Source organism: Seriola dumerili, unplaced genomic scaffold (assembly GCF_002260705.1).
Source record: "Seriola dumerili isolate Sdu_G_001 unplaced genomic scaffold, Sdu_1.0 BDQW01000531.1, whole genome shotgun sequence".
NCBI classification, from domain to species: Eukaryota; Metazoa; Chordata; class Actinopteri; order Carangiformes; family Carangidae; genus Seriola; species Seriola dumerili.
Genome location: NW_019174786.1, coordinates 383,582 through 518,325, shown reverse-complemented (window position 1 = coordinate 518,325; position 134,744 = coordinate 383,582). Strand labels below are relative to the sequence as shown.

Sequence of the window (134,744 nt, the reverse complement as noted above, 5' to 3'; positions counted from 1 at the left end):
CCAAATTGGGCGCCAGGCTAACGTAAACCCTCCACAGCCCGTTTAACTGGCGACAACTAAAGTGACCCATAAATGAGAAACCACACCCTTTCGGTAATTTTATTCACGTCAATTAAATGTATAAAAAATGAAATTAAAAGCCCACTAACCGGTTAGCTGCCAGCTGTCCTCACAAACTGAGTCGGTGCCTGCGTTGTTTCAGTTGTGTTACAGCGCCCTCTGCAGGCGGCTCACTATCGGTACAGCGTGAATGTGCAGAGGATGCAGTGACACCACGTGGCCGCTGGGTGGTGCGCCAATGTAAGCGAGGTGAAATAACGAGGACAAGTGAACCGATCCAGCCAAGTTTTAATTGACTAGTGAAGTTAAAAATATATCATTTTAATTATAATTGAAATGAATTCAGCACGTAGGCTACTCACACCTACATCATAAGCCTCAGCACACAGACGTCACAACTTTTTTGAGTCACAAGTAGCAGATGTTATCAGGGAGATAAAGCTCCAGCAATGTAAAGTTCTTTTACCAAATAAAAAATGGCAATACTGCACTGACAAAGTACTAAATTACAAGTACTCAATATTTTATTTAGCAATAGTACAGTATCAGGAAAATGAACACAAGTATCAATATTTAAAGTACCCCTAATGCAGAATGATCCTTTTCATGTGTATTTTCTAAAATGATTATATACCCTTTTATCACTGGATTGTTATTACAGATCTATTAATATGCAAGTATTATTTAAATCTAGTACCTGGTTGAAGTGGGGCTATATTTATAGTCATTTCTATAATATATCAGCTATATTTCATATATATGTATAATATGATAATGTAGTATGAGCTGATCATGTTATATATGTTAAATCTTGGTCTGCAAAGTAACTAGTAACATCTGTAACACTTAAACAGCAGAGTAATAATAATACTAATAGAATAAATAAATGAAACAACAGCTCTAGTTTCTGTTACCTGCTTGAGTTACATTGCCAGCTTAATCTTTTTCTGTTTTTGTAAGAGCAACTGTTTAAGGCAATTTGAATTAACTAACACTGTTTTATAGTTGTCTGTTATGTTTTGCAACCTGGTGTTCTAATAAGCAAACTAAATAATTTCCAGTAATGTGGATGTGAATGTGGGTTTCCATGTAGCTGTATGCATCATTGTTACCAAAACCGCCTCCAGAAAAGGGAGTATTCACCAAAGGGGGAAGTAAGACTTAGTGCACATGACTGCATCACTTCTGCTGAGCGCCAGACATCACGTTTTGCTCTGCTTGGTAGTTTTATAAGTCAACTCAGCAGCTGTCAAAGCATTATTTTGTAAGAGTTAGGGCTCTGCATGTATGTGGCTGTGGCCCCCCTTTTCCTGCAGTAATACTGTTCCCCGCAGAGTCACTTATCTGGAGTAGGTATGGAAGTTCATTAAATACAGAAATATAATGCAAACACACACACACACACACCAATTGAAAATAAAAATTTGAGGGTGTACAGGGGCAGACCAGACTTCCAGTGCATGCAAGGTAGAGGTATTTCTAGTGTCTGACACCTGACATGGGTTCAAGATATTAATTTGGATAGAAGTTGGGCTGGATCCAAATTCCATTCAGTCTAATCATGTGTGAACTGTGAACTGCAGGGTAAAATGCCCAGATCAGTGATCATCTAATTATCTTGGGACTATTGGCATCAGGTCTCCCTATTTTAGTTCTTAAAAAATTAAAGCAGGAAAACACTTGGGCGGGGGGGGTGTGTGCGCATAAGAACAGGTTGTAAACACAATATTGAAATATTATCACCTCATAAAGTTGTCTTCTCACACATTCAGCAGACGTGGAGAGACATTAGCATTAATTTTGAGTTGTGTTTCTGACACCCTGATTAATTAATGTCTAATCTCAGCCCACAATATGATGCATTTCTCACTATTACAATGTTTTTTTTCTGTTACATTTCATCCAGCCCTGGTATGGATCACTGGGGACAGCTACAACCTCATCGCCACCTGCAGCATCCACACACGAAGATCATCTTCTCTGACAGCATCCTGGATGCGGCTGCGACTCCAGGGACGATTGATGAGGCCCACAGGTTTGTGAGCAGTGTTACGGCCTCATGTGTTCATTGTTTTAGTGGCAGCTTTGTTCTAATTTTTGTTTTCAAAGTTTGGCGTCTTTGACCTGAGAAGCACATGATTCAATAATAACACTGAGAGCAGGTTTTCAATCAAATGGAATCCAGAATCTGTCCCTATAGGCTCATTGATTCATTATGACTTTGCTTTAAAGTTTTTCTCGTTAATAATCTTCAACAGACGGATTCTGACAATCACACTTGGCACAGAATCAGACTGCAGCTCGTACAGGGTGTGTATGCTCCTGCACAGTCATCCAGAATATCAATATGTCTGCATGATCAGAATGCGTCCTCCATCTGGTTTGTCATTGACGCTGCGTATGAATTTGTGTGTCTGTGTGCAGGTGAGGAGTAAAACTGTGCGATGGCAGTGGTAAAACTAATGGTTTGATGTTTAGCGGAGACTATTTATAACCCAGGCTGCACTCACACACTGTATAAATATTTTATAAGTCCAACCAGCCTGCAGGAAAGTGACGTCGGTGAGGTAGAAAATCGACCACACGCCCTCTCAGATTTATCGAGCTCTTCTGAGTAACCTCACGCATCACAATTCATAGTGGACCATCACCTGATCAGGTGATCCTCCTGGATAACTCACAGCACAGAAAATCATGACTGGTTTTGATAGTCACCAAGGTCATAATCAATCAATGCACAAAGGCTATCAATTCCAGATTTCATAAAGAATGACAAATGCAGTCTTGCTGTCAAGTTAAAATTAATTTCTGCATCATGTCATATTTTGTCACTTAAAATTGTGCTACATCCAATCAGTGACTCTCATTCTTTAAGATCGCCCCTAGTAAGCCATCAATCATTCAGCCGTCAAACAAAACCAAACCCGAAAACCAATTAAAATATGCAAATGTGAATGTATTTGCATTCGAAGCAGGCACTCGGGCATGCAAACATGTTCTTTACCCTTTAATTTTCATCAGTGCTCTGCCTCACATTCACACTCTTTGCTTAACGGTACTTAAGCAGCTATGTCCTTAACCAGTGGATGACTGTGTAATCCCATAAATGTAGAAAAATGTACACACACACACACACACACACACACACACACACACACACACACACACACCAAGAGGGCAGAGTATGTTAGAGATTGAAGGGAAGAGTCATCGTGGGAAAGGTCCACAAGAAAGAGAGGTGTTAGATTCTACACCTTCACTAGAGAAATAGATCATATAGAGCACACACATGTATACACACTCATGTACACACACTCATGCCAACACTCAGCTCCTTCAACCACTACCTATATACAAACTGAAAGGCACCTACAGTCCCAAAAATCTGAACTCAAAGTCAACCGATGAGCCTTTTCCGGAGCTTTCACTGGTCTTTTACTTGGTCTTTCTCGGTTTGTAGGAAAGGCGTAGGTGTAACTAATAACATTAAAAATAGCTCTTCCCCAATAAGTCGTGACAGTGAACGGGCACGAACAACACCAGGACCGTGACACTGAAGCAGCTCAACGGTGTTCAGCCGTCACTAGTTTTATTATTTACACCTGTGCTTTTCCTGCTGTGACATGTCAAAAATGCCTCGTGTGAAAATTGATGTGTCCATTAAAATGAGTTCACTGCTGTCATGCCTCCTCCGAAGGCTTCGGGATTCAGATTTGTCAGTTCATGAGCATGAAACGTAAGGTGACTTACTTTTTTTTACCCCCCCCCCCAAAATACACTGCATGTCAACATGTCAACTGAAATGTTAAACGTTTTGAAACTAGATTTTGACACAGAGCTCCTCTAGGAGTAGACTGAGTGAAAATGCAGTATCCACAGTCAGATGTTTCGTTTCTGTTTTTGTGTTGTTGTGATGCAACTAACAAATTCATAATAAATCAAATTCCCGCAGACTAATTGCACACAGACAGTGTTTGGGGTCCGTGGGGCACCGGGGCCATTTCCTGCTTTGCCTGACTTTGGTAATCTTGCGTTGATATCTTTACACACACATCCCATCATACTGTACACCAGCACAAAAAGCAATTCATATACATGTCTGAATACACGTTTCAGATGCACAAAATGAAAGATTTGCACTATTCAAACCAGCTGTGTTTTCCTCTCTCTGTTTCATTTTCTTTTTCTATTTTGTTTTTTTTTTTATGACATTTCCTCGAGGAAGTGCAAAAGCTGATGACAAAAAACAGAAGAGAAAAAGAAAATGGGAGAGAAGAAGGGGACAACAAAACACTGAGGTCAAAGAAACGAGGAAGGAGATGAAGGAGAAAGAAAGAAAGGAGAGTTCAAATAAAGGAATAAAGAGCAGTTCAACAAGGAAGAAAGAAGGAGAAGGCAAACTAATAAACAATAGGATCAGAAAGAAGGGAGAAAGATTCTACAGGATAGAGGGAGGAGGGAGGAGTGGGAGTAGGAGAGGGAGAGAGTAAGATGAGGAGGTCGTGTCTTGAGGCAGTGTGAACTGGATTCAGCCAGACTTCCATAAAAACAGCCTCGACCAGGCAGCGCTGACAGTCGGGGAGGGGCTGGACCGAGCCGAGAAGAGGGAAATGAATATCACACACACACACACACAGACAGACACACAGACACACAGACACACAGACACACAGACACACAGACACACAGACACACAGACAGACAGACAGAGGCACACTTGCGAAAAAGAGGCTACTTCATTGCTTCGTGTGATTTTTTAATATTTATCTGCACACGTCCCTCTTGTTCTGAAAGAGGAAGTTGTGGTTATTGGGTTGTTTTAGAAAATCTACAAGAGCAGAAACACGCCCTGTCCTGTGATAAACTGAAGCTGCTGGCTCAGCTGATCAGGATTACTGCACATATCAAATCCCTTGTTATTGTCCAGGACTGCCTGCTTGTAGTTTTTGATACTGAGGGAAGAATAAAATTTAGAGTTTAGGCAGAAATCAACTATTTTACACTTAAATCTGTGTCACAACCGAGTATATAGATATATATATATTTTTTAAGCATAATTTTTTTTCCAAGGAATTGTTTGCACTACAGTTTGATGTGCCTTTGTTCCAGTGTGACCCTGCCATGATGGCAATATTGATTCTCAAAGTCAACAGTGATATCAGGGATGTGGGTAAACAAAGAGCAGGATGGGAAACTTGAAGCGCGTCAGCTGTGGTGCAGTTCGGAGGCGTAGCTCTGTGTGCGAGATGAGTGATAAGACAAGACACAGACAAGTTCAGACCGGCTCGAGTTTTGAGAAATCATGAACATGGATGGTGATGTTCTAACATTTACTTATTTACAGAAGGTGGGCCTGACCTACTATTTTATTTATAGCAGCCGATTGCCCGAAACAACTTTGTCAACATGCATGTGAATACATGTGACGAGAACTTCCTAACCAAACAAGTAAACAGTAACACTGGCGTAAACAGTAGAAGGTAAAACAACCGGCAATAAGATAAGCTTTATTTAAACAGTAAACAGTAGCCCTGAAAGTGATAATCACCAGCCTCATTAATTATGTAATTCAATAATACACCAATAACAGCATAACATTAACTGTGACACAAAATAAAATTAGCTACACACTAATATGACAATTTTAATGACTATTTTTGTAAAGCACTTTGTAACATTGTTAAGAAAAGTGCGACCTAAAGTTTAATATCATATTATTATAAGAGCAGGAGCAAAAACACCGACTGCTGACGTCAGAGTTGGCATTAGATTTTGTGACCTTTTAATCCATTATGCTTTTACTTTAGAGGGTGATTAGTTTATATGGCATTTCCTGCACAGAAGAACACAACAAAACGGATTCTGAAAACTAGTCTGTAATTAGTAGTTTCCTGCTTGAGACGTTACACCAGTGTCTTTGCAAGTTTTAGCTACTTAATTACAAATCATAGATACCTTACAGTCTCAAACACACGCTGCACAGTTTCAGTGTTTATTGTGAATATCACGTTTATGTTGAATTATGTCAGTGTTTTTATTGTTGCATGATAATACAGTGATGGCATAACAACATTGTAAATTTGAGAACAGTTAATGAAGACTCGATGTTGTTCACTGCGATGAATTATGCAATTTAACGCTGCATAATTTATTTATTTATTTATTTTTTGAACAATGGAGGCAACATTGACAATGGAAACCAATGAAGCCTAAAACAGCAGACAAAAATACATCAAAAATACTAAACATGTAAAATTAGTGACTTGGATTGAAGTTTTTGGCTAAAAGGTGAAAAACTACAGATACGCTCGTTTTAATTACAGGTTTTGAAATGCCATGTATAGATCCCATTTTTAAAGTTGACAAAGGAAAATGTTTTTTCTATCAAAATTACAGGCATTTTAAAACTGATTTAAAGTAAAAAAAAAAACACACGAATAACCAGCTGTTACATCTCATGGATAATGAATAATAAATTTATTTTCGATTTCCTGTGTTCAGTCTCTCTTCAGCCTAAAACCAGGTACCAGAGTGAATCAGCTTGTTTGGGTCGTGATCTCAGCATGTTTTCGAACACATTGTCCCAGGAACTCATATGTTTCTTGGGACATGGTAAACACATGGCTCGAGTTACCATCTCCACTCCCATGCTCACACGCCCCCTTCACCACTGCTGCCCCCCTCCTCCTCCTCCTCCTCCTCCTCCACCTCCTCCTCTCCCCCAAACCTTCAATCCTGTCTTTCTATTCCTCTTTATTCTCTCCTCTTCTCTCCAACTCTAGCTGTAAATTTACACATTCCTCCCCTTCATGCAAACTTCTTTGCTTTCCAAACATTCACCCCCCCCCCGCCGCCCCACCAACCCACACTCCTCCTCTCCTACCTCCATCTCTCTCTCTCTTTCCTTACCCCCCCCCCCCAAGTTGTGCAACCCCATTAATGTTTCTGTAAATAAGTGTTTATAGATATACATGTATAAATAAGCTGTACGTCACATCACAGACCCACATGCTGCTGAAGGAACATGTGCTCCTCCGGATTGGAAGACATGGACGTTTTCTAGGAAAACAATGGGCGGTGACATATCCACACGGGATATGTGCAGAAATAGGCTCTGCTCCTTATTTAGTGTTAATATACAAAGCAAAGGAACTGTGCTGATGTCTAAAAACAAAACATCTGTCTACAGTACATGTGCACTGATTTATATATCTATCTTAATGTGAAGGAACAAATTCCAGACGTTGCAGAAATACACTATTCCCTGTTTGACGAGCTGGAAATGTTTGAGTTTTTGGGTCTGAGCTGTTTTGTCTGTTGCTTGTTTTGTTATGCTGTGTTCCCTATGATAGATGGGAACTTTTTTGTTGTTGTGATGACATAATGGCTATGCCTCCTCTCCTTCCTCTTCCTCCTCCTCTCCCTCCGCCTCCTCCCCTGACATCCTGTGGTTACCAGTGAATATTTGAGGTTGATCTGCTAATACCAGCAAAAAGGGCTTAACGTTGGAACACCTTTGTTCTCCTGCCCGTCACTCAAGTTACAGACGAGATCGGTTTTTACTGAGCGTACTGTGTGCAAATCTGCAACCAGTTTTTCAAGAATCTGATTAGGGTTGATCCTCCACCTGAGCAGCTGGAGAATGATATTTACTGTAACCAGAGGAAACTGTCATCAATCAACAATGTGCAGAGACTGAGTTAGATGAAAATAAATAAAGGGAAACAGGATGAAAAAGAAGATAAGGACATGCTAACGACCTTCTGTTAACTCTACCTGCCAATCTCATCAGATAAAACCATCACAGACGAACATCTCCGACCCGTTCATCAAACTTTAGTGATGAAAAGGCAACAGCGCCCTGATTAAATATGCAAGTAATTAACAGCTGTTGTGCTGATGTGTCCTGTGGTTTCCCAAATCAAACACTCCTTTATCCGCCTCTCAAAGAGCACAGTTAATAACTTAGAGGAAGGAATGTGACTTTAAAAAAAAAAAAAAAAAAAAATGGTTGTACATCACAAACCTAAACAGAAACCTCATTTTGAAACTGAGTCATACCTCAGTATTGGAATTGGCCTTGTTTATCTGAGGAGCTCAAATGAACACACTCATCATACTGTGCTTTCAACACTTCAGTGTCCTTTGGAACGAAACACATTTGTGCTACTCTCTGATACAAAAACACCTACAATCATATTATAATGGGTATTAATTTACTGTATGCTGAGGTAAAGGGGAACCTTAATGAACTGACATGTTGAAAAAGAAACAGGCCCGTGTGAGAGTGAGCAGAGAGCAGCAGAGCTCAGCTCCGCTTGGTGTATTAGTGAGATGAACCGCCACGGCTCTGGCCCACTGCCAGGTTCTGTACTCGGAGGTTAACAGGACGTCAGCATAACTCTTCCCCCAGGTTTCCTCTGAAAGAATCTGGAAGAATGTGTGTCATTTGGTGTTTTAACCTGCAATAATCTATCCTCTTTCATCTCTCTTTTAATTGGCTTCTGCTGCGTCTGACCCAGTAAGACTCAGACAGCTCAGGGCATGAGTAATAGTCTTTGACTTAATCTCAGATTTCATCACATGATCACAATAAAGAAATGACTCAAAGCATTAAATGTCAGTCAGTGAGAATAACAGTTTTAACTTTAAAAACACCTCTACGTTTCCTGTGTAGGTTTATCAGAGAGGAGTCCAGTATCTTGTCGAAAAGGAGATGGCTGCATTCTCCTCTTTGTATTCAAGGCATTTATTGAATCAGCTCATCAGACTAATGTTTCCGGCACCATGACACCTACAGCATCAGTGAATTTAATTGAACAGCAGACGTGTTTAAGTGATATATAATTTTTGTCAGTTATTTCAATGTACTGATTCAATAAATACCCTGAATGTAAGAATGTTGAACATTTTCTACAAGATATCGAACATCTCTACTTAAAACCATAATTCTTGCTGATGAAAGCATTATATTAGATGAGAGGATCGATGCTACTCTTCATATGTGTCCGGTAAATGTATAGCTACTGCCAGCAACCACTTAGCTTAGCTTAGCAGAAAGACCAGGAACGGGGGATAAAGAGATAGACTGTCCAAAAGGTAACAAAACCCACCTACCAGCACATCTAAATCTCAGTGATTAACATGTTCGTATCTTCTATCCTGTAATAAAACTATACAAACGTCAGACGATGCCAGATGATTTCTTGGCCAGGAGCCCTGTCCCACAGATGACCATGTGTTTTCTTATTTTTCATTAAATCTCTTTATACGTAAATTTGCGCTAGATACCTTAATCAATCTCTCTTAGTAAGTCTGTCTTTAAGACGTATTCTCACCCAAAGCCTGAGGACACAAGTCTGATACACCAGTGATTACTGTTGGAGACCTGCATTGCATCTCCCGGCGGTCTGCCTGCCTGGCACCACGGCCATTACCTCCATGTTTGCATGTTATTGTTCCAATTTTCCAGCCACTGAGCAGCAAACAACCTGAAACAGCGGGGTTACTTATTAACAGCCTTATCTGGAGGATCTCCATGCCTTTCACTACCCGATCTGTCACCTGCCAGCCAGTTTGTGTGTATGTGTGTGCATGGACATATGTGATGTATGTGTGTGTGCATATGTTAGAGACGATTACGTCAGTCTCCATGTGATGGAAAGGTGGAGTGTGTGCATGAGATGTGAGGACCTGAAGAAAGGATGCAGACGTGTATGTGTTAATTAAAACTGCTTTTTGGTAACATAAGTCCAGTTAAGGTGATTTAAACATTTAATCAAACATTAATTTAAACTCATCGTTCGTCTGTGGTGCTGAGAATATCACACATCCTCAACTGAGAGAGAGAGTACAGGTATTGTTTGTGTCCCATGCACACATTCATCACACACAGCTACGTCAAGGTGTGAGCCATCATCAGAGTAAAGGCCCAGGGTCAGCTTTACCACGGTGATAAACTCCCTGTTACAGCTGACTCAGGACATGCTGTCAAAGTTCAAACCACACTACCACTCCTTCATATCTCCTCTGAAAACACTTGTCTTCCTTTTCTCCTCCAACATTTGTATTTCTTAGAATTGTCCCACAGACCATTAATCCCGACTCATCAAGACTCAGTGGTAAATGCCACCAAATATGAGGCTGTGCTTACTGTGGACACGGTGGTGCTTTGAGCTACAGGCTAATGCTAGCCTGCTAATATGCTTCCAATGACAATGCTAACACGCTGATGTTTAGCAGGTATAGTTATCTTAATGTTCACCATCTTACTTTATTGTGTTAGCAGACTAACATTTGCAGATTAGCACCAAACACAATGCGAAGTACAGCGGAGGCTAATGGGAGTGTCATCAGCTTTGCAGGTATTTAGTCATAAACCAAAGCACTGGACACATTTTGACCTGATGATGGCGCTAGCTGGAAAGTCAGGGGATCATGAGAGGTGGATGCAAACACCCTCACATTAAAGCAGGAAGGTCAGCGCTGTCAGTGCTCCTTTTTCTAATCTTCTGACTTACTGGTATACACAGTATACATTAAGATGACTCATGTCTTGGCTCTGTTCTCCGTGTCCACCTCTCTCTCTCTCTCTCTCTCTCTCTCTCTCTCTCTCTCTCTCTGCACCCTGGTCTTCGTCAGAGTCTCCAGGGTTTTAGCACGCACCCTCAAGCCTTATCTTTTTGCTCAAATGGTCCAGCAAGCTGATGAAACATGCACACATACACGTCCAATGAAACACAAGCCATTTATTGATGGGAATACCTGTGAACTCTGCAAATACTGAGCTCTCCTTTAAGCTGCTAAGTGCTAACGGCCCACATGATGAGTAAAGTCAGTGGAATATTTCTGAGATGAGGGGCTGGAGATACATATTGTCTTTTTAATTAGAGCTCTGTGAGTAGTGTTACCAGCATGTTCGCGTGACATTCAGTAGCATTTCACAGCCTGTTGAAAAGGAAGGAGCCAGATAGAAAAATTGAAGATTGCTGCCATCAAACTGGGCTCATAGAAATTATGTTAAAGTTTTGTTGAATGTCAGTTTGATCAGTCAAAAAGATATCGCTAGGGGTGTTGGGCTGGGACTGTAGCTCATTTCTTGAGAGTTTTAGTTGTGTTTCACTGAATAAATGAAATGTGTTGGGGGAATTTGGATTTACCGCCTCAGTATTTCTGAAATCCTTCCTCTGTCTTGTGCCTAATCACATCATTTCCTCACCTAATCCCACCTTTCTCAAAAGCAAATAAAAGTGATGCGGTCCATTTCCCCAAACGTATTACCTGTCATTATTTTATCAAAGCTCTTTATCCCGCTGTAATTGGAAATGATGTGACAGCAAATAATCTGATCTAATCAAGCAAACAATGCCGAATGAATGGGGAAGATGATCAGGCATGTCTTCCAACTCTGTAACCAAAACTATCAATACCATCAGAACCAAAACAATACGGGTCATTATGTTTGATCACAATGTCCACCTGTAAGGATACTGATCAACAGGGAAAGGTGAAATTTTCCTGACACTAGATCAAAAGAGGACAACATCCATTTCCATCCCTTTGTGATATTTGAGTTAAAACTACCATGTGTATGACTGTGTGATATTCTGTGATAACTGGATATAGCTTGTTTTTAACAGGGACATACAGTGGTTGAAGGCCAATACTGAAACCATACCATTACATTTTATAGTGTCAGTGACTTCATAAATATATAAAAATGCATTGACATCACATTTTGTATTAGAATTTGTTTTGTTTTTTAATTTCTAACTTTAATTTCTTACACCTTAATCCTACATCCCTGCACATCATCATCATCAGGATGAAATAATGAAGTAAATAAAGATGTCAGCCTTGAATGATGCCATGATGAAGGTTTACAGTGGTTGGCAGTTTTGACCGTCACATCAACATCACCACAACATGGTCATTGTTGTTGACCTACTAAAAATGTTCCGGATAGGTGCTGTACATCAGGAAAAAAAGTCAACAAACTGGTCCACTGACCTATTTCCTAATGGTGATGCATGTGTACTGTGAGTGAGCGGTATCACCACAGTGTGTTCCCTTTCTTGCTTCACTGAGTAAGTACATTTAGAGTATTTTTTGACACTGCAAAGCCAAATGTTTCAGATCTACTCTGCATAGAGACACAGACAGGAATCTGGGTGAGAGGTGGCAGAGGTACAGCTCAGAGCAGAGCAGCATTTTAGTGTAGTCAGAGTATATGCTGAGGTGATTCAGGTGACCTTGTTGTTCTGTCCACTCAGCAGAGAAACACTGGTTTGCTCAGTTTTGCAGAGATTAGTAGCTGTGTGTTATGTAACTCCTGCCTTTTTTGTTCTGCACTGGCAATCATGAGTCAACAGTTGTTCAGGAAGTGCGGGGGTCTCTCAGGTGAATCTAAGGTTTCCTGTAAAATCAAAGGACATGCAAATAAAGCAAAATATGTTAGACATTAACTGAAAGACTGTCTGCAAGCATCTTTGCTGCTGGAGTGTCCTTGTGCAAAGACACACACACACACACACAAAAAACAAAAACTGAGACCCAAACAGCTCCGGGGACGCTGCAGTCCAGTGGTGTTCGGAGCATAAAAACAAACTTCTAATGGTTATTTCAGAAGTGAGTTGGATGGACTTTCAGTTCTTCGACCTTTTAAAGAGACATGATCTTGTTATGCACAACAATATTCAGTAAAACGGAAGACTAAAAAAAGCATCAATGCTCAGAAGGAAGGAAGCATTTGCAGAATTAGTGTGCAAGACATGCGTATGAAGAAAAAGTCATTATTGCGAGTGTTGATACAGTAGATATGTTAATTCTATGGTTTTACTGTAATGAAGTCAAACAAACAACTATACTGAAAACTGCAATTAATATCTTGGCAGCATAACAAATGTGTCATCATGAGGAAATAGCTTTTCCTCTTTGACAAAATGTAGAAAAATGTTTTGACACGAGCTATTTAAGGAAGTCAGAGGGGGATTTGCAACTACAAACGCATCATATCACATCATCATCATCAGAGTGTAACAAGCATCGGTTTTGGCTTGTGTTCCATGTCACAGCACGGACAGTAGGCCCCAAAAAACATCTGCACGCACATCGGGGAGATAGTGAAGGACATAATGGGTAGGGAGCTGGGAGCAAACATTTGCATTCAGACAATGTTGGAGAATGGCGAGGTCATGAAACCAGACAGAGGACTCTCTCATTCTCACACTGAAATGGCAGAAATGTTCTCAGTGCTGTTTTCATTATGTGGCGGGGAAACATTATCTTTCAAATCTTTATTAAACGCTCAATTTTTTTGTTGTTGTCTTAGTGTAGGGACTTGGTCATAAATAGCTGGATTAGGAAATAACAACCTGCTACTACAGCAGCCACGCTTCTGACAACACTGTATAGAGAGTCCGGTTTCTCTGTCCTGTGCAGTGTGAGCACCCATATACAGGATGGAAACACACCAGCAGTCTTGCAGCATGCAGAGCGAGGAGTGAGATGCGTGAAGGGGCTAAATTTAGACTCTGGCTTCTGCTGCATGTTGTTGAATAATAAGTATGAATGAGTGAGAGTGAGAGTAAGTGTCTGTGCTGGAGAGAATAGACTGTGACAGTGAGAGGAAGTGGTCGGGACATAAGAAAGAAAGGCCGAGGCAGCGCGCTGTAACCTAAACGTGTGTGTGGAAGGTCCACAGCGAAGAGGCAGGAGTGAATTTAGAATAACAGCTGATGGTTGGGGAGAAGAAGAAAAAAAAAAACACAGATGGGAGGGTCGTGGAGAGGCTGAAAGAGCAAAAACAAGCCCATTGTCGGAGTAGGTGGGTGGGGGTGGGGGGGGGGGTTGGGGGGCAGAAAAGGAGGCGGCGCTACTGTACTCATATGAAGGAGAACGAAATGTGTATTTACTCAAATGCAACCTCTCCAGTTCAAGCTGAACACAGGTCGGATGTTTATGAGGCTGAACTGAGCGACTTTACAAGACTTTTTTTTTTTTTCTTTAACCGGAGCAGCTTGTGGTCTCGCACGCAGAGGATGCTTTTGTCTCTTCAGCTCACACCTGGAACAAGGAAACAGTGACGGCTTGTTGTTGTTATTATTGTTGTTTATATGAGCCTCACTGCTCACACAAGAATCAAAGTGAAGGACAAAGTTATCTCCTTTTTTTTTTTATGACATTGAAGGAATGCCATTGGAGTACGCGCTTTGGACCTGATGTGCGTGTAGACTGTGACCTGTAGCAACACCTGTGACACAAGAGACAGCGTGGTTTTGTGGCTGCGCTCAGACTTTGAAGAAGCGATACGGTCGCGCGGTGAAGGCAGGACACAGGTCGCTGACTTTCCTCATCAGATAAGTGCGGCACGTTTCAGCGAACGCGCAAAGGAAGACATTTGAGGCGCAGAGGCGAGACGAAGCGCACGGGCGGCGTCAGGTGCAGCGAGGTGGTAGAGAAGGTAAAGAAAGGTAACCGATCCCGTCAAGCCGGGTTTGCCAAGTCCAGCCATCACAATGACGGACGGTCCGAGACAACGGAGCAGCACAGCGGGCTCTGCCAAGGATGCTGCCGGTGAGGAGTCCGGAGGAGGAGGAGTTGCACTCAAGAAAGAAATCGGGCTTGTGAGCGCCTGTGGTATTATTGTAGGTAAGTGATCGTCACTACTACTGTACTAGACATGGTGACTGACATATGGAGCGAGGGGGTTGTCCAATTAACCTCACAACAGTTCAGCTTTCCCCTCGCGTTAGTGCTTGCGGTTTAACAGCAGATGTGTGCGTCAGAGAAAGCATGGAAAGTGTGTTGGAGTGTGAGAGAAAGAAAGAGAGACAGAGGGGTGAATAACAAATAAGGTGGAAAACACAGACTGTACTCAGGAGGGTACAAAAGCTGCATTAGGATCAGATTCCACCATTCAATAAAGGAGGTACAGTGAGGTCTAAAAGTCTGACACCCCTTTGACTTTTGGACCCCACTGTATATAAAGTTTAGGATGCATATGTGTGTGTGCGTGTGTGTGCGTGTGCGTGTGTGTGTGTGTGGGGGGGGTTATTTTAACACAGTAAGTGATATGTGATACTCAGACAGTATAGTTGGTCCAAAGTGAACATGTGCTCACTCTCTCACACACACACACACAGTCCTAAAGTCATATGCTTTCCCAAACTGGACACACTCTCACATGTGATGGCGACCTAAAAGGGTACACACTGGTGTGTTTGTAATTGAAACTCTGCAACTCATGGCAAAATGAAGTCAGGTGTTGCATCATATCTCATGGCCCTTTACTGCTGTGGCTAATCAGCGAAGGTTTCATCATTTCTCTGTAGCCCGGCCAGTGCTGATGATGTCGTCACACTCACTCATCTCTGATGCTCGAGAGGATTTTGCCCATTCAGAGAAATTTGTAGGCTCACATGACTTAGCCTACTTGGACACAGTGAGATGGCAGGCTGGCATATTCTTATTAAAAATGAACACAACACAGGTTTTGGTGACTTGGATAGAGAAATACAACTTTGAAGAGGCACTAAAGTCTGATAAAATTGTAGGAAATCTAGGAGCCAGTGTTTGTGTAGTTTGAAGCCAGGACATCTTGGCATCAACTGAGACCATTATTTCTCTAATCTGTCCCCTGCAAGCCTCTCAGCTTTGTGCTATTATACTAAAACTAAAGTACCAGCATTAATAGCTTGAGTAACCCTTTAATTGCATTTTAGAAGAAGCCACATGGGCCATCTAAGATCAATTTGTCTGCTTTTTATCAAGGTAGAACAAAGTTTTCGGACTCTTTTCATATCCTGAGGCAACACAATAGTTTAAACTGATTGGTTCACATAGATATGGTCCATCCTAACTTTCGTCTTAAAGTGGAGATACTGATGTTCACCAGGCAGCACGTGCATGCTCACCGTTTGACCCGCATCTCCATAATTGTAATGTTTCATCAGTAGAATGAATTTATTTGCCAACTATGCTGGTGTACATGTAGATGTCATATACAATTCCAGCTCAACAGCCTAAAACACTAAAAACTATATCATACGTATATACTATAATATAAACTATTCTGTTAAATGAGCTGTTTGTAGGTTTTGCTATTGCTACATAGCTAGCGTTAGCATTAACAGCTGTTTACTTACCAGTCTAGAAGAAAGGTTGTGAGTTCAGCATCAAACTTTTACTCACCAAGAGCTGTCTCCAGCGGTGGAAAACAACTCTTTTGTTTTGCTTCTGTTTCTATCTTCTTTTTTTTGTACTGAGGTTAGCATGCTAACCAGCTAGCCCCGACCACGGTTGGCCCGTCTTTCACTTTCCGATACCGAATCACCGCAGCATCTCCAGTCTGTCCTAAAGAAGAAGCACCGCTCAGAGAGTGTATTATAACCTTTTATTGTAAACGCGACGTTGGCTGAAGCTCTCTGTAAGTCTGGTAAGTAAACAGCTGCTAATGCTAACGTCGGCTGTGTAGCAATAGAAGAATTTACAAATGGCTCTTTTAAACTCAATTAAAACTATCAGGATTGATCACCAACAATCTAGTACGACTGTCACTGCCCCTAATTATTCAGATTGAAACCTAACACTGCACTAACTACCTCGTCTATGTCATAATAGGGGTAAAAGACATTAATACAGTGGCAGGCCAGTCAATACAGACAACAAGCAAGTAGAAATAAACGCCATCAGAAAACAGGTCGATCAATACTCATACAGGGATGAAATATGGCACAAGTTGGGTCTGAGGAGTGTGTGGTCTTTGTGTTGACCTTGACAGGATGGAGAGAAGGGAGGGGATGACTCATTCATGCTTGTGTTTCCACGGTAACGGGAGGAGAGAAGCGCGTGTGTGTATGTGTGTGTGCACATGGGAATTCCCAAGAGGTTTTGCTGCAAGAGAGGGAGGAGAAAGACTAGGAAAAAGGAGGTCAGGAAAGAGACAGGAAGAGATGAAGAACAACCTTGTCACTAAAAATGTTGTCGGACGACCTTGTTCCTCCTCAGTTTATAACTTACTCCCTAAATCCCTGAGGTAGCATTGGAAAGGCACTGCTGTAAGGAGCACAGAACCCAATTTGCACACATTTGTATTCACGTTTTTACACCTTTCCAGAGTGATAATCGTGTTTCTGATGTGATTGCAAATCCTGCCAGATCCTGCCAAGCAAAAGACCCCTATGCACGCTGCCAGCGTCTCTTCTCTTCAGCCCAACCCGCCGGCGTATCTTTGCACTGACATTTAGATCATTTAATCATTTCATTTATCACCCTCCATTCATCCACTTAAGAAACAGGCTGGCAGCGTTGAGCCACATATGCCATCTTAGGCTTTTATGGCCGTCCAGAGTTCAGCGTAGTCACCAGACTCGTAATGGCCGGGGCTTTCGTCCTTGACCAAGTCATTCATTCATGCTCATTCAGCTCACATTGTCATGTGTGGGAGAGACGTGAGCTCAGGTGACTCGTCTGATCCTTTCACTGAGAACATGCCCCGCTGGGTTTCCATGAAAAGGGCCAAGCACACGAGGACATCAAACAGTTTTATGGCCTATTGTACAGTAAAGGCATTTATCAGACACCCACCCACCCACCCACTCTCTCACACACACACACACACACACACACACATATATATAAATCCAAAAAACGTGCAAAGCCAGGAATTGGAATTAGCTGTGAACTTTTGGCCACGTGGAAGAAAGCCCCGCCCTGATAATGCTGTTTTATTAGCTTGCCTGGCTTAGCGAAGTCTGAGCTGGACTCCAGTCTGTGTGCTTTGTAATAGAATTGCTGCATCGACTCTAATCCACATCGCTTTGATTAAATATCTAGTTTCAATTTTACCCTCTTGTCTTGTAAAATTGAATCGCGCTGCAGAGTCTAAATCCTTAATTGACAGAAATATAGATGAACCACGGTGAGATCCCAAAAAAAAACAGGGTAACCACTAGTTTGTCTTCATATCTAATTGATCTAATTACTTTTATTACAACATTAGCCTTAGTGGTTCTGTCTCCTGTAAATTGCTTCAGTGTAATAATAGCTCACATGCATGGACACAGGCCTGCAGGGTCTGAGGGCCAAGCAGCAGGTTGCCTCGGCTTGGTGGCTGTTTGAACAGGGATTTAACGCTGGGAGGAAAAGCAAGAACTAATCTTACAGGGCTTTATAAAGGCTGATTAGTGTTATATCATAATGCTGCACAAACACACACACGCTTGTTAATATGCATAGCCTGCTGTTAGTGCGAGTGGTGTTTGGCTGAGAGGTGGAATTCAATCATGTGCCATGGAGAGGCTCAATCAAGTAACACAACGGCTCATTTCTCTCTTTGGTTCCTGCATGTTTGGACTCCACTTAAGATAATCTTTGCAGGTTTAGCCTTTTCTTTAGCTTCATAAAATGTGTCTCCGTGTAAGTTCTCATCATATGTTGAAATTATTCAATTTCTGCAGCAAGTTTTCTAAGAAGAAATGTTCCAATGTGCCAATAATTGTTCATTTCAAATAGTAAAATCACAATATATGATCATACACTTTTTCATTTTCTCTATTCAGAGAAAGGAGTTACCTGCCCAAGATACTGCAGGTAACAATAATAATTAGTAGAGTTGAAGGAATCAGCTGTTAAATTGATTGTTCAACACAAAAATTGATCAGCATCTGTTTTGATAATCAGTTCATCCTTTTTCTTTCTTTCTTTTATGTGACAATAAACTAATCGTTTTTGTGTGTTAGACTGTTTTAGACTGATTAAGGCAATTATAGCAAGCATTTTTAGACAAATGATTAGAACAGAAAAACCAAAGTTAGAACATAAATAATATCATTAAATCACGATTAAAAGTCCTAATACAAAAAATATCATAAAAGATCACATCCTTCAAACAACCTAGGAGCTGCCTAAGACCATCAAAATGAATTCTGTGAAGTCTGAAGTGGAGCCTCTGCCTGTTGCTGTCAGATGACATCAAACAATGTCCGAGAGGAACAGAAATGTGCTCAGAGAGCATGTCTGAGACCAAGCCTCTTCCTTTATGAGACAACAATTCAATAACGGTGCAGGATATCAAAGTATCCTGTGGTAAAAGAGGCTGAGTCCTGCAGCCAGTTGTACAAACAAGGAGATTTAGCTCAGAAATGTGAGAGAGAGACATGTACAAAGAGATACAACGGCTCATACTTTTTATACTCTGCTTCTTTAAGTTGATACGTCTAAGATCAAGGTCAAGATACAGCCAGTGGTCTAGCAACAGCGCATTTAAAAAAAAAAAAAGAAGATGTTCCCCCTTGGCCTGGTTGGAGACAAAAGGATGTAAAAACGACTGCAAGAACAGGAAACAGCAAGATTCCACATGAGTCAGCATTAGTCTCACAGTGGTGTGTGATGATGCACATGACACAAACACACAACATGCAAGCGTGCACATTTGCCCCACCCCCACCCCCCCAACCCCCTCACCTTTTTCACTCATACAAATCACCCACTACAGGCATGTTACAAACTTGTGTTGCAGGAGCATCGCAGGGAGGCTGCAACAGAGAAAAGTGCTGAGTCAGTGCACAGCTATTTTTTATTTCCTCGATGTCAAAGGTCACGCACTGAGGACCCCTTTTTACCTTTTACCTGCAATTGGAATTACATAAGCGAGCGGCTGCCCTCGCCGCTCGCTCACATGATGCATGTGGATTCCGTTAAAGTTGAACTAATTTGCATGTCCTCATGCTTCAGTTGAGCACAGGGTTTGGCAAATGTTCAGATTTTGCTTTGGATTAAACTGATCTGAGAAAGCAGACACAGTTTTTTTTTTTTTTTTTTTTTGCAGAGTGACAACTTTGAACCTCTTTAGCCATTTCCTCAAAGGAATGCTTATCGAGAACATGGGTAGTGTGTTGTTATTTGATTAATCTGATCATTTTTTTTAATCTATAGGTCTAGTCTATAGTAGTTTCCAGCCCTTTTGTCTTGTAGATCATTGAAATTAAGTTGTGTCTACCAGCTGCAAGTCATACACTGTGGACAAATGCAGATCAAACTAATCTAGTAGCTTTTTTCTCTTATTGTCGCTTGTGATCCGCACACACCCAATCGCTGCACTTCATTTAACTCTCACGGCAGAATGTGACTTTATCATTCATACCTTTGACTTTTGTACTGTGAAGTGCCACTCGGCCTGTTACAATTCAAAACTTTCAACCTTTAGCCCTGATGCCTTTTTAATGGCCGCACATTCGGCTGAATCTGATTGGAGGCTCCTGACCTCCGACCGCAGCTTTGTCAGAGGAGTGAATCTTTTCATCTTGGACCGGAGCCCAATCATGCGTCCCGCCATCTTTCAGCTCCTGTGTAAACTGCCTGGCACGCTGATGCTCATTGAATATGTCAGGGCATCCACCTCTCATCCCGCCTCCCTCTTTGCACTCTTTCACCCCGCTCTCTCTCTTGCTCCATCTCCTCTCAACTCTGCGCCTAGTCAGCAGATTGCAGGTTCCCGCTTTGCCTGCTTCATCACCGCTCAAACTGTGCTTACTCTCTCATTTTTCTTCTCTCTCTCTCTCTGTACACATGACCTCATTCTTTTTCCTGTTCAGTTTGTCTTTTTCCTGTTCATTTCGTCTGACTGACCACAGCGCGTGCAGTGGAAGTTACCCAGCAACCCGCAACAAGTGAACAGCTACCTCAGTCGGCTGTTTTTACCATATTAAATACTAGCATAGACAATTTAGGAAGTATGACACTAACACAAACTTAAAGAACCGTTCCAGTGTATTTGTTTTAGCTCATTAACTACAAATCATTTATACGTTACTGGTTCATTCGCTTCATCATATGAATATTCAATCAGCAGACTCCCTCAATGTATCTTCATCTGTACATGAACAGAAAAGCTGCTGTTGAAAATGACAGTTTGTGGTTTCAGGGGTTAGAGGTGTTAACAGTCTTGTTCAGTGAGTCTTGTCTCAGTGGGGTTGCAAGGTTTGGCACAGTTACCTGAAACCTGTGCACACCTCACAGAAATGAGATACAAACATTTAACCTGTGAGCTTAGGAGGTGTTTGCAGGTGCATTTCTTCTTTACGGTACTTTGGCTGTTCGCCTCTGTTTCCAGTCTTTGAGAGTGGTAACGATTTTCTTATCTCTCATATTTGTTATTTGTTTTAGTTGTTTCCATGTAGCACTGTTGGTGATGCAGTTTAAGTATTGATTGAAGTGCAAAGTCTGTCAGGTGATTTGAATATTGTGAACAAAATGCCTTCAAAATTTTTAAAACACATAAGTTAATGATTCGTTGAAAACATGCAAAAACCTCTGATATTTTCTTTTAAATGGAACAGTCTTCTTGGTACTCGTCAGCCATCGTTGACCCCATACAACACATTCTCGGCCTGGGTTGTGCTTCCCATGACGACTAAACTGGTCTTGATCAGTTTGTACTGAAACCTAACGCCTCTCCGTCCTCTCTCCCTTCCTTCCCCCAGGTAACATTATCGGCTCAGGTATCTTCGTCAGTCCGAAGGGAGTGATGGAGAATGCCAGCTCCGTGGGCGTGGCCCTGATCGTCTGGATCATCACCGGCGTCATCACTGCCATCGGAGCGCTGTGCTACGCGGAGCTGGGCGTCACCATCCCCAAGTCGGGAGGAGACTACTCCTACGTCAAGGACATCTTCGGAGGGCTGGCCGGGTGAGCAGACACTGCACATTCATGAAGACTTTCAGTCTGACAATGAAAAGGGACGTTTAGCTGCTGTAGTTTCATATGACATATGAAGGTGTGGCCTTCGGAGTCAGTAATCATGATACATCAGGGGAGGCTGCGCAATACCAATAACAATTTAATTTAAAAAAGACTTGATTCAACATGTACAATAAGCAGGAAAAACAGGATTTCTTTTGGATTGGATTCATAATCTGTCTTTTTTTCTTTATTTTTTTGGTTGTAGACTCTGAGTTCAGTCAGGTTTGATAACCCCCGCTTCACCGTGCCCAGAAGTATTGTCTATTAAGTATATGACCCAGTTTTCGAGAAGAAGGGGCCTCTCAAGCAAATGAAGTTAATTTGACAGGGATTTAGGTGAGCATACCGACATGTCTAGATTCCTCTCTTTATCCTGGTGGATGAGCTTTCCAATATAGGTCAGACATCTTGATCCAAAGCAGGGGGTCTTTAGCTTGTAGTCAAGTACAGAAATTAAAAAGTAAAAAAGATATTAAGACTCAAACTTAGTCATTGTACACATGCCCGCAGACAAAAGAAGAATCATAAACAGACTCAGAGAATTGGAAATGTCACGCTGCTGTGGGCGTGTTAACCTATTTTGAAATTCTTTCAACTGTCAGCCGCCTTCCATTCATCCATAAATGGTTAGCTTTAAGGTAACGCAGCTTACAGTAAATGCTTGGGAACCACGCTAAGTTAATTTCCTAGAAAAACAATATTGTTTGTTAGCGTAGATTTCACACACACTGTGCCTTTGCCCAGACTGTAAACACAGATTAGACCATTGTTTTTTTAACTATCAAAAGGTTGCATATTATCAGGCTGCTTTGGGAGAGGAATTCAAGCAGACAAAACAGCCAATGATTGTTTTTGTCCCTTTGTACAGCAGCTATCAATACACATCAATGAAGTTTTACCTCCAGAGACTTTGTAGTTCATGGCTTCAGATGCTCGGTTTGAAGTGTTGGGGCCACACCGTTCCCCTGTGCCCTCTGTCTAGGATAAATATACTGTGTTCAAGGGGCGTTTGTTTTTTGTTGTCCTGAGCTGCTTTTATCCCTATGTGTGTGTGTGTGTGTGTGTGTGTGTGTAGGTGGGCGGGTGAGGGGTGGGGGTTGGCGGTGGGGGGGTTGCAGTTGTGTTTGCATGTGCGCATAAGTCAATAACGGCAGTGGCGGAAATACTTACATCACCTTGTCGCAGCTGGATGAAGGCGGGCTCGTAGAAAAGAGGAAGCGCTCGTAAAGTTGTACGCTCAGAGACGACTTGATTGGACAGTGTTTAAAGTACAAAGGCTCTTTGTTATGTCAGACTTAAGAGGGTTGTGTTACACCCCTAAAGTGCAGTATAGAGACTATACTATACTAATATCTCCTTTGTGTCCTCCTGTGGGAGGAGATTTAATCTATGTCCCATTATTCATATGTGTCTACGAGTGGAGGAAGACATTCAGGTCCTTTACTCAAATAAAACTAGTAGAAGGGAAACCAATATTTGCTGGTTTTCAGACAAATAAACAATTTGAATATGCAGATTTAGCAAAAATAGTAATTATTTAAAGCCCTAAAAAGTAGTAATACCACTAAATCCTTTGTCAGTCCCCCATTTGAATGACTAAAAGAGTATTTAAGTACAATTAGAGAGGGATTATTAGCCATATGTAATGAAGTGTTACAAGTAAAAGTATGTATTATGCAGAGGGCCTCCTGATCAGTGTGTTATCAGTTATTGATACATTCACCTGCAAGCTGCATTTTAATGTTGTAGTTGGTCCAAAGTTGTGCTACTTTAAACTACTATACTAGGACTTGCAGTTAGTTTAATACATAATTGCTTAGAGTTTATTATATTTTTAACATTTAAAAATTTTATATGCAGAACAAAAGTAGATTTTACTTTTAAAAAAATGAAGCGGAGTTAAAAATAAAACATTGCACAAAATGTAAAACAAACAAGAAACACACACACACACACACACACACACACACACACATACACACACACACATTCCAGCGAGACACAATCCCGTTAACGCAGTCAGGTGTAATGATCCCTCCATAAGCTTTCGGAGAATTTCATGGAAATACCGCACGTCTGGTCTCTCCTGCTACACTCGGCTAAACCCCAGCTCCCCACCCCGCTCTCCTTCATGTCATCTCACATCTGTACAACCCCCTCCGCTCCCATTAATGTTCCTACCTTGTATAGATATTCAGGTTAATGTTGGTATCCTGCTTTTATTCATCATACATCAGTGTGAGCTTTTTTGGCAGACCTGATGTTCCTCCGTGCCTGTAGCTACTTCAACAGACCCTCACAGTTTGACAGGCTGAGTGACTCACCTCCAGTTAAACCAGCTGCCAAACGTAAATTTTATTAGTCTGGTTGTTCGCCGCTGCTCGGTCTAAACACTGTTTGACTGCGCTGACACTTCACTCTGCAGCAACAAGGAAAAGAAATTTGACAGATGATTGTAGCTGGGGATCAAAGTAGGTTGAAAACAGAAATGTTAGTATAATATGAGCCTTCAAGCTTCCATATCAGCCTGTAACAAACAGCATGGGTTTTCCTCTTTGCTTTGTATCAATGGGCTGCAAGGATTTATTATTTGTATTGCCTCGGTCTTTTGGCCTATTTTTTCTATTGATTGTTTGATTGTTTAAACTGTAAAATCTCACAAAATAGAAAAAAAAAATACCCAACATAATTTCCTAGAGCCTAAGGGGACATAACATGTTCCTCTACCAAACAGTCCAAAACACAATATTCAATTTACTGTGATATAAAACAGAAGAAAGGCAGCAAGTCCTCCTCATACTGAGAGGCTGGAAAAATGAATAAATGACTCAAATGATCATTTCATTATCAGTAATTAATATAATGTTAATTGTTTTATTGAATAAATCACACATGTCTTTTATAGCCACATGACCGTGGATTGTAATAGAGCCAATAGAGGCCAAGCATATGGAGAAAGAGGGTATACATTTTCTCAACCAAAAATAACCTGCTTTGAATGGGAATCTGTAAATGGAAGGATGTATATGTGATGTATGTACCTCTGTGATGTGTTTCCTCCTGTTTATTCTCACCTGTTAGTGCTCCTACACACTGTATTTGATCCCAACACCCCGCTGTTTCTCACATGCCTCTGTGTTTGTAACCGCGCCACCCCCCCCACCCCCTCCCCTTCCTTTTTTGTTCCAGGTTCCTGCGTCTGTGGATCGCCGTGCTGGTCATCTACCCGACCAATCAGGCTGTGATCGCTCTGACGTTCTCCAACTACGTCCTGCAGCCTCTCTTCCCCACCTGCTTCCCCCCGGAGAACGGCCTGCGTCTGCTGGCTGCCGTCTGCCTCTGTGAGTAGCACGTCAGGTCTCACATTTGTGACGCTGTCATTTTTTTTTTTTTCCTTATGCGATTTTTTTGTCCTCAATGAAACCTGCAAGGTTAAACGTCTTAACACAGGGTAACACAGAGTCCCTGCTATGTACAAAACTGTGTGAGCTGTGTGTCACGATCATAAGGATTTAGCACAATCTCTAAGAGTCACAAAAATTTAACCCTTTTTATTTGCTTCAGCTGTATTTATGTGAAGGGACATGCCCAACATGCTTTGACAACAATCTCAACTCAATGTGCTTAAACATGACAGTTCTGCCTGGTAGAGGTGGAAAAATGAAATAGAGATTTAAGGAATAGTCTGACACTGACAGCCTTTTCACAGGTTGCATATACGTCTGTAAATTGAGAGCAGCGCAACCAACAAGTGATGCTCCCTTCTCAGATTGTTTCATTCAAATAGTTTTAGAGGCTTGATTAATACAGTAGCAAATAATGTCAAAAACAGTCTGGAAAAAATTGAAACAAGCTGACCCCTCAGATTTATCCTGGAATCCCTTGCAGAAGAAGAAGACGTCATTTGATTAATGCAAACTGCAAAATGTCAATACTGCACACATCAATAAAATCAAACATATTTCACAAAATATCCACTTATCTGCTAAGAGCAACTACAGCAATATTAAACATTTTTATGGCTGTTTAACGCAGCTATCTGTAAGTTTTGCTAATTGCTACATAGCATTACGTAGCATTAACAGCTGTTTACAAAGCAGCCTTGAAGAAATGTTGTGAGTTCAGTTTCAAACTTGCTACTTAGTACTACACCAAGGGTTGTCTCCAGCGGTGGAAAGCAACGCCAACGTTAACTCTTATCTCTATCACATCTTTCCTTCAACTGAAGTCCGCATGCTAACCAGCTAGCCACAGCCCGTCTCGTCACTTTCCTATAGCGACTCAATGCGGCCTCCAACCTGCCCTGAAGACGTAGATCTGCTCAGAGAGATAGATAGATAGATAGATACTTTATTTATCCCTTAGGGGAAATTCATGTAGAGGCTTGTATTATAACTTGTTCTCTTAGCTGAAGCTCTAGGCAAACAACAATCACTAACACCAGCTCCCAGCAAGAAACCACATTTGGGCGGCAGACAAAACTTACAAAATAGCCCCTTTAAACAAATTTGGCCCTAGCGTAATGTAAAGGGTTGCACTTGGAAATGGATCATCACGTATGATAAAAGTTTCACAATTTACATTTCCCTAGTGAGCTAAATAAAAGCTGTGACTTCTCACTGACTCAGTTTTGAATATGCTGAGGTAAAGGAGCAGGGACAGTCTGAACGGACCAGCGGAGGGACACAATGTTCTTTGAGTGTGCTTGTTGAGACACAGGTTCAGAAGGTGAAAAACAGACAATAAATCTAGGACTACACTATAAAATAAATAAATGAAAACAAATGGGAATCAATGTAAATCACCAGAAGTAATTGGTGCACAAATGCTGACACAGTTAAAGCCAGGGTTGAGACGCTCGCTGCTGGACAAAATGTAAAGGTAGCGTAGATCCTGCACAGTGCAGTGTGTGACAGTACATTTCACATTAAAGCAAACAGTCTGCTCTGTTGGTTGTAGTTACATGATCAAAGATGTCTATAATACACAAGTTATTTAAAGCAGTTTGGCTGAATTATGGTTTGATTTATCCAGTTTAGGTCCCATTCTCTGCCCCAGTGTTTCCCCTTTCTCTCTGAATCTCTCCTGTCTCTTATCTACCTCTCTGTCAGAGGTCGTCTAAAAGGAGGGGAGAATAAAAGAGGTAACAGAGCAGCTAGAGGACAGTAGCAGTGAGTAGTGAATGCATGAAGACAAATGGGTGGATGTGTTTGGCGCCGACATGCCAGCGGTCGATTTTGAATCCTTCTACAAAGTTCACACTCGCTGGTCAAATACTGCAGGCAGCCTTCAGACGGAGAGAGAGAGACAGGGGCGGACGCAGAAGAAGACTATGTTTATTGTCTGTGTGTGTTACACACGCATTACTATGAAGCAATCCTTGCGGCTGATTACAAAACACGACTGTTCTCTGTTAAAATCCTAATCCGACATGTCAAGTAAACATCCCACTGTTCCATAATCGCCGGTTATTGTGGGAGCTGCGGTCTCACCTCACCCCTGCAACTGCATCAGTGCAAATATTTGTTTACTCATCTCTTTGACGTCACTTAAATGTTTTTTTTTTTTGTTTGACGGGAGAAGGAAAACAACTATGTCCTTTTTTTTTGCTTTTTTTTTTGCTTCCAAAAAACATCGTTCTGAGCTCAACTGGAAACTGGTTTTTCAATTTTTCCTCCAACAGCAGGTGAGTGGTCAGGGTCAAATACAGAAAAACAGGAGCTGGTTGAACTGGAGAAACTGGAGCTGTTATGTTCAAATATCTACACTTCAGCGTGTCACTGGGTTTGTGTTTGGCTTCTTCGGTAGAAAGGTGGAATCTCGTAGTCGCGGCTGTATTTAAATATTTCTTCTCCTTCAAACTGATCACCAAAGGGTTTTGTTATTTTTTGTTTTTTTCCTGGAGCTGGGAAGCACGGGGGAACATCCTGAGACACGCTGTTCACTGGCAGATGGGCTCAGTCGGCCGCTCTGTTTAGCCTGACAATGTGAAAACCTCGCTGTCGAAAGCCGTGCGCAATAATACACATTTGTACTCAGTGAACCGAGAGATCCACTATTTCTGCCAAAGAAGTTGTGTTTTCAGTTTCACATGTCTGTTTGTTAGTCATCAGGAACTCTCAAAAACTGTTAAACAGATCTCATGTGTCGCCTGAATCATAATTCAGTCAGTGTTTTGGCAACAAGGAAAAATGGAAAAAACTGAAATGTCAAAACACAGCAGAAACTCTTTTCAGACTTCTCCAACAAATTTGGTAAAATTTGGATGAAATTTGTTTAGGTCTGTTTAGGTGGAGTGGTAGAATGGATGAGGTCTACTCTGATAGATATTAGCTTAAGCAAGGAATTTAGGGGGTAAAAAGAAAAATCATTTTATATCAGTACTGAATATATCCAAAAACAACAGCGGCTGTTTTCAAGCCTCTTCAACAAACCAAACAAATTTGGTAAAATTAAGAAGAAATTTACAGGAGTAGGTTTAAAATAACAAGAAAAATATTATATTCAAAATTACAGAAATCATGTTTAGGGGATAATGGGTGAAATCTACTTTGATTGCTATTTGTTAAAGGGGAATAGAAACAGTTCATATAAAACATGAAGTGCTTCATAAATTTACATCATAAGTGTTTTTTTTATATCTCATGCCAGCTAACAGACTGAAAACCTCCTTGGCAGAGCTAATAATGAACTTTCAGGACAGTAAACCTTGGCAGAGCTCTGTGCTCTCTGAATACTTTTTTAGTGTTTTCATTTTAATTACAGACACTGACCTATATTCACCTGTGTTTCTTGTCCCACTTCCATGAGTGCCTTGAGGCAAAATGTGCTCAGTTCTGACAGGAACTGCTAGCAGTCATTTCATTGCCAAACTCTGGGTTGTTTTTAGCGAAACTGGTTTTGATTGGCTGAGCCAGCGGAGTGATGTAGCTTCTGTCTTTAGTCAGCTGAACAGATGTTGTCAGGCAGCTTTCAGCCAAAAAAAAAAAAAAACCTTGAGTATTTTTGTAGAAGTTTTATCCTTGTTTTGCAGTTGTTGTTTTTCAGGTGAAAAGTGGGTGAGAGGTTAGCTGTTTCCCCTCAACTCTGATGTCATCCTTGTTGTTTATAGGGCCATGATGAGTGTGTGTATCTGCTTGTGTGTTTAGACGGTTATGTGAAGTCTTAAATTTAAATTTAGCCTTTGCTGAATATTGTTTAATAGTTTGCAGGATATAACCACATACTTATTTACCTACAAATCCAGCGATAACAGGATTGAGTGACAGTCAAACCAGACGCCTCCAGCCGCGGACCGGTTCGCTCATTTCAATCTGCGGGGGGAAAAGGTTTTTCAAGGGGTACCGTTTCAAAATAAAATGCGGCGGGATTCTCCCTGGGGTCCGACTCTTCCTACAGATGCCAGAGCGCGAGGTCATAACTCTGTCATGTTTTCCAGGTGGCTTGTAGTTAACTCAGGAAGTTTCCACACACACACACATATATAAATGCATAACACATTTTGTATACTCAGCTTACAGACAGCTGAGCGGCCCCACAGCTCAGTGATTCGGAGACTGTGTCCGCAGGTGTTTACTCGAATCCTGCTGATCTACAAAGAAGACTAGGAGGGGACGTGTGTGTTGTTACTGTAATGCAGTATGGTGGCAATAAGATCATCTGGTTCCTAAAACAACGCTGTTTACTGGTGGTTGAGTTAAGAGGTTTAAGATGTATTTAGTGGACCAGTCAGGGGTAGTTTATTATGTCTGTGTGTATACAGTACACAAATCAAGTCATAAGCTGAATTGTGTGTGTTTCATTTCCAGTTTTTTTGTGGGGGGAGTAGCAGCTACAGGTCTCCCCCTCACCACAAATGTTGCACATGCAGTTTAAGCCCTAACTTTCCCCGCCTTTAAACACACGCTCACTGACCTAAAAAGAAACCTCAAAAACATCTCCACAGCATATGTAAATGAGCTCAGTCTGCAAACCACACTCTCCATCTGCAGTATGTTCATATCAGTGCAGAGGCATGCATGTCTGTTCATGTGCATCTGCCTTTGTTCCCTGCAGTGGCAGCTCAGCCCAGAGTTATTTAATGTGATGAACTTAATCCCACAGAGTCAAACAGGCCTATTATTTAATGGCACCCTATTGGCCTGAACCCACTGGCCTGTTGTACCCAGCAGTACAGATCAAATCCATTATCTTTGTCTGTGTTAGCTCAGCCTCGAGTTGGAGTCAGTTGAACGGTATTTCCAAAAAGTTTTCCAAATCAACAAACCTAGTAAATGATTTTAAAAAATGGCAGGTTGAAAAAAATTTTTAAAAAACCCAAAAGCTCTTACCCAAAATATATTGAATGTATCTGTCACTTCAATATATATGAATGGAGACAATGTACAATTGCGTCTTAAAATCATTATTAAAAAACAGAATTAAAACATAACAAAAATATAAACTGAGTGTAATATTTGTTATTTGGATAAAAAAAAGAAAATTCAAGTTGCATGAATGGGATTATTATAATTTCTTTTAAATCACAGAAGGTAGAAAAAACCACTTGAACCACTGAAGCATGTGTGGATATGAAAGACTTGCAGTACTTCAAAAGAAAAACACAAGTGCTGCAGAAGTGGAGGAGATAACGGCTGAAGTTCAATGTGATGATGCAGCAACAAAGTCTAAGGTCGCTGCTGCGTTTATGACACGTCACATATGTTCAAGTATGCAGCTTTTAATCTTTCTCCATTTAAATGACCTGAGATCAGTTCACGTACTAAGGTTATTGGCTTTATCAGTGACAATAACCACTTTCACAACTTCTTTTCTTGAGCAATTTTACGAGTACTGCTACTACAAACAATGCAGTAACAGTTTTTTTTACAACACCAATTAAATACTGAACACATAAACCAGTAACTGCGTGTTGCACAGAATGTAGCTCAGTATGATCTTCTTCTACTAATTTCTCTCCATGACCTTCAACTCACAATCACGATCATTTCCCAACATCTCAGAACAGTCAGTCCAAAGTCATATTGTGCATTGAAGACATTATTCAAACCAGCGGAAATTTAATTTATATTAAATTCTTGTGGAGATTCAGAAGTTTCCAAAGATATCAAGATTTCAGGCTGATGCGCAGAACGATGCACAAGATCTGTAGAATAAAACTGTCTGTGGAAATGCTGCAAGCTGATAAAGAAAACATAAATGTGATAATGTCAGAACACAAAGGGAAAACCGGATTTTAAGGGGTAAAAAAAAAAAGAAAACCTAACCATGTGTTTTATTGTCTTTTGTGTGTGTCTGTTCAGTGCTGCTGACATGGGTGAACTGCTCCAGCGTGAGGTGGGCCACCAGGGTGCAGGACATCTTCACCGCCGGCAAACTGCTGGCCCTCGCCCTCATCATCGTCATGGGCATCGTGCAGATCTGCAAGGGTAAGCTGTCTAATGCCATCTGTGCATCCATGAATGCATATGTCCATAGTACATTCCACTGGGTGGTTCCGCTGTCTGCGCACAAATACACACACTCGCGGTCACTGGGGACATCTTCAGTCATGTGGGACAGTATAGACTCCCCGCGGACGCCATAGGGGTCAGTAAGTTGCTGGGGCCCTTTTGGTTAAAACTCACATTGCTAACATCAGCACGCCCGGGTGGGTTTGCAATTCAAACATGGCTGAGGGCCAGTTATTACAGGGGCCACAGAGACTAGGCCCCTGAAACAACAAAATGGGGATTTCTGTGTGCGTGTTTGAAGATAATGAAGAGTTCAGTGGCTGACTTGACGGGAGACTTTATGTCATATATGAGAGAGCAGGGTAGAAATACTTTCATGCTCTCTGAAGGGATTTAAGGAAAAATATAATGACAATTAAAAAAAAAAAAAAAGATTTATAAAGATTAATGATGATTTAGACATTTACCCCAAACAGAGAATTTGATAGTGTCTCATAATTTCAGGGGATCACAGTGGAATCACCATGTGGAAAGACACTGATTGCATCCGACAATGGTTTTCAGCTGGATTTCCTCACAGCAAGCCCAAACCTTTGTGAAAATCAGTCCGTTTACGCCCTCAGCAAAACGACATTCGCAAAACCAGAGTGAAATTATCAGGAAGAGAAGTACTTAGTTAGGTCATGTCATTCAAGTTTACATGAGAATAAAGGAGGTGGTTTTAATTGAAAGGAGTGTGAAAATATTTCCTGACTGCTGCACCAAACTAAACATTGTTCCTCTTGTTTTGCATTATCTTCTCCACATGTAGGAGAGTACTACTGGTTGGAGCCAGCCAATGCCTTTGAGCCCTTCCAGGACTATGATGTTGGTTTGATAGCCTTAGCTTTTCTACAAGGTTCCTTCGCCTATGGAGGGTGGAACTTCCTCAACTACGTCACAGAGGAGCTGGTGGACCCCTATGTGTAAGACACTTTGCTCTGCCTCTCACATATCTAGAAATATTGTGCCGTTGAGGTTAGAAAACAACCTTTCTGCAGCACTGAATGGGTCATTGCCATAGGAATATAGCTGATTTAAAAGCTGCTTGTAGCTATTTCAGTGATTAGCAGTCGCATACCAAGTAAGCTTCCCACTTTAATCCCTGTTCCTTCTTGTTAAAGCTCTCTGAAATTTATGCAATTTAGCATGAAAGAAACTCTCGCTATCATTCCTAATGTCTGGCCACTAACCTAGAGTGATGTCTCAGTGTATGAAAAGGTTTATTTTTTAATTTCCTTTGCATTTTCTATCTATCTTTTTTTCTTTTTAACAATCTCACATTTTTAATAACCTTGGTATCCATTGATACACCTTCCCTAAGGTACCACTTTTAATTTCCTGCTTCAAATCCCCCGCTTCTCCCCACTGTCAACTAAATACTGTTTTTTTATTGTCTCCATGCAGGAACCTTCCCCGTGCCATCTTCATCTCCATCCCCCTCGTAACCTTCGTTTACGTCTTCGCCAACATCGCCTACGTCACGGCTATGAGCCCCAAGGAGCTGCTTGCCTCAAACGCTGTTGCCGTGGTGAGTGGGGTCTGATTGTGACGCAGGGTGGTCCCGTGACTTCATTCAAAACACACACCTTGATAGTAGAATGACTCTGTCACCCTCTAGTGGTCCCTCTTGGTGAATGAAAGCCAAATGATGCTTTGGTTTCTCATTAGTTGCATTATAACATATTAAAAACATGTTTAAATAAGCAGCTAACCTGTGTGTCTGCTTTACTCCCCTGTCCCTCCGTCTCATCCAACCACCATCCCAGACGTTCGGTGAGAAGCTGCTGGGAGTCATGGCGTGGATCATGCCTATTTCTGTGGCTCTCTCCACCTTCGGGGGAGTCAACGGTTCCCTCTTTACCTCTTCAAGGTTTGTTGGCTCTTTAAAAACCTCCACCGCTGGGTCAAACCATCTTTGTATATTTTTTTTCACTCTTTAACTCACATGTAACATATTTATAATGTGAAAGCAGAGTTTTATTATATAAATATGAAATAACCTTTAAACAGTAAACATGTTCTATATAATCATGTGCAAAGAAAGCCCAGCACAGCAAGGCCCTGCAGCATCCCATCGACTGGAGATATTCTACATTATCTTGTGCACATAATTCCCCAAAGTTCAGTCTGGTTTATTTGCCATCTAGTTTAGATGACTGACCCAGTCTATCATTTTTTTTTCACTGGATCTACTGCAGATGCTTTAACTGAATGTTTTTTTCCCACTATGTCTCTGTCTGTTATAGATTGTTCTTTGCTGGAGCCAGAGAAGGCCACCTCCCCAGTCTGCTGGCCATGATTCATGTGAAGCGCTGTACTCCCATCCCTGCTCTGCTCTTCACTGTGAGTTGTGCTCTCACTGCTACATTCCTCAACATTATCTCCTTCAGATGAGTCAGTGTCAGTCTCTTGAGATACTAGACCCAAAAGTAGCAAACCACAAACTATCCCTCTTTTCCCACAGTGCCTGTCCACTCTGCTTATGCTGTGCACCAGTGACATGTACACTCTCATCAACTACGTGGGCTTCATCAACTACCTCTTCTATGGAGTCACTGTCGCTGGGCAGATTGTCCTGCGCATCAAGCAGCCCAACATGCACCGGCCAATCAAGGTTCGTTTATGTGTTTTATGTGTTTTTGCCTCATTTTAGCTTCGTCCTTTGGCTTCTTAATTATATATTTGCACTTTACTTATGAATGCACAAGAGTATACCATCTAGAGTTCTTTTGTGTTTTCAGAAGAGGTTGTACTAACAAGGCAGGGGTGAAAGCCACTGGAAAAAACAGCCAATCTGCAGGGAGACACTGATAATGTGCAGTAATTCTGCTTTCAAGCAGCCAGACACTTGTTTTTTTAAAGCTGTTCTCTAGTGGAGGGAAAGGTGTACTATCAGAGAGCTGAGAGTTGAGACTGCCATATCAGTGGTAAACGTAACAGCAGTGGAAACTGACAAGCTGTGTGAAGTGAAATTTAAAGGATTAATGCAGAAGTCTTCTTCAAAACTAACATGTATGTTAGATACCAAAGTAAACTTTGTACTTGACTGTGAAAATGTGCTTCTTTGCTCCCTCCTCCAGGTGAGCCTGATATGGCCGGTCATTTACCTCATCTTCTGGGCCTTCTTGCTCATCTTCTCCCTTTACTCCGAGCCCGTGGTGTGCGGCATCGGCCTGGCCATCATGCTGACTGGCGTCCCTGTCTATTTCCTGGGAGTCTACTGGGACAACAAGCCACAGTGCTTTGACACCTTCGTTAGTAAGTTAGCTTATCCTGGGGCAATTTTTTGTTTTTTACATTTTACAACTTTTTAAATTAATTAATTTAAGTGAAGTTTACAGAACAGGTGGTTTGTTGGCCTAGCTTAGCAACGACTGAAAGCAGGAGCTAGCCTGGCTCTGGCTGGAGAAAAACACACTTTCTTGTGCCTCTAAAACTCAATAAAAACATTGTTTATTGATTGTTTCACCCTTACTGAAACAGTGATGTATAAAATAACAACTTATAGTTTTACAGGGAGTTATGTGGTGTAGCTATTTTTGTTTTCAACCTAGCTAGGCTAACTGGTTACCCCTGCTTGGAGTCTGATCTAAGCTAGGCTAATCACCTGCTCACTCTAGCTCTGTCCTGAACGCACAGATATGAGAGTGATATTGCTCTTTTCATCTAACTCTTGGCAAGAAAATGAAACTACAGATTTCAAAGTGTAATTAAAATGTCATTATGTTAGCCAAAGTAGCCAAAATGTTAACATTTTAATCCCAAAAATCCCATATCCAAGTAGACAGAAACAAACCAAATAATTCTTCATATGCACATACTGTTAATACAAAATTTGAAAGCACATCACTGGCCCTGCCCTAAAACGTTTTGTTATTTTCTTCCAGACAAGATGACGTATGTGGGCCAGAAGTTCTGTGTGGTGGTTTATCCTGCCGGAAGCGATGGCAGCAGCAGCGGGAGTGGAGAGGAAGGAGAGGAAATGAAGGAGGCCAGGTCTCCTCTGTCCAAGGAGGACGGAGACAACCACAAGTCAGCGGACTGCTAAAGTGCACGTCTTTATCACCCACCTTCCCCAAAAGTAAACAGGCAAAAACAGACGCACATGTGGGCGCACACATACACAAAGACACATGCAAACATACATCACAGTTTGTAGTGGAATTACTGATCAACACTTGTGCCCCCACGTCTTGTCTTCAACATTTTTTATTTGGTTTTCAGCATCGTATCAATCAATAATTTCTGTGCCAAATATAGGATGAGATGTTTAGAGTAACATGACCTCAAGCTTTTCTATCTGGGGTCCTTCAAAAGTGCAATAAAGAAAGGTTAACGCCTTTCAACTCCTCAGCACATGCGTAAAGATCTACATTTAACTATTCACTACTCTTCATCATCATCATCCTCATCCTCATCCTCATCCTCATCATCATCATCATCATCATCATCATCATCATCACCATCATCACCACCACCCTGCTTCTGATCATCCCCTCTCCCCCTCCACACACTCTGCACACTCCCACTGTAAGAGCGACATTTTTTTTAGTGTTTTTATATTATTATCAAAAGACTCTTACTGTACTGTGATGGCTACGCAAACCGTTTTTTTTTTTTTGATGCCACATTGTTAATTTTTGCTTTGTCATACATTCAACACCAAAGCTGTATTTTGATTGTCAAAGCAGAAAATCAGATTCAGATCAAGTCATTTCATGTTGTGAAGTACACTAAGTACTGTTGTTTTGTTTTTAAAGGTGACTGTGATTCCGAAATGTTTCTCTCATATTTTTTGTAATTGTGATAATTGTTTATATCATTTGCCTTTGTTGTTATTTTAGTTTTAATATGTTAATTTCAGTTTTGTTTGATATTCTTTTTTTTCTATTCGACATCATATTCATCTGGGCCTATTTTTTACTCTTGAAACTGCAAAGGTGTACACCTGAAAGATGATGTGTGATCTGTACTTTGTATTGGTGAATGTGCTGGTAAATGATGCACAGTTCTTGTTAATTGCCTTAATTAGAATATATTCTGTACTTGGGTGCCATTGTAGCTGTGTTGCTTTGACTGAGGCAGAGAGATAATTTACCCATTCAAATTGCGGGTGCAGCATAGACTTAGACAACTAGAAAGAATAAATAGGCAAGACATGATAGTTTTCACCACCACATTTGCATCGTTAATGTGCAAATCCCTACACCGACACATGTGAATGCCCGTGTGAAAACAGTTTAAAAAAGGCATTGATTGTCTTTCATGTTTTACAGCAAAAGTATTTTTTTAGCTTGACATCTAGTTGTGGTTAGATTTTTCTTTTTGCTTTATTTAGGGTGTAGAAAAAAGAGCTTTACATTAAAAAAACATTTTTTGATTCATATAATTCACTAGAAATTATTTTATAGTGCAATATTAGTACAGGCACCAGCAAAAACTGAACATGCACCACTGAATGAACCCATTCTGTGTTGTCTGGTTATAGTTATGTTTCCACACTTATGCTGTATGTTATAGTTACAACACTCCTTCATACATAAACATACATTATATACTTTCATGTCTTCAGTCTTTCTAAAAACCTAGTGTCTCAGGGCATCCCCACTGCCTTCTCCTTACATACACTGCCTAAAACCTCCAGACCATGAAAACTCAACAGATCTGATTCATTGCTTCTTTGAAATCCAGTCTGTTCGTGATAAATGTCTGTACTGGTGCTTTTAGATATTTATTTCCTCAGGAGTCTCAATTTTACAACCAACCCCCCCCCCAAAAAAAAAAAAAAAAATTTCACAGAGGATGTCAGGTGTTGAACAATTCTGACAACGAAAGTACCATTAAAATTGGGCAAAGGTTGCTCTTATTAAACTCTAAGGGGAACAGGGTGTCTTGGATGTCTTTACAAGTACAATGATTGTGTGTTGTGCCTGTACAGTTGTTGTGTATTTACAGTATGCACAGATGTCATGACAGTCTGTATTTTGTCTCTTAGTAAATAAAAACCACTGACTAATGTTTGAATTTGTAATTCAGGGCCTCATTTATATAAAAAATGCTCCGTGTCTTTATCTTTATCCCACTGTTCGATCATTTGAAATAAGTTGATTAAATTCTTTTTACATTCAGTGCTTTCTATAATGAGAAGACATTTTAACAGACTTTTTTTTTTACTTTTATTCCTTATCAAGACCCTTACTGTGCATAAATGAGGCCTGAAAATGTTTCCACCTCAGAATTCAAATGCTGCAACTTTGCGTCATATGGCATCACAAGTTCAGTCAAATCCTGTACGATGCATCGCTTAAAATCTCAAGGAAGCTCAACAGTGCTGATATTTCTGACTCATGTCTTAACTTCCTTGCTGCTCAAGGTTCCCTTATGAGCTGCAACCTCCACCTCCTGCTTTAATTCAGACCAAAACAGGCCTTCAAAGCAGAGGAAATATAGTTTCCTATGTTGGTGATCTAAGTCATCCTTATCTTGGCAATACATCATCGCATTACAATACACCGCCTGGTGAGGATGTTCATTCTCAATCATTTTGTGTGTAATTTAAGTTTGCCTTTTGCAGTCTACCTACCATACTGAGAGCCATTTTCACTGATATCTCTCAAACTTGTGTCTATTTTTGTGTGTAAAAATGTAAATGTACATATTGGTGGTGTGTGTGTGGCAAGAATAAAAAATATACATAAATGAAAAAGACTTTTCATGCCTCTTTTGTTCAGCTGTATCAAACATTTTAGATGAATCCACACAGAAAGACAAAGGTGAGGCATTTTTAGCATCAACATAATTTTTATTCTCCTCACAAACTAATCCACAGCATAGGCCAGTTTCACACAACTGTGTGAATTTAAGTGGGGTGTGGGGGCAGCATATAGGTGCATACACAGCAATCCCAAAAGTTAACACTGCTTCTCTGAACATACAAACAAACCTAACAATATCCATGTAAACTAAAGCCATTGTCAGACAGGACCATAGTCGGCAAGCCCCTTGTCTTCTTGCAACAGTAAAAATATGCAATCGGCACAAAAACAAATTACTCTTAACAAATTAAATTCACATGAAATGTTATAAAACATTATCCTACTGAGTGGACATGCTCAGTCTGTTTATGAAGCAGGAGTAAAGCACACAATGTGGTAAATGATTCAAGTGGCAGGAGGTTTTCCTGACACACAAAGCACATAAAACACGTCCTTTAGTTATTGTTTTCCCTTATAGGAACAGTTTGACATTTTGGGAAATATGCTTATTCACTTTCTGGCGAAGAGTTAATGTTAGATGATGAGATCGATGCCACTCTCATTTTCTTTCATTAAGGCTACGGCCAGTTAGCTTAGCACCTGAGCCGTTTGTTATCACAAAGATTGGAAACAGATTGTCTGGCTCCAATGGTGAGAAAATTCAACTATCAGCACCTCTGAAGCTCACTAGTTAACACATTATATCCTGCTTCTTTAATCCTTACAAAAGAAAAAATAAAAAGTTTAAAACATTAATTCCATGGCGGGTTACACAGCAGACCGTTTGTTGCCTGGTAACTGCCGAGAACCAAGAAACAGTCCAGCATATAATCCTCCCTAAAGCATCTGACGGTAGTTTTAAACTTTGTTTTTTGTATAGATCAAACGAACAAATTACAACGTGGTTATCTGTTAACTTCAGAAGTGCTGAAAGGATTTTTTGCGTTTGACAACAAGTATGTGCATTTCCCTAAAGTGTAAAACTAAACTTTTAAACACACTGTTGCACATCCTTCACAAATCTAACTGAGCTACATGGGAGCTTCACAAGAGAAAATAACTTTTGATATGTTGATGCAGTAGCTTCAGTAATTATACTACATGAGTGGGGGCGATTTGTAGAGAGCATGCATGAAGCAGAACAAGTAAACCTTAGTTTGTGTCACACTCTGAAGGCAAAGACTGCAATCCAAATGAGTTTCCCTAAAGCTACCATTATCTCTACTTCACTGTGGGTTAGTGGAACAAAGATAACATTTCTGCTTAAATGCTTTGGGAAACTTGGCCTTTCCTGCTTCAGAGCTTTAGATATAAACAGAAAAATCCATGTACATTTTCCATAGCAGCCAAATTACTTCTGGGTTGTGATTCTATAACCAACACTTGTTTAATTTTGAAAATAACTTTGCCATCTCCACCAGCCTAGCTTTAACATGTGGAGTGTCTCGCCATAACAGTGGGGGGAAATGTTTGCAAAGCCAACACATTCTTGGCTGAAAGGAAGAGGCTGCCACAAACAGAACCTGATCTAACTCTTTCTACCAATGGCTCTGTGTTGCCTACAGCGCCACCAGGTGGCTCCGCAACTGGTGGCTGTGTGTCTTCAGTGTATCCTCTTAGTGTAGGCATTGCAAAAGCTAAGGCATGTTTTGTAGTGATGGCTACAATGCAGGCTTTGAGTAGAGGCATCTGGGAGAGTGGAGCACCTGGCCTCCACGCAAAGCGAGTACCAGATGGAGAACAGAGCCTCCCTGGATTTTATAGTCTGCAGCTGTTTTCTCATCGTTCCTAAGAAAAGAGAGTAAAGGGATGCAGAGCAGAGGACATCAGGCAGCAGAAATGCCTCTTTTGAAAAACTGAACTTTACATATTGACAGCATGGATAATGACAGGACGTCACAATCACATAGCTTTCAGAAGCCGTGTCACCAAAAAAAACAAAAAACAAACATAAATTAGCATAAAATATAAAACATTCTTACAGACATAAAGATATGCAACTTTAATTTTCTTATTGTCAATTAATCCCTGGAGAATTTCAATTTTATTGTATCTTTCATGTATTTTATTATGTTTTATGTATCTTATACTTAAAGTCTGTGTGTTTTCTGTTTCAACTGGCTGCACAGCAAATTTGCCCCCCAGGGCACAATAAAGTTAATGTTGAACCGAAGTTAAATACTTTCCCACTTCCCTACTATGTCTGTGGCACTCACGCCAAACACATTTGTTCCTATCAAAGATGTAAATCTTGAAAACAGGACATAAATACATAGCTTCACTCTTAAGAATGGCTCAATAATTTCCAAAACAGCTGTTTAGTAGTTTTTAACAAATAAACTGTGCATTCATCTGGGACTATTTTGATTACCACAAACAGAGATAATACTTGTTAGTGGGATAATTCATTGTTGGTTTTTGGTCTTTTAACAGAACTTATTGACAATAAGAAAAATATACAGAATATCTCCAACTTTATGCTTTAATTAAGAAAGGGTTTCTTTATCTTACATCTGTTTTCCACTGTAGATCAACCTCTGCTGTTGGGGAGGAATCCCCTCTTTCTCCTCCACCCTTTCTTTAATCCGCTCCACCTGGATGGAAATGAATGCAAAACACTCAATGCTCCAACACACACTGGACAATGGATCATCGTATGTTATTATCAGCACAAAGCAAAAGAGAGGAAATAATAAATGATCATATACCTTATCTGTGGGCTCTATGTCGATCTCTATCTCCTTGCCAGTGAGCGTCTGTAATAAAGATACGTTTGTGTTATTGTTAAGAAATTTATGACAACAGATACAACTCAGTGACTCAGTAATAACAACTGTTCAAATGACTGGCTAACTGTTCAACCGGGCTAATCGTTATACTTGCTATGCCTTACCTTCACTTTTATCAGCATCTTTGTTGACTTGTTTTTCTAAAATTCACTGAAGCGGGATCAGTGGCGTTATTATATGTTAACAGAATCTATGATTTGACCAACTGCGGGTTGATAGATAATGTTAATGCGGTATTTTATGAAGAAACTCGATATTCCCTTCCAAAAAATTCAATGGGTGTTTCCTGTGTTTCTCGGCGATTCCCACCGCCCCTTTTTTCTGTGTGTCGACGGTTCCGCTTTAGTTGATTTCGGACTTAGCATCAGCTTCATGTACCGTCGAAAAAGCTAAGAAATTGTCCTAAAATGATCTTGCATTAGCGTGAGCAATGTACCAACAAAAACAAGCCGAAATATGTTTTTCTAAATACCTAAAAAATAATCCTTACGGCATCAGCACAACGTGTCGTAAAGCGAGTCTCGTATTTGTAGTTTTTGCCTACGTATTACTCACACGATGGAGACCTTAAAGAACTACAAGGCGGCCGTCAGTAGGTGTCCGCCCCCGTAAAACTTCCCGCGTAAACAGTGGGAAAGGAAAGGAAGCCGCAGCACAGACAAAAATCAATCATACTTTTTTAAAGGTAAATCTTGTCTTTTGCTAAAGCTATAAGATAACCCATTCTTTGACTAGCTGGTAACTTATGCTAAGGTAAAGGCCAGTTTGCAAGTAGATTCAATTATGAATATTTCAGCTGGTGTAACCTTGAATTTTGACGTGGGGGCTGAAGAAGCGACGCTGTTCTGATCTGTGTCGGTTTAGTGTAAATAGCATTAGCAGTAGCATTTCCAGCAGCGTGTAAGCTAGCTAAAATCGCCTTGTTACACTTAAACAGAGTAGTATCCACTGTTCTGGCTATTGTTGTCTTGTCTTTTGAATGCGAAAAATATATTTGCTTTCAATGGGCTTTCAGACCATACACCACGTTTGCTTGTAGTTATTGCCATTTAGTGAGTGTGTGTGTGTGTATGATTGTATGAAGGGGAGTTAGAGAAGGTGCAAAAATGACAAAAGATGCAGCACAAAGCAACCACCCTGACCTTTAACCTCCCTCCTTTTTTATTTTTACAGAGTCATATTCCAGGACAAACTGCTTCATTTCACATTGTTTGTCACACCATCTCCTGTTTCCAAAATGCCTCGCATTGAGAATGACATTAAGCTGGACTTCAAGGATGTGCTCCTCCGTCCAAAGCGAAGCACACTCAAGTCTCGGAGTGAGGTGGGTTTTTTTCCCCACATGAAACCTGTCTGATGTAAATATAGATGATTCCAGTTCCTGAACCTTTAGTCATCCTTGAGTAATCACAGTTCAGAGAGAAAATAAAATGTCAGCTCTTATTCACCTTGTAGCAGCTGGTTAGAGAATTCAAAGGAGTGACAAACCTGCATCTGTAAAATACAGACTCCTGCTGCTGTTCTGTGACTGTAGTAACACCTAGTGAATCATGATGAGAATAAATGGTTTCCTTAGTAGTTGAACAAATCTATTAAACTATCAAGTACACTAAGGTCTTGTTTTTCTTCTTCTCTATTTCAGGTGGACCTGATGAGGAGTTTCACCTTCAGGAACTCTAAAGGCAGCTACAGAGGGATCCCCATCATCGCTGCTAACATGGACACTGTGGGGACCTTTGAGATGGCCCTGGCCTTGCACCAGGTAGGCTATGCATGTGGGGTGTACATCAATCACTTATTATTCCACAAAGTGCTTCACAGAGCAGATGTTGAAGTGTCAGTTATTTGTTTAGTGGGAATGGAAAGTGACAAAAGTGACAAAACAAATAAGTCTACCTAAATTTAACGTAAGCTGCCAACACTATAATGCCTACAATTTTACACAGCAGGCTGATAAATGTTCTTTGTCTCCTCCACTAGTTCACTCTCTTCACCACGATTCATAAACATTACTCTATTGATGACTGGGTGGAGTTTGCAGCAAAGCATCCCGAATGCCTGCAGGTACTAAATTATTATGTACTCTTTTTATTTCAGAGAGTTTATTAATGGTGGTGTTGGTGACACAGCTCTCTCTCTCTCTTCTCTGTTTATCTCCCAGAGTTTAGCAGTCAGCACAGGGACCGGTGAAAATGACTTTGAGAGGATTTCAGCCATCGTGGAGGCGGTGCCACAGCTGCAATACATCTGTGTCGACGTGGCAAACGGCTACTCTGAACACTTTGTCCACTTTGTCAAAGACGTCAGGCAGAAGTTCCCCTCACACACTATAATGGTTTGTAGATGTCTGTTCGATGACTTTAAACTGCAGTTTGTGGGGTTGTAAAAAGGAATGGATGTTCACTAGTTAACAATTCTTGGATAAGTAATGAATAAAACATTTTTTATTATCATTTTTATTTTGCTCAGGCAGGAAATGTGGTGACTGGAGAGATGGTGGAAGAGCTCATCCTGGCTGGCGCTGACATCATCAAAGTAGGCATCGGACCAGGTGATCACAGCGTAACACTTACTAACACATTTCAATGTCAAGAGAGAACATCATCACTTCATCACCTCAAGAAGCTGTTAACCTTGAACTTTTGAATAGATCTCATTCTGTCACTTTCTTAACACAAAAAGTTCATGACTATTGACACATTAACATTATTAACTTGTGAGTGCATCACATCATATATAAGAACACATTCAATTTACAGAGCTGTATTTGAAAATAACTTTCTTGGAGTAACACATGGGTATCAGGTCAATTCAGACTGTTATATAAGTGGACTGTAGACTAGAAATCGTAAGCGTCATCCTTTTGCCCCCCTGTGTCTTCCTCTGCAGGCTCTGTGTGCACCACCCGCAAGAAGACAGGGGTGGGGTACCCCCAGCTTAGCGCTGTGATTGAGTGTGCAGATGCAGCCCATGGACTGGGCGGCCACATCATCTCTGTAAGTGATTCTCTTCTATAGTTATTCTATAATCAGAAGTTCTACACAGTTCTGCTTGTGCAGAATTATGTTAAAATAATAGTTTGACATTTTCAAAACTGGGCTTTTTGGACTGGACTATTTCTTGGCTGGTTGCAGTAACTTATTGGAGGCTTGTTGTCACCATGGCAACACGTGGAGACGCCAGGAAATTACTGCAACAGACCAAGAAAGAGTCTGATACATAGTTAACTGTAAAACAACAAATTGTCGTTTTCACACTTTGTTCTTTGTACAGTTTACACAACTTACAGCTGTAGCTGTTTCCCACTGTGTCCAGTGTTTAAGCTAAGATAAGAGACTGTACACATGCAGCATGATAGTCACTCTCATCACATGTTTGTTTTGTCTTTTCCCCTCTCTTCTCTCTCACACAGGATGGGGGATGTACTTGCCCAGGGGATGTCTCAAAGGCTTTTGGTTAGTTGTTGTTTTTCTTAAGCTGAACTCAAATTCCAGCCATAGCAAGAATTATTTCTGTTAAAACTTTGTTTGGCTCTTTAAATGCGACTCTCAGGTGCTGGAGCAGACTTCGTGATGCTGGGTGGTATGCTGGCAGGTCACTCAGAGAGTGGGGGCGAGATCATTGAGAAAAACGGCAAGAAATACAAGCTGTTCTATGGAATGAGCTCCGACACAGCGATGAAGAAACATGCAGGCGGTGTGGCTGAGTACAGGTCAGAGTCACAGAAGTGTCTTTCTTCTATGTTGATGGGTGTTTTCCTGTCAGTACTGATCACTAAACACACAGTGTGCATTGATGATTGTTATGAACACTGTCTCCTGAGGATAATGCTTGTATGTTGTGTTTGTTTTTTTATTTCCATCCAGAGCATCAGAGGGGAAGACAGTTGAAGTTCCTTACAAAGGTCCGGTGGACGTGACAATACGAGACGTCCTGGGCGGGGTCCGCTCCACCTGCACCTATGTTGGGGCAGCAAAGCTGAAGGAGCTGAGCCGCAGGACCACCTTCATCAGGGTCACCCAGCAGCTCAACACTGTCTTTGGCAATGACAGCTGAATGTGCTGATCCTGCTTCAGATCGAAGGATAAGTCTGCATCACTGCCTGTCTGACTCCCTACAAGCTGTTTGTGCATTAACCATGTGTACACACAAGTGAACAGACGTATATATTAATACTTAAATACTGTCCTTTTTATCCTTATTTTTAACACGAGGAGACATTTTCTTCAAGTTGTAATTTCAATGCAATTGTAGTATATTAAGCACACAGACTCCGAGTCGCTTTACGCTCTGAATGTTAATTTTTTCTTACAATTCCCAGAGTGTTTCAGGTCTCAGTGTCTCTACACAGTAAGATCTAAACTGCAGCAGTAACTCTTCAGCTCCCTGCGTGTCTGCTGTCTCATCATTCCAATGCAAGGTCCTTAGTTGTTCTTTTTACATGTATGCACATAAGTGTCTGTCTATAAACAGTATCTACAACATGTCTCTGCTCTGTGCTGAGATACTGTCTTTGTCACCCACATATAAAACTATAGCAAATTATTTAGAAAGCCTAAATAGGTATGTGATTGCTGTGGCTAATTGGGAAACTAAACTGTTTTTAAAAATGCAATCATTCCCTCACTCGTGATGTTTTGCACTTTAATGATTTGAGAGCCTAATATTTAGTTTCTGTTATTGTCTCATGGAAATGTTTTGACACTATTTCACCTACTGCTGCATATGTATCTTGCATAATTAAATTTTTTTTAATAGCAGGTGAATTAGATTTAGGAGAATTTCTATATGAACCGGTGGACGCTGAATGCGAGTACAGTATGAGGGCGCGTGCAGTATGTAGTAATTGAAGACTAAATTCATAGCAGAAGTGTTATTCATTATAATGTGCCACTTTTCTGTTCTCTGGTTCTAGCTTCTCCTGATGCATACCATACATGTTTGTGTGAGCCCACTGAATTTATGATTCATAGCCTTTAAAGCAAGTGGTCATTCCTTGAATTAGCCTTGGAAGTTTTGCACCGTAAGTATTGGGTATGGTGTCACCTCACACAGCATCGGGTCTGAAGTAAATCCATTTCAAGCTGTTCTTACATGATCCATGTTGTTTCATTTTGTATTGTCACATTGGTGCGGAAATGATGTTTTTATGTTGGCAAAACATAAAATTAAACCTTTTATCCAGTCAATAAAAACATTCCACATTTTAAAATTTTACTGGCTTTATTATTGATTGGATCATTCACAATGTGTATATGATACAAGAGCCACAGATTTCTTTGTTGCATTTCTGACTAAAGACCAAAGCGCTGGAAGAGCCTGTATATTTGAGAGCAATGACGCGTTCACCACCAGTAGATGGAGACAAACAACTTGAACTGGCAGGCAGAAAAAAGTTGAAGCATTAGAGTTAAATCATAATATAACACATATATATATATGTGTGTATAAACATAACATTGTTGTGTACATTAGCAAGCAACACTACAAACAAACTAATTAACTCATGGGCTTATTACTGATACTTGCACTGACAGCACTATATTTTCATTAGACATCAACTTAACACTAATCAGTAAGATTTATACTCATGCATTTCTTAGCTTTGTGTAATGATTAGCAATGATCAGTGAGGTCCCACCAATTACAGAAGCTCACAAACCACCTCTGTGATGAACCGGCCACCAATAATTTCTCCACAGGAACATTTAGGCCTCTGAGATTGCTGGGACATTGATTGCTTGTATCTATTGACATCCCAGTGATGACTGTTCCCACAGCGGCACCTCCATTGCTGATTGGACCAATCTCCGCTATTTTGGGCATTTTCTGGTCCCAGTTGAACAAAGGGGGATAGGTTCCACTTGTTAAGACACATCTTAATTGTGAGTATTTCTTCCCTCTGGTGCTGTCCGGTTCTTCTGAAGAACGACAGGGAGGAAGAAAGAAAGCTCCAAAACACTTCCACCATTTCAGGTCGTGGTACGGCCTCATCTCCATTTACCCCCTGATGTGTGATTAATGCAGTGGAAACCCTGTGTTGTTTCTCTGTTTTGGTCTTTTCACTTGTCTGCATCCCAAAAGCTTTTGAATTGGTTGATGCATCATGATTATCATCATACTCTGTCGTGAGAGAGCTGAGCTGGTTATCTTTGCAGCAAAGACCGTAGACAGGTCCACCCTTCAAGTTCTGTGCAGACTTTTTGTCACAGAAACCGATGATCCAATCAGACTCTTTGGGAAGACTGACCAGCCACCTCTGATAGTTAGGAATCGATTGGGTGCTACGGATGAGGAGAGTGGCAGCGCATTGCCCCATCCAACTGTTGTAGAAAACCTTCTTGTTGTCTTTAGACAGTGAAATGCTGGGGCCAAACATCTGCGGCTCAAAGATCAGGTCTGAACCAGTGGTGAAGAGCTCCTGGTGGTTTTCTGGATCGACCAGAGTCAACAGAGCTCCCCAGAAATGGCCTGCTTGTTTCACCATTTTTTCACCATTCTGTCTGATCTCCTGGACTAGTTTGTCACGATCGTTGCCAGGCTCCAGCCCTTTTCTCAGATCCACAGCCTTGGCCTTCTCCACATCCTGGTGTACCTGTGAATACATCTGCAGGAATCTGAAGGTATCCTTCTCGTTCTGCGCTGCTAGCATGCTGCTCTTGCTGGTTTTGATGGCCACCATACGAGCAGAGACTGAACTTTGGATGCTGGTCAGTGAAATATCACGCAGGTTAGTCACAGCCTCAATAAGACGCACACTAGAACAACCCAGCTTCTCTCTTTCACTCTTCTCCCACTTTTCCAGACTCACATTCTCGTCATCAGTTTTCACCAGTAAGGCCTTCTTCTCACCTTCAAGCTTTTCCATGAGATCTTTGTGGGCGGTGGAGAAGGTCTTCATATTGTGTAAGCGGTGCTGGTCTTCAATGGCACAGGAAACACAAACACAGGTCATGTCATCCAAGCAGTAGTACTCCAGGAGTTTTCCATGTTGGGGGCATTTAGTGGTGCCACATAAAGCCATAGGTTCAGTCAGAGGATGAGTTTGTAGTAACACAGGTGTGGTCAGGTGGGCCTGCAGGTGCTGGACACACATGGAGATCTCACATTTCATGCAGGTCTTCCGTGCTGGTTTCCTGTCCTCTATACACATGTCGCAGAGGATTACTTGTTGCACGTCCTTTTGTTGATTGTCAGACATGTTTTCAAAAAGAGGAAATCCTGATTTGAATTTACTTGAAAAAGCGTTGAAGAAAGTCCACAGGATCCTAATTCTTGCTCTTTGGTTGACTGTGTCTGACTGAAAATGAAGTCTGATTTGGCTAAATTCAGCTGTTCACCCGTTTCTGATCTCTCAGTCTTTTGTCTGAACACTTGGCCACAGCAGCACTGCTCAACAGTTTCGTTTTCTGGTAAGTAAGTCAAGCATTCACAGAGTGGACTCAAAGATTTTGAAGCGCTGCGATAACGTACTGTTAAGTTTCATTTCACACATTGGACATTATTATTACCCATGGGAGTGGTGAACGCATGTTAGTGTGACTGTTCGTGTCTGAAAGACATAAGGACTTGTAATAAAAGACAGACAAGCTATGAAATGTAGATAAAAAAGCACATGATAATTTGAACCTGTTTCATCAGTGATTCTCAAACTTTTTCACATCTAAACTGCCACAAATGAGACCAAATTACCATTTAATAATATTTTGTCCCAGGGTCCCCGTTTTGCTTTTAGATGTTCTATTACACAATGTACTTGAAACCAAATAACAGTGATAACCAAAACAGTCACACACTCATTGTATTATATATGGATGGAATTATATTGAAAATAATCCTGAATATGAGATTACTGACTTTGCATTTCTGACAAGAAAAAAAACAAACAACAAAAAACAAAAAAAAAACTCCAATTTAAGCAGAGTTAATGTGACTGGATCCATTGCGCGGTTTTTATGTGAAGGTAGTAAAAAGTCTTTGATTAACTGAAGTTCTTTATAATTTCTTGATACTTACATATAAAAATATAAATATAGTTTAAGAAACAATTGCTAAATTCAGTGTGTTGAAACAGCTACTGACCAAGCTAACCCGTCCTGTGCACTGTTAGCTAACTGATGTGTTTACCATTAGCGCCAACGTCAGTCAGTCAATCAATCAAATAATCATTTAAAGTTGCTGTATGTTTGTCAATGGTAAGAACCAACGTGAGGTTGAACTTTAGCGCGAGTTAGCTGGTAAGTCGATATGAATTTCTCCCTAAAATAATGCTAATTAAAAACTTGTTCCTTCCGTGCTAACGTTGTGTATTCAGTGTCTAAGTTAACATAAGTCAACATGAGGCAGTTTTTACGTACGTTATCCTTCTAGCTAGTTAACCTCTTTTATATGTAAAATTTCGTTTACTATCTGAGAGCTTCAATTAATTTCAGTTAATTCCGATTTTACAAAACTTGTGCTTAAATGATAGTCTGCTGTTTTAGTGATATACAGCTTTGATTACAGTTGAATACAGATACCTAGCAGGTTGGTTTGGTGCACCTATACATGAGATATTTAAGAACAAGATGGAAATGTTTACACTTTACCTTTCAATTTTTGTCTTTCAATAGTTTTTTAAAGAATTTGGGAATAGGCGTACTTATTTCCCCTAAAATGTATGATGTTTCTGGCATGAACCATTTCTGTTTGTCTGCTCCTCACAGGAGGAATTACAACAGATGAGGAAGATGAGGCATATAGCTGATGGAAGGCTCAGACAAAACACGGCTGACGCTTGTGGAGAGACTCCAACAGAAATTAACATCACCCCTGTGCCTTTCAACATGAACCAAAACAGTGCAGTGTGTCTCCCCCTGCTCTCTGAGAGTCAGAAGCTTATATGGGTGCATTCAAACCAGATTGACGTACAGCTGGATGGTGCAGCGGAGCTGGACAAGGCCTTCGACATGTTCCCGTACCTGACACAGAAACAGACAGCTGCACTGGCGCAGCGCTGCTCCCTGCACCCAGACCAAGTGAAGGTGTGGTTCATGGCACAGAGACTCCGCTATGGCATCAGCTGGGACTATAAAGACATTCGACAGGTTCAGAAGAAGTTCAAGTCAAGTGAGGGAAAGGCTCTGAGAAAGCAAGATCTGCAAAACGGGATGGGGGAAGTGGTAAAAGAGAAAAGAAGAGAGAAGAAGAAAAAAAGGAGAGAGGTAAAAGCATCTGACGGGAAGAAGGAAGGAAAGGTCAGGGAGGAACAGGGTGCAAATGAGGGAAGGATGATGGGAGAAAGTGTTAGGGCTAATAAGCGATTGGAGAGAAACATGGTGCAGGAGCAACTGATGAATAAAGACATAAAAGTGGCGAAAGTTGAGGGAGACAAAAGGAATACTCAGAAAAGGCGGAAAAGGATGGCAGTGCCCGACACAATGGGAAAGAAGAGGATGAAGCAAGGCAATGATGGTATTGTGGGGAGAGCTGGAGATTTAGAAAGAGGTGATCAAGTCGAGAGGGAGGCACAAAAATCCATCCAGTCAGAAAGAACACGTCCCACCAGAGCGAAGAAGGAAAAAGCAAACAAATTGATGTCTGTCAACGAGTGGCCTGCTGACAAGATCTTTGTGGTGCCTGATGAGCCCCTGGATGTGAGTCCTCTGCTCTTTAATGTACCTCCACTGAGTGACAAGCAGACAGAAGTGCTGGAAAGAGTTGATGTCATTCCCCCTCCCACCCGCTATACCGGTATGACCACTGTAAACAGCGGTTTTGAGGGGAAACCAGAAATGGAGACTAGGCTAGAGAGAGAAGTCAGTGCAGAGTTAACAAACAACATTTTCGTCACTGATGTTGGCAAACTGAAGGAGCTCCTGACCATTAGTCCTGTTGTCGACAGTTCATCCACCTTCAACCCACAGCAGGCCTCTCATGTGATAGACGCATGCACCCTTCACAGTCCGGTCCACTGCAGCGCAAAGTCGCAGAGTCAGTTGAGGATGATGAAGATTGCTTTCGCTCGCTGCCAGTATCCAAAGAGCGAGGACTACGACCGCCTGGCGATGTTGATCGGCATCCCTCGGTACGTGTTGGTTAAGTGGTTCGGTGACATGCGCTATTATGTCAAGAAAGGGAAGCCCACCTGGTTGAATCGGGAGCAGCACAGCCGGGCGCTGGCCAACATCAGGTACTGGCAGTATGTGAATGCGCTGGTAAAGGCACAGTCCAGTGAGGGCAGGAGAACCAGGAGGAAGAAGCCTGTGAGCAAAAGCTCTGGCAAGGATGAAAGTATGAAGGTGCCTCTACAGTAGAAACGATGCCACAGCCTCTCCACCTAATATCCCACTAAAGGGAATGAAGACGAATCACCTCTTATCATTTGGAAAGATGCATCAGAAGCCATTAAATGTTTTACAATTTGTGAATTACTAGTAATTTAGGGTCAAGCTGTTTGGCATGCAGTTGAACTTTTTTTTTCACGCAAGTGTTTGTTAAAAGTTTGCTAAGTTCCCTCCCTATTCTTTTATTTTGAATTTAGTGTTGTCTTACTGTTAGTTGTTGTTGATTACTTAACATGTTCGTTAACATACATGCACAGTATTTCCAAAAAGTGACTCATTTGCAATCCAGATGCAGTTTTACATCCACAAGTCCCCTTTATGCTGTGCAGATGTTTTTATTGTCATTCAAGTAAAGCGCTTTCATTGCTTGTTGTTCGAACGTGACTCGTCTTATGATTAGTTACATCAAAACATTCACAAACTACAAAATGAACAACCTTTTTTTGTCATATCAGTACATGAATATTTCATTTTTCAAAGGAGACGATGTTTCAGATCAAAATAACAATAACCACATAATTTTAGAGTGGTTTGTCTGTGATAGAAAGACAATCATAATCCACACCAAATGAACAAAGATATAGTACAATCCCAGGATATTATGTAGAATATATTGCACAAAAAAGAGAAAAATAACTTTAATAGCTGTGACACTATCATTACTAAGCCCCCTCTGCTGTCACCAAAGACAGTCTTTGACACTAAAGATTTGTTAATATATTCTGTTCATAACCTAAAGTGCAGGCGAAACATTAAAGGGTAGAAAATGGTGCGCAGTCATATGCTCACATTATATAAAATTATCACTGTTGACATTTACAGATATCGCTTTAACATGTTCATGTTTTTTTATCCTCATCTTAAGGAAAGTAAACATCAGATCAGTTAAACAATACAATGGCTACTGAATGAGATGCTTAATGATAAGAATGAATTCAGTACATCTCAGACAAACCTACCAGTTCTTAAATCAACTATGATATCAGACCCAGGTCTCTCTCGGCTCCGTCAGTTCCAGCTGGCTGTGTACTCCGTCCTCTGTGGCTGCCAAAACTCAGCACCTTCAATAATGCGACGGATCATGGAGGCGGATGTGATGAGCAGGTGTCCAGCAGCCGTAAGGAGAGTGGAGGCCATGCGCAGGGCTTCCCTGAAAAACAGGACCGAGATAAACTGTCAAGAACATTTTCTACTGACACTTTTCTATAATGAGATTCACCACTTTCCCTTTGCCTTACCTGAGGACTTTTTTGGGCCCCAGACACTGGAAGTCAGCGCTCACCGAGTACAGGCCTTGAAATGTGGCCTTCACACTCAGGGAGCCAAACAAATCCTTTGGGCTGATCTTGTAAAGGTCAAAGGTGACACGAGCTATGTCTCTCCCGGTCCGAGGCTTGTTGTGGTCTTGGGATTTGAGCATGACTGCACCCTGGGAGGATCAGCAACGACGGTCACATATATTAAATATTGCATGCAATAATCAATATTATTATAGACAGCCTGTCCTAACCCCGAGGAGCCCTAAATCAGTACCCAACGTACCGGCTGTGGTCTCCATGTCTGCCCGGGCTCCAGGGCCATGAGCATGGTGTTGTCAGTCAGCGTCATGAGGAACTCATCGGAGTCTACCTCTGTACCGTCGTCTTCACAAACCAGACACACAGACACTGCAGACAGGGACAGCAGCAGCGCCTGGCATACCTACAGCACAGAGTAAAGTCAGTGTCACACCCACAAAGCCTTCTGGATAAAAATAAGATAAGCTTTGCTGTCCTAAACAGGAATAAATCCACTTTTCTTTATTATAATTTCACTCATACAGCATTGAATAACTTAACATGCAGAGAGTAAAAAACTAAAATGTATTCTCTATCACACTGACTAGAAATTTGAAGTCTGTTGCACTCATGGTCTTTATTAACCCTAGCATACAGCATTACTATTCAGTCTGGCTCTTAGCTTCACTGCAGATGTCTGTACACCAGCTCGAGTGCAGCCTTGACTCATGACTTGACTCACATGATCAATTATTTGACATTATCAGGGCCTTGAGATAATGTTACATCCTGCCAGCAGGCCTGAGACCATTATCTTTCAATCAACTTAATGAAACACTATTAGTTGAATTTTTTTTCTTTGTTAAGTAACTTAAGTTTTGATGCTTCATTCTTTCATCTTTTCTTACTTTTGTTTTACACTCTCACCCTTTCTTTCAGCTCCTCCAGGGTCCCAGCTGTGATTCCCTTCCTGGTCTCCCTGTTGTTACAACACACTCTGAAAGGGCGCTGTGGTGCAGACCACACGCGCTTGGTTACTGATCTGAGGACAGACAACACAGACAGGTAATTAAATTATATAATGTGTTGGGTTCCATTTAATAGACATAATCCCAGCAGACACTTTGACTTGACATAGCAGGAAAAGCTCTGATGGCTCTGTTTTATTCAATAATTCATGACAGTGTGACAGTGAGCCAGCATGAATAATACCAGGACTCTGAAACTGAAGCAGTTGAATTAAATTCAGCCATCTTTCATTTTATTATTTACACCTTTGCTTTTCTTTCTGTGACATATTTAGATGTCTTATGTGAAAAAGGTCAAATTTTCAACCCTTGTCTCTTCTTGTTTTTTTCCTGTACAAAGGTTTTTCTACATTCAATCAGACTTCACTTCTTTTTTCTTTTGTTTTACTTGTTATTTTGAGGTGAAAACAGCAAATATTTCAAATCCTGTTTTTCATATCTCACTGAAAGCGCTGTTATCTGTTCTCTCACCATTATAACAGGATGAGACTTCAAAATGTCATAATATAAGATATCTTAGAATTACATATTATATCAATGAGTTAATTACTTATTTCAAATATATCTAATCTACATTAATTGGTGATTGTTTGTTTTCGTGATCAAGCTACAGGACGTTGAAACAAATCCACAAAATATCAACAAACCAAAACTAATGCTTTACTTACTTGAGAAATGAAGATGTGGTATCCATTCTTCTCACTGTCTGGTTGTCTCTCCTCACGGCGTTACTCTGTTGTATGGGGTCAGTAGTTCTTGTGTTTGATCCAGCAACTGGACTTTGCTATGAACCTGGTGATTACTCACATACAGAACAGCACAGGACAAAGTTCATCTGGCCTGTGTGCGTGTATGTGAACGATATTTTCTTCATCTGACAAAACAGATTTATTACCTCTATAGCCCGACTGATACTAGATTTTGAGGCTGATATTGATTCTGATATTTAAAAGTTAAAAAAATTCTGATAGTGATGTTTTTAAATGACCATGTAACATAGATAAACAGTTTCCCCTATATTTGTTTTTTTTTTCTTTTAAAAACTGTGACCACAGTGTATGTGACTGGGACATTTTACAGTTGAAAAATATAGTTATCAGAGCTCTGTTTCTAAATGCCTTCAGATGTAACTTCAGACATATGACTGTGGCACTGCAATTTCTTGTTAGGCTACTTATTGGCTGACATATATATATATATATATATATATATATATATATATATAACTGATGGGGTCCTGACAGGGTCCTTCACAAAGAAGGGGACACAGTTGATACACTACTTCAAGTACAAATTCCTAATTAATGATGAGGAATCAAACAATAAAAAGATTGATAAGGGGTAAACCTGGGGCTTTTGAGGCCCTTGTAATGAGCGATGTAAATGTTAAAACAACTTTAATATGTTATTTTTATAATATTCAAAGCAATTTTAGGACCATTGTAGGAATATAAACTAATATGGACACCTATTGACAGTGGTACTCACATGTTTCTTAGTTTCTTGTTTTTTATTTTATAATTATTGGTAAATATTTTATATTCCCATGCTCCATAAATTTGCTCATATTCTTCACAACATCCCATCTTGTTTCTTAAAACATTTTCTTTTCTTTTTATACAATTTTTGTTAATAGATAAACAAATCATTTTTTCCCCTTTATATGAATTGGAAATGTTACAAACAATCAGACATATCAAAAAAAATGATAAAATTTCAACAAAAAAGATTTAAATTATTGTTTGTTTTTTTTATTTAAAAAACAACAAATAAATAGATTAAAAAATGACAATAAATAAATAAAAGAGACGTACAGCGGGCGAGTCACGTCACGCCATATCCGGATAGTGACACTGGGTACGATTGTTTAAATTATTGCAGTGCACGCGTGGACGGAGTTTCCTCCTCTCAGCCGATGTGTTTAAGTCACAATCCCTGAAGCTCCGCCAATCCGGGACACCCAGGGTGAAGAATTGAGCGACTGACATGATTCCCGTGAAGGCGGGAGGATGAGAAGCAGAACTTTCAGTAGGAGCCTCTTTAGCTTTGTTTCTAGCGGGTAAACAACAACAGCGATAGCGAAACTGGGATGTGGTCATATACCAGCCTGCACCAGAGTTAAAACATCACCCCGGCAGCATTTTATAAACAACTTTGCCCTGAGTAGACTGTTGGTTCCTTGTCGGTTCTGTTGAAGCTTAGTCCGGGAGCAGTTTGTTTAAGCTGCTAAGCTAACGTTCGTTTCTTAACGTCAACTTTTGGTCAGTGAACGTCCCTGGCTTTGCTGCTCTTGACTGGTTCAGTGGAATGGCCACACGAAAACCACAGGAACCTGGTAAGTGTTAAGATAATAGCTATGTTTAAACTGGGGCATGACACAGCGGGGTAACGTTAGATCAATCAATGTGTTTGACAGCTGATGGCAGACTGCTGTATTAGCATCATGGGTTGGGTTGGGTTGGGTTGGGATGCGCGACATTGAAAGCATCAATCCACGGAGACCAGCAGGATATTTTAACCCTGCATGATTCAGTTAATTGAATGGACTCAGTAACCTGTGTTTTGTCTCCTGCACAGATGTCAGCCTTCCTTTTGCTGCACTTCAGCTCCTGGCCCCGCCTGTGCGTCTGGTGTCTGCAGCTCTCTGGAAAGTGCTGAAGCAGAGGGACGTGATGCAGTATGGGGTTGTGGAGGAGTTTGTGACATCGGCCTGTGAGTCTGTCCCTGGGCTGCTCACCGTGAGACACCAAGGCAAGCTGGCACTGGGACTGAGAGGACGGGTGAGTCTTACAGGAGAAGAGAAATCAGCCTTTAAAATGTGTGACTCCCATGATACCAGTCTGTCTCTCTCTATGTTTCAGCATCATATTCCTGGCTTGGTGTGTATATGTAGTGCGTGATTCATTGTCCTCCACCTTCTTTTCAGCTGATCTTGGAGCTGTGCTGTACACAGCCTGATGTGAAGGTGATTGAGCCTCACCTGAAGAGGATCCGAGCTCCAGCTGCCCCTTCATCGTCCTCAGCTACTGTGGTAAATTATATTTAATGCTCAGAATCTCACACGAGTTGGGAGATTATTACAGAATGAAACACCACATTATTTTTGACCGTATACCTTAATACAGATAATATTACAATGTGCATTCATAAAATACTTAAAGTAGAGGACAGAGTTACAGACTAAGTAATGAAAATCAGTTGTAATGCATTTGGTGAATCAGACTGAAACCCATTCACTCAAAACATTCATCTAAGGTCAGGAAATGACAAACCTGAACTTAAATTAAATAATACAATTCAAGATGTATTATAATCTTACAATAATCACAGTCCCAGAGAATATCATGTCATTATAATGTCACAGTGTGAATAATATGTCTCTATCATCTTTCTGCTTCACCACTTATACACAGTGTTTCAATATTTGTAGGAATTCCAAAAGAATTGGCTGATTGATTATAATGTTAAAGCAAATGTTGATATGAGTGTGATACACAGTGTAATTTTTTGCCCTTTTGTCTCCTAGAGGAAGGATGTAAAAATCATGAGAACAGTCGAAAGTTTCCATTCATTGATTCACACACTGCTAACAGACCCAGAAGAGAGAGAACAATTCTTCAAGGTGAGACCCTTTCCTCCAAAGTCACACTTGTAATCGTTTTAGTCTCTGTTCAGGTGATGTACGCAGGGATGTAATGGCCAACGACTCTTATTCTTTCTTCTGACAGGTGGAGTTTCCTGTGGATTATGGTCCAAAGTTTGATGAGGAACTTGAGAAGCTGCTGTGGGAGTTTTTGATTCGACTGGATCAGTTGCTTCCAGTTCCCAACTTAACTCAGGTAGTGATTGTGTTTGAGATCGGCCTCCCTTGTTTTGTTATAAACAAATTTATGTATTGCTCTTTTCAGTACTGCTTTAACACAGTTTCTATACTTTATAGACTGTGTCATGGCTCAGTGATACCCCACCTGTGCTGGAGGAGTGTGCACGGTCAGCCACCCAGCCTCAGCTCCTCAACATTTTGCTGCAACATCAAAGCTGTCTCGGTCACCTGGAATTAGCAGGTTAGAAGGAGATAACTAAAACAACTGTGACAGCGAGACTTTTGGTGCAGATTCCTAATAATTCTAATTATCCATTGTGTTGTTTGCTTTTCACAGCATCCCTCCCTCCAAACATGGGAGACTCCATCCTGGATTCACTTTCTCTGCCACCGTCTGGAAGAGTACCTTCAAATCAACCAACAGGAGCCAAAACGTCTGCTGCGGACCAGTCTGGAGGCACACAGACAAGAGACAAAACACCATTTATTACGCCTGTTATCGGACTAATATCTAATGAAGATGTGCCAATCATGATCTCTGCCAGAAAAAGCGCACTTAGAGGTGAGGAGCCAGGCAGCTCAAAAGATGCAACAAAGAAGAGCTCAGAAACAAAAGAGAACTTGAATTTCACTGTGGTTAAACAGAGACAAAAACCCAGTGATCACGGAGTGAAAGCGGGGGAAGAACAGCTGGAGGAGGAGGGGAACGCCTCAAAAAGAAGCAGAGGAGTGAAACGCAAGCAATGTGACAAAAGACAAAGTGAAATTGAGGAGGAGGGGGAGGGGGAGGAGGAGGAAGACGTGTTAGGCGTGGCCAGATCTGGGAAAAAGAGCATAAGCAGGGTCAGTCATGGTAGATGTGACCAGAGAACAAATGAGGGTGAAGAAGACAAAACCGTAAGAAACAAGGAGGTTAACAGAGCAGATCTGGCAACCTGTCTGACCCAGGTGGGTGTCAAAACCCTCAACCTGCCCAATGATCCGTCCCTCTGCTCCATCTTTGTGTCTTGTCTGAGCTGCCAACCAAGAGTTATTATCAAAAAAATGTCAGTGGCTTCTGCCAGTGACAACACCAGTGGTAGAGGAGGAAAATCCATATATAAGGGACAGCACACTCAACAGAGGAAGTCACCAGTCAAAACACCAGTGCATAAAAGCATGAGCATCCAACTTCAAAAGCCTGACTCGGACATTTCTGGCTTGGATGATAAAGAGTAAGACACATGGTGCAAAGTATGCCTTTGTATTATTTCAAGTGTGTATTCAAGTGTGTGTTCAGCCTCAAGCTTAAAAACCCCTCCTGCTGTATTTTGTTAACTAGCTTCTCTTCGTCTGTCTTGGGTTCCTGTAAAGAATAATTTGATTAAATTATGAATGTAAAAAGATATTCTGGTCTGCTGATATTTCAAATTTCAAAATCAGACATTTTTAGTTGACCTTGTAAGAGGATAGTAGGACATACAACACATGTAGTTGTATAAAATAAATGGAGAAAGTGCTCTAGCACCGCAGAAGGTGTTTCAGTCTTTAGAAAAACACTAAAAACAACAGATTTAGTTCAGTATTTCTGGTTTGTTTTGTCTGTCTCTCTGTGAGATAGCATTCGTTTTTTAAATATGCATGTACCCTATATTAATTACCCTAGAAATGCATGTCCTATGAAGAGAAAGTTGTCTTTAGACCTGCATTATAAACAGTCATGCTAAAGCAGATCAATGCATTTTAGTGAATAATTTTCTTGTCTTTTTACATTCACTATTTGCCAGCTATTGAAACTATGACTTAATGGTTAAATATGTTGTTTCTATTTACCAGAAATCATCCTGTATTACCGAGTGTAAGCAGCTCTCCCGTACTGCAGAGCAATGCAGGTGATTTAACAAATCATGTAAACTAAACACAAGAATTTAAAAAAAAACTATGAACAATCACCTGCAGGTTTAAACTGTTTACTTTCATGTTTAGAGATGTTGGGCCGTCCTGGAGATGTTGAAGACTACGTCGCTGATTCTGAGGATGAGGCGACAAAGAACTTCAAAGGCAGGGTATGTATGCTCAAATGAGAAAACGGGGTTTTCAAGGGCAATTTCAAACAAATATCATATTGTATCGCGAAGGACTTTAAGCCTTAGAAAACTAGCAAGTTATTGAAAAGTCTTTGGTTCAATAAATAATTTTCCTGTTACAGTTGCACTAATATTTCAGTCTCATGTTTTTTAACTGACTGTCTCCACCAGCTGTTCATAAAGCGCTACTACAAGACCAAACACGGCACATACATTCCCACTCTGAGGGAGTTCTGGAAACCTGGGATGGCACGGCGGGACTTGCTGTCTGATGGCAGGAAACGCAGATGATAACATAGATTTTCAATGCCACGTTTTGTCAATACCAGATGACTCGGACTGTGGAAAAGCTGGATTTCTCCACCAGCTTCAGTACATTGAATAAATAACACAAATCATTTGAAATGCACCAGCCACTGTGGCTGACAGACTTTTTTTTTTTTATCTTTCTCTTGTATTATGTTGTGATTGTAGCTGAATTCAGCTGATCCATCTAATTTCAACTTCAAGTTGTGTAATCATAGAAAACAAGCCCTGAAATGGTGCTGACACTGATTATTGACAATATCATGCAAAGAAAACTTTGTTACTTTAAAATGTTACTGTACAGTTTTTGTAAATAAAGATTAGACATTATGTTACAAATTAGTACTTTTTTATAAACATTTATGAACTGTAATGTTCAATTAATAAAGGTTTTTTGTGTTGCAATCATATTTTGTCACTTTGTACATTATTTTATATTTCATTAACTACTTTAAAGTGTCCCTTGGATCACATTTGTAAACTATCCAGGTAATGGCACAAGGACAAAGAACTCTGAACTTAATGGTAGCATTTGGTGAATTAGTTTTATAAAACCTGGCACAACTGAGTTTTTCAATTGTATATAAATTTATGTACATTGACTTTTATTATCTGATAAAATGCGCTGTTAAATGACTGAAATTTTCCCACTTATTTATAATTTGAATGTGAGTCTATCACAGATGAACTGCCTGATCTGTGGGGTGTTATTTTAGATAAGCACTTTGTGAAAACTTTTACATCTTGCTTAGAAATCTTCAAGCAGAATATTACAAACATCACACCGGAAACTTCAAATAGTGGAAGTAATCAAAATACAGCCAAAAGTAATCTACACAGACAAAATTAAGTACAAATTAGTTTTGTTGCCAGTGGAGGCTCAGAGTCGACAGCTCATCCCCCCAGTCACTGTGATGGTCTCTCCAGTGATGTAGGAAGCCTCCTCAGAGCACAGGAAAGCGATCACTCCACCAATTTCCTCTGGCTCTCCAATTCTGAAGGAAAATATGAAATGTATTCATAAATTATCCACCCAAAGAACAGGATATTAGTGACAAGTTGCCATGTGAATACGAACTGTACCTTTTAATGCTGAGCTGCTTTTTGAACTCGTCCATGATGTCTTCATTTTGCCATAACTGGAATAGAACAAAGTAAAATATTACAGACATTCATCAAGAGTTAATTAACAAAGAAAACATGGTTTGAGTGTATGATACAAAGAGAAATGTGTTTTTCCTCCTCACCGCAGAGCTGAAGCGAGTCTTAATAACTCCAGGGGCCACACAGTTGACTCTAATGTTACTCTGAGCCAGCTCAGGGGCCAGTGCCCTGGTCAGACCCAACAGAGCTGTCTTACTAACACTGTAAGGACCCAAAGCCTGCAGGGACAGAATAAAATCATAAAAACATAATCATAAAAACATATGGTGTCTTCAAACCTTTAAAGCAGTCTAGCAGTCTGACAATGTAATAAATACATGAAAACTAAAAAGTCTTTTTCCAGTTTGTCATAGAATCAAAGACACACACTCAATCACAGGGGGAAAGTGAAATCATAATGATGGGATAAATATTGAACTTTTACTCTCACTGACCTGCATTGGTTGGTATCCAGCCACAGATGACACAAAGACTACATTCCCCCCTCTAAAAGAAAAATACAGACACTTCAAAGCATTTGAAATTAAAACACAGTGAAGAGTTTTATAGTCTTTATTGTTTGGTTCTTGCCAATTGCATTAAGCTGTGTAATCTTTTGTCACTCACCCCCTCTTCGCCATATGAGGCGCCACCAACTTGGTCATGAGGAAGGCTGATTTCACGTTTACAGACAGGATCTAGAAGTAAAAACAATTGGGCTGAATACATCATTTTCATTACTAAAAGGAATGACAGTAGGCAGAACAATTGTTGTTCAAAGACAGAAGCCAAAGACTCATCAAAATAATTCTTCTGATTGACTTTTTTCAGCTTTATAAATGGGTCTTTGAGCTAATTTCTGCTATGTACCTTGTCCCAGACGTCCTCTGTGGAGTCCATGATGTTTCCAAAGAAAGGGTTGACTGCTGCATTGGACACCAGGATATCAACACCCCCACACTTTTCCAGAGTCTATTCCAAACACAGAACGATTGTTGATGAGGTTATGAGTAAATATAATCACCTACAGCCTCATTATTATGTGTATTTCAGCCCCAGGGCCCAAACTTGTTGCAGTTGTCTGAGATCTACATAATAGTGGTTGATTAAATTAAAAAGAACTAATAAAAATCATATACAGCAAAATTTGGTGTCCACTATCCTATAATGTTATGTGAGAACTCCCCCAGACTCCATAAATGCTCCTGATGCATCCCTGAGGGTGGGACTCACCATTTGAACCAGTTTTTCTCTGTCTTCTCCGTCGCCAACGTTACATGTGGTCCCAGTCACTTGGATGCTCTGGCTCTGCAGAAGTGCCACTGCCTTGTCCACATTGGCCTGTCGCCTGCTGCTAACCACCACATGGGCTCCCCTCTTTCCCAAAGCCTGAGCTGCTGCCAGACCAATTCTGAGGAGTTGGAGAAGAGCACCAAGACAGGGGATCTCTGAATTAGATTAAGCCTATGACAATTATGATGAATGTGCTGTTTTAAATGATATGCAACTTACTACATACTGAGATCCCTTCAAGTATGGTTCTTAATGTCTAGACTTTGCAAAGGTATAGACTGCATATCAGAAATTGGCAGGGCATCAGACAGGGATTTGACACAGCCACTTCCTCAGTTACTATTTGGTTTATCTTAAATGGGTAATAAAGGAGTCATTAATATGATTCTTACCCATCTGTGGACGCAGTGACTATGGCTACCTTTCCAGCAAGGCTGCTTAGAGACATACTTCTTTGGCCAGCAACAGGGTTGGTCCTAAGGCACCTGAAAACACTCCTAAACATCACCTGTGAACAGAGAACAGTCGCTGATATTTTTTTATGAAAACACTGGGTAACTAGGGTAGAGGTCACCTGAACTGTGGCAGCTGAGATATGATGAATAAAGAGTGAATTAAGATGGCAACCACTTTTTCACCAGTCTTCTAATCTTATAATACACTTATCGATACATGTTTAGGCAACAGCAGTGATAAAATACTTGATCGGTATTTACAAAGGCAGACTCAGACAACTCAGTGCAAATGTATTCTTTTACCTAGTGGGCTACCTTGTATAATGCAATTATACAAATGTGACCAGGAGCATTATCTCACCCTGCTGTTCGTGCAAAATTGAACACGAGGTTGCACAGAGGAAGAATTTGTTAAAATAAGTATTGTGTCAGGACCTTGGACTACTGACGGTTCATGTGTCGCTTAAGTCTGTATTTTCCGGGTAGAAGTCCTTCTGTCAAAATAAAAGCCTCCAGCGAGCAGTCACTCGGATTTAGTGGTTGTTTGATTCACTATAACACCCATGTCTGTTGAAATAACAATGTGAATTTGTTTAACATAATTGCAAAATTTGCTGTATTGATCGATGATACTAACAGTGGGGCGTACATATGTTTCTTTTTTTAATGTAGAGGTTAGTTATCTGATTTACGGCAAAAAAAAATTCGATGGTCCTTAAACGCAACCCATAAAAACGAGCCAATCAGACAAGCGCTGTACTCCGTGCTGCGGCTAACTGTGCGATTTCACGGATACTGGATTGGTCTAAAGCCTGGCGCTGACACTGAGGTTAGGCTTTTAGATCAGCGCACTGCGTGTACTTCTGAGTAGGCGGAGATCATTTTGTTGTCATCGCCGAAGATGATTGAACGGCGATGGCCACAGATTTTCACGCTTGAAAAGAAGTGATTTTACGTATCATAGACTGTACGCCGATACGAAGTTTATCGGTGATAAGAAAAAAGCAAGGTAATTGTTTTATGACTACGGTTTTGGGTGCTATCGTTGGCTAGGAAACAACTCGGCTTTAGCGCTTTTACTCGGCGGTGCCATTGTTGTTTTGAACTGAACGTTAGCGTTAGCAGCGAAAGACGAGAAGATAACCAGCGTTAACATAGCTAACATTAACACCACCAAGCTAGCGTTAGTAGCTAGGCCGCGACAACATACCGCACGGTATTCTAGGTAGTTACTGTTTAAATTAATTATCATTTAACCTGGTTACGCGGTTGTTAAGTGGCCAGCTATACATGATATTTTAGATAGAGAGTGCACACCACCCATTTATCTTTGATGTTAAGTTAACGTTAGCTTTTTCTGAACTGGCTGCATTTAACGTAACGTTACTGGGCGTGGAAAGGATAGACAGGTGTTGCCGCTGCCTGCCTACCTTTCATTTCACATGTATCTTGTATGAGTCTCGTGTTATAAATAAGTCGCGAACAAAGCGTGAAAAGCGTTTCTACGTGGATTGCAGGATCCCTATGAAGGCGGACGACGAGGCACCCGGACTCTGAGATGTGTCCTGCCCAGATACAGCTGTGCCTCGGCACTGACTCTCTGTGGCGACCAGTACATCCATGAGGACCACCGCTGATCTAGATGGATGATCCTGACTGATCTGGAAGCTTGAGTTATAGTTTCCCTGAGACATAACTGATAATTTATCCACAATGTCTGTCTCCGTGAGTACAGTATTTGTTTCTTTGTTTGTATGAATTTGCATGAATGCTTGTAATGCAATCACAATGATGGACAAATGTGATAAAAACTAAATTGTAACAAAATAATAATTAGCATGGGATTTTTTTATGATCCTATATTATCTCACCGTATCTAGATATTTTATCTGGACAGTCATTGCCTCCATTACTGTTCTAAGGGGGTCCCACATGGCTCAACTGAGCCTAGTTGTCCCCAGGGGGTTGGTTTAGAAAATGAAAGGGGTCTTGACTCTCTGGCTTTGGGTTGGCAATTAAACCCTAAACAGCAAGGGACAGATGTGCCTCTCATCCCCTCCCCCTCCCTCTCATCTCCCTCATTACCATTAAGCCCTTGTCCATTTGATCATTGATCCTCCCTGACTGTGCCCCTTTTTCTCTCTGCTTCCTGATTACTGACACAGCTGTGAATTTTGAGTTAGTCATGATGCTAGCTTTTGCATTTGCCATCTTTTTTGTTCACCCATCCTCTTCCTGTCCTCTGTCTCTCACACATACATTTTACGAGATCTTCCCAATTCACTCCTATTCACTCTCCATTCAACAGCTCTAAACAATCAAGCTTTTTATACTCCTGACTTAGCATTGCCATGTCAATGTACTTGTTTGTTTGTGGTGTGCAGATGTAAGACACTAGCTTGTGTGAATTTAGGCTGTTGATTAAAACCCACTTTCATATGGCTGTTTGGTGTGTGTGTGTGAATTACTGAATGGGTGGGTCTGTGTTCATGATTTCTGCTCTTGTCTCCTCCTCCCTCCCAGACGGTATTGGCAAAGGCACTGTTTGACAACACAGCAGAGAGCCCAGAGGAGTTGGCCTTCCGGAAAGGTGACATCTTGATGGTTCTTGAACAGGAGCAGAGTGGTGGGCCAGGCTGGTGGCTCTGCTCCCTGCATGGAAGACAGGGCATTGCCCCTGCCAACCGCCTTCGTCTCCTCCAGACTGCCCCACCCCCAGGCTCAGAACTCCGCCGTGGCCCCAGTGAGGACTCTGTTTACCTGTCACCTGGTCCTGCGCTGGCTCGGTCTGCTGTCAGCAGTAGTGCAGAGGACATCGATGGAGTGTATCGCTCCCCGCCAGGTGTGGGTGAGGGAAGAGGAGCGGGAGCTGCCTCAAGGCCAGGGGAGCTCCGCAGAGTTGAGGGTGGGCGCCCACGCTCTCACTCCAGCTCTGGCACCCGACCCAGACCTGACTGGGATATTGGGGTGGCAGGGCGTCCACGCTCGCCCTCTCTCAGAGGGCGAGGCACAGAAATGACAGGCACACTTTATCAGACTCCAGTAAGTCCCATACCCTCAGCAGCTCAGCATGCCAGGCAGCCTGCAGCTCTCATGGCTTCAGAGTCTGTGTACCTCTCCCCTAGTGGAGTGCCGAGGGCGGCTGATGAGCCAGAGGACAATACATATTTAGTCCCTAGAGAAACACTAACTGCAGGACACTCGGATGACTGTTACTTGGTACCCAAAGGTACACCACTTGCAGGTGATGATGTTTACCAGTCCCCATCAGGAGGGGTTGTGGTTACTGCTGTCTGCTCTAATGGCCCCTCTATAATCAGTGGAACAACAGGTACCCCCCAGTCCAAGGTGAGCCAGGACACACCCGGGATGTATCAAACACCCACCCCTGTGGGAGCAAGCCTTCACAGGACTTCAGCCACAGTTTTGGCCCACCAGCACCCATCTCAGTTATCCTCTGCGCAGGCATCTCCCAGACCTCTGCTCAAGGGAGTTTCACCCAACCCTGCTGTGGCCAGGGGCAAACCCGGTCTGGCCTGTCACAGGGGATCCCCTTTGCTGGTCAGAGCAGGTCAGGTCAGGGTTCCTGGATCACCAAATTTTGCCCGCAAACCTCCTCCACCAGCTCCTCCAGTGAGGGGTGTCACCAGGAAAGATGCACTACAAGCAGCACCAACATCAGTCGATTCTAACTCTGTCCCCAAACCCACTGCTCAGACCAACTCTGCAGGCCTGCAGCAAGAACAGGACAAACAGAAAAATACTTCTCAGAGTAAAGATGAAAGGATGAACAATGGGTTGGAGAAAAGCAACAATGCGCACAACAAAAAAGGAGAAAGCCAGGATTACTCAGATCCAGTGGATGACCAGGTATGTGATGGCTACTTCACTTACAACTCTGTTGAAACAGCATGTTCTGACAGCTTTCGCTTGACCAAGGCTTGCAATCATAATTTGGTTTTGTGTATTTGTTGCCTTGGTAGGTGTATGATACTCCTCCCAGTGGCAGGTGGCAGCGTCCAGTCCCATCTGCCCTTGGTGGTGAAGATGATGATGGCATCTATGACACCCCTCGCAGTCTCCCACCACAAGCTGACTCTGAGACAGAGGTAAAGATAACTCTAGTTATTTTGCATTCCTCGCTGGGCAACAGATAGACCCATGTGTTTTTTTTTTTTTTTTTTTTTTTAGAAGTGAGTTCCCTTTCAGATCTGTCGTGTGTGTGTCTGTCCTGTTTAATCTCCTCTCACACTGAAGAGTCAAGTCAGTGACAGTCGATACTTGAATTGTTCACAACAGCAGCTGTGTGTGTGTGATTGTGTGTGTGTTGCCTTACAGTAGGAAACATCTTATTATGTTTTTGTTTCCTTGCAATCTTCTCAGGTCAAGTTTGAACTGACTAATATCTAATCAAAATGGCCATTTAAATAAAAGTTTTCATCTGGAGTTGTGTACAGACATTACTGTTTCATCAGTTTTGCACCTGTATATGTGATGTGTGTGTAATTCCAATCTTCCATTTATTTATATGGCAAAATAGAAATCCAGAGTAATACATTTCCAAAGAAATAGCTGGGAACTGTGGCAAACTGGTGTTCATGTCTGTACAAGTGAAGCGATTCACCAACGAGAGATGACTATCAAATCCCCTGTCACCATTTCTTCTCACATTCCACCATTAGTGTGTCTCCCTGCCCCCCTTTAAGGCAAGGCCACACCTGTCTCAGTCTGCTGTGGGAGCCTGTCTATCCAGTCCAAGTGCTGCTTCTATTTTCTCCCAGTCACACCCATCTGTCAGGGCCATGCCAAGGCCACACCACTACCATTACCCTACCCCCCGTGGTCTCCCTTTTAATGTTACTTGAACATGTCTGCCAGCTGCTGGATAATTTTTTCCATCGTTGCCTGCAATTACTGTATGTGGACTGCAGACTCACTGCTTTTACACTTTGATGTTAAAAGGTCCAAATGTGTCTCTCCCACTGGTGCTCAGGGACTCTGTTGCATCTACTTACAGATAGTTTTTTACTTTCAGTCTGATCCTGTGACTGTAGGTCACCCAGTTCACATGTATATGCCAGGTTTAAAACATGTCTAAAGTCTTCTAAACATCAAATTGTGACATTTTATTGGTACAAATTTTATGTACCCACAGTGAAGTAGGCTCCGCGTTCACCATTTTCAGTCATTGGCACAGAAACCCCATTGTGAATGCATTGTGTTCATGTCTCACCGTTGTAGGTCTATGATGTCCCCACTATCGCCCTGAATGTGTCCACATCAGATGTTCAGGCTGATGAAGTCGACGACGAAGTCTACAGTGTCCCCACACTTCCAGGTGTGCCTCTGGGGCCAGGGGAGTCCATCACCAGCCTTTCTGGTGAGGATGTTGTCCAGGTTGGGAAAGTGTATTGTGTCCCTGGACCTGAGAAACGAGCCAGCAGTGGAGATCATAAACGAGACTCCTCTGAGCCTGACTGTGGCATCTATGACATGCCTGCTCTGACAATTGAAGTCCTCCCTCACTCTTCCTCGTCCTCCTCCACCTCTACTCGCCGTCTCTCTGTCTCTAGTAACGGTTCAGGTGATGTTCAGTGGAGAGCCTCGCTTTCCAGCCTTGTCCACTCAGTGCTGAGCACAGCCTCCTGCTCGGCCTCCACTCTGTCATCACGAGACCTGGCCACCTCATTGGCTGAAATCCTGTCCACCTGGAAAGCCAGTCATTCGGGTGATCCTCCACCGCCTCTTCAGCAGGCTTGGGCTCGTCTGTCGGACCTGCTTCCCGCCTTATCCGCTATCGGCAACGCTCCTCCATCCGAGGGGCTCTTGTCACTGGTCCAGCGGTCCCTTGAGGAAAGTGCCCTCCTTTTGCAGGCTCAGGGTCGCCCCCGTCTGCCTTCCCAAGAATCCCTGTCCCGCAGGCCATTACCCGCGCTCCCAGTGCCTGATGGGAAGTCATCTGGAGGTGGCATGGGCTCCCGTAAAGGTAGCTGGATCCAGGAGAGGCCCCTTCCCCCAACTCCTCAGCCTGCCTTCCCCTTGCCTCCTGCTCCGTCAACTGTTACTCTCACAGTGGGGCCTGTTAATGGAGAAGATGATCCCAGCAACGAGTATGCTGGGATCGGCTTGACTCCCATCCCTGCACCAGTGCCTACTGGAGACAGTGTTGGATATGTCAAGCTGCAGGTCAGTTTTCATGAAGAAATGAATTTATTGTTATACAGTAGTACAGTTATCAGTTATCTGATTAAAAACAGTCATTTATCTTCATATGTTTTTTTATTTGTACCTTTCATTCTTTTCTGTTTCAATTTTCTGATGTGTTTTTGTGCTTCAACATATGTGCTTTCCTTGTAACAATTAATTTATGTCCTAAGTGCATGTGTAGTTTTATGGTTGCAATACAATCAATACACAGACTGGAAATGTGTCTGTGTACACGCCTGACTGTTCTCTCCTTCCCACACCAGGGTAAACCTGAGCCACCTCCTGATGCCCTGGCTGAGAACGGACAAACGATCACTGCAGAACCAAGGGTGAGTCTTTCCTCTTTGTATTTTTACCTCCACATACACAATCCTATGCTGTCATTTTTTTTTTTTTTTTGTAATTCAAATTATTTGCAGTACAGAAACAAACACAAGTCTGCACAGATAAGTCATTGATTCACTCTGTTCACAGTGCACTCTGTTTACTAATGAGCAGTGTGACTCATTAATCCAGACTGCAGCACCTCCGTGGTTCATTTGGTCTAAACCCATCTTCACTCGATACGCTATACTCACCATGTTTACCTAGCGTCGCATAACTTTGTCAGATTCCCCTCTATGGATTTCTGACTCATGAATCTGTTTACTCCTTCTTCATCGCGTGGAGAGTGTGTTTTTATCAGATTCCAACATCAAAGCCGACAGCTGGAGACATGTAACAACATACGTAATCAAAGTTACAATCATGTATTTGTCTTATGCTATCTCTTAAGTCACTTCTGTCCTCCGCTTGACACTGATGTCATGTCTTTTTTATCGCTCCGTCTGCATTTTCTTCTACTCCTTGCTAGATTCATTGGTTACACCATAGACGATCAACAAGAGGTCACTTGTAAATCTTAACAACATTGCCTTACATTGACTGGATGCTGCAGGACAATAGGTGACAGAAAAGCACAGTCATTCTTTCAACAGTGACACTTGCTGACGTACCGAATGCGTGCGTGTTTGTGTCAGACTTTCACTGACTTAAAGTTCAGCAAATGACTTTGCCATTACAGTGGTTATTCATGTTTTGGCGCGCTTAGGTTAATGAAGTAACTGCATGTATTTTAATTATTTTATAAATTGAGCCCGACAGTTTGTTCTGTAGTAAAAATCAGCTTGCACAGACTAGAACCTTTGGGTAACCTATTACAGAGTTTCTTAATCAGTCACTTTACCATTGGGCAAATTGATCTGAGAAGTCTGCAAGTCTTCTGGTATGTGTTTACATAAGGAAGCTCTAATATTGAGTAGTTAGATATAAACGGTTGCAAAAGAGCAGGGCTGCAACTAATTCTTATTTTCATCATGGATTTATCTGTAATTATTTTCTTAATTAATTGTTTGCCCCATAAAATGTCAGAAAAATTAAAAGTGATTGTTATTATTTCCCATGGTCCAACGTGATGTCTTTACGCATCTTGCTCAGTCCAAACTCTAAACACATTCTGTTCAATATCATATATATGACAAAGGAAAACATTAAATCCTCCCAGTGGATAAGCTGGAAGCAGAAAATTGAATAATCCTTCCACTTCTACTAAAGAATAATTTGAATGTAGTGTAATTAAATGGCTGACAGCATGAATTGCATCTGTGGTTGTTGTGTATTTTTTCAGACAATGGTTGTCATTCATTTTCCCCTCATAAGATTTTTCCTGCTGTTTTTCCATGGTTTCAAAGCGTAAACCTTTTTGTCACAAGACCACGTAGCCTCATAAAGATACTAAAGTATTGTTAGTGACTTATTTGACACTGTTGCCTGACTCTTCCGCTTCATCTTTTCTTGCGCAGTTGACCCCGTCCCCTCCACTGCCTGTGTCTCTCTCCCTGGAGGACTCGGAGCTGCTGTCCTTCTACTCCTCTCAGAGCCTCGCCCACCTCTCCTGCCTGGCAGATGCCATTGATGTGCTCTTCAGCAGCGTGCAGGGGAACCAGCCGCCCCGCATCTTCGTCGCCAGAGGAAAGAGTCTCATTGTGACAGCACACAAACTGGTGTTTATTGGGGACACGCTCTCTCGCCTTCTCACCTCTGCTGACCTGCGGGCCAAGGTATCTGGAGAAATCCCAATGCACACTTTGTTTTCGTGCCGTTACTTGTATAAAATCACGAGAGTTTGTCTGAGGTAGACAAATGTCTTAATCTCCAATAACAGGCTGATAATTCATATATCAAACATGTAATAATTGTGTTTTTATTTCTTTTCCCAATCAGATCACAACCTCGGGGGGGCGTCTCTGCCAGGCCTTGAAGGCAGTTGTGGTGGCAACAAAGGGCGCTGCACAAAGCTACCCCTCAGTATCTGCCACCCAGGAGATGGTGGACCGTGTCGCTGAGCTCTCCCAGCAAGCGGCTGGCTTCTCCACTCTGCTCCAGCGTCTGGCAGAAATATCGTCATGATATTTCATATCACTTGCGTAAAAACTTTGCTGACACTACACATATATTTTCTCTCTTTGAGATGCCTTATTTGTTGGTAGACTCTTTCATTACCTTTCGTTTCAATGGGATTGAAGCAAGTGAAGTTGAATCCTGAAAGTGTTTAGCCTTGCTGCAGCTGTTACTAAGCTGGGTTTTGACTGTGCTGGTTCTGTCCTCCAATTGTGTGTTGGTTTGCCTTTGTTTATATACTGACCTCTGTGCTTTCGTGCCAGGCACACTTGTCTTTTTGAGTGTTAACTTATTGAATATTTGAAGCCCATATGTGGCTTTGAGTGTCTGTGTGGACTGCTTATTTTGGGAGCTTTGCTTTATTATGTTTGCCGCATTTTCTTTCCCTCACATGATAGCCATTTTTCCTTCCTTCCTCTATTTATTTAGCCATCCCCCCATTCCAAAAATAGCACAGAAGGAGGCCTTACATCCTGGATCTGGCCTACTTTTTACTGTGATACCTGAAAGGCCTTTTGTGATTAACAGTCTGAAACTGTCAAAGCAGCATATCAAGTGTTTTGGGCTTAATATGGGAGAAATGGAAAAGGGTGTGTAGTAGGAAGTTTGCCCGACTTCCATCCAAAATCTTTGCAAGTGTGTGTTGTGTTTGTGTACTGCCCATTTCCACTAGCAAGGAAAGATTAGCTGTGGTACAGCTTGAAATTCACTCATTGAGGTTTAAAAGAAACATCTCTCAATATGTGTTCAATTTACATTCATGCAGTTTTTCACATCTCACGAAGAAAAATTCAGAAAAGTCCTGTCTGATAGAGAGAGGTAATATCCAAGAATTGACACAGCGACTAATCGTGAGCGATGACATTCGGGCGAGAATTGCCTAATCCTGTTCTTTCCCACAGTCACATGACAGCCTGACAGTGGATAGGAAACCTGCTGACCAAGGTTACCTGTCTCCACATGTCCTGTTATGATCTGCATGGTTACGTTTCTTTGACTTTCTATGCTTTTTATCTTCATTTCCCATAAGATGCTTGTCAACAGTGCTTACTCACGTCTGCTCCGATAGGTTCAAGTCAGCAACCTTGCTGTGAGGCAGTGTGGTAGAAACTAAGGCTGGTTATTATATTCACAATTCATTATGAATGGAAAGCATAGCAGTGGAACATAGTTCACTGTACTGAACATCAGTATCATGATTTAACATTTGTCATAACAAGATATATATCAGTATTTTATAAAAAAAAATGATAATAATAATAATAACCATATGGCCGAGCCAGAGTGAAACTGTGAAATGAAGCATAACTTACTTTTTGATTGAAATGGGAGAATTTCACATTTTAAATCCATTGAAACACATACCTGTTTTTCCATCTGACACTAGTATATTGTCTGACCGCACATTTTCATTTATTCCAGTCATCAGGTGCAATGGTCTACACACAGACAGCTCAGTCTGAGGCTGTGGTGGAACATATAGTAGACTGGAAGTTGAACAAACATATTGTTTGACACACTTAACGCTACAAATCTTAACTGTGTAAACACATGGCCAGTTTGATCCTGGAGGGTGCTCTTCAACGTTAGATTATAAAGGTTTTGGATCTGTCTTCTCTGACGTTACTCTTATTACTTAACCTGATATTCCAGTTTTATTTCTCTGATCCAAGTCAGTATCGTCAGGGCATTGCGTAATCATTTTTTCAGTTGTATGGCTCAGTTAAAATCATTCTTCAAGGAGTACTGTTTTCTCCTGCTGTTACATTGTCTCTTCTGCAGCGTCACCTTGTGGAGGTTTGAAGTATTACCCAATGAATACCTCCCTGCCAAAACACTACACGTATGAAGAGAGCATGTTCGGCATGTAAGCTTTAGTTATATATATTTATTATGGTCAGTTTTGGTTTATGTTTTTTGCTTTCCAGTTTGCATGGCTGTAACTTGCTTAGATTTTATAAATGTACAACCTTTACCAGGGCGATTGTAATTGATGATTTACAACGAACAAAACATGTTTGTTTTTTTTTGTTTTTTGTTTTTGGAAAAAATATCTTAAGTTACAATTTAAAGATATGGCTGTATTTTCTTTTGTACAAGAAAGTTTTTTACGCTATGTGAACTCAAATGAGTCTGTTATCCATATTCGCTGAGGTATAGAAATGAATCTTTGACTTTTCTCCTACAGTAATATAAACCTAAACCTCTTTACTTTACACTACATTTGATGTCTGTCTTGTATTCCTGTTCAGAATGCACAAATACAACTTTTGCAATTAAACAAATGTGTTTGGATTATTTATTGCAGTTTGTGATTGTAAAAGAAAAAAGAAAAAAATAAGTTATTTATCATATCTACTGGAAAAATATAGATACCGTACCAGAAACAATGATGAATTTAATACTACAGAGACCGCACTCCAGGGCCATTTAAGTGGGATAAAGTCGTCTTGAACACAGAATAAAGTTTGTCGAGTAAGTGTGCCGATGGTACTGTTATGTGATTCGGAGAGACCGAGCTTTTCCGGAAACTGCCGAGCTGTGACGCCGACAAGCAGCCGTAGCGACGCTTGTTGGAGTTTAGACAAGCGGAGGGAGCAAAATGGCGGACGAAGATATTACGCTTGATGGGAAACCTCTACAATCGCTCCGAGTTGCGGATTTGAAAGCCGCTCTGGAGCAGAGAAACCTTCCAAAAAGCGGGCAGAAAAACACACTCATCAAGCGACTGAAAGGGGTAAGTTTTCTCCCATGTTGTGGACGCCTGTGTCGAGTCTGGCTAAGTTCAGTAGTAGCAGAGAGACGGAGGGGGGGGTTAACATTAGAGGCCGTAACGGTGTGTGGGCTCGGAAGCGGGAATACATAAATCGCCTTGCACGCGTTATTACACATAAACAACACTTTTGGTTTTCGGTTATTTGTAACTGACAGTACAAAGAAACTGCCTACCAACCGAGTTCCTACTTAACTGGTAACTACTCGTAGTGCATCGTGTTGCACACAGTTGAACTGTGCACCTGTCAAGTCGAGGCCTAAGCTGAGTGTAAGCAAGCGAGCAGCCGCACATAGTGTACAGTACATGATCGTGCCCGCGCTTTGTGTGTGTGTCTGTGTGTGTGTGTTGAAGTTACGGGGGCGCGCCTTGCGATGTAAACACACAATTTTCCGAGCTTCCCCGACGAGTAATTTATGCAATTTTGTTTTGACTTTTTTTTTTTTCATCAACACTGTTGTTGTTTTGCACAAGACCTTCAGCCCATGAGCAACCACAGGTTTCAGGGCCGTAGCGAGGATTTTAGTAATACTGAGGTCATGAGTCTTACGTGCCCTCTGCAACGGAAAAATGTTACCAGACACCAGAAATAAAGTCTGAACATTATTATTTTTAATTTTATAAACGATATGTTTACTCAGTTAACTATTCTCATATAATTTCTGGAAATTGTATTTCCCAAATTTGAAAAAGTGCTGTTTTAAAGGCCTCTCCACACTGCCAGAAATAAAGGATGGAAATAATGAATCCTTTATTTATGTATTTGCCTAAAAGTAGCCAATGGTAATGGATTGTGAAAACAGTAGGCTAAACATGGGGATAGTGAGGACAGAGTGAGGAGACTAGCATGCAACAAAGGTTGAGGGCTGGATTTGACATCTTAATTGCTAGGTTGCCATGACGCCCTCAAACGTTAGTTTAAAGCCAGTGAATTTAAACCTTTCCTTGGTCATGCAAACCCAGATAGGATAGAGTGGATGTGATCTCAGTGTCCTCAGTGGTAGTCATGGCCTTGAGAGGTTTCTAATAATGTACTTTTAAAAAGATGGCATATGATTACACGAGCAGGGCCAAGCAGTGCATGCATATCAACTTGCATATCATATTTGATTTCAAAGACAATGAAATGTAAGATGATGAAATATGTCACTGCAATTATTTCACCACACAATCACAATGCAGAGCCACTGGCATAATTTCTCTGTGGACACCAGTTTCATTGTGATTTACATTTAAAACACTTGTACCTCTATATTGAGCCAGGTCGCAGCTGAGCCAAGATTTCAATAGTGTGTAAATTACACATGACACTCATGCTAATTTTAGTAAGTAATATAATTTTGAGTGTAGATTAAATAGCAAAGATATCTCATAATTTACATAGGAAAAACAAATTTCTGTTCATGGAAATTATCTACATAATGTATGTGTATAAAACAGGCATTTATTTAGTAGTATCCCATAAAAATAATTTTTGTTAGTGCTGTTGTAAAATACGTGAGAGGGTTTTTACAAAAAAAAACACTGGTTTGCATGCAAGAAAATTACGATTGTCTTGCCAGGTTTTGTAGGCAGATTTAGTATTCATTTAGTGAAATATCTTTTGTTGTAGTGTTAAAATCTTATGCACAATTTTTGAACTTGTAGTTCATGTTGGAGGGATGTTCCATCCACCTCAAAATGTATGCAAAAACTGTGTATCTTTGGGATTAAGATGCTGAACAGAACCGCAAAGTTCCCAGTTTGAGTCCAGCCAGTTGCTTCATGAGCCAAAACAGTTTTTGAAATGGGAGTGAGGTGCTGAAGTAGCCTGTAAAGTAAAAGTAAAGTATCTGGTTTTGTTTTTGTATCTTTAGTATAATGTTATGTCGTATAGTTTTACATTTTAAATAATTCCCCTTACTCATTTCTGGCAGGCTCTGATGCTGGAAAACCTACAGAAGTCATCTTCCTCCCACAGTGGGCTGCAGCCCAACTCTCAGGTAGGAGGAGATTTTTAAAGATGAGTTAGTTTGTTAATTCTTTGACAATATGTGATGTCATTTCTATGTGCTATTTTTTTGACTTTTCTTTGTTGTAGATAGGGGAGGAGATGTGCCAGAACAGCTTCATAAAACAGTACCTGGCCAAGCAGCAGGAGCTCCTTCGCCAGAGACTTGAGAGAGAGGCCCAGCAAGAGGAAGAGGCTGATGGTATAACATGGCACACACAAACACAAATCAGACAGTTAACTCAGTCTCTGCTACATGAACAACGTATGTATGACTGCACATGCTCATAAACAGGTTGCAACTAGCTGCGATATTGGATTATTAAATAAAGGTTTTGGAAGAATCACACATTACAGAAGAAATATTAAAAAAATAATCCCTCATCATGCACATATAACTCCATGGGACACAGATGTAGTCATATCACCCAGCCGCTATTGACATACATCAATGTAAAAATTACTAAAGTAATTTATAATTGGTTAAGATAATAATGTCTTAAAAAAAGCCAGCTCTCATTATGTTAGGTTGTAGAACAACCTACACCTGAGATGATGTAGAAGGAGACTCAGCAGAAATTGATCTATCTCTTTTTTGATCGATTGAGAGGTTGCCCTTGTTTAGGATCCAGTGGGTGTGTGTCTTGAGTTTTAATCCTTACTTTGGTGCTGACCCTTAACCCCTGCCTTGTGTCCCTCACTGACAGAAAGCCCAGCAGTGCCAGAGGAGGACGAAGAGCACTCAGAGGACAATGACAGCTCTTCCTATGTCCCTGACAAGGTCAGCAATGTCCACACACTGAATAATAAAATGAGAAAAACTAAGGTTTTATCCCACCAAAGAGGACACACTAAGCTGCTGCACAGTGATGGAGAAATGTTGTGAAAAATCTTGTTTTCTCATGTCTCTCAGTGTTCTGCTTCTCATGCCAGATCATAGCTGGTGCATTTTACATTACACAGCTTAGGTGTTGAAACTTAAAAGAGCTGGAATTTGAAATAAAATGTCTATGCTTGTAAATGCCACAAAATGTATATCATATGTCATTTCAATATTTATGCCCAGCAGCATTGCGCTATACCCTCTCAGCCCGCACTGACCAGGGCAGAGGAGAGAGGAGGAACTTCAGTGGTGGGTCATGGGATGATGGCATACAGTGCTGACATGGGCCCCGGTCCTACCCTCCACTGCCAGGAGTCCCCTGAGGCTCCAGGAGCTAGGATGCAGCGAGCCATAGGACATAAGGAGCCACCAGCCCCCTCTCCTCCCCGCGCTGTAGCCTCCCTGTCAGTGCGTGTCCTGGGTAAGCCTGACCGCCAGGGTGTGCCCCCTGCCGTGCCCCGAGCCCAGGAGAAGGAGGGCACCGCACCGAGTGAGCCGGGATCAGCTCATCCTGTCCTCCACCTTAGCAGATCTGCTGGGGTATCAGCAGGAGGCAATGTCCATAAGGATAGTGACGAAGATGATGGTGATGATGAGAGTGAGGATGATGAGGATTGGGGGCCTGGTCCTGGCACAGCACGCCGGGGCAACAGAGTCCCTCCCCAGCCGCAGCAGATGCCCCCCAGTGTCCCATCGGCAGGTGGACGATCCAAACGCAAGCTTCAACCGCCGCAGCACATCCCACCACCACAGGTACACCACACCCCCATGCAGCTGCGCCATCCCACGCCTCCTCCTTCTCCACCCCCTGACCTGTTCCCCCTTCCTGATACTCCCAAGCAGAGCCCACCAGACCCAGACGACCAGGAGGGAAATGGCCCTGAGCCTGCACGCGGTCCAAGGGGAGCATCGTTCCAACCTCCCACCATGCAAGGGCAAGACTCTGACTCGAGCTCTCGTTCCAGTAGTCCTGAGCCCCCTGTGAAGAGCAGGCGAGGACCGCTTTCTCTGCTTGCACACAAGATGGAGTCCGAGGGGGCTTTCCGTGCAGTGGAGCCCATGTCATCTGCAGGAATGTCAGGAGATGCAGCACACTCTACTGCTGGGTCTTCCAGTGAATCTCCACTGCAAAGACTGGAGAGAAAGAGGCAACAAGAGAACAGAGAGATGGAGGAAGAGAGGCAGCTGAAGGAGGAGAAGGAGAGAGAAAGACGAAAATCACAAGAACTGGAGAGAGAGAAGAAACGCTTGGAAGAAGAGAAGGAAAAGGAGAGAAAACGACAGGAAGAGAAGGAGAAACAGCGTCAGAAAGAGGAGCAAGAAAAGGAGAGAAAACGTCAGGAAGACGAAAAAGAAAAAGAGAGAAAACGTCAGGATGACGAGAAGAGAAGAGAGGAGAAACGGCTTAAGGAGGAGCAGGACAAGAGGCAGCAGACAGCCATCAAAGACAGGGTGGTTGTGACTGAGGCACAAGATTCAGGTTCCTCATCAGATTCTGACTCCAAATCAGACTCCTCTTCACGCTCATCACAATCATCCTCCTCCTCTCGGGACAAACCTTGCCCTGCCAGGCAGCTGAAGGTCAGTGATCAAACTGTTGTAGGTGTCAGTCATTCACCAAGGATTTGATAAATATTTGTAAGGTATAGTGTTTGTGAACATGACGCCGTGCAGCATCACACATCATGGCTGATACTGACGTGCATCTAAAACTACATCTCTTTGAGAGTATTGCTATTTGCCTTTCATTGTTTTTACTTTGAATAATTCCACAGAAGGTAGACCAAGGACAAGAGGCAGAGGAAGAGAAAAAGACTAACCTGGGTAAAGGGGCAGAGAAACGATTCCTCTCAAAAAGGTCAGTAACCATCATTGAAATACAGATAACCTTAATAACAAGTGTAAGTAAGTCTTCATATTATTTGTGGGTGGAGTTGAAAAGTTACACCAGCACAGGAATTAGCCTTTGCATCCTGTATGTGCCAACTTTTTGCTCTCTCTATCATTTCTTTAACTGTGTGCACTGTGTATGCTATTGAATAATGTGATGTGATGCATACACTCTGGTGGCTCCTTGTGTAATATCTTGCAACAAAGATATTCAGTATGTTTCAAATTAATTTAGTGTTTTTCCAAGTTTCTGTTCCCTCTATAGGCCTGTATCCTTTTGACACTGATGTGTATCCTTTCTTAAACTCCACTCCTTTAGCAATTTTCTGTGACTGTCTAATAATATTATGTTATTATATTTGTATATAACATTATTTTTGTAGCACTTTTCAATATAAATAAGAAATGCTTCACATGAGTCAAATACAAAACATCAAAACTAATCAAATTGAAATGCAAATAAAATTAAAAAGACATTACACAATAAATTATTTTTTATAAAAATGTGTCTTAAGTGAGATAAAACAGGGAACTGACTCTACAAGTCTGATCTCGTCTGGTAGGTTGTGCCAAAGGTTTGGGGTCTTGACAGCAAAGGCCCTGTCCTGATTAGTGTCAACCATTTGAATTTAAACAATTTACCAACAAATCTGTGGTTTGCAGGAGAAAATGAAATGAAAATTTCATTATGAGTCTTAATACTAATAAAAAGTGTTGAATCTGCTGAGTACTTTGTCATAAGAGACGAACACAAGGCTGTATTTATGATTCGCCTTTCTGAATATCTCAGCTTACTTTTGACTTTGGTGGCAGGGGTAATTATGTATCACATTTCAGGATTAACCTTTCTCAGGGAAGCAAAATTAACACTGATGAAATCACAAAACCACTATTAAACATTCTTTCTGAGTTATTGATGACATTCAGGTGAGTTATTCAAAAAGGTTTTTGGGATATTGTGGTTGATGATGACATGTTCTAGCCATGTGGTCTTGCCCTAAATTAACTTTGGCCCTCAAAGGAAAGAGCAACAGCAATGTGTATTTTGAATGCAGAGATTGCAGTGCAACAAGATCAGGCACATAGTAAACAATTCCCAAAACCTTAAAAACTGTAAAAACATCCATATTTTTGCTTTGGCATATGAAATAATGTAAGATAATAGAGGACACGGTTTAGTCATGTGGTTATGGAGATCATGGTTTAATCACATTTATGTAATATTTCCTATTTAATAGAAAGGACTGTGCCTGGTCTGAAGCCGAATATACTGACACTTATCTTGGGTTGTACTATTATGAATTTCTCTTAAACTTTGTAGTTAAGATATTTGTTCCTCCGTCTATTGCTCAATAATTTCCTTTTGTGTATCATTTGTCAGCATGGACAGGCATAGAAAATGTCTGTTCCAATTAAAAACATTGGCCATAGAGCTGACAGCATGCCTCCAAGATGTTTTAAGCCAGACTCCGTTGTAAACACACCCTAGTGCTTTCTCTGTCATGCTCCTAATTATAGCAGGTTGTATTTCTTGTCACGTGTATAGTGCGGCAGCCCCTGCTGCTTCTCTCAAGAGATTTAAAGGGTCTTTTCCCATGTTCCTTAATTTCCTTTCTCTGTTGTCCTTTTCGTGTAATTTGTCTTTGTTGCTTGCCGCAGATTATTTTGCGGTTATATTTTGGAGTGCGCCACGTTTGAGCGTTTCACGGAGCTTTTATTTTGGAAATCTTTGACCGGAAGGTAGTTTTCCCCCCACTCTGGTAGACTTGACACAAGTCTCGCTAGCCAACATGGCCGTCATGCATGCATTGCATCCCTGATACCGACGCAGTGTTCGGCTAATCAGCAGTGGAAACCACCGCGACCGGGTTTTTTTGTAATTCGCGTTCCCTTTTTCGGCCCACGCCTGTCCGGAATAAGCGGCAGCGACAGAGGGTCGTTTTAATTTTTTTTTATCCCCGGGGGTTTCCTTTCAAGGCCGGCCATAATGCTGTCCGAAGGCAACAAAAACGGGTAAGAGTGAGCCAGAGGGCGACCCAAGGCTTCAGGTTGCTGGTTGTACTTTTACACCACTTATCCAGAAAGCAACGGGAATACATGAACTTAGCCGGTATCAGCCTGTCGTTTCCCATCGTCTGCCTGACTGTATATTACGCTACTGGTTAGCTAACTGCTCCTTGCTGCCTGTTAAATTTCATGTCATTAGTTCACATTGGCCTGGTTATGAGCGTGTTACATGTGAGGAGGACCGGGGGTGGGGACGTCGTCAGGCTCTTTTGTTGGATGAAGGAGCTAGGAAGATTTTTTAGGGGGGATGGGGTCTCCTTTCTTTGATCTGTGCCTAAAATAGCATTTCAATGAAGGAACATATTGATGAATAAATAATGGGCTCAGATTTCATAGTGTGATGGGGAGAAGCATGTGGACAGTGATTTTTCTTCCCCCCCTTCTCTGTCTGTCCTCTTGACCTCAACAATGTCTGTCATGCCAGGCAGCCAAAAGATAAAGTTAAATAAAAAACGATAAAGATAAAGTTTCAAAATGAGAATATGGTTTTTGGTTGTCCGTTAAGGCTCAATCATGACCGTACTGTACCGCATCTTATTGTCTAGCCCACAGAGGACTATATTTGTATTTTTGGATTTGTGTGGCTGTAGCTGTTAATGATCTCACTGTTGTCAAGGGAGATCATTAAAGCAGACATCTGTTAGCTGTACAGTCAGTGTGAATGGGCCCTTATGGTGTGATATAATTCTCCCAGCTGGCATCAGTACTCACACTCTCCTTCCCTGGGAGCTGACTACATGTGTCATTTGACCGGTGACAATGTTTTGGTTCGGTTTATGAGTCCTGTTTGTTGATTAGGACACGACTTGAGTAATTCTACTGAGCTGCAATGAATGAGAATTGGTGCCCCGGGTCATACTGCGCACATGGTTTCTGTTTGTCAGGTTTTTGAGAAGTAATGCATTTATTTTATGATACTCTTTACGTATTGTGATGTTGTTCCTCAGATTGAAGCTACATTTCAATGTGCTTCCTCATTCCAGCTCAGTCATATGAATACAAAGCTGTTTGAAACGTAAAACGAAGGGGGTTCAAGGCTGTTATTTGAGAGGAGAAAGCCAGTGATCATTACATCACCTTGGCCTGGCCTTTCCTCTTTTCCTGATCCCAAGGGGTTGTATTTCTAGTTGACATCTGTCTCCCTTTATAGCCTTCGCAGGTGTGCCCCTGGCCTTGCCAAAGAACTACACACACATAGACACTGACATCCACACCTAGGGCAAATGAGGAGAAATGGTGTGGCGTGGAGGAGGGGAAAATGCTGTCCCTTTGCATACACTTCTGCCAGTGACTAATCTCTAGAGAAGGAGGTTGAATGGGCTCTCCTAACACTGTGGGTAGATTTCAGTTGTTCAGAAACCAACACTACAGGCCCCTTGTGCTAAAGAAACTTTGCCAGTGGCAGTGTTGCATATCATGGAGAAAGAGAAAAGCTGAGCTTTGGCTGTCTGAGCTAGCCCTCTGAGACTATGTGCCTAGTAGTTTGCCAGCTAGGGATCATTTTACACTGAAGATCAGTCTGAAAAGTCTGAAGTAGAGGGAATGACTTATTTTTGTAAGTCCAAAGCAGCAGTGCATCACTTGGTTGAAGAAGTGACTTTGATATCGTGATTTGAGTCAGAAATAATCTTCCTAGGTTCACCTACCAGATTCATCTTTCAGATTAGTGCTAGAGCTGCAACTATAAGTAAATCAACAAAAAATTAATTTGCAACGATTCTGATAATGGATTAATCACTTGCTCCAGATTCTCAAATGTAAGAATCTGCATTTGCTGCTTTTCTTTATCTTATAATTAAGTAAAGTGATTAATTCTGGGTTTTGGACTGTTGGACAGATAAAATAGGACATTTGAAGACATCACCTTGGGCTTGAGGAAATTGTAATGGGCAACGGAACAATTAATTGCAAATTAATTTAATTGCATTATTAGCAGATTAATTGGAAATGAAAATAATTGTTAACTGCAGTTTGTGCATTGTCTGGGTTATTTACAGGTCATCACATGTTCTATTGACTTTGGTGCTTTTTAAAAATGACTGCATTGCTGTTTTTTTCTGCAATAACTGATGGAAAAATTACAATGGAACTAGAGACAAAACACGCTGCATTGATTAGTATTGGCACTGGATGACAACTAAACATTTCTTTGTTTGATACTTTTCAGCAATGAGAAGCATTTTTAAATGTATTATTTACTTCCATTTACTGTGACATGCAAAGAACTGTGTAATGAATCAAACAATAGAGGGGAATGTGCACTGTGATGGAGAGAGGGATGCTAGAGGATGTGATCCTCCCACCTACAGGGTGCTGCCTCAGTGCCTGTGTCGTCACATGGAGGCAGCGGAGGAGGCTTTTGATAATGCTGGCAGAGGAAGTTGAGGGGGTAACTAAAAATATAATGATGATATCTGTTTGGTTTTGCTCCGTCTAAGATAACAGCGATAAAATAAAAAGTAAGGAAGTGTTTGACTGTGCGAGGTCTGACTTAGTAATAGTAACCACAGAGAATCGGTTTCATTTGGTTAGTTAGAATCGTTTTTGTTTTGTTTTTTTGTAATGACCCAGCAAGGATCAGATTAAGACCACACACACAGAGTCAGCTGTGAGTGTTTCGTGGACGATGAGTTAGTTTGAGGAGTGTTTGTGACCCTGGGTGTCAGTTAGCTGGTGAGTTATTTATAGCAAGAGTGACCCAGATCATTGGCCTCCAGCACCCTTCCTCTGACTCTTCCAGTGTTTTCCTCTGTCTTGTCCTACACATCATTTTGTCTCCTCTCACACTAACCTTCACACTGCCCAGTCCTAAGAGTTGAGTTTGAACACAGTCTTCAATTACAGCTGCAACTAATGATTATTATCTATTCTTATTTACCTGCTGATTGTTTTCTTAATTAATACACTAATTGTTTGATCTATAAAATGTCAGATAGTAGTGTTACCTGTCTGAAAATTACTTTCAAAATTAGTCCATAGCACTTTGCGGTTGGTCAGCTAATTGGTTAAATGTTTCAGCTCTATCTTCAATATCTGAGTAGTGAGGTGCTGCCGAAGGTGATCATAGTGATGGAGTGTACGATTCTGGTCATTATCAGTCACTTCAAAAAATAAAATGTTCAAAATATGACTCACCTACAAATGGTAGAAGAGAGAGAATTTCACGCCGTGGTTTATGATTTGAAATGTCAGATGTCACAACACAACTTGTATCATTTTGGACCAGACCCTTTTACCAATCAGTCACCTGGTCCAAGTCAGAATCTAAGTGACCCCGAGTCAAAGCCTATTTTCCTCTCACCCCTCACCCCAACTGTCTCTTACTCATGCAGGGAGGTGTCGGAGCCCAGCGCAGCCGCCGTGACAGAGGTGGAACCGGACTCGGAGAGCTCCATGGCCCAGCAGCCGGCCTCCGGGGCTGAGCCAGAGAACAACGAGAACCGTCTGGAGGAGGTAAGGTCACTGAGAGGGTGGGGGTGCCCGGGTCTTTGCTATGTTTCCCACTAACCAGCATTCTCATTCACATATAAGCATGTGTAGTTGGCAGTGAAAGTATGTAATCACTCAAAACCAACACAACTCCAATGTTTTAACATTCATTAATCAAAATCGTTGATGCCTTTGCCACCTGTGGAGAGCATCCTTTCTCTGTGTGCAGTTTCTACACCGTTTAACTCCTTAAATGCTCAACAGAATTCTCAATCAGATGTTAGTACAATTGATAATAGGTGAACAAATGGGGGTTGAGTTGGAGTTGGGTCCTGAAGTAAATAGGAATGAACTAATCCTTTCATCCGTGTTTAATGCAACTAATATTTTATAACTAGCTCATTCAGATAGATGATCTCTCGCACACGTCCATTGTCTGGCTGGGCTTTTTAGAGGGGTGTTTAGTGCCGATGCTGCTGGAATGCAAGTAGTGATAGTAATAGTCTGTTAAATTAGACATCCATGCTACAGAGAGTGCATGCTCCTCATATCACTGTTGTTGTATGTGTGTTAGGGAGGCAGTGAGAGAAAGTGAAAACATTAAACCTCAGGGCCCTGACACTAAGTCAATTATCGATCGCTGTTTATCGTCTGTGGTCGACTATAGCCCTTAGTTTTTATGGTGCATTCGGCAATATTGGCACTACTCAGCTCTTTCCGACGGCAGTTCAAACAATTGAGAGCACTGAACCGGTGGCAGAGGTAGTTGATGAGAGGGAGCTCTTTAACTGGGTGGTGTTCCACTTTTGGTCCAGTTTCGCTTTATCTTCTTGCCTCTGCCTTTTGTTCGTGTGACAATCATCTTTGCACTGTACTAAAGCCAAAGTCTTCCAAAAGCAGTTGCTCAGTCTGCTTTCATCAGCACAAAAATTCTTGTGCATGGTCTGTCAGGGACCTCAGCGTCATTGCATAAGACCAGAGTATTTTATCACATGTAGTTTCCCTTCTTTAAACGAAAAAAATGATAGACATTTTCACAATTACAACTAAATTATGCCACGGTATGGATTATGCGCAGTCTGAATCTTTGTCAGATAAAGCCTTCACAAGCTACTGCTGTTGAAACCAGACGAAGATCAGCATAAGATACATTACATTGCATGTTCTTATCTAGATTGCCTAAATTACATTTACTGGTGAGCTTCTATGCTATGGAAGTTATTATCAGCATGTGCCTTTTTTTACTCTCTGTGTGTGTATTTGTGGTTTTCGTTTCCCTCTTGGGTTTGTATGAGTAATGGACCCTGACAGTGTGTGTAGAGATGCATCAGGGCTTGTTTCTGCTGTTTCTTTCACCCTGTTTTCATTCTCCCTGCTCTCTTGCTTCCTCCCTTCACACTGCCTCTCTCTCTCTTTTAATCACTGTCTCTCTTCCCCACTTTGTCCCCTTACTTTACATCTTTTGCCTTTGTATCCCATCATGAACGCTTCACTCTCACTATATATATTTATGGTGTGATTGCTGTTTAAAACCCCATTGATTGCTTTGTTATGAAGGTGCCCATGCCTCTTCCATTGCCCCTAATGGTACCTGCTGCGTACTACTACTACCACCACCACCACCACCAACACCTCCTCCACTCCTCCTCCTACTCCTCCTACAACTCCTGTCCCGCTATGCCCAAGTGCGTCGCTGGTACCTGAATTAGGCCCAGAGTCTGCAACTACATGGCACTGAGTAAAACCCGAGCCTGCAAGGCCTCCCCTGTAGCCCTCCAGTGATGCGCTGAGCCAGCAGGGACTGGATCTTGCATCAGACCACCACCGACAGCAGTGGCAGCCATGGTAACTGCAGCAGCACACAGTTGTCATGGCAACCCAGCCTCAGGGGTTGGAAGCCTGCTCGCTGATCTGAACCGGACTGGACTGTACTGCACTTGTGTGGTGGTGATGATTGATGGGGTAAGGGAAGGGGAGTGTGTTTAATGCTCTGTATCGCCTCCCCCTCTCCCGGCCTTTCCCCATCTGCCATTTTGAGGATACGCACAGTCTCCAAGTGTCGTCCCCCAACATCCATGCCTCTGTGCTCCAAAAGCCAGATGCAACTCAGAGGAAAGACAAAACTCTTCATCAATCCAGTTTCAGTTTCTACCTCTACCTCCAATCCCATGCTGCCCTCTGCTTGTGGGGTGGAGTAATGACTTTGGACTGAGACCTGCTCTAATAACCCATACAGTGATTAGAGCATTTATATCATCACTATTTTGAGTTTTAAGCTTTAAAACACACTCCAGTGGAGCAACTGAAATAATCTGCTCGGAAAAGATGTTTGTGGGACATTTTAATGGAAAGTCTGGATGTGATTTGACATTGTGGAACTTTACTTTCAAACATCTGGAACTCCAGTATTGGTTAGGCTTGTAAGCCTAACAGTTATTCTCTGCCATGACAAGCTAACCAGCCTAAAAGGGATTTTTATTGTTCACCTGTGCAAGTAAAATCCTCAACTCTTTGACTGTGCATGTAATTTCCGTCACACATGCTCAATGTGATCATCGCAAGCGAACTGCTCCCCTGGACCCTGCACCAGCTCCACTGTAGCAGAGACTTTCAAAGGACATACTGCCACAACACAAGTAATGTGGCATACATTATGCACCGTGGCTGTTTGTGGGTATACACTGACATTGATTATCCACACCTGGGCCAAGAGAGCTGGATATGTCAACAAATCATCGCCTCTCCTTCCTCTGCAGCCATGCTGTCAGTGAAATCAAGTGTGACTCAGTGGATTTTTCACCAGGAGATCAAGATATGCTGCTGCTGCTGCTGCTGTGGACCTGGCAGATGGATAACTGCAGTTGCTGCTGTTATTTATTTATTTATAAGTCCAACTCTTCACTACACCCACAACCTGGCCTTTGCATCTCAACTGACTTTATGTGAGTGCAGAGGCATTCATGCCAGCGATGCCATAAGCCCTCTCCTTTTGACTACATCCCTGGATTGTATTTTTAACAAAGCCAGATGCTCGTGGATTGTTTTTACACCTTTATTCCCATAAAGAGACTTAAGACAGACCTTCCTCCTGTGCTGCCAACCTGCAAAACAAACTCAAGAATCGCTTAGCAAACTTTCTGGTTATGGAAAACCCCATGAACTTATTAAAACAGGAACACAAACATCTTGGACAACAAATGAACATTTCACAGGACAACCTGTTTTTATCATTTTGACATTTCAGATGCACCCAAATGTCAGAAAGACTCTCCGGACTGTATATTTGAGACCATGGACATCTTTCACAATTAAAGACAATAAATTCAAGCCACTGGATGCTTTTACTCGTCAGATGTACCTCACAGATCATGGACTCTAACAAAGTATACCTCACCCTGACCCTTGTCAGAATCCATCACAAGACAGTTTGAAACTCCTGGCTTCCCTAAAGACTGAAACGTGACTCTGTGATCAGCAGTCAATCGAGAAAAGTTCTCCCAAGCCCCATTCAAGAAAAAAGTCCAATCCAGTGATAAGTTCCTGCATGGTGGCTAATCTGCACATTCAAATCGAGCCCTGCCCTCACTCCTCTGCCTTCTCTGATTGGATCCTTGTTGCCTAGATACAGTACACACTGTCGTGCGGTTGGGCCATAGTCGAGCCAGTAAGGAATCAGGTGTCAAATGGTACCAGGAAATGACTTGTCATTATTCCTCTATTTAAAATGTATAAACATTTAAATGATTACCTGTTTTAAAAAAAAAAAAAAAGGAAGCATTTTCTTTCTTCCTGATCTTTTTTGTAAATAAGAGGGGTGAATTATTTTCCTCTTTGTAATTTAGTACAAAGTTTTGAACAGTCATGTGTACTGCAGTTTTAATTTGGTACTTTGACACCAGGCTGAGAATGCTCATCATGCATTTGACCACACTGTGCATCCACAGTTGTCTGTTAAATACAGTAAATAGTAAATCCTTCAAGGTGAATTTCAACTGCAGTATCGATAGTCTTGTGACTGATCTGTGAGTCTTCAGCACTCAGTTCTCCACCTCTGCGTCACAGAACTCATCAGCATGCTGGATTCAACTACATGTCATAATTTTGATGTTAAATGAACACCATGAGAGTGTGAGCACAGTACCATCGCTCAATTTGCATGCGGAAAGCTCCATTTTGCTGGAATAAATATACATGGGGAGGTGGCTAATGAAATAGTTCCTGTCCTCCCTGTTAATAAAAGTCGTTCTGGACAACATTGAAGCAGGGTTAGGGAAATGAATAGAATAGACAACAACATCCATCACTGCCGTCTTAATATGATTCTTAATGTTGTATTATTTAGCAGTAATTCTTTAGTTTATAGCACTAATGTAGATGTTTCTGTCTGAATGTGGACAAGGCTATTCTTTTAAAAGCGTAATTTAAAAAACGTTTTACAATACATCTCTGGATTGGATTTAAATTACAGAAGGAAAGTTACACAAAAACATGAAATAATTGGGGCTGTAATAATTGGTGGGTTTGGTGGTAAAAAGATTTAGCTCTCCAGACAGACTAGAAATCACTAAGCAGCATGGTAATATTGAAATCATCCCCACCTCCTCTAGAGAAAATAAATCCAGTCAGTTTTGTGAAGTGTCGGGATCAGCTCAAACACGCTGACTGACACTTTGCTAGTCCTCTTTTCCCTCCTTCTATTCTCAGAGTACTCTGATGGATACCATCTTGTAATATCACACCATATTAAGATATGATCCAGTTTGAGTTTCACGCAGGCCTACTCATGTCCTAATGCGCACATCATGTACTCACTTTTGTCCTCTAGAGTCTACCTCACACATTCACACACACGCACACACGTTCAAACACAAGGAGAGAAGCGGAACGATTTATCTCAGTGTCTTTGAGCAGAGGTGGAAGGCGGAAATGTGTCTGGAGTCTCTCTGTATCGACCAAAGAACCCTCTTCTTAATGTAGTACAATTGGAGCCTCCAGGCTTCTATTACTTAACCCCCCTCCCCGCCCCCTCCTCCACTGTCCTGTTTCACCTCCTCTCTGTAGATGCCTGTTTGGGTCTTGACTCTTGGTTCTCATCTAGCCCCACACCCCTGGGGTTTCTGTATGTTCTCTCTCTGTCTCTCTCTCCTTCCAGAGCACCACTCCTAAGGCTTTTGCTGCTCGCAAGATATCCTTGACCAGTGAGTATACCCGTTAAATGTTTTCCCGACTCCTGGATCGTTCATCCTACATGAGGACTACATGAGGAAAGAAACAAGAGTGAAAAAAGAAAATAACATGCCAATAGTATCTTAACCCATTGTGCAGAAGATATTTTTTGAAGTCGCTTTATTTTTTTAAATTTATTATAGGATAATTTGATTTTAAGAGATTATAAGTGTTCATTTTTGTAAGATGTCAAACCAAAAGTTTGCCTTAAATTTAAAAGAAATGGAAGAAAAGTCCCAATTTTAAACGTGATCACATTGCAGGAAGGATCCAAAGAAAGTTTTTCAGCAAGATTTTTTACACACCTGCTAATTAATGGGACTCAGAACAGTAGGACAGTTTGCTCGTCTGACGGTGGCAGATACAGAGATGAATACACACTTTTTCATGGATGATAAAACAAAACTACATGATTGTGGCCTCAGTCCCATTGGCCTTTATACAAGTACACTATTTATCGACTGCGTGGTTCTTAGTATTTTTCCACTGCATACTGTACTTCTATAAGCTCTTTGTGGCAAAAAGTATTGTGCACAGAACAATAAGATTAAAATAGCTATCAATGAAAACCACAACAAACATGTAATAACTTGTTAAATATTGCTTTAAATGAATAACTACTGGAAAATAGCTGCTGAAATTATTTGATGTCTCGATTCCATTGAAAAGTAGTTCAAGCATTAAAGTATTTGTATTTATATTTCTGCTTGTAGACCATGCGCTGGCAGTTTTGGAGTACATTTTGTCTCTTCTCAACGATAAACTACATTTTTTTTGACTCCTGCAGGCAGTAAAACTTCTCCCGCCACCACAGACGGAGGAGCAGGAGAGCCTGAAACGGGAACTGCAGCAGGGAGGAAGAGGCGGTGGGGCTCCAGCACAGCAGTTACTGCTAAGAAACCATCGATCAGCATCACTACCGACTCACTGAAGGTACTGACACAGCACGATCAATCAGGGGAAAAGATTTCTTAATATATTTTATCTGTATTTTTTTTAATGGAGCTGGTATTTTGTGCTGTAGGTCAATATCAAATAGCTGATCAACCTTTGTAAAAGGACAAGGACTCAGTCTTTCAAAAAAACTGTTTTACAGGGTGGAAATTCTTCCTTTATAATTTCCACCCACATTTGTATTGATCTTGAGACTCAACAACAAAATGTGTTCCGCTTCCCTGTCGTTTCTTTTCCTCCTATCTACTCTTGTCTGTGTCTGTGTCCTTCAGTCTTTGATCCCAGACATCAAAGTAAACCAGGAGGCAGTGGTAGAGCTTCACCCAGAGGAGCTGCAACTGTCTGGGGACGAGGAGAACCTGGACACCAGCCGCGGTGACCAGGACAAAGGACTCAAGATCCGACGCACCGTCACACAGGTAAGGAAAGACATATCAGTGCTGTCAGTTGAACACTTTTTAATTCTAGTGAAGACAGCAGGAACATTGTTTTTCATATCAACACTAACAGAAGCTGAGGTTTCGTTTCTTTTTGGACATATAACATCCCATATTCATATTGACTTAAGCCTAATTTGAAGAACAGCTGAACAAGCTGCTTTTCTTTGTCAGTGTGTTTTGAACTTTCACATTACCTGTCATTTCTCCCCAGGTCGTCCCAGGTGACAGTCAGGAAAATGGCCAGGCAAATGAAGAGGAGGAGATGGAGCAAACGGAGAGAGAAAAACAACGCAGGACTTCCAGAGACAAAAGGAAGAACAGTCTTTCTGAGGAAGCCTCGGAAACACAGACACCTGTCAAGCTTGATGGAGATGCAAAGAAAGGTAAACTGCCTCACTGAAACGTTCGTGGAATTTTAATTGCTGTAAATTGTTGGGTACAAATCTCTGTGCTGCTTCTGTCTTCCATCATCCCTCAGGCACTGCCTCATCTTTCGCTCTGTTCTTGATTACACACATTCCTGTTTTTCTACCTGCCCCACTCACTCTTCTCCCCTCTTCCTCATCTTTCCCTCAGTTACCCCCAGCGACAGTCTGGTGCGTCGCTCCATCAGTCAACAGAAGTCTGGTGTGTCCGTCACCATCGACGACCCCGTCCGCACAACTAGGCAGGCCTCGCCACCTCGTGGCAAAGTCTCCAATATCATCCATGTGACCAACCTGGTGGGTTTGTACCTCAGTACATTACAGTACAAGGCCCAAAGAAAGCCAAGTGAAATTTCTTTTTCCAAATCTGTGAAACTTGTGTTTCATTTTGGCAAGTCAACATTAATTCACAAAAAAAGATCCTGTTCTGTTCTTGTTTTTTTGGCCAAAATTTCCTCAGGAGCTAAAATTATGTGGAGGGAAGTGGTTGTACAGAAAAATCCTGCATTTCCATATACACCATACACATTTTTCGTGAATGAGGCATATTATGTTGATGCCAGTGGAAACCACATCACCATCATACCCATAATTAGAGTCAGGAACACTTACCCAGGTATTATGGCTGTAGTCAAGCATCACCTTAAGTTGGGGGTGCAGTACGTGACTAAACAGACTATGACAAGACAAGACATTACACATTTAATGACTAGCATTTATGGACTCTTTTTTTTTTTTTTTTTTTTTTACTTGTGCCATAGGAGTAAGACTTCAAGTCACACATGGATCAAAGAGTACCAGGTCTCAAATGCCACCCAGCCTCAGTAATGTCTGAAAAACAGGATCCAAACAAACAAAACTAACAAATTCAAGATATGGTGTGAGGCTGTAACGCCCATCGCCATTGTATTTAACAGAAACTAAAAAGCATTGCCAGTTTGTATGTGAAAACATGTGACGTGTGGCCTGAGGGTGGCACCAGAGAAAGCACCATGGTGTTACTTAAATTAAAAGGGCTTATCCTCTGAACTGTGATGAGTTCAGGACATGTCTCTGTTTGATTTACTGTAGCATTAAACTATATAAAAGGAATAGCATCAAAGTCATCAAATTAGGACCTGTTGGTGGTGCGGACTGTGAATGTTTGTACCAGATTTCATGGCAATCCATTCAATAGTTGTCAAGACATGTCACCCTGGACCAACATGTTGAACAGACCGACATTATCATCTGTAGAGCTTCATCCATAGGTTCAGTATTTCTCTGTCTTGTCATTGGTATTTCGCTGCTTCATTCAGATTAAAGTTGCAGGCATCTCATCCTCATCAGGACATGTTCAGATCTGAGTTGGAAATCTTGTAACACATTGAAAAGCTCATATTGAAACGCCCCCAGCTCTGACTGTAACAACTGAGTGGTTGTCTTTTCTTATCTCAAAGGTACGACCCTTCACTCTGGGCCAGCTGAAAGAGCTGCTGAACCGGACAGGTACCGTGGTGGAAGACGGGTTCTGGATCGACAAGATCAAGTCTCACTGCTTTGTCACAGTGAGTACCAGTAAATTTCAAGTTGTATTGGGCATTTGTGCATGCACGATTCAGCTGCTAAAGCTGGCCTTTATTTTGAAGGATGTTGTTCTTTTATCAAATGCTGAACTGTTTTTAATGATTGGTGTTGTGGGGGTTTTGGAGCAGGTGTGGGGGAGTAGTGTGAGAGGTGGAACACCACCTAGCTTACTTCTGTTATCCCAGGAAAAAAGCTTTTGGAAATATATATCTGTATGTAATACGTACTATCTGTTTTTGCAGGAAGACGATCTCCATCTGTTCCTGCAACAGTCTGTTCTTTGCAGTGTTTGTTGGTTAAGATGTGATTACCCTTTAAAAGGATTTTTGAGTCTGATAGCCTTTTTCCTCTCCTCCTGTCATCGTAGTACGCTACGACAGAGGAAGCTGTCGCCACCAGAGCCGCCATCCATGGGGTCAAATGGCCTCTGAGCAATCCCAAGGTCCTCAGCGTGGACTTCTGTGAGCAGGATGAGGTAATGAACGGGCGTAAATGCCAAAATAGACTAATTGTATAGCTGTCAACACACACCTAACGGACTATGAATTGCATTTACAGCAGATGGTGGGGAGCATATGTCAGCCTTCAGATGAATTTCATTATTTTACAGTATGAAATTAATCATTTTCTCTTCCACTTTTGACGAGGGAAAAAAAGAGAGAAGGACTTATTCTATAATCATTTTCTCTGGGGGAAAAAAATTACTGGAAGAACAAAATAATTTTACAACACTGGTTACATACTGAAATAACATAATATACTTAAAAGAACATCAGATTTTAGTGTTGTAAAAAACATAAAGCGTGCAGTGGGTCAAATAGTAGGCGACTATTGCTATCCAAAGTAAAAGGTATGAGAAATAAAATATTAACAGGTTTATTTTTGGAGCTGGTTTAGATGAGCATCCACACACTACAGCACAAGAGGAGTTTTTTTCAAACTGTAGGCAGTGTCAAGTCATCCTCCAGGTTTGCTTTCTGTTTAAACTGGGAAAGTATTTCAGGACAGTCCGTTACCTCTGCGTCATACTTCACATTTCAATTTGGTTTTTCTACACACAACTGTCAGATTTGACTGTGTATGATTTCTTTGTTATCAGCTTATAATCACTTAAATTTTGAAAGTACAGATTGACATTTCTGATGAGTCATCAAGCCTAAATGATCATCAGATGTTTGATACATCTGTTTTTAGATTTGTACATTTAATGTTCTCCACACAATCAAGCTTAAACATCCCTGGCTTTTGTCTATATATTTCTGTTTTTTTCCGCAGCTGGACTTTCACAAAGGTATCCAGAAGCCAGAAAAAGAGGAGGACAATGTTGCCCAACCAGTTGGTCCTCAGACCCGTCTGCCCCCTTTGATGCCTGAGCGAGACAGGGACAGGGAAAGAGACCGCGAGAGGGACAGGGACAGAGACAGGGAGCGCGAACGAGACCGGGAAAGGGACCGAGGCGTGGGAGGAGTGCGGGACCTGTGGGCAGAGCGGGAGAGAGAGATGGAGCGCCGGGAGCGTGCCCGCGGCGAACGGGAATGGGACCGGGATAAGGTCCGGGAGTTTGCAAGACCAGGAGAGGACGGACGACGATCCCGATCCAGAGAGAGAGAGCGGAGGAGGAGGGAGAGGGGAAAGAGCAAGGAGAGAAAGACGGATAAGAAGGGTAAGAGAACAAGGAGAAATACGAGAGTGGGAAAGAATGAAAACAGAGAAGAAAGACTAGAATAAAGCTTGATAGTGGGATAGTCCCTCATCCAAAATGCATATTAATAATTTAAAAAATTTCATTAATCCCTATTAAGAGATTGTTTTACTTCCATTTGCTTCTACCTTAAAGTCGACCCTTGTCAGCTTCTACTGAATTAACTATTACATAATTTTCGGGAGCTGACAAATAGTCAGCGTTACAACCACCACTTTGATATATTACATTTATTGTAGAAAGTATCGAGGAATAGGAGGAGAGGAAAACTGAAAACTAAAAACAAAAGAAAAGAGATTAATCTATGCTCACTGCCCAGCCTGCACAAAGAAAATAATTATATTACATACAGTGCAGTTGTGCATCTGCATCATACAGAAACACTTAATGAACACATTCGTAATTAGTAAAAGGCTAACATGAGGTGTTAAGTAATATCTTGATTAAATATGGAACCATTACACAATTCCATATCCTTTAACGAGCAGATGAAGCCTGGGTCTGTTCATCAGTTTCCAGTCAATTATTTTCTCAAAAAGTGAAAACACCTGTTAAAATTTCCCTAATCCCCGGGCGACGTGTTCAGATTGCTCTGTTAATTTGCCCAACAGTCCAAAATTGTATAATAGGATATGACAGAACTACTAAAACGTACTAAAGTTAATTGATTATCAAAATAGATGCAGATTATTTTTTCTGGTGCTGCACAGACTAGCTGGCCAATATCGATATGACAGCCACTTACAGGATATAGGGGCCTGACAAATACGGGGAATGGCAAGAAACCTGTCGTCTCTATCACAGGTTGTTATTCTGTAATGATGAACAGAAAATTCACCCGTTTGTTTTCTCACTAACAGAGAAGGGAGATGAGCCTCCGGCCAAACTCCTAGACGACTTGTTCCTCAAGACCAAAGCGGCTCCATGTATATACTGGCTTCCCCTCACTGAGGAGCAGGTTGGTCCTTCACGCTGACGCGTTTCAGTCTGACACGATGAGTGGTCCGAGAGTCTGGGTCTCGGTTGAGATTTCACGTGTACCATGTAACTTGACCACACTTTGTGTCCACCAGGCGGTGCAGAGGCTTCTGGACCGCACAGAGCGACAGAAGGAGCGTGAGCGAAGGCGCAAGGAACAGCAAGAGGAGGAGGACAAGAAGCGGGAAGAGGAGAAGAAGGAGAGGCTCAAGGGCCGGGAGAAGGACGGCGGTGTAGCCGTGAGCGGCGGAGCCGCCGGGCGAGGAGCTGACGGAGACAGAGAGAGGGACCGCGGCCGAGACAGAGAGGGGGACAAGAAGAGGGACAGCGGTCACCGGCCCAGACGACCCTCGGCAGGCGCTGGCAGTGGACGGAGGTCTCGTAGCCGTAGCAACCCCAGGGACAGACGCCGCTGAGGGGTGGGCAGCTGCAGGGAAAGCTGAAAAGAGAGTAGGGAAGCAGTGTAGCAAAGGAACCGGCAGACAGGAAGTCTTGGGAGGGGGGAGTTTCCACTCGGTGAAGCATTTCTCTTGCCTGAAATTCAGGACTTGTGTCTGCTCCTCACTACCTGCCCCACCGTGCTTTAATTCGTCCACTCCGACGCCAGCGTTGTCTTCCACACACTTCTGCCATTTCCCCACCTCCTTAATGTCAATTCACACAGAAAATGTCGATTACATGTTTGGTTTATAGTAAAATAATGGTTCAGCCAGCTTCACTCCCCAGTCTTCTTTTCTCTTTCCGTCTTCCAGAAGCAAAATTCAGCCCCCCTACCCCTAGTTATGAGCAGCTTTTCCTCCTTGTCTCTGTGTAGTGTTGTTAATTATCCTCCGTTGAAGAAAAGAAGCAGGGAGGGCGGTGGTTTTTTGGCTCGCCTCAGCATTTTGTCCCACTGAGGTTTGGGAGCCTGCCTCTTTATTTTAGTTCTGTGGGTGCACAGTTCCTTCCTCCTCAGAGCCCTGTAATAAAACCAGTCCAAAATAGATCCCTGACCTTCAAATATTTTCTAGGATCAGTTTTAGTGCTCCACTCTTCAGCACTAAGATTTTTTTTTTTTTTTTTTATATATATATTCGACTAGGTTCACAGGCCGTCATGTTATTTTTTGTTGAAGTTTTATGGATCATGTTTATTTTTTCTGCCTTGGAGGCTTGTTCTGTGTTACAGCAGGTGATGTTTGTGTGAGCGTTAACCTTCACCTCCCACAAAGGTACAACTGGTACTGAAGTCTCAACACTGTAACCTAGAAAAGTGCGATAGGAAGAGAAGTGGTATTAAATGTTGTGGTGATGCGAGAGACATGTAAATGCCCAAGTTTGTCTTAGGTGGATTATTTACAAGGGGCATGAAATTCTAGTGAAGCGGAGATTTATTCTGTAACAATTACAGGAAGCTGACCTTCCCTGCACTGAAGTCTCCAGTTGGTAATCCCTCCTATGACCTTTCAATCATATATATTTAAGAGGAGGCAAAAAGGTTTATCTTCAAATAGAGTAATGGTTACAATTTTAATATTTTTAATTTTATGTTTTTAGTTCGAAACAGTTTGATTCTGTTGCTTTTTCTCCTCCTGCAAGTGCTGAATGTACCGAGAATTTAAAAAATGAATAAATTTAAAATTGGTTATCAGCTTGTCTGCTTTTGTTTTTGTTTTGGTTTTTTTTGCTTGTGGTCATTTCTCTCAAAGAAGCATCTTGACCTGGCTGCAAGCCACTGATCTGATGTTTTGGAGTGTTTTTGACCTTCCTCTCTTTAATCATGAATATATTGGCAGAATATTTGAACCATGGACGTTCCGTGCAAAGGAAAAGCTTTAAGGCTGTAAATTCTGCTGTATTTAACATTACAAATTTGTAAGGTGCATGTACAAGCAGGCCATTGTCTGAGCACAAAAATGAAAATATTTATTACAACATACAGAAATTGCAGTAATGTTTTTCCCCAAATTGTACAGATTCACGTAACAAATCTCTTACAGTAAAGTCAAATTTAAGTGCAAAATGTTTGCTAGCGATAATATATGTACAAAACAGTTTAGCAAAATCCCTTGTTCTTCTACAGCAAACAGTAGCCACATTGGGGTAAAAAAAATAAGCAGTAGTTTCTCTCCCGTTCCCTTATAACTATGGTACAGTAATAGTACAGGAAGTACAGCAGGCAGTACACGTGACAAAAGGGACTGATCCAAGTCAAAGACAGTGAATCAGTGGAAATGTCTTAATATCAGCAGTTTCATCTTGGTAGAAAACAACGTATGACTGAGCAACAAGCACGAGAGAATGACAAAATGTTACGACCAGCTTTTCTTTTCTTTTTTTTTTTCTCCACACATCCATAGCTGCATAACCGCACATCAGTGTGTGTTGTGAGGGGGAATGTTGTGTGTGGCGCACACTCTGCTCATGTGACAGGAGTGGCAGAGGAGATGAGAGTCCAGGGGGAAGCACTGCGAGCCGGGCTTATCGGAGAGCTGCTTGCCACACTCCTGCGGAAAAAAAAAAAAAGGCACAGATAAGGACAGGAATGCACACACACAGGACGTTGAGTCACCTCAAAGCAAAAGCCACATCAGAGCAGTCCGTAGCTGTGATTTTAAGATATTTTTAGGGAATAGGACAACATAAAGAGGAGGTTATTAGCTGAAGATCGCTCACCTCGCAGTGGTAGCACTCAAAGTGATAGTCCTTGTTCATAGACACGACCCTGAGGATCTCTTCACTGCCCTGAGACACAACGGACACATCAGCTTTTCAGTTTTCTTTTGATTCTTATTGGAGCAATTTCAGTTTCAGTGTTACACTCGCATCTAATATTAGACAGTGTTACAATTAAGAAAAATTATCCTCCAACCAGCATGCGCATTAAGAAAACACACACTGAAACATACTCGTACTCACCTCAGTAGGTAAGATGGGTTGTAAACAGGCAGCGCACTTGGGGGCAAAAGTCCTGCAGGACGACAAGAAAACGTTTATTTATTGTAGAAACTGGGAGCACTCACAGTTGAGTAATGTCTCAGAGGGAAGTGGGATGAGTAAGAGACATTCTTCAAATGTTACACATGTAAAAATAAATTTCATAACATCTCTGTCACATGTGAGAGCCGCTCATAGTTGTGGTTTCATCTGGACCTTAAGACCCGATGTTTAATTAGTAGCTTTAGTAGTTCACTGCAGAGGAAAGTGCTCCGTTTCTTTAGGTTTCAGGTTTATTGTAAACAAAGCTCGAGTCGCCAAAGACGCATTTAAACACGTCGTCTGTCTCACTTGTTGTAGTCTGCGACGCAGTAGATGTTGCTGTGCTGGTCCACGGTGAAAGGCACCCCGTCCAGAGCCTTGGAGCACACCACACAGCGGAAACAGCCGGGATGGTACGAGTTCCCGAGAGCCTGCAGGATCTGAGAATGAAAGCCAGTCATTTAAGGATTTAAGCAAGCAAAACATTAAGTCTTATTTTCTTATATTTCCACAGATAACTGGCCTAGACTGTATATATGTATGTATGTTGGTGTGTATATCTGTATACGCATAAATATCATCACACATCCTTTAATTTGAGTTGGTAATCCAGCAGAGACAGGAAAGTAGACATTACGAGATATAAAAACAGACTATTATTTTCATTATTATTTTACAACTTAACTTCTGTAGCAAACATTACCAGCTCCTGAGCATTAAACATTTGTGGTCCTTAAAAAGACAGAGTTAAGTCATTCAAATTGTGCAGAAAATAATGCCTCATGATTCGCAGGCACACTGGTAGCCTTCTATTTATATTATGGGTATTATGTGGTTCAAATATGGTAAAAAAGTTTTAGGATAATCACTACAGAGCCTGGTTTCTTTATTTATCGGAAGCCCAAGGCAAACATTCCTCTGAAATCTGCCGTGGGAACCCGAAAAGGAGCCAATAAAAAGACGTCACTGAATTTCTCTATGCTCTGGGAGAGTGCATAGTGGGGTGGGGTGGGGTGGGGTGGGGTGGGGGTCTTCAAAGGAATTTGGTCGCAAGTAACTAAAAATTACCCAGGGCAGGTTAAGGGTTGGAGTATAGTCCTTTAAATCTAACATAAGTCCAAGTGGTTAGAATGTATTAGTGCGTCTCTTCATGTGGCAAGTCCACACACACAAAAACACACACACACACACACACACACACACGTCACCCTTCTCACCTGTTCGAGAATAAGGTGGCCACACACACTACACTTCTCAGCAGCAGCCTGGAATCCCGAAAACTGTAATTAAAACAAAGAGATTACCATTAGCAGAAAATCAATCCTCTGACTCCGAGCATGTCTGAGTGTGTGTGTGTGTGTGTGTGTGTGTGTGTGTGTGTGTGTGTGTGTGTGTGTGTGTGTGTGTGTGTGTGTGTGTGTGTGTGTGTGTGTGTGTGTGTGTGTGTGTGAGTGTGTGTGAATAAGGTGGATGACAAAACACGCCTTGACCTCAACTCTTACCATGTAATCCTCTTTACAGTACACAGAGCCACTGACATTGTAGAAGTCCTTGTTTCTCAGGGTGCGTCCTGCAGAGGGAGAGAGATGGCACACAACGCAGCGTGATCAACATTTTAACCGAGAATGGTTTTAAAAAAGACGTTTGGAAAAGGTGTGGCGGTGACAGAAATTCAGAATTAAGCTCAAACACTTTGAAATCATCATTGTTGTGTTTGGGGGTTGAGATGGGGGCACTCACCACAGGACACACAGGTGAAGCAGCGTGTGTGATAGAGGTTGTCCAGAGCTTGGCAAGCGTTATCCGCCCCGTACACGCCTTTCCCACACTTCACACAGGTTCCTGCCGGCACAATGGGGGGGGGCGAAATGGACACAAACATGCATTTAAGCTCAGCGGCTCTTAGCACTTCGTTTACGACGCATTCCGAGAGGATGTGTCTGAAATCCAACTCCACACAAAGTGTCAACACTTGTAAATCCTCTCGTTCGCACCACCTAGGGGATTTTCACACAGTTAAAACCCAGCTCCCCGTGCCAGCCTGTTTGCTCATCCACTCAAGTGTCTCTGTTAAAGCTCTGTTATTAAAGGGAAACTCCACCGGATCTAACTTTCTGGCAGTCGCTTCAGAAAATAGATAACTCTTTCTTCTGGATTTTCTTCCTTTAAATTTTACTTCGAACCCCGCAATTGGAGCAATTTGGAGATTAAACGAGACTTCACTTTTTTCTTGAAGTTAGGAACATTAAGTACCTCGGGAAAGGAAAACTAGCAGTAGTAAATTCCAGAATAAGTGATCATTTTTCCCACTTTAAGTCAGAGGAACAGATACTTCGTCATCGCTTTCACTTTTTCAGCTCATGTTTTTCGGTTTAGGGTCAGGGATAAAGCTTCCATGTTTACTTACAAGAAGGTAAATAAACATTTCTAGGTCAAGATTAGCATGAGTTCTAGTTTTGCGGCTTAAAAAACCTCTATGGTGCATCAACTTTAAACCACTCAAACCTTTACAACTAACTTCTCTGTGTTTCCCATATAACAGAATACAGTTTAGTACACGATGAGCGCTAGTCAGGGCACTAAATGTAAAGTGGAAAATTGGTGGTGGTGGTGGTGGTGGTCCGAGCGTCTCTGTGATCTATTTAAGGGTCTGCCTGCATTTTTTCCTTTCTAATGTGGCTGAGGGAGTGCCACACAGATCCAGAGTTCCTACACTGTGCTGCTGCGATCCTGGACAGTCCCTTCGATATTTAGGAACAGGCACCGCTCTCTGCCAAAGCCAGAAACCAGAGGCCCAAGACTCAAACTTGAGGCTTTAAATTTAATGTCTGGAGCTGCTACATATGGAATAAGCTAGGAAAGAATTGGTTTAAGTCACTGGGGATAAGACTTTGAAAACAAAAGTTTTGTAGAATAAAGTTAATTTTGGCACAAAAAGTCAAGAAAATTAACACAAATGCACCAAAGAAAAGAAAACTCCTTTTTGTACCTAAAACTGAATGACGGAGTGTAGGAATGTGTATTACATGACTAGTTTTGTGTGCATCTCTCGTTCGTTTTACCTCATGAATGAATATCATCAGTCTTTCATTTGTTTTCGACAGATGAGATCTGACTCGTTCTCCTCCGATTTATAAGAGAACAATTTTCATTTTTACTTTCTTTTTCATCAGAGAGGGGTTTTCTGGTGTTGCTCGGCATTACCCCGTTATACAGGTGTGTTGTGTGTGTTGTGTGTGTGTGTGTGTGTGTGTGTGTGTGTCGGCGGAGCTCAGAGCGTCTGTCTTCACGCCTCAGTGCCTCTGATTTCTTCCTAATGGCTGAGAGGAGTACAGTATTGTATGTCCCCTCCGGGCACACATACCTGAGCAGAAAAACAGGCTACAGCACACCGCCCCTGCACACGCCAAGGCAGCATTACACACACAAACACACACACACACACACATGACTCACACACACACACTGCGTTACTGTGGCCTGAAGTCACTCGGGGGAAACACACCCTGCCACAGAGAAACAATACACACAAACACACATATTCATCCAACCACTGTTAACACACTCCTACCTTGGAACAAACACACACACACACACACACACACACACACACACACACACACACACACACACACACACACACACACACACACACACACACAGATCCTGAGCCTTCAACTTCTGTGACTCACAGTAATGGTCGGACGTGTGTTGGCGTCGGAGTGTTACAGCAGAATTTTGCAGTTTAATGGCCATGTAGATACGCTGCATTAGTCCTCTGTGTGCACCACACTGTGGCAAATCGGCGACGCCTGCCTGAAACATCAGCTGACTTTGCCTGATGTTTTGGATACAGGTGTGAGCCCGAATTATTACACACATATCTGCACTGTTGGGGCTTTACTACTTTTATTACTTTATTTATCTTTCAGTGTGACCTACATGTTTCTTCTCTTTAAGCCAAATATATGTACGTTTCTGGATCAGTGTCTGAAGCCTGAGCGCTTTTTTTTTCTCCTCTTTTATGGCTTTGCGTGCTGCAACCCTGCATGTCTCTGCAGGTTCCAAGGCACCATCCATCCATCCATCCATCCATCCATACACTCTTTCAACTATTAATCTGTCCATCCATCCTTGCATCCATCCCTGCAACCCTTTCATTTAGAGAGAAACCTGTGATCTGACACCGGGCAGCGGAGAGGACAATAATAACACACTGAGGGCGGATGCTGGGTGACCCAGCGCTCCGTTCTGAATACATGGGATGCCATGCATGAACAGTGACTGCACTGGCTCAAATTAGGGATGTGATTGTACAATTTGTGTTAAACACAGCTCTGTTTAACTTGTATCCTTGCAACCCTTCTCCTCACTTTCCTGTTTCTACCGTGCCGCCTGAAAACTTCTGTTTAAAAAAAAAAAAATGTAAATAAAAAAAAAGGATCTCACCAAAGTACTCCTGGCGGTTCTCCACGGCCCCACCTCCGACTCCTGGATCCTCCTGAGGTTTGACCGGCCCTCCAGCTGAGGAAGGCCCCAGTGTTGTGGCGCTCGGTTTAGAGAGAGCCGTCAGAGCTAGAGACTGCTCCTTCAGCATCAGGCCCTCCAGGAGCCCCTCGCCTTCGAGCGCTGCATCTCTCAGTAGAAGTCGGGTGAGCTCTTCCTGATACCGGGTGCCAGGCAGGTCTGAGTAGCGGGCCCTCTCTCCCATCACGCCCCCCTCTTTGCCTTTCACTCCCACCTGCTGCTCATCCCACCACTCTGGGCCACCCTGGTAGCATGCTGCTCCTGGACTTCCAACAGCAGGTGGGTAGGAGTGTCGACTATCGTAGGCCCCTGGGCGCATCCCTCCCTCCAGGTATTGAGTCCAGGCCTCCACAGGTGTTACTCCAGCCCTGCCCGGAGCGCCGTAACCAGCCACAGAGCCCCCTGTCTGCAGGGAGGGGGACTGCTGTTGAGGCGGGAGGCCTCCAGAGTTGGAGTAGCGAGAGTCGTAGCCCAGGCTGATGCCGCTGGTCCGGTTGCTGCTACAGCGGCTCCCCATGGGGCTCCCTCCTCCGCCGCCGCTGGCCGTGCTGGAGGCAAAGCTGGACCTGGGGCTGACCAGCACCGACTCCTGGAGGCTGAAAGACGAGCATGGGCTCACAGTTGGCCCCGGGGGGTAAAAGAAGCTTCCTCCTACACCTCCTCCGGTCACATCAGATGGGCGATGTGGTGGATGAGAGAGGGATGCAGGCCTGGTGCTTTCCCACAGTTCACTACCCGTGCTCAGGCGTTTGTAGAACAGAGCCTCCTGAAGAGAGAGACGCTTGTGCCTCTCAGGCTCGGAGAGGTAACCAGGCTCGCCCAGGCCGCCTCCGCTGCCTCTGGGAGCTGATCCATAGCCCGTAGCAGCAGGGTATGGCGGAGGCACAGACAGAGGCGGCGGTTGGGAGAGGAGCTGCTGTCGTCTCACCAGCTGCTGGAGCTCCAGGGAGTAGCGCCGTTGATTGAGGGACGTCTTGGAGCCAAACGCCCCCAGAGGGTCACAGTCAGGACCCAGACCAGACTCGCGCCTCATGTGGGAATCCACACCTTCCCCCAGGTAACAGGAAGCTCGCTGTTGGGGGGAGCGACGCCTCAGCGGTGCCAAGGTGGAGGGGTGAAGCGGTTGCTCACCATCTGAAGGTACAGCACCCACCGTGGAGGAAGTCTGTGGTGGGGTGAGGAGCTGAGAAGGAGCCATTCCCATCCCTCCTCCTCCTCCTCCTCCCCCTCCCCTCCCACTCACTGGAACACATGCATCGCTTGTGGTTGCAGAGGCAAGCGAGAACTGGCCGGGTCTTGAGGGCGAGGCAGCTGCAGAGCTGGGAGCTGGTGGCAGACCGCTGCCCCCACCGCTGTCTCCGGAGATGCCAGTGTTGGCGTTGCTGTTATTAGAGTTGTTGGCAGAGTCATGCTTTTTCTTTGAACTGTTGAATTTCACACTGCCCGAGTCCGTTAGCTTTAACTTCTCCAATAACTTACTTATCGGCTTGTCCATGATGAAACTTTCTTGTGTCTTTTTTTTTTAACCTGTCTGGGCAAAGTCAAGTCTCACAGCCTCTACTTTAAGTTACAGATGAATGTACTCAAATACAGTGTGGGTAGATATACAGCAAGAACAAAGATGTCCAAGTAAATCTACAACTTTCACAAAAACACTTGAAATGTCAGATTTCAAATTCTATAATGAGAAATTAAAAACTGGCCTTGAAACTAGCTCAAAGCTAAAAAAAGAAAAAAAATGGACCCCTTATATACACACAATAAATACAGAACACATAAATAAGACTTCTAAGACATTTCAGGGTGGTTACATGACTAAAGTCCTCTGAGTCATCTGGTTTGCCCTTATGTGGAAAATCCACAGGCACAGGTAGACTGTGGTGAGCAAGAATCCATTGGATTATTAGACAGTTACTAATAGTTCAACTCAATCCAGCCAGGAAGCAGGAGAAACATACATCCAGGACACTTCTGCGTGACCTATGGTCGTGGAGGGCCTCCTTTGTGGACCCTCATGTGGCTCCACATCTGCATCTTCTCTGTTAGTTGAACTGTCTGAAATGTGCTTCAGCAAAGTCGCTTTTATAACGTGGTTATCCAGTGCGGTGTGTTTGTGTGAGTGTGTCTCCGTTTAAATTTTCTTTAAAAAAAAAAAAAGAAAAAGAAAAAGAAAAAAGGAAAAAAAAAACAAAAAACACAAAGCGGAGAGGTTCAGCAGGATGCAGGCTATCACCACTTCATGTGGGGTCCAGTGTAGACAAGAAAATAAATCCGTTTGTGCACAGATAGTCGACTCACCCGACTTCTGCCATTCATCCCAGGACAGAAATGTGCTCCGGACAAATTAAAACATGATTAAGTTGAACTCGGGCAACAGAAAACACACGTACGGCACTCCTCAGTCCGTCCGTCCATCCGCCTGTGCTCGGCTGCTTTTATCATTCCCGTTTTCAAAGGAGAAATCCGGTCCGGGACTCGGTGAAATAGTAGCGGAGAAGTTTGGAGACAGAGAAGGAAATGAGGGAAACCGGAGCGCCGTTACAGTCACATCCCAGCGGCCCGGCGCTGGACTAAACGAGCCTCTCGAGATAAATAAAATCCCTCCCCGTGTGCATTGCACGGTCGACAACTTTGTTTCTTTCTTTCTTCCCCCTAAATAATTACTTACCTCCCCCCTCTTTTTTTCTACTAAAGTGACAAGTTATATTCGGCGGACAGAGCTAGTTCCGGTTACAGCTTTTCAAAATAAACTCCTTCCTGACAACCGTTATATTCAAACGTAGCATAAAGTATATTCAAGTCACTCAGATACATCAGTTTCTTTCTCTGTTTCCCAACTCTTGTTTCTTATCCAGGTATCCCCAGGCCAAGGCTGGATTACCAACCAGGCAGAGAAGACACCTGCTCAGGGGCCGCATACCCTAGGGACCCCAAAATTGTAAATTTCCCCACTGTGGGACTAATAAAGGAATGTCTTATCTTATTTTATCTTATCTTAATAACCAGGTTTACTACATATGACTATTACTTTCATTATAATGCTGCCTAATAGCCTGTAACAGTCATGTAATAGATCCTCCACTGTTTCATAGAGGTGCTGAATTAACATTATGGTAATTTTGTTGTGCTGTTAAACTGCACTGAATTATAAAGAGAGGTGTTTCTATTATTTAGCCTAGTCTCATTAATATAATTGGGTTGGGGTTGGACAAAATAAGAAAAACACCTGCAACACAATAAAACTCAACAGCAGCTCAAACTGTAGCCTCCAAAATGATCATACAGTTGAATCAACGCCTCTCAGAAACTGTTTCAACACAAACTGGACATTATAAAGATCTTTTTAGCCTCTCTATATATATGCACACACTTAGCCTAAACACGCGCCTTTATTATGAAGGTGAGATGCGTGTCCTGTGTGAGTCGAGCTTGACGGCTCATTGCTCCTTTATCAGTCGGCGGCGGCTCGTTTCCCCAGCAGGCCGGAACACCTTTCCGCCAGACATGGCTGTTTCGTCATTCATACGCAAAACTCCTCAGAGGACGTGCCCACTCCGTCCAGACCTGCTCTAAACAGTAATGCTCTTAGAATATAAAAAAATATGTGCACTAATATTCACTTATTACCTTGGAACATATAGTTTTGTGGGGTAAAAAAAGATCAAGTCCCACGCACTAGATTTCTTGAGAAGCTTTCAACCACTAAATCTTGGGTTAATACTTGTCAAACCGAAATAACAGTTCCTGCCATTTTTAAATGAAGACTTCCACCTCCCCCAGACTTCCACTGAGATCATGTCTGAAGTATTTTGACAGTCTGGATGATCTTTTAGTAAAACAAGTAATAGGCCTACCACAGTTTAAATAAAAAGCATCACTAATGCTTGCAAAGTATATAAACTACTTTATATACTAGTTTGTAATCTGTTAGTATATCATAATTTATGAGTTTATTAAACTTTTACTTAACCAGAAAGTCTCTCACACATTGTTAATTTTCAACTGTCACATATAAGACACAAACATGACCATTCAAAACAATTACATTCCTCATGGAATATTTTTTTTTTGATGTGATACCTTGATGCCTGAAATGAAAGTTTTTAATTTATATTTTGTATGAATATTTTTCCACCACTGGGGTTTGAGTCTCCTGAAGCTGCATAGTTTTACATTATGACTTTCTTTAAAGCTCTCATGGGGCTTTTGTGTTTTCAGACTGATGGATGTAACAACGAAAAGGAACTTGTAACTTTAAAATTTCAATAAAGCAAGAAGGATTATGTGCATCTCCACTAGGATTTTGTTATATGTGATTGTAAAACGAATGCTACACATACTTACTTGTACATGTATGTATGTTTATGTCTTATTCCTATATACGTCCTCTATAGCTGGGGGTCTTAAAATTCAGGTCGTAAGGCTTCACTTGCATTATTACTAAATCTTGAAGCCAATTCATTTAGAGGGACCTGATTTAAAATGTAGTTTTAAGGACTGTAGAGTACAAGGTACACATTTTTAAACATTGTACTTAATCAAATTACTACAAACTAACTATTAATTAGCTACAAATACAGACACATTGCACAACAAGTGGGAGAAAGAGGGGTTTAATTTGCCCCTGGAAAATGACAGGCTAACTATTAGGTTGATGTTTATTATGACTGAGCACTGGATACAGATGTATTCATGTGGCTGTGTCTTGGCACAAGGTTAAACAACAATCAAACGCTTCTGTTTTCAGACAGGCTCTTACTTTGGCTTTGTTTTCCTCACAGAACCATAACCCCCAAATCATAACCGAAACCAAGTCTTTTCTTTTGTGCACTATGGGCTAACCTCAATCTGGGCTTTAAACTGTAATTTTTAAGACATGAATGGTAACTAAGTACATTTACTGAAATACTGCATTTAAGTACAATTTTGAGTATTTCCATTTAATGTTTCTTATCTCTACTTCACTACATATCAGAAGGACTCTAGTATATTTACTGACAACTATATTTACATTGCAGATTATAATCTTCCCCTCATAACACATGATCATCATGTTAAATATGATGCATTGTTATAGATTACACTACAACAGCATATACATTAGTTAGAATTAGCTCAGTTTTGACAAGCTATGACATAGAAATGATGCTCACACATTAACACATCCAGAATAAGACAGTAATGTAATATATATAATAATATAATGCCATTGCAGCTCGGTGCCCATTCTGCATAACTGGTGTTTTTACTTTAGAGGCCTAATCTATGTCCATTAATTGTAACTTACTAATAGGCCCATCTTTAATATTAAGCAAAATTTCAAATGCATGGCTTTTTACTTATAGATAGAGTCTATTTTCACACTAGTTTAACAAATTCAAATGACCAGAGTACTTCCTCTTCCACAAAATCTGTAAACGCTGTCTTTCCACATTACAGTTAAAATTAGATAAAACTGCGTCGTTTAGGCAACGGCACTACTTTATTGAACCAGCAGCCTGTGGAATGCGCGGAGGGAGACGGCATAGTGAGGCGGCTAGTAGATTTTTTCGCCGTGTCTGTGTTCTCCAAGGACGATACAGAGTAAACATCCCGCTACTATTTCAGGACTGGTCGGCATGAGTCAGTGCTGATTCCGGTCGTTTTTGTGGCAGTTAACGGACACACCAACACACAACAAGCCCTGATAAAGTACTGCTCTGTTTGGCCCGGCGTGTTTGGATAGGCTTGTCGGCTTTCTATCTGCCCCGGAGCCCCCTCCAGATGGAGCCTTTCATGGCCCCTGCGGTTCACCGGAGTCCCTGCAGCAGCCTCTGCAGACTCTCCACCTCACAGGCTGCGAGTGGCAACTTGTCTGAAAAGCTAACAGAGAAATTCTTCTGGGCTTAGTGTCGGAGCAGTTCATACAAAAACAATACTTTGAAGAGCTGCGAGAGCGGCTGTGCTCTGTCTGCCTTTCTTTTCCAGCATAATACAATATTTACATTAGGACACATGACGCTCTCCTTCTATTTGTGTCATTATTTCTTTAAACACAACACTGATGTGTTCTGGAGAAATGAGACGTTTTATGCTCCAAGTAATTTCAGTAGACAACTGTCAACCAAACCGAAGGGGCACTCGAGTATTTACTATTCAAAGTTGGGGGACTCATAAGAGACAGATTATAAAATTAAAGGTGGAAATGTAAGTGACAGAGACTGACTTTGAGTCTTAAGTAAGTATCAAGCTCCAAAAACTCTAGACTATCAATTTCCCATCATGCAACACCACAACCTAGAGGTCAGGATCGCCCAAGAGGCCCAAAATCAATCTGAGGGGTTGCAAGATTATATAAGATGAAACCAGAAATAGAAAGAAAACAGAAATATTTCTTGTCCATACATTTATTTATTCCCCTGGCTTTTCATAAATGTTTGGCAATTTTTGGTGAAATTCTGGATCTTGTGACTTCACCAAACCTCTGGAAATCCTTGGCAATCTGAGAAAGAAAACAACTTGTAGTCTGAACTGGTCAAACTCATGTTCACATAAGGCCACAGTGACAAGGTGGTGACACATACGACATCCTGGTCAGAGTTCATGGGCCAAAAAAGGTTGGGAACCACTACATTACACCCTCCCTGCTTGCCTGATAAACACATGCTTTTCAAACTTAAACAAATAAATAAATTCTCAGTGGCTGAAAGTCAATAAGGCCAAGCCAAGATAACCCTGATGACATCACTATGACATCATCAGGGATATTTTCTCAGACATGACAAAGCTCATCCACGAGACATTATAACTGTTTACTGACACTGAAAACTAGTCCTCATAACAAGTCACCTGACTGACTTGTAATGTCATGCTCATTTAATGTTTTAATGAATATCTTAGTAGTGTCTTTCCTTTCCATTGCTGCCTCATGATGGACACTGATGATCACAAAAGGCATGGCTGGGCAAAAATCAATGTCCAAATCATATTTGTTTGCAGTAATAGCACTCAAGCTTCTGTGATTCAACAGTATCACATTTTATAGAATAACAGTGTTGTAACAGATAAGAGAAAGTAATTTTTCCTCACTCACTGAGAACAATGGTATGCTAACCATATCCAATCTATCTGACAATTAGTGGAATTTATGATTTACGAATTTTAAAAACAATCAAAAGATCCATTATGAGATCAATTAAAGGGCAAAAAAAAGATCTATTTTATCAATTTTTTTTTATCTTATTACCCCGTGCACATTTTTAAATCTAATTTGCTTGTACATAATCTCATACAAAGAGAGGACATGCTGTTTTTCACATTTCATTTTATGATGAATAGCCTTTGGTGTGATGGTGTTTTTAAATTTTATGATATTTTATATCACTTGTATAGTTGTTGTTTTGTATATTTTTTCAATTTGTAAACGTGGGATGGAAAGACATGATAAAGAGGGAAACTCGTTTGTTTTGTCTTTATTTATATATGAGTTATAAAATCTTCTTTTCAGTCAAAAACATTGAAATCAGTAACCCCGAAGAAGAAGAAGAAGAAGAAGAAGAAGAAGAGGAGAAGGAAGAGGAGGAGGAAGAAGAAGAAGAAGAATGAGGACGAGGAGGAGGCACCTCACAGTGTATCTTTAGCCCCACCTGGTGGTCGATACCAAGTACTGCAGACAACATGGCGGCCACCGTCAGGACATTGTGCTGTTCGGGTGAGACAGAGGTTATTCATTAAATCTGCTGTGTCAGAAACATGATAAAACTTTCAAGCTGAGTTCCGTAGCTGTTAATATCTGTTTTAATAGTCGCTTCCTTTGATACAGCGTCTGTTTGAGTAACCACTGTAAATCCAGTAACGGTCGACGAGCAAGGCTAACGCTAATGCTAACAGCTCTGTCATGTAAACTCTTGGCAGCATGATGTGCTACTTAGACGACAGTGAGGTTGTTTCTCTACTGACACACTGAACAGACGTAATAAATACTCTTGTATGTACAGTCTCTTCCTTTGAATCCAGACACCATCTCACCGGAGGGTATCCTGTGGCTTTCAGGTGATTGTAGGTGTCTAGAGGTGACCTCAGAGGGTTGATATTGTTTCTGCTCTTGTTGTTTTCCAGTGTTGAGAAACTCCAGCAGGCAGTTCAGCACAACGTGTGGAGTACAGGCTGGAGAGAAATGGAGGAAAGAGTAAGTTTACTCTGTCGGAGTATTGTATTTACACTAGAAAAGTGTTGTTATATACTCAAAAACAGCTGATACTGGTACTAAAACCACCATAAGTGTGCTGTTAATGCTCACCAAGGCTTGATGACCAACTGGGAACAACCTCAAGGGCCCCAAAAGCTCTTGTCTCAATGTGCTCCTGCTGGTTTGTGCTAATTTAATTAAAAATTAGTTTGGGAATGTGGACCACTAAACACATTATCAACAGACATGATAAAGGCCTGAGTGAGGCTGCTGCTTTGTTATCTGATCTTGAGGCCCTCTCTTAGAGAAGGTTCCTGTTAAACCTTCATTATTTCAAGTTTTTGTGCGTTTATGAATTTGCATTTAATCAAATTACCACACACAATACCTGGGGCCAGCTTAAAAGAACCATTCAGGCTGCACAAAGAGTGAGTGGAACAGTGAGTTAATTGGATAAGGTGAACACAGTTGGGCTGCTTACAGCTAGAAAAAATGAAAACAAATTGTGGATGGTGGTGAGATAGCCCTCGGAAAAACCTTGGTAAACAAAACATTAACTTAAATCTCAACATCTCAACAAAAACTTTGCTATCTGTTTGTGAAGTTAAATTGGTAACAACCAATGTAAGTCTTACATCATTTTCTGTGCACACAAAGCAGCAAAGTACAGAAGTAAAGAGAAAACTGTATACTGTGAAAATGATTATACAATGCCTAGTGCATACAATTAGTATGTAGAATGGAAATGGCACCATTGTCAGTAAAGCCATTGTCACATTGACTAACATGACCTCCTACTGAAAGGTTTCATACTTTATAACGTGCGTGTTTTCTTGCAGACATGGACTTTCTCGAAGCGGCACAGAATATGGACCTCTGACAGATCTGCCTGACTGGTCGTATGCAGGTATCTTTTATTTTTATTTTTATTTTTCATCAAGTCTCAGGTATTTGGACGTATTTCAAGGGACATAAGCTAAGATAGGGGATGTCTACAGTGATGTGCTTCACCCTTTTTCTGTTACATTTCCATGTAGTATAGTTGTTTTTACTCACACTGATGTTGGTGAATTCAGCATGTGGTTTGTTTATATGGTTATTTACATGCATCTTATTCTGTTTAGGCTATGTTGCATATCTGGAAGCTGTAAATTATACGTGACCATGTTGATAGTTGATGTTGCCAAAACATCAACTCATGCAATAAAGTCTGTGCGGCACCTCCCTCACTCTGAACTCCCAATAATGTGAGAAAGCTGTGACTGCGATTTGATAAAAATGTCATGTACTTGTAGCATGTTTTGTAGTGTAATTCATAGTTTGTATTGTGTGTTGTGATCAGATGGAAGACCAGCACCACCAATGAAGGGCCAGCTGAGGAGAAGACAAGAGAAGGAAGTTTTAGCTGTGAGTGTTGCACATTTATCTTTCTTTTTTAATCATCTCTGTCTGCATTTATAATTTTTACTCGCATTCATCTGTAACCTTTCATCTTTTCCGTCCTCTCACAGAGACGGATCGTGATGCTGAGTGCGGAGATGGACAAAGGAATAGAGATGTGGAGGGAAAGACAGGACGAGGCCAAAAGAGTGGAGGATCATAAAAAGTCTCTTTTATTCAAACCTAAAGGGAAGTTATTAATGAAGAAAAAATCTCAAAGTTAGACACAGTTTATCGACGTGATCCTGTTGTGATATCCTTATTCTAAACAACATATTGACATTCTGCCTATTGGAAATATTTTATTAAGGATGTGTTGGTTTTCTCCTGCATTATAATTTACGTTTGTCAGTATTCATGGATTTCTGAATTAAACGTTTGTTCTGTTTTTGATTTATATGTTGAACATGAAGCTGTTATGATCATGGCTCTGTGGGCTGCTCGAAGAATAAGCAAACGAGCAATAGATAGATGGATAGATACTTTATTTTTTTATTTTACATTTGAGTGTTAATGTCTCTCAGCTTCCACTAGAATGCAGCATTTCTCCTTTGAGGCGGTGTGAGAGCTCAAACGCCATTTTGTCTGGCGCTGGGCTCAGAGAGGAGTTTTGTTGGGCAGGCAGAGGAAGGGAGGAGCTGGCAAACATAAAGTGGCACTGATTCAGGACCCTCACTGTGTATGAGTGTGTGTGTGTGTGTTAAAGAGAGAGAGTGAGGGGTTCACACCTTGGCATGCTGTAGTAACTCAGTGTTATTACTCGAAATACATGACGAATGTTTCGGTCAAGACCACCTCGGTGAAACTGCTTAGTTAAGTTTAAGTGGTCACCCAATAAAAAGGAAACCTTATGTGACACCAGCATCAGAGAAAAAGACAAATACAAACCCAAGTTTAGTACAGGTCTGATGCTGGATGATGTTTGTAGATAGAAATGGGTGATGTTTTTTTTTTTTTGGCTTTTTTTTTTTTTTTTTGAGCTCTAATTAAGCTTTGTGTAGCTCATTTAAAGCCACTTAGGTTTTATTTTCATGGGGCATCTTCGCCAACAAGAGGGGAAAAGCTGGAATTTTGACTGTGGCGCTCTGCAGCCCGGTGTCTGGAAAGATGATTAGATGGCTGCAGCTAAGTTGGCAGAAAGCTTGGTCCCACAGAAAGTGTTTTTTTTTATGGTATCAGCTCAAATTTTTAAGCTGGAAAAAAAAAGTTAGTCATATTGTTTTGAGTGAGGGGCTTGGATTTTCTCTAGCTCTTTGTAAAATGATTTTGTCATGTCCAGACTTTTGGTCGTGTGCGGTTAGTTAGGGTAAAGGGACATTTTGCAGAGATGCCGGGGCAGCTGTGCCTTTGTAAAGTCAGCACTAATTTACTCTGACTTTGATTTATAAACAGACTGTTTACAAAGTGAGGTAAGCCTCTCCTGTCTCCCACCTCCACTCACCCTCTTTTTTTTTTTTTTTTTTTTTTTTTTTTTTCCCCTTTTTCGGCTTTCTTCTCCCTTCTTCCTCACATTTTTCTCTCTCTACATCTGCCTTTCTCTCTCTCTCTCTCTCTCTCTCTCTCTCTCTCTCTCTCTCTCTCTGCCCGGGTCTTGTTGCAGACTTCAGCAAAGCCCCACTGTAATTAGGGCTGCTAGCCGCTGAGTTGCAGATTCTTTTCTGTGGAGATGGGAGTTTTCTCCCCCCACCCCACCTCCCCTCCTCGTTTTGACTTTTTTTTTTATACAGTTGACCGATGGAGCAGACTGTTTGTCATGTTACAGAAGTGTGGGAGGACACTGAACAGACCACAGAGGGTGTTAAAAGACAAGTTAAAGTGTTGTAAGAAATGTCAAAGTTGTTTTTTATAAGGGGACACAATTCATCCCGTTCGTCATCCTCGCACCTGGACCATCAAAGACCTCCAACTGCACCAACAGTGAGAAACGTAACCCCTCATTCTTTCTCTTGACTCACCATCTTTTCACATCCTGCTTTTCTGTGAATGTCTTTCCCCTCCTCCCCCGTCTCTCCCTTCCTCTCTTCCTCGTGTTGTTTTGGTTTTTGTGAAATGAGAACCAGATGTTGCTTATTGTGCAGAAGTCAGCGACGGAGGGAGGCAGGGAGGGAGGGAGGAGGGTGTTTTAGGGAGGTAGGGGGCGTTAGGTGAGGTCAGTCTGCTAGGATGGAGGGAGAAGGATGAGCCAGATGTGGCTGCTTTTGAGGATTAGCTGACAGGCCTGTGTAGTTTTACCCACAGAAAACAGGGAGGGTTTCCTGGCATATATATGACTGGGATGGGGGGTGCAGGAGGATGGGCAGCGCCCCCGGTGCAGAGTCTGGGCCGGGTTTGTGGAGCGTCTGATTCAGCAACTCCTTCCCAAAGACCACTTCCTCCGACAGGTCCTCCAACCTGAACAACCATACAGGTCGTGACCTGGGTGTTCCTGGGGTGTGGGGCACCCTGGGAAGAATGATGGACAAAATTACACAGCCTCGACATTTTGAACTGCACATGACTGTATGAGAAGTGGAACTGCAGGCTGCAATTATCTTTTGTTTGCTGCTCGCTGGACAGTAAACCGCTTATTTGTTTTCCTTTTATGCAACATGCTTCTGCTTAAGTGGAAGTTTGGTCTGCAGAAGTCAAAGACTAGATAGATAGATAGAGTTAAAAGTGCAGTATGTCCCTCTGAAATGTGGCAGAGTAGAAGTATAAAGTAGCACGAAGTTCACTTCATGCCCAGGTAAAGTACAAGTACCTCAAAGCTGTACTTTAAAGTAAATGCACTTAGTTACTGAGAGTCAAGTAAAATGGGAAAATGAGGAGAAAAAGAAAAAGTGCTGTTAAAAGTTACAGTAGAAAGTAAATTGTGCCATAATGTAGGTCACCCAAACAAAGTCTCAGGATGAATTGCAAGCAGCTGTCCTGGCCACTTCCTGCCTGGCATGGAGAAGGAGTGCTGAGCCCGATGGTTGTTCCTGCACCGCCCAGTCAGACTGTATGAGTTCAGCATTAAAATGGCTGACAGAGAGAGAGAGAGAGAGAGAGAGAGAGAGAGAGAGAGGGGGGAAAAAGGGGAAAAAAGGGGAGAAAGAGGAATAAAAGCCAACATGGCTGCCAAAGATCTCATCTGTATTCATCTTTGTGACCTACAAGACAAGGAGAGCAGATGCTTGGCTCATAAACCTGGTAGCACCTCCAAACAGACATCCACATTACTGTACAAAGGATCCAGAGTTAAGTGAAAAAATGTGCCTTCTGACACAGTCTGAGGAGTTTTATGTCTTTTGCTCTGGGCCTTCCTGATCAGCAACATCTTCGACAACCATTAGACACAATTGTCTCTCGTCTGACTGCTCCTCCCACTGAGCGGGCATCAGCGTGAGAGCTGGGAGGCAAGAAAGAAAGGGCAGGTCCCATACTTGCCTAATAATTTCCTAGAAAGGAGCAGTAAAAGGTTCCTGGAAAGAACTATGCAATTTGGTTTTAATTATAGGGAACATATGATATTGTTAAATTGGTACGCAGCCAGTTAATTAATTCCAGTTAATTAAGAGCATTGGTTGCCAACCTGGGGAGGGGGGAGGGGGGGTGACGACTTTCCAAAAGTTCACCTAATAAATCTGAGGGGCTGTGAGACAAATAACAGGATATGAAAGCAGAAAAAACATCTGCACAAAATTAAATGTTTTTTTTTCCCTCTAAACTTTGCTTTTTTTTAATTTGCAGGATCATTTACAGATCTTTATGTCTGAAAAACGACTCCACAACCAATTAGACTGCTTCATATTTAGAAATGTGTCTATAGTCGAGCATTACAATTCAAGAAATATGGAGAGGAGTTCTTTTATTAATAGATTAATATTTATTCTGGTTTTAGTGTTTTGCTGTCATTAATGTTTTCATTGCTCTTTCCAAGTAATTCTTTTCAGGAAGAGATTTTTCCCAACCTGTCAACCCTCAAATTGTTTCTTATGGCTCATAACTGATCTATAAAGCATGCACCCTTTATAACCGGGGGTTTTCTTAGAAAGCAGAAGTATAAACTATGCGGTGAGTGCTTGGAAGACTATTGCTGAAAGTTTACATTTGGAAACATTAAGCATTCATACATAGTTCAGCTGCATCTACACATCCATCAGTGATCCAGCGGAGCAGCGGAAGACATTCACCGAGACAAATGGAAACATCAGGTGACACAGAAAAGAGAAGGAGAGGCTTTGGCCAGTGTAGCAGGAAAGTGGATGGCCAGATGTGAGGAGAAAAGAAAATAGAAAAGGTGAGGTCAGTCAGGTTAGCGTACAGTATTTTCATACAAGTGAAGCAGACAGGCCACATTTTAACAATGACACTTGGTGCAAAAATGCCTCTTTCAGTCTCTCACGAAATGACCCACAGAAACTCAAGGTCCACTTACTTGCTCGTTCTGGAGCTTTTTGACCGTATTATAATTTAGATTGCAAATTAAACTTATTGAATGTGATGATAAAAAATAATGATCAAACTACTTCTGTAGTTGGCATCCTGAAAAATCAGAGGTCAGCTGTAAAAACAGCTTCTGCAGGTTAAGATCCAATTAAATCTGATATAAAACTTTGTTTTTATAACATTTTTTATTTAGTAACATACACTGTAAGCTGGGCTGTCACTTTACAAACTGCGGTAACAACTTTTACAGAAATTTTAATGTGTAAAAGCCAAACCATCATGATGTATTTTCTGGAAAAAATGTCATTTAGATGAAAACAGGCTTTTTTAGAGACTAAACCATAATTGCATACCAACATGATTTTCAGCCATTTTCCTTTTATGCTGGTGGTTGTTTGTCCTGGCCTTGTGGTTTACCCAGGTTGTTGTTGTTTACCGTTACACTCACAGCGTACAGGATGTGAAGAGTTAAAGCAGGGAGGGGGGAGGGGGGAAGGGGCAGAGAAGAAAGAGCAAAAAACAGACCAGAGATACTTGTGGCGAGAGGAGGAGTGGTTTGAGACTGAAGCCTCATAAAAAGAATAATTTTTGCAATGGGTGAGGAAATAAGAGAGAGCGAGAGAGAGGGGAGGGAGTGGGGGGGGGGGGGGGGGGGGGGGAGGGGGGGGGGGGGGCGGGGGGTAGGGGGGGGGGGTTGAGAGGGGGGGGGGGGTGGGGGGCGGGGTTGCATGCATTAGAGTTTTTTTGGATAGAAATGTGCAGAGGGAAAAATATCCCCAAACCATTAAAAACATTTCTGTTTTACTGCTCCTCTCACTTCTCTCTCCTCACCTTTCCTTTCTCGCTTCTTTTTCTTCACACACTGTCCGTCCCTCCCCCCCATACACACACACACACACACACACACACACACACATTTGCTTACAATTAATTTTAAGAGGGGAGAGCCAGGGTGTAAACTTTTCTTTGCATGAAGCTGAACTCACACACACACACACACACACACATACAGTATACACACATGCAGACTACAGCCTGGCCAAGAGGCTCAGATGTTTCAAGAATACCAGATGCTCAGCTGGAACGCACTTCTCTGAAAAATGTGACCGTTCAGTCACTTTTTCCAACTCGTTCCTCCACACATGACTGCTGGCTCCGTGTCCAAAACAACCACCGGTGTAACTGCATCCAGACTGCTCCATCTGTGGCCCTGCGGTAGGCGGCAACCTGGTCTGTCAGGAGGAGGTGAAGATTAGTCACACACATCGCATCTCTTTGTTTAATCCTCTTTGTCTTTGCCCGACAATGATATTCCTCAACATGGAGGTCAGGGATCACGATGGGTTAAACTAGGCGGGTTAGTGGAGGTCACGCTACATTACCTCGACCAAAGACCAGTGCAAAAAGAAAACAAAACTTTTACATAGAGGGCCACATTTGACATTAGATCAAAGATTTTACAAAACAGGTTAGAAAAGCCACTAAAGCTTTTTTCTTAAAGTCAGGCCTGCAAATAAAAAGCATAGATCTTTTTTTTAAAAAAAACTTTATTTGCTTTTGCATATTCCTTGTAATGTTAATATATGTTTTAATATTGTTTTAACAGGTGGATATTATTGCTGTTAATATATTATGCACTAAAATATAGTTTATAATAAGGTAGAGGGGTAATTGTTGTCAAGGTAACAACTTATGTGGGTCCAAATATGCGATAAATAATGAAAACACATTTAAATGCCAATCTGCCTTCTCAAAGCACTGGACTTTTAAAGTGCAGTGTATTAGAAAAAAGAGGGGCAGATGTTGACCTGATGTAATCATCATCATCAAAAACAAGCGATGTTTCCAAACACTTCTCCCAGTTTTGAAAAATGAGTTTCAGCTCATTGTGACACTAAGCACAACACATTAGTTTCTGGATACTAACTGATATGCAGCACGCCTCTGTAGCATGTAGCTGGGACACTGTCTCGATCAAAGTGTAAACTGAGGCTTGAATCCAAGCGATCATCACGTGAAGCTGCCAGAATTCAAACAGTTTCGTCTCCACAATGTCAACTTCTTAAAAACAACGGCAAACTGTGATGCTTTTGGCCGCCCACAGTGTTTGTAAATTGTTTATATAGAGCTTATCGAAGCTTAATGGGGGGATTAAAGTAAAGAGTTACACTTCAGTATTTAGTCAAAAAGAATAAACAGACTTATGGAGTGTTACAGAGACATTTCCCCTTTGATATCTTCTGAAACAAAAGTTTTTCTTTTACTTTTTCTTATTTTCTTGGTAGCTAAAATTCAATATCCAAAAAAATGGTTGTATTTGTTGTTGTGCTTTAGCTTGTGGTGTGAAAGTGTATGTGTGTGTGTGTGTGTGTGTGTGTGTGTGTGTGTGTGTATTCAGACACTGGTGAAAAGATTCTGAAAGCACTGAAAAAACTATTATGACTGTTTGTAGAAAATAGTTTAATTTCACTTTATCTACTGAAATACAAAAGTGAAAACAGGCAGAAAAAAAAAAAATCTCATTGCATTTTATTGATATGATCATCATTATAAATATCATTACCATTATCATTGTTATTTATTAAATCAATTCACCTTCAATTTTGATTTGAGTTAGAGAAAAAAAAATAGAAAGAAAAAAAACATTGAGCACCATCTGTGTCAAAGTTCATAAATAGCATTGCTTGTTATTCTGTGCTGACGTCTGCGTAATTTCGGGTGTTTCAGAACAAAAAGAAACTCCCTGAACTCACATTTACCCTCTGATCTGATCTAATTCACCACACGCGAGTGTAAACTGGGATTCATTTCCATCATTGTCATGTTATGCCTCTGTCCAGCAGGACTCCAAATGACAACGTACAAAAGCAAAAAAAAAAAAAAAGTCATTATAACTTTACCAGGAGAACAATAATAACAATAACCATACTTATAATAACAACAATTCCCCATAACAACGATAATAATTAAAAAATTGCACCATATTGTTGGAAGCTGTACCGCTTACTGACACATCTGGACAAGCAGCTCTGCTCGTCTTCAACAAGAAATGTACTGGAATGTTTCAAAACTGTCATCATCACGTTTTTAACAAAAAAACAAAACAAAAACAAAACAAAAAACAAAAACCATTTCCCGTCTGACTGCTTGCACTGAAAGAAGAGTTTTGCCTGCGCTGCTTAAGTGTCTGAAGTTGCAGTTACACAGACATTAACAAAAAAAAAAAAAAAAAAAAAAAAAAAAGATTAGATCCATCAAACAAACAAGGAGAAATCCCCTGCAGCAGCCTCATGTAACATCTGACTTTTGTGGACATAATTGTGGTTAAACAAATACCAATCAGAAATCCCATGTGTGCATGTTTGAAAGTCTGCATTGATCACTACTAATACTTTGCATAGGGGATGTGCTATTACACTCAGCTTCGTTAAATCCATCCAAAGATTAGGTAATAATAATGATAATAACTAAAACTGAACATGGTCGTCTTTGGGTGTTTAGTCGCAGGGCTGGGTATTGTTTTTAAATTTTTCTATAATAGTCCTGATGCGATACCTGAGCACCAGTTATTTCAGTACCTTACTTTGAGAGATATGAATGTTTTTCCTCCTTTTTTACATGAACAAAAAGAAGCCAAAGTTAAATGTTAAATGTTAAATGTCGCCTGAAAACAAGCAGCAGTACAAGCGCTAACGTCAGCAGCATGTGATTTAAATCTGGGGCCTATTTGATCGAATGAATCTGACAACGCTACCTGCTGCTGTGACACATTTCTGGCGGTACTGAAGGAGTCTGAGGTTTGATACCCAGCCCTACTTAGTGGTAGAAAGAAAAGCAGACAAATACGAGCGATATTGCGTGGCTTAACTTCAAAACTTTAACTTTAAGAGCAAATGTCATATTGAAACAAAACACCACCCCAAAAAAAAGAAAGAAGAAAAACCCGAGGGATGCATTCCACGGCAAAAAACTCTCAACAGAGATGATGAATTTCTCAGTAAAACTCAAACTGAAAACACAGAAGAAAAAGTTTCTGGTTGGGGAATTTAATGAATCAGACAGCAGTTCAGCTGGAGTCGTCCAGTTGGAGTAGAGGGAGGAAGGATACGGGGATGTTTTTCTTTTTTTTTCTTTAATACCTGGGATGTGAGAGAGGAGAGGCGGGAGGGAAGTCGATGAAGATGACGAGTCTTTGTACAGTTCCCTTTCTCTATGTGAGATTGTGGGTATGTTCTTTAATCTCTGAACACAGAACAGTACATGTAAATAGTTAAAATACAAATACACATTTTCCTGATTTCAGTTTCTAGGGCCTTTCTCTTTTTTCTTTTTTTCCCCCCTCTTTTGTGGCACATACAAACCACCCAAAACCTAACACATCGTCCCCTTTCTATCCCCCACTTCTTCTGTCTTTTTCCTCCTCCAGTTCTCTCCTCCTCTTTCACTTCTTCCCCCCCTCTCCGTTTCCATCTTCACCCGGCCCCTCGTTCTCTCTCCCCCTCTCGTTCTGTCCCTCTGTGGCAGTCTGTCAATCACCCATCGCTTTGTCTACACCTTGTCCAGGAGGGATCTCTGGCAGTAGAGGAGGCGTCGAGGCGTGCCGTACTTCCTGAAGAACAAAAGCGCTCCCAGAGTGACGACCACCAGCACCAGTAGCAGGAGAGGGATCACCACGGCCACCGGCCCGGCCCCGGACTGCGATTCGTCCACCTCGATGATGATCACCTCCTCTTCCCGACCCTTCTTGGGCTCCTCGCTCTCGCAGCCCATCCAGTCACTCAGCACAGACTTGGGATAGCCAGACTCCACCTTCAGGTACTGGTTGTTGAACTTCCAGTACTTGTTGGCTTTGTAGAAATACGTGTAAGCTGCGGAAGACGGGATCAGAAGTTAGTTTTGTCAGTTTTTGCAGTTTTCAGGGGCTGCGAAAGATTATTTTCATAACCATCCGATCTGCCTTTACCGTTCTCAATGAATGGATGAATCTCTTTGTCTACTTAATACCAGAAAATTGTGTGGAAATGTCCAACACAGATTCCTAAATCCCAAGGTGGCATCTTGAAAATGCCATAATTCAATAACATTATTATCAAAGAAGCAAATCCTCACATTTGAGAACCAGATATGAAGAAATTTTTGGTATTTTTGCTTGAAATGGCTTAAAACTATTGATTAATTATCAAAATAGTAATTTCATTTCAATAATCGACTCATTGTTTCAGCTCTAAATGTAAACAACACTAAACCTTGGAATATACACATCTGAATTCTCAGTTTGATCACGAGCAAAACTCACATCCATCTTCACTCATGATGGCAGCTTTGATGTTGTCCGGCGCTCCGCTCCACGTGCTGATGGGCTTTGGGTAGCCGCTGTCCACGTTGCGAGTCTGCTCGTTGAATCGGTAGTACCTGCGAGTGACGCACAGACAGAACTATTACTGATCCACAGCATGAGAGACGGATCTGAAACAGCTTCTTAAGACTCAATTTATTTAAATTCAGCCAAAACTAAAAGAAGAAAGAGAATTTAATCAAATCAAATGAACAGCTTTACTGTTTCTCTACCAAAATTCAATAACAAAAGTGAAAATGTTTTTTTGGAGGCGAATCAAAAAGGGGCTGATGTTGGAGAAATTTTGACTCATGACCTCAGCATGACTAAAAATCCTGGCTGTGGCCCCAGACAGAAGTGTTTTGTTTTGAAAATCTACACTGTTGGGGCGTCTTGTGGCCTGCAAGGGTTTAAGATGCTGACTGTGTAATCACAAAGATCCTGGTTCAAGGTCTTTACAGCATCTCTTTCCTCTCATTTTCCATCATGTCTCTACTCTCAGATGTATTTGAACAGAGGACAGACTCACTTAGTGCCTCGGAAGAAGTACGTCTGTCCTGTTGGTGTGTAGAAAAGAGCGGCGTCAAGCTTGTCTTTGGGGAGACCGGTACCCAGGTCTTTCAGGCTCTTGGGAGAATCCTTGTCCATGCTGGACTCGCTGAAAACCCAGTACTTGTCACCTGGACGATGGAAGAGAGAAAAATAAACCAGAGAGATGAGAAGAACGGAGATTGAAAACAGGAAGGATGACGGATCGGAGGAGATCAAAGAGGACCAGTTCGTTACCCTTGAAGAAGACAAATTTCCCATCATCCCTCTCGTAGGCGGCGTTGATGTTCGAAGGCAGTCCCCTCCAGAAGTGACCGATAGGCATGGGGTAACCTGGCAACACCTTGTTGTTACGCACGCGCCAAAACCACTTGTCCTGCAACACACATGGAGTTAGATTAAAGCTACAGTAGAATATACTCCAACAGTTTTTAGTTGTATCATCCATTCCCAATTGTATCATCACCAAGTTTTGCTGCTTCTTTCCATTTTATATCAAAGTGAACTGAATATTTTTGGGGTTTGTGCCCATGTTAGTTAAACACCACTACCTGCAACTATACAACACAGCACCAGCACAATCCAGCTCTGTCCTACAGATATTTATATTTGGTCTTTGAGTTCATTTTGAGGAGGTTTGAGGAAAAAAGAAAAAGGTCTCCTGTACCTTAAATACAAACTTTTCCCCTCTGAGGACAGCGATGGTGTCAAAGTGTCCCTCACAGATGTCTGGGCCGTGATCTGGCCTGTCGGGGGTGGACGGCTTTGTGGGTCGGGGAGGAGGAGGGGGAGCGCCAGACTTGGTTCCTGTGGTTCAGGTGTTGAGAGAGAGAGAGAAGTGAGAGATGGATCATTTGCATTAAGAGCAACCAACACATTTAAAATAAGTCTTTTTTCAATGCTTACGAAGTTAAAACTGTTGATATCATGTGGCTTTCTTTTAGGAAACAACGTATCTTTAAAAGTTAATCAATACTGATAAAAAAGCTGTGAATTAGGCCTTAAAGACCGTCCACCTATGAATAAATTCAAACAAGTGGTTCTGATCATTTGGACATCGAGTTTTCAAGGACTTTTTACACTGTTGGACTGCCAGACCGCTTCAAAGGTGTATAATCTGTATGTAATTTTTGTACTAAAAGTTGTCACAAGACCCTAAATTGGAGGCTTTTTCATTGGGAACATCACAAATATGTGCTGCCAATCAATTTCCAATTCTTTTAGGAGAACCCACCATAAATTGTCTGGATGCCTCTGCGGTCATCGTCAGGGAGCTGGAAGTTTTCGGTGTCAAACCACTGGTAGAAGGGGGCCATGATGGCAGAGGGGTTGTTGGAGTGCTCCAGACCCAGAGCATGACCCAACTCATGGACGGCTACCAGGAAAACATCATTACCTTCAGAGAGAGAGAGGAGAGGATATTTAGTTCAGTCTGTTTCAGCTTGTCGTTAGATCTACCTTTGACCTTCGACTCTTCTTTCTCTTACCTCCCTGGTCGACATTCCCGGTGGTCCATGGCTCAGCAAGGTCAAAGTGCGTGTCTCCCCCGATGCCCTGTCCCGGGAAGTAAGCATGAGCCAGGAAGCCGCCCTCGCCGTCGAACGGTGTGCTGTCTCCGTGGAAACCCTCTGCGAAGGAGAGCATGATGTCTGCGTACTTGTCGACCTTGCCTCTGATGTGGCTGTAGGGGATCTCCCTGAAGGTGAGCGGGATCGCGCTCTCCCACACCTGGAAGGCCTTTCGAATGGCTTCATTCGTGGCTCGTTCTCCGACCTTAGGGGTGTAGTTCTGTATGCTGTTGTAAAGAAGGGAGAGTCAGGGCTGGGATGGTTGAACTCAACTCAGAATAATATACTAAAAGGAAGTTAGAGTTGCATCAAAAATCAAATCCACGTGTGAAACTTCAGCAGTAAAGTCAAACTGCAGATTAGTGAAGGTGTGCAGAGTGTGATACTGACCTGAAGGTCACCTCAGATTTGTCCCACTTCAGACCCTGCACAGCGTATCTCTTCCTCCTCAGGTTAGTTTTCAGCGCCGGGCCGAACTTGTCAGGGACACCACACCGCGGCCGGCTCATCGCCCTGGCAACAGCAAAATAATAGTCCCAATTTTCAACTATGTAAAATACTTTAACTGCTTTGAAAGACACATCTTTTTGAGAACGGTAACCTTGATTCCTTCGACTCTCTCAGTTCGTCTTGCAAGTCATCAAATGACCTCCAGACTTTTGAATATGAACATTATATGAATATGAATATTTTCATTAATAAGAATCCAAGCAGTTATGTGTTATTAAATCACCATCGTTAATCAGGACTCACTGTAACGTGTTGGAGTCTATGGAGCCGGTGACGGTCAAACCGTAAAAACTCTGCATGGCTGCTATCGCTGTTTCAATGGACTTTGGTGAGCGGATGGCCTGGGCTCTGACATCACCTGGAGGCAGGTAGCCAAACTTCTGCAGCCAAGCCTGAGAGAGAGAGAGAGGAAAGAAAGAAAAGAAAGAGAGTAAATAATGTGTATATATTTAGATAGTGATTAAGAGTTTTGTTTGTGGGATGCTTTTCTTTTTAAACATAGACACCGCCACCGGAGACAGGATATTACCACCTACATACTACATGACATGATGATGCCATTACACACAGTTTCCTTTAACAGGTAGAGATCTTGAAGATCTATAAATATATATATAGAACTATGAATAAAATGCATTTTTATTAGACCATGTATACTGTGTAAAAAGTCTGTCAATATATTCTGCTGAACCCACATTTTTAAACCACAAATTACACTGTACATATGAGTACCTGATGTAATAAGAATTAAATTAGTGGCACCATGTGCATTCACTAAACACGTAATAAATATCATTATTTTCATAACAGTGAGGGAGATTTGCTTCAATAATCTAATAAACACAAAAAGCTGAAACTTTTACAATAATATGAAATACATGGGCTCCTATGTACAATCTGAAAATGTGATATTCGTCTTCTGATGAAGTGGACACCTCCATTTCCATGGTTATGTCTTAAACTAAAAGTGATTTGTGTGCTTAAAGAAACAATAGGCAGCCTGGTTGTTGGTTAACAAGCTGATGAATCACAGACCCAACAATTAATGAAATCAAGATCAAGAAAATATAGACGATCGTGCAGATTACGACACTTGACGCAGAAGAGGAGAAGGGTGTGCTGCCTCTAAAACAACATGCGAATCTTTCTCATCTGGAACAGCAAAATCAAAATCTAATGTCAACTAAACTCAAAAAAAAAAACTCATCATGGCTGCTACACCCAGTATACAGAAGTTCTAGTATGGGACTTTATATTTCCATAAAAAACAAAATGCTACATGCTATGATGGGAAAATGACATTTAGCTGCATAAATACAATAAGGAGGCTTTTTATTTGGTATGACGCACTTATTGGGAGGTTTGCAACATAATTATCATTTATTTCTTTCTGTTTTTACTTTCTTTGGATTTCTCAGTAGCTCAGGCGGGTCTCAGTCAGAATCGCCAGAAACAACAGGGAAAACATCTTAGCAAACATCTTAGTCAACAAAAACCAGGGGATTGGCCGCTTGTGTGAACATGTGGGTCTTTGACGACTTCCAGTCAACCCTCGGCGCTTGTTTGGACCTGCTTCCCCGAGTGCAGATGTGTAATAGAGATTGCATGGTGAATAAGGGGACAAAGGGTGTGTGCATATGAGTGGGTTTTTTCGTGTGCCAAGCTGACTTGTTAACCCACAGCAGCCAACACACACTGAGGTAACTCAGCACGTTAAATTTATTGTCTTTTTCGTCTTGTGACTGCTACTTTATCCCGTTTACAAACTATTAAAAACTAACACCAAATCCTCTCATGTCCCCTGATTTATGCCGAGCCCGTTACGGGAAACTTTGTTGTGGGGTCATAAGGAGGGATGAGAGAGGAACTGAGAGCCAAATAAAACACACAATCTGAAAACACTGATGTCATTTTAGTCACAATGACCCAGAACCCTGTCTAGACTTTCGCAGCCAAAGACAACTGGCGGTCATAACGCTGGAAAAAGTAACATTTTCAGCAACATTTAGGCTCCTCAAAGACTTTAAGATCTTCCTGCCGCTGTCTCTGTCTGTCCTCCTCCTCGTCCTCCCCCTTCTCTCTCCCTGTCTGTCCTCATGTCAACCAAAACCACCACTATTTATCTTTACACATGAAAGACCAGCCTATTCTTTCCATTGCCTGCTGCTGGTGGTCTAAGACTGGACTGAGACGCTGTTAAAGGAATAGTTCGACGATTTATTCACTTTTTTACCACTCTCATGTCTGTCCATTACACACACATGTCCAGGAGATTGCTTATAATTCTTCTTTTTGTTCATCAGAGGAAGATTGTGTAATGTAATTTACATAATATTCCTTTAAAGCTCAAAAATTAACATGTTATATCTTGTTCAAAATCTTAAGTGTAAAAATGACACCTTTACAGGAAGTGATAGGCATATTTTATAACATTGTACAGAGCCATGCTAGCTGTTTCCCCCTGTTTTCAGTCTTTATGCTAAGCTAAGCTAACTGGCTGCTAGCTGTAGCTTCATATTTAACAGATAAACGCAGGAGTGCTATCGATCTTCTCATCTCTCTGGCTGCTTGTTGGAGCAGTTGAAGGCCTAACCGCGTCTCTAAGTGTGTGTTTCCAATTATGCATCTGCGCACACTGAGTTAACACACACATTTTCATCCCCACCACAAATTAAAGTCGGTGGAATTACCCCGAATTCCTTCGTTAGCGTCATCTAAACCTCAGATATCTCTCTTGTTCCACCATCAGTGCTGGTTTTCTCTTCAAGACTTTCCTCCGGCAAGTGAAGGGAAAAGCAGGGGGAGGGATGGAAATGTAGCGGACCGGGACAGGACTACCTGGCCATATACTGCCTGTGTGCACACACAGCTACTGTTAGTCATGTGGTGGGCAGAGAGGCCAGAGAACAAGGTTCACTTATGAGGACCTGCTGAGAGGCAACCTATCCCCCTTCTCTCCATCTCTGCTTATTCCACCCTCACAATTTCTTCGAGATTTCTCTGGATTATTTAAGCATCTAGTTCAATTAATTTATCCCCTGACTCTCTCTCAGTCAATCTGCCTCTAACACCAACCAAATTTACTTTCTCTGCCCCGGCTGCTGAGTGCTGCTAGTGTGTCCTGTGGCTCCAGTGCGGTGACGCGTCTGCTTCTATAAAAACACTCCCATGAAAAAGTCTCCCCCACACCGTCAAGACCTCCACTTCTCTCCCCCTAGTCCCAAACTACTCCACACACCACCACCACCACCTCCGGTCGGGACGCCAGGTATCCCAGCATACACCCCTCCTCCCTGGAATTCCCAGCAGCCACCATCAAAGCTTCTATTTATTGAGACTTGTACATGGCCGGTATTGTTGGCCTCGGCGTAGCTGGGTAGCTCGCTACGCAGCCATGTGTGGTCAAAGGTCTGGCTGCTGGTTTGGTAAACACACCCCTGGGTCTGTGTGCAGTGTGTGTGCAGTGACATGAGGTCTGAATGTATAATGCACAGACAGTGAAACACAACCAGCGTGATGCAAACAGGTTGTTTCGCTGGAGTTGTGTGATGTATACATAGATTCTCTGACCCTACTGTGACCTTACTGCTAAATGTAGAGCTGAAACAATTAATCCATTGGATTTCTAATAACCCTTTAATCATTTGTGTCATTTTCAAGTCGAAAATGGCACAAGTTCTGTTGTTCCTGCTTCTTAAATATAGGGATTTGCTGTTTTTTCCTTGTCTTTAATTGTAGTAAACTGAATATCTTAGGATTTTTGACCACTGCTTGGACAAAACAGGCAATTTGAATATGTCACTTTGGGCTCTGGAGAAACATTTTTCATTTTATGAATCTACAACCCTCTCCTTCCCACTCTCTGTGCAACATGGACAGTTTTCTCTTTACTAGAAAGCAGCCTGGCCCCAGATTTACTGTGTGCTGATTTGATTAAACAAATACATTTTGGAATAGGCAACATATAAGCACAAAATTGAACTACCCTCCTCAAGATGGGGGTTCAAGATCGCCTCATTATGTCAGGTGATAATGTGTTTTCATCTTGCATAAAAACAAGTCGAAACACGGCGAGACTGGAGCTTCCATGGCTCCTCGGGGGAATGTTACTTTTTGTAATCCATTCTTGAAAACTGGAACCATGGTGCGTGTCTCAAAGTCTCAATGTCCCATCACCTATCACAGGATGTTGGGGCCCTCTATCGTCACGCACTCTTACTCACGTTCACATGACACTGAGTTGCAATTTGCTGGCACTAGGAAATAAAAAAAGCCAACCACAACTTCCTACAAGAGTTATAAACAAAATGACACAAAATTCCCCTGTGCTTTTATAGATTTCTGGTAAAATAGAAACATATGATGATTTTCATAGGAAGCAAAACTCTCATTGTGTCAGTAAATGCATCACATGGGTGATTGTCTATTTTTATGCAGTATCTAATAAAAGGAACTAGAAATGACCTTTTATGTGCATATTTCACCATGTATACATTTTGCAGTGCAGTAATGTGGCTATTAAACTATGCCAAACTATTTTGTGTATGGCAAGGCTGCCTGAAACTGCCTCTTGGAAAGATCCACAGCCTCTTTTTTGTAAATCTGTTTTTTCAAGCTCTATAAACGAGTTGGATATTTCATTTGCCGTCTCTAAAAAACTCTGCAGGGCCGAGGGAAGAAAAAGGGACGGACAAGAGGGTGAAGTACAGCAGAAGATGATCTAAAGTGCAGAGTTACATTAGGAGAGGGAGAGGTAAAGACATTAGAAGGAAGAGTGGTAAAAGAAAAGCAGGGAGAGAGAGGAGAGTTAGAGGAGTATGGCTGAATTTAAATTTGAGGGACTGAGTCAGATGTTCCTCTCGCTCGTTGCCAACGGAAAAAACAGAGAATTCTGCTCATGAGGGGCTGAATCTCACATCACCTTCATTTCTTGGCTTCTCAGACTCAGTTCGCACTCACACCAGCGCCGTGTGATATTTTTTCTACATTTACACTTTTACTGGGTCAAACAGGTCAAATAATACAACCACTGGATGGTTTCACTCTGCTTCATGAAACCTTATTGCACTGATGCCTGCCAACAGTTCACTATCAAATACCTCTAAAGAAATCTTCACTGCACTGTAGGACAGGTCACATGACAGTTTTGAGGTACTTGTACTTTACTTGAGTGTTTGCATTTTATGTTTGTTTTGCTGCTGCACTATATTTCAGACTGCACTGTACTTTTTACACTACACTTGAAAGCTGTAGCTATTAGTTACTTTGCAGATTAATATTTCATGTACAAAATATATAAGGATCTTATCTAAAAAAATCATTGATAGTCATAGAATAAACTTCACTTAAGGTATACGTATATACTTATACTATATTAATATACATTGCATCATTTATTTACCATTATAAATTACTGAATGGGACAATTGGAACGGCTTAGTAGTAAAGAAAAACCACTTGGCTGGTAAATCCTGCTTTGTAATGATCCTTTCTGCACGATGAGTACTTTTACTTTTGATACTGAAGTGCCTTGTGCTGACAAAGTTTGACTTTTGTAAATGTTTAACTGCCTTACTTTCACCTGTGATGGACTATGTTTACATGTTGGTATTGCTTCCTGTTGAAGGCTTGTTTGGGGGAGTTTTTATCTGAACTGAAGCTCAAAGGATAGAGGCGGTTTGCAGTACTTTAGGTTCTGAAGCACTTTCAGGCAAATTTATGATTTGTGACCATTAAATTCACACAACCTCTTGGGCTTTTGTTTCACAGACACTTGAGCATTAAGTATTTAGATGCTCTAATACCACAGTGTAAAAGTACTAAGTTATGCAAAAAAGTAAAAAAAAAGAAAAAGTATTAACATCAAAATATTCTATAGTATCAAAGGTGAAAGTACTCATTAAGAAGAACCATTTATTAGTCTCATCATTAATGATCCACTGACATCATTCTGCTGAGTTGGAGCTACAGCTATATAGTTATAACTATAACTTGGGTCATGTGATGAAAACTGAGCCATCTCCACGACAACTGAGTAAACTCGAGCTGCTGATGAAGGCCACGAGATGCAGCTGAAAGTTCCAGGAAAAGCTAGTAAGTAGACATTGAGCTGCGATTGTTTTCGTCAACTCTTTGAACTCTGTTATGAAAATGATCATGAAACAATACATTTTATTCTATAAGCTCCAGATGTCATTTATTTTAGTTCCATGTAGAAACTAAGATTAGTGTTGTGTGGTCAAAAGTACAGAGGCGAAGTACTGCATATAAAATGGAAATACAAATACCTCATAAACTTTAAGTACAGTTTATGAGGTACTTGTATTTCCATTTTATATGTATTTATGAAGTACTTGAGTAAAAGTACTCAGTTAATGTCTTTCTCCCAGATTTCGACTTCAGTCAAACCCAAGCAGCTGAGCAGCTGAGACGAAAACAGTCCAAATGTAAATCTCGGTCCAAACTATGGTAGAAATGTATCTATCTTGCCTGAGACTCACGACTCTACACTTAATAACATCACGGTGGAAACTTTCTCTCTTTGATGTCTTCTTTGTGACCAAGGTTGTTACCATTTACTTAGCTGCAGAGCAAAGATAAGCTCCCTCTCTCCCTTGAAGTCCATCGGTTTCTCATTAAGGCCGATCCAGCTGATTGTTTTTGACATTTCATAAGTGACAGCCGCTGCCTGTCAGAGCAGATCCTGAGCAAGGCTCTTCTTTGATGCTACATCAACAGCGACTCTACTCGAGATAAAGAGAATTGGAACCAGATGTGTTTTGACCAGATGTGTAACCCTCCGCTGCGATCACGAGACATGTGTCTGCGGACGGCAACGGGAAATCTCCAAAATGTTTTTTTGCCAGATATGGAGAGATCCTGTTTTAGACCCTGTTGTTTTCATTGCTGCCCACTTCCTTTACTCACAAGGTCCAACTAAGCATTTTATTTAAGTAAAAAATGTGAGACAAGGCAAAAAAAAAAAAAAAAAAAAGGAAAAAAAAGGAGAATGAAAACAGATGTGGGAAGGTACAAAGGTACTCGACTTTAGCAGAAGTGGTTTCATTTTCAGAGAATTGTTGAGGTCTTATTCCTCTGTTGGTGGAGCTTCTCTTTTCCCTCAACATGGATTAAGTTGGTTTAGTTTGTCAAAGTGAAGTCAGAGCGGGATGTTCAGATGTTGAGCAACACTGATAAACCACAAAATTCCTCAAAGGTCAGTTTCTCCATCTGAGTTCTGCTTGCTCAAACCTCCCAACCCCCCCCCCAGGACTGAACTCCATCAATGTTAATTAAACATCATCTAATGAAGTTCTTATTTTGTCTTTGTTTCTGTCCCCAGTTTAGTCTGCTTTCCCCAGCACACAGACAAGTCTATCTGTTGATCACAGGGTTCATATGCAGCTCTCAGGTGATGTCATCCTGAAGCCATAATTAAAGCTTATCCTCTTTCTGCATCGGGACAGAGTGATACGTCTGACAGCATCGCAGCAGCGTTTCACACTGAGATAAAACAGTGCGACACAACCTGCATCAACAGACCAGGCATTCACTTTAGATCTGATGCGTCTCTACGCTGCCGCCGGGGTGGAAGAGGTATATTATCCCGCAGCTGCTAAAGATGACGCTGCAGCAAACAGCCATGTTTTCTCACTTTGTTTACAGACGTTCATCACTGTGTCGGTGTGTTCGCCGCAGGAGGGCAGCGGCCTGTGGCGTCTGACTCTCTGAGTTATCCACCATGTCTGGCTTGACTCACACGCCAGCAACTTGTGGTCAGTGACTAAAGTCCTCCTTCACTTCTTCATGCATCCTGTTGCCCTCCTAAAAACTACAGCTCAGACTCTTGCGTGTGTGTCTTTGGTGGGTTTCTTTTTTTTGTTATTCTACAGTTGTAATTAATGAACTTTTTGCTCTGTGAATCAATTTCCTGTGGCAGAGAAATACCTCGTTTCTGCACTTCCTGACTGAATGAGACCTATTTCTGATGTGGTGCTGTAAATGATCACATTAAACACCCTCTATGTTTCCATGCACTTGTAACCACTGGTTATTATTGATGTTATCTACCAGGTGAACTGGGACGCTCAGGGATGAAGGACTACATTTAGAGCAAATCTAAAATGGGCCGAGACCTGAGGCGCCCGGGGGTGCTCGTAACCAATCATTTACAAAGCTGCACGAGACCTGATGACAAAATCTGTTGTTTAGATGAGAGTTAAACTGCACTTTAGTGTCTCTTCACAGCCCGACGCCTGAGGCCTATAACGTCTCCCAGATGGAGCCCCTCAAGTCCAGCTTGTTGTGAAGGCAGACCAACTTCCCGTCCTCCTGTCTGTACAGTCTACACAGGCGGATGAAACCCCCACCCCTACTCCTCCCATACCACCACCTCCACTACCCCCTTTCTCTCAGAACAAAGCAGCTCAGCTGAGGTTTTTCTAAACTGCACACTGCCCCTGCACGGTTGGATCTCCCCCTCCTCCTTTAAAAACCACTAAAGTTTAGAATCATGACTTTTTTTTTTCGTCTGGATGAAGTTTCATCTCTCGTTACATTTTCTGCTGGACTCTTTTAAACAGTTCTTAGCAGAGGGAAAACAGAGATCAGGAATGTTTGAGGGAGGGAGAATAAACATGAGGGGAATATAAACAGTTCCTCCCTGGCCACTGAAAGATTAGAGAAAACCTATTAAACAATACAGATAACAGCTAAACTACAATCTCCAAGCTCAAAAATACAATAAAATAAGATTGGTGTAAAGTTAATATTTTCTACTGCAGAATCTTTTAAATGTTCAGCACACAGCGGGAATATTGTGGAAAACCTCAGAAAATGGATACAGTGCAAAAAAACACACGTTGTTGACACATTATAGCATGACACATTGCATATGTGAACAAATATCTACATATATGCCGATGCATGGTCTGAAGGAGTAAATGAATCCTGTTTTTCATGGCACTTACCTCGGCTTTTAGGACATTTGCAGTGACGGAGGTAAAACCAAAGCAGCAGAGACCACAGGCCACTGTGAGGAGCTGGGGCAGCATTCTGGTATCTGCAAACTATACCGCCCCCCCAAAGAGAAATAAGTTGAGAAAACTAACTCTCTACAACACGAGTCCCGCCGTCCTGACAGAAAAACGACGAAGGGAGGGAGAAAAAAAAAAAATCAAAACAATGTCGATCGATGCAACTCCGTTTTTAAAAAACGTGGCAAGAAAACTGTATCGGATCCCGCATGGACACACAAAAGCGACTCCGTCAGAGCTGAGTGGAAAAACAACCAACACAATGCTACAGGCATCAGCTGGCTGCCACAAATCTTCAGCTGTTGTTAACTTAACTAAAGCTTCATAGTTTGACTTCTTTTTTTCCTATAGTGGGACTGTCTGTAGAGTGTGTGGACGTGGTCAGAGAGAAAGAGAGAGAGAGAGAGAGAGAGAGAGAGAGAGGTGGATGGGTTTTCCTCTGGGTCCTCCTCCAGATGTGCAGACGTCATTTTTTTTTTCATAGCTGCGTAACGATTAATGATACAGATATCACCAGTGGTGGCAGCAGCACTGGGATTTTTTTAAGATAATTTACTTAAGTACACACTATAAAAGTACTCTATCACATGTAAAAGTTATGCATTTAAAATTTCACTCAGGCTAGTAAAAGTGCAGAAGTACTGTCATAATAATGTACTTAAAGTAACTAAAAGTAAAAGTACAAATACAAATGGCAGCATTCATAGTGTTATCTGTATTGC

The 134,744-nt window shown here is 41.7% G+C and overlaps 11 protein-coding genes across 14 annotated transcripts; 6 read left to right on the top strand and 5 right to left on the bottom strand.

Moving 5' to 3' along the window:
* Positions 1 to 13,992: 13,992 nt before the first annotated feature.
* On the top strand, positions 13,993 to 37,091 carry LOC111235616 (large neutral amino acids transporter small subunit 2-like). Of its 2 annotated transcripts, XM_022764123.1 has the most exons (11): positions 13,993 to 14,709; positions 21,543 to 21,747; positions 24,991 to 25,142; positions 31,104 to 31,229; positions 32,065 to 32,218; positions 32,700 to 32,823; positions 33,062 to 33,165; positions 33,542 to 33,638; positions 33,760 to 33,909; positions 34,376 to 34,553; positions 35,183 to 37,091. In XM_022764123.1, exons 1-11 carry the CDS (start codon positions 14,577 to 14,579, stop codon positions 35,341 to 35,343), a joined length of 1,584 nt encoding a protein of 527 aa, XP_022619844.1. In that variant the 5' UTR covers positions 13,993 to 14,576; the 3' UTR covers positions 35,344 to 37,091. The 2 variants fall into 2 exon arrangements, with proteins under 2 accessions (XP_022619844.1, XP_022619845.1); XM_022764124.1 differs by lacking the exons at positions 13,993 to 14,709; positions 21,543 to 21,747; positions 24,991 to 25,142 and adding an exon at positions 27,402 to 27,487.
* Positions 37,092 to 38,076: 985 nt separating this feature from the next.
* On the bottom strand, positions 38,077 to 41,292 carry LOC111235685 (NEDD8-like). The gene is made up of 4 exons (XM_022764214.1): positions 40,944 to 41,292; positions 40,759 to 40,806; positions 40,562 to 40,644; positions 38,077 to 39,838 (listed from the first exon to the last, which is right to left on the bottom strand). Exons 1-4 carry the CDS (start codon positions 40,959 to 40,961, stop codon positions 39,712 to 39,714), a joined length of 276 nt encoding a protein of 91 aa, XP_022619935.1. The 5' UTR covers positions 40,962 to 41,292; the 3' UTR covers positions 38,077 to 39,711.
* A 178-nt stretch (positions 41,293 to 41,470) lies between these two features.
* On the top strand, positions 41,471 to 46,017 carry gmpr2 (guanosine monophosphate reductase 2). 2 transcript variants are annotated; one of them, XM_022764213.1, is made up of 10 exons: positions 41,471 to 41,524; positions 42,013 to 42,163; positions 42,482 to 42,601; positions 42,820 to 42,903; positions 43,001 to 43,174; positions 43,309 to 43,390; positions 43,729 to 43,835; positions 44,252 to 44,294; positions 44,392 to 44,551; positions 44,706 to 46,017. In XM_022764213.1, exons 2-10 carry the CDS (start codon positions 42,077 to 42,079, stop codon positions 44,893 to 44,895), a joined length of 1,047 nt encoding a protein of 348 aa, XP_022619934.1. In that variant the 5' UTR covers positions 41,471 to 41,524; positions 42,013 to 42,076; the 3' UTR covers positions 44,896 to 46,017. The 2 variants fall into 2 exon arrangements, with proteins under 2 accessions (XP_022619934.1, XP_022619933.1); XM_022764212.1 differs by lacking the exon at positions 41,471 to 41,524 and adding an exon at positions 41,531 to 41,592.
* Positions 46,018 to 51,436: 5,419 nt separating this feature from the next.
* Positions 51,437 to 54,213, bottom strand: cideb (cell death-inducing DFFA-like effector b). The gene is made up of 5 exons (XM_022764171.1): positions 54,138 to 54,213; positions 53,369 to 53,483; positions 52,707 to 52,865; positions 52,403 to 52,593; positions 51,437 to 52,314 (listed from the first exon to the last, which is right to left on the bottom strand). The coding sequence occupies exons 1-5, from the start codon at positions 54,161 to 54,163 to the stop codon at positions 52,173 to 52,175; spliced, it is 633 nt and encodes a 210-aa protein (XP_022619892.1). The 5' UTR covers positions 54,164 to 54,213; the 3' UTR covers positions 51,437 to 52,172.
* Positions 54,214 to 55,464: 1,251 nt separating this feature from the next.
* On the top strand, positions 55,465 to 60,091 carry tinf2 (TERF1 interacting nuclear factor 2). Its single transcript, XM_022764092.1, has 10 exons — positions 55,465 to 55,804; positions 56,047 to 56,249; positions 56,396 to 56,500; positions 56,996 to 57,091; positions 57,198 to 57,308; positions 57,410 to 57,533; positions 57,630 to 58,506; positions 59,108 to 59,163; positions 59,258 to 59,337; positions 59,530 to 60,091. The coding sequence occupies exons 1-10, from the start codon at positions 55,777 to 55,779 to the stop codon at positions 59,647 to 59,649; spliced, it is 1,800 nt and encodes a 599-aa protein (XP_022619813.1). The 5' UTR covers positions 55,465 to 55,776; the 3' UTR covers positions 59,650 to 60,091.
* A 99-nt stretch (positions 60,092 to 60,190) lies between these two features.
* LOC111235588 (dehydrogenase/reductase SDR family member 4-like) lies at positions 60,191 to 63,110 on the bottom strand. Of its 2 annotated transcripts, none has more exons than XM_022764091.1 (9): positions 62,859 to 63,110; positions 62,493 to 62,608; positions 62,041 to 62,218; positions 61,678 to 61,779; positions 61,435 to 61,505; positions 61,263 to 61,314; positions 60,912 to 61,046; positions 60,748 to 60,803; positions 60,191 to 60,659 (listed from the first exon to the last, which is right to left on the bottom strand). In XM_022764091.1, the coding sequence occupies exons 2-9, from the start codon at positions 62,603 to 62,605 to the stop codon at positions 60,545 to 60,547; spliced, it is 822 nt and encodes a 273-aa protein (XP_022619812.1). In that variant the 5' UTR covers positions 62,606 to 62,608; positions 62,859 to 63,110; the 3' UTR covers positions 60,191 to 60,544. The 2 variants fall into 2 exon arrangements, with proteins under 2 accessions (XP_022619812.1, XP_022619811.1); XM_022764090.1 differs by having other exon boundaries at positions 62,917 to 63,108.
* A 384-nt stretch (positions 63,111 to 63,494) lies between these two features.
* On the top strand, positions 63,495 to 73,468 carry LOC111235587 (embryonal Fyn-associated substrate-like). The gene is made up of 8 exons (XM_022764089.1): positions 63,495 to 63,564; positions 64,073 to 64,280; positions 65,079 to 66,425; positions 66,539 to 66,664; positions 67,797 to 68,741; positions 69,026 to 69,091; positions 70,604 to 70,861; positions 71,025 to 73,468. Exons 2-8 carry the CDS (start codon positions 64,269 to 64,271, stop codon positions 71,208 to 71,210), a joined length of 2,940 nt encoding a protein of 979 aa, XP_022619810.1. The 5' UTR covers positions 63,495 to 63,564; positions 64,073 to 64,268; the 3' UTR covers positions 71,211 to 73,468.
* Positions 73,469 to 73,803: 335 nt separating this feature from the next.
* Positions 73,804 to 97,103, top strand: LOC111235663 (apoptotic chromatin condensation inducer in the nucleus-like). The gene is made up of 17 exons (XM_022764186.1): positions 73,804 to 73,938; positions 75,891 to 75,956; positions 76,055 to 76,166; positions 76,672 to 76,745; positions 77,034 to 78,428; positions 78,623 to 78,705; positions 84,137 to 84,257; positions 89,386 to 89,431; positions 90,247 to 90,392; positions 90,686 to 90,832; positions 91,065 to 91,236; positions 91,430 to 91,575; positions 92,718 to 92,825; positions 93,212 to 93,319; positions 94,120 to 94,507; positions 95,407 to 95,504; positions 95,620 to 97,103. The coding sequence occupies exons 1-17, from the start codon at positions 73,804 to 73,806 to the stop codon at positions 95,938 to 95,940; spliced, it is 3,666 nt and encodes a 1,221-aa protein (XP_022619907.1). The 3' UTR covers positions 95,941 to 97,103.
* Positions 97,104 to 97,353: 250 nt separating this feature from the next.
* On the bottom strand, positions 97,354 to 105,137 carry ajuba (ajuba LIM protein). The gene is made up of 8 exons (XM_022764139.1): positions 102,931 to 105,137; positions 100,222 to 100,323; positions 99,984 to 100,051; positions 99,699 to 99,761; positions 98,791 to 98,921; positions 98,422 to 98,473; positions 98,179 to 98,247; positions 97,354 to 98,009 (listed from the first exon to the last, which is right to left on the bottom strand). The coding sequence occupies exons 1-8, from the start codon at positions 104,501 to 104,503 to the stop codon at positions 97,878 to 97,880; spliced, it is 2,190 nt and encodes a 729-aa protein (XP_022619860.1). The 5' UTR covers positions 104,504 to 105,137; the 3' UTR covers positions 97,354 to 97,877.
* Positions 105,138 to 110,625: 5,488 nt separating this feature from the next.
* Positions 110,626 to 113,012, top strand: mrpl52 (mitochondrial ribosomal protein L52). Its single transcript, XM_022764187.1, has 5 exons — positions 110,626 to 110,698; positions 111,106 to 111,175; positions 112,015 to 112,082; positions 112,518 to 112,582; positions 112,687 to 113,012. Exons 1-5 carry the CDS (start codon positions 110,665 to 110,667, stop codon positions 112,837 to 112,839), a joined length of 390 nt encoding a protein of 129 aa, XP_022619908.1. The 5' UTR covers positions 110,626 to 110,664; the 3' UTR covers positions 112,840 to 113,012.
* A 6,918-nt stretch (positions 113,013 to 119,930) lies between these two features.
* LOC111235670 (matrix metalloproteinase-14-like) lies at positions 119,931 to 134,403 on the bottom strand. Its single transcript, XM_022764195.1, has 10 exons — positions 133,957 to 134,403; positions 125,231 to 125,379; positions 124,868 to 124,990; positions 124,397 to 124,704; positions 124,144 to 124,305; positions 123,577 to 123,716; positions 123,147 to 123,285; positions 122,890 to 123,040; positions 122,322 to 122,437; positions 119,931 to 121,893 (listed from the first exon to the last, which is right to left on the bottom strand). Exons 1-10 carry the CDS (start codon positions 134,038 to 134,040, stop codon positions 121,574 to 121,576), a joined length of 1,692 nt encoding a protein of 563 aa, XP_022619916.1. The 5' UTR covers positions 134,041 to 134,403; the 3' UTR covers positions 119,931 to 121,573.
* Between the last annotated feature and the right edge of the window lie 341 nt (positions 134,404 to 134,744).

What these genes read in the sequence shown, in the direction of transcription:
- LOC111235616 (XM_022764123.1), top strand. Translation starts at nt 14,577, where the DNA reads ATGACGGACGGTCCGAGACAACGGAGCAGCACAGCGGGCTCTGCCAAG. An exon ending in CCTCAAACGCTGTTGCCGTG is followed by an intron (nt 32,824 to 33,061) that starts GTGAGTGGGGTC and finishes CCACCATCCCAG; the next exon opens with ACGTTCGGTGAGAAGCTGCT. An exon ending in GTGCTTTGACACCTTCGTTA is followed by an intron (nt 34,554 to 35,182) that starts GTAAGTTAGCTT and finishes ATTTTCTTCCAG; the next exon opens with ACAAGATGACGTATGTGGGC.
- LOC111235685 (XM_022764214.1), bottom strand. An exon ending in ACATAGAGCCCACAGATAAG is followed by an intron (nt 40,645 to 40,758) that starts GTATATGATCAT and finishes ATTTCCATCCAG; the next exon opens with GTGGAGCGGATTAAAGAAAG. An exon ending in ATCTACAGTGGAAAACAGAT is followed by an intron (nt 39,839 to 40,561) that starts GTAAGATAAAGA and finishes CTCTTTTCTTAG; the next exon opens with GAACGATGAGAAAACAGCTG.
- gmpr2 (XM_022764212.1), top strand. An exon ending in CACTCAAGTCTCGGAGTGAG is followed by an intron (nt 42,164 to 42,481) that starts GTGGGTTTTTTT and finishes TCTCTATTTCAG; the next exon opens with GTGGACCTGATGAGGAGTTT. An exon ending in TGGGCGGCCACATCATCTCT is followed by an intron (nt 43,836 to 44,251) that starts GTAAGTGATTCT and finishes TCTCTCACACAG; the next exon opens with GATGGGGGATGTACTTGCCC.
- cideb (XM_022764171.1), bottom strand. Translation starts at nt 54,163, where the DNA reads ATGGATACCACATCTTCATTTCTCAA. An exon ending in TGGAGGAGCTGAAAGAAAGG is followed by an intron (nt 52,866 to 53,368) that starts GTGAGAGTGTAA and finishes TCTGTGCTGTAG; the next exon opens with GTATGCCAGGCGCTGCTGCT. An exon ending in AGACATGGAGACCACAGCCG is followed by an intron (nt 52,594 to 52,706) that starts GTACGTTGGGTA and finishes TGATCCTCCCAG; the next exon opens with GGTGCAGTCATGCTCAAATC.
- tinf2 (XM_022764092.1), top strand. Translation starts at nt 55,777, where the DNA reads ATGGCCACACGAAAACCACAGGAACCTG. An exon ending in CATCGTCCTCAGCTACTGTG is followed by an intron (nt 56,501 to 56,995) that starts GTAAATTATATT and finishes TTTGTCTCCTAG; the next exon opens with AGGAAGGATGTAAAAATCAT. An exon ending in CGTACTGCAGAGCAATGCAG is followed by an intron (nt 59,164 to 59,257) that starts GTGATTTAACAA and finishes TTTCATGTTTAG; the next exon opens with AGATGTTGGGCCGTCCTGGA.
- LOC111235588 (XM_022764091.1), bottom strand. Translation starts at nt 62,605, where the DNA reads ATGTTTAGGAGTGTTTTCAGGTGCCTTAGGACCAACCCTGTTGCTGGC. An exon ending in GTCACTGCGTCCACAGATGG is followed by an intron (nt 62,219 to 62,492) that starts GTAAGAATCATA and finishes CCAACTCCTCAG; the next exon opens with AATTGGTCTGGCAGCAGCTC. An exon ending in AGACTCGCTTCAGCTCTGCG is followed by an intron (nt 60,804 to 60,911) that starts GTGAGGAGGAAA and finishes GTTCTATTCCAG; the next exon opens with TTATGGCAAAATGAAGACAT.
- LOC111235587 (XM_022764089.1), top strand. An exon ending in CGATCACTGCAGAACCAAGG is followed by an intron (nt 69,092 to 70,603) that starts GTGAGTCTTTCC and finishes TTTCTTGCGCAG; the next exon opens with TTGACCCCGTCCCCTCCACT. An exon ending in CTGCTGACCTGCGGGCCAAG is followed by an intron (nt 70,862 to 71,024) that starts GTATCTGGAGAA and finishes TTTCCCAATCAG; the next exon opens with ATCACAACCTCGGGGGGGCG.
- LOC111235663 (XM_022764186.1), top strand. Translation starts at nt 73,804, where the DNA reads ATGGCGGACGAAGATATTACGCTTGATGGGAAACCTCTACAATCGCTC. An exon ending in AAACGATTCCTCTCAAAAAG is followed by an intron (nt 78,706 to 84,136) that starts GTCAGTAACCAT and finishes TTACTCATGCAG; the next exon opens with GGAGGTGTCGGAGCCCAGCG. An exon ending in TTCCCCTCACTGAGGAGCAG is followed by an intron (nt 95,505 to 95,619) that starts GTTGGTCCTTCA and finishes TGTGTCCACCAG; the next exon opens with GCGGTGCAGAGGCTTCTGGA.
- ajuba (XM_022764139.1), bottom strand. Translation starts at nt 104,503, where the DNA reads ATGGACAAGCCGATAAGTAAGTTATTGGAGAAGTTAAAGCTAACGGAC. An exon ending in ACTGTAAAGAGGATTACATG is followed by an intron (nt 99,762 to 99,983) that starts GTAAGAGTTGAG and finishes TTTTAATTACAG; the next exon opens with TTTTCGGGATTCCAGGCTGC. An exon ending in TGCGTCGCAGACTACAACAA is followed by an intron (nt 98,474 to 98,790) that starts GTGAGACAGACG and finishes GTCGTCCTGCAG; the next exon opens with GACTTTTGCCCCCAAGTGCG.
- mrpl52 (XM_022764187.1), top strand. Translation starts at nt 110,665, where the DNA reads ATGGCGGCCACCGTCAGGACATTGTGCTGTTCGG. An exon ending in CAGGACATTGTGCTGTTCGG is followed by an intron (nt 110,699 to 111,105) that starts GTGAGACAGAGG and finishes GTTGTTTTCCAG; the next exon opens with TGTTGAGAAACTCCAGCAGG. An exon ending in GCCTGACTGGTCGTATGCAG is followed by an intron (nt 112,083 to 112,517) that starts GTATCTTTTATT and finishes TGTTGTGATCAG; the next exon opens with ATGGAAGACCAGCACCACCA.
- LOC111235670 (XM_022764195.1), bottom strand. Translation starts at nt 134,040, where the DNA reads ATGCTGCCCCAGCTCCTCACAGTGGCCTGTGGTCTCTGCTGCTTTGGT. An exon ending in CGGGAATGTCGACCAGGGAG is followed by an intron (nt 124,306 to 124,396) that starts GTAAGAGAAAGA and finishes CTCTCTCTGAAG; the next exon opens with GTAATGATGTTTTCCTGGTA. An exon ending in GGGAAAAGTTTGTATTTAAG is followed by an intron (nt 123,286 to 123,576) that starts GTACAGGAGACC and finishes TGTGTGTTGCAG; the next exon opens with GACAAGTGGTTTTGGCGCGT.